This window comes from Copidosoma floridanum, unplaced genomic scaffold, assembly GCF_036245765.1.
Source record: "Copidosoma floridanum isolate Cflo_tuat_1 unplaced genomic scaffold, Cflo_Japanese_pri ptg000035l, whole genome shotgun sequence".
Taxonomy (NCBI): Eukaryota; Metazoa; Arthropoda; class Insecta; order Hymenoptera; family Encyrtidae; genus Copidosoma; species Copidosoma floridanum.
The window spans coordinates 3,564,421-3,708,599 of record NW_028321912.1 but is presented as its reverse complement, the minus strand read 5'-3'; the positions used below and the strand labels follow the sequence as shown (position 1 = coordinate 3,708,599).

General features: G+C 34.3%; 3 protein-coding genes across 3 annotated transcripts; all 3 read left to right on the top strand.

Annotated features, from left to right (window-relative positions):
- Positions 1 to 16,761: 16,761 nt before the first annotated feature.
- Positions 16,762 to 17,732, top strand: LOC149373214 (endoribonuclease Arlr-like). The gene is made up of 3 exons (XM_089597770.1): positions 16,762 to 16,772; positions 16,840 to 17,278; positions 17,457 to 17,732. The coding sequence occupies exons 1-3, from the start codon at positions 16,762 to 16,764 to the stop codon at positions 17,730 to 17,732; spliced, it is 726 nt and encodes a 241-aa protein (XP_089453896.1).
- Positions 17,733 to 54,461: 36,729 nt separating this feature from the next.
- On the top strand, positions 54,462 to 140,073 carry Scgdelta (sarcoglycan delta). The gene is made up of 5 exons (XM_023390611.2): positions 54,462 to 54,502; positions 124,318 to 124,654; positions 137,640 to 137,829; positions 138,751 to 138,943; positions 139,246 to 140,073. Exons 1-5 carry the CDS (start codon positions 54,498 to 54,500, stop codon positions 139,580 to 139,582), a joined length of 1,062 nt encoding a protein of 353 aa, XP_023246379.2. The 5' UTR covers positions 54,462 to 54,497; the 3' UTR covers positions 139,583 to 140,073.
- On the top strand, positions 102,552 to 105,257 carry LOC149373213 (A disintegrin and metalloproteinase with thrombospondin motifs like). Its single transcript, XM_089597738.1, has 13 exons — positions 102,552 to 102,606; positions 102,690 to 102,898; positions 102,971 to 103,060; positions 103,165 to 103,354; positions 103,472 to 103,592; positions 103,678 to 103,807; positions 103,880 to 104,082; positions 104,164 to 104,258; positions 104,317 to 104,461; positions 104,551 to 104,694; positions 104,764 to 104,890; positions 104,965 to 105,078; positions 105,147 to 105,257. The coding sequence occupies exons 1-13, from the start codon at positions 102,573 to 102,575 to the stop codon at positions 105,255 to 105,257; spliced, it is 1,713 nt and encodes a 570-aa protein (XP_089453864.1). The 5' UTR covers positions 102,552 to 102,572.
- Positions 140,074 to 144,179: the final 4,106 nt, after the last annotated feature.

Sequence of the window (144,179 nt, the reverse complement as noted above, 5' to 3'; positions counted from 1 at the left end):
GAAACGTAAAAAAATAGTTTATATTTTCAATGATATTGTTTTCCACGTTAAAGCTTTATCTAAATAACATAACTGAGGAGTTTTATTGACTGATTTAATTACCTACAATGCGTCGTCGTACTAAAAAATGTTAAAAGTAAAACTGAATTAAAGCTTAACTCACGATATTTAGCTTTTCTTCTTTCCAAGACTTGAGATCCCTGGGTAATGGCACGAGTGACCAACATAAAATCTGTGAGTTTTCCACTTGCTACCGCATAGTTTGCACTTGACCAGAAACAGTACTCTTTCTCTAGGTAAATATCCTGAAGATGTACAAATTAACTTTGCTGTGATTAACCAACAACATTCAATATCCATCAACAAAAGATGTACATTATAAACCAAGAAAACAATTGTATGAGTGAGGAGTGCCCGCAAAAAAAATGAACTACAGTGACGCTAGTTGTGTTGTGGACGTACCATAATTTATTTGGCAGGAAATTTTAAAATTTTATTCCTAATGGCTGTTACAATAAGTTAAGATTGATAAACATCAAATTTTTCAGGGAACGAAGATAAGCACTTCAAGTGTACTCATGCTAAGATGGCGTCAAAAATCATACTCAACTTGATAGATTGAGAGGAATGGTTCATTTCCCCCACTCATCTAGGTAAACATTAATTAGGAATCGACGCCATCTAGGCTCAAGTAGAATAGCGCCATTGCAGTCCAGTTTTGCGCGGATAATCCTCATAGAAAGCTTAAAAATAATAATGTCTTGTTGTTTAAAAGAAAGGAATACCACTAAAGTATGTACTAAATCAAGTGCATTATTTTTGTTTATACATCTTGAAGTTCTACTTGCAACCTTTCTTTTCAACCGAGCAATAAATTCAATAAGGTAACTCCAGTTTTCCTTAACTTCCATGTCCTCCTGTTTCACTGTACAAAGAAGGAAAAAGCGTTCACATCGAATGCGCGTGCCAGGAAACCTTTTGACTCTCCTTCCTTTCTGACTCTCTCTCTTTGTATGTAACTAAGCGTGAAAACACAGACAGACTTGATCCGCTGCCTATGGTGCTTTTATCGCCTGCTGCGTTATTTTACTTCACCACTCTCCAGTAGTTTTGTGCAATTTTTAAAATGTAAAATTTTGTTTACCTGCGTGTTAAAAACAGTAATAAACAAAATAATGTCAAAATAACAAACATGCTGAGTAAATATTACGCTATTTGGAACTAAACTAACCCGAAAAAGCTTCTTTTCTGTGGATTTATGGATAAAACAAATTTCAATTTCTAATTAAATTCAGAATTTGAACATAACCAAATCCTCATTATGTGTATTGGCCAAGATTATAGCTACTGTATTTGAAATGAAGTTATTGTCATTCAAAACTTTACGAAATAAATTCCAGCCAGAAATCATTTTTTCTTCTTACTGGACCAACTTAAATACAAATTGTTGCTCACAGGAGTACGCATCTATGTTAATAGGTGAAAAAATGGTATTTAGATTTCGTTAAACAGAAAATATACTATGTTACAGTTTTTCAATAAAAAAACATCTTATTGAAGATTTTGGACAAAAATTCCGATACTTTTTTCGGGTTAGAGACTATCTCGCATCTGTGCACTTTCACGTTTTTGGATGACGTACTTCTATTTCAAAGTTAAGTTAGGAAAATTTTGATATGTCACACAAGGAAGACGCTGTAAGACATTTTAGTGTAATTTAGTACAATGGTTTAACAAAAATTTTTTAGTGGAGATAAGTTTGAATCATCAGCTTTCATATTTTTTCGTTTCAATGTGAGAATATACCTAATTATCTTGTAACTAAAAAGTTTACTGTAACTGTAGGCGTGGCCATCTATTACGCGAGTCTTAAATTCAAAATTGATGTAACATCTCAGTCTTCGGTGTCTTTACTATTGAAAGTATGGAAATATTCGACTGTATATTCTCATGACTTGACTCTTATCAGTCAAATAAAAAAAAAACTTGGAAAACCTCGAACTTTATTAACCTCGACGTTATTTTAATTGACTTTTTTTTTTTTACTTTACACGTCCTGTCATTTCTTTCTTATATTTTATATTCGTTAGAAACATAAAATAATGAGAAGTAATTAATTTTACGGTTATTATAATCATTATTAGTTGGTGTTATTATTTTTTTTTTAAATACTATTAATAGGTGCACATACTCGATACCATCGGCCATCTTCAACAGATAAGTTCAGTTTTCCACCAATAAAGTTCTTTGTTGGGAAAATCTAATCCAATTAATACGCAGGGGTCAAAGTCGTCATTATTAATCGAAGGCCAAAACCGTACAGCTGATTTTTGATTAGACAACAATAATACGAAGCCTTGGACCTTCAATAAAGGCAAGGGAACAATAACAGGTAGCTACAGGGTATGTACGCTTATGCTGGATGTATGTATATACATATATATGTACATATATGGTGAAACCATGCACAATAAAAATATGTAACATGCTGATTGGTCCAACAGTGCATCCCAGCAATACGTAAATGAGAAGCACTAGTATCTCTTGGACGAGCTAATGGAAGTTGGAAGCTCTTGGTCTTTAAAGACAGGATACCCGTGCACTGCTTGTAAATGAAAAGGACACGGCTCTGTGATAAATTTAATGAGGCATGGTTACGCAACCGATGTGAGTGAAAACCAATGGTTCGTAATTTGTCAAATGGAATGGAGGAAAACTAACGTAATATCTCGATGATGAATAAATTTGGAGTATCTAAGAGATAAATCACAAAAAGACTACAGTTAAAATGCTTTGGCAGTGATTTTTCGTTTTACAAAAGGGCAAATGTTTGGTGGTTCTTTGTGGGTTAGGTATTAAAATGTAAATCGTGATTGTCGGGGCTGCTCGATCGTTTATGTAAATGACGTATCATAATTGGATTGTAGTGATACATCGGAGATATGATTATGGATGTACGATGGAGTACAAATATTTGACTCGATTTAATTTAACATCAGTTGAACAATTTCAAATGCAAATGAGGTATTGCGTGCCGGGGAATTTGTAATATGTCTTTCGAGTATGAATTAATGCGTTACGCTTTGTAAATGATCGTCAGGGTGAGTGTCAAGCGATTAAGGCAATATTCATGCACGTATAAGAACATCATTTAAAGTGTTTTGTATTTATTTTAACAATTTTCATGTTACTCGTTTTTCGTTCTTTATTTCGTAATCAAAAATGTTTTTAGACCGTGACCATGAAATAAGAAACCTAAGTTTTCACCGTACACTTCTTTACTAACACTACAAAATGTAGAATCGTGCAAAAAAATACATATCATACTTAAGCATATCAGGCGGAGTGCACATGAATTTTTTCAGATTTTTCACTAGGGAAATTTTCGAGAAAATAGTTATTAAATATTGACAGTTTAACACGATCTCTTATGAAAGAACAAGGTTAGGTTACCTTTTAATTAAAATTAAGGTACGTTATAAATGTGTTGGAATAGACAAAAACGTTTTCATAGATAACTTGGTACAAAAGGAAGATTCACGACAAAAAAAAGTCACTACTTGCCAGACATTTTTTAAAAATATAATCAATTACAGTCGTACAGTTTCAAGTTTGTGGAGTGCAAGAGGAGGTCCACGATTTAGGTGGTAAATCTGCGCGGGCAGGGGGGACTCCCCGTTCCATGCCTCTTTGAATGGTACTTCCAAACCGCTTTAAAAAGTTAATTTGGTTGTCAGCAACGGAGAGAAATTAAAGTTTTTTCTTCAAATGTGATAATTTTGCAGAATTGTGCGATTTTTTTTCAGAAATCTATAACAGAACTCTAGTAATACGTAACTATTGATCTAACGACATTTTCAATTCTACGCTGCTCAAGCTCAAACTTGTGCCAGACGCTATTGACTTTGCTTAATGCAAGTATTGTAACATTATCCTGAGCTGAGCTTTTTTTTAAAAACGATGGCCAATTGGTAGGCACAATTGATTCTAAATAATAATCATGTACATTTAGTTGTTTTTTTTTTCAGTTCAAGCTTTAAAACAACAAAATATTTTATTTTGACTTTAATATATTTGAAACCATATTCATAATAATTTCGTAAAAAAAGCTATTAAACAACAGCAACCTTATTAACCCATATATTTACTCACACAATCTCATAATCTATGGACCTTACTACCAATAATTGGAATCACCTCGTAAAACCTGCAACCAATATTGTTAATAGCCATGTTATTCAGAATCTTAACTGTAAAAAAAAAAAAAAAAAAAAAAATCAATCCACTTTCAATATTTTCAATCATCCTCATGTGCGTCAAGAGACTCGGAGACCTTAGCTATCAACAATAAACCGGATATCTCGGACTCGGATCAGGGAAAGTTTATTAGCACACCCCGTGTATGCACATCCTCAATGACAAGGACAGTTCACCTTCAGGGGGTCCACCAAGAGAGGTCGCAAGTGCCGCTAGGACTGCTGCAATATGAAAGCGAGCGTGTAATGAAGGCATGCCTAATAAATGGAGAGATATAGGTGTGTATCGTACGCCGCAGCTTTAGTGAGAGTGAGCTTTCGCACAGTTGGTGTGTACTAGAGACGTGTGACTATTCACTTTAAGCGCAATTCTGAAATCGCGCCCCCACTGGGCACTTTGAGAACGATTGGTCGTGATTAGAACAAATAATTATTATGAAATCGAGCTTCCGGCTCCATTCACCAGGTGGGCAACCCTTAAATGTCGCTTCTCTACAAGCATATGGAAATCAATTCATAGTACTGTCCTTTTCTAGTCACGACCAATCGTTCTCAAAGTGCCCAGTGGGGGCACGATTTTGAAATTGTGCTCAAAACGAATAAGGTGCTACACTTTGGTAAGCTTGGTTGGGCTTCTAACAGAAAATATTGTATGTACATTGGGGATGGTGATGGTCCGTTAGTTGAGCGCAATATTGTATAAATTTCATTTTCTCTTGACAACTCAAAAACTAGTCCTGGTCTTGGACACTGGAAGTTCTATTCGTTACAAATAATATTAATTACGTTTAGGATATGTTCCCGTGCTTTTTAAGTTGTTAATACAAAGATTAAAGTACGGTTACATGGAGTTCTGCAACTTGAGATTTAGTCTCTAGTGCGCGATTCAATTCCACCTGACCAACGCACCCACTCAATTTGTAATGGAACAATATTCTGTTATTTAAGTACTACTACATTAGAAAAACACATGTTACTCGCAGAATGGAAAAAAAAGTTGATACAAATGGTTCCTGATGAGATTACTGCTAAACTTACCTTTATTTCTATACAAATGATTTTTCACCCAAATGTGTTTCCAATGATAGTTCAATGATAAAACAATTTTTTATGATAAATTGGATATATGTTTCAATAATCGTATCAAATTATGCTGTGATCATTGCCAATTTCTTCAATTTTCATTACTCACAAAAGACCAAACCCAAACTTTCAGAATCTTATTAACTACGAGAACATATCAGGTGGCGCCGCAAATACCGGAGTTCAGTACCAAATTTTCCAGCATGAAACCATTGGGCCTTATGAGAACGGTTCTATTTTAATTAACTACAATTCTATTTTCATGTGATAATTTATGGAATTAGTACTTCTTACACTATATTGGTATGCTTTATCAAATTCAAATAATTTTGGAGTAATATCTTTACTCTCTTTTTTTTATATATTCATCATCGCTCCCTAAGGAGCTCAGACATGGCTATTTAACACCATATATTTTTGTTACATAGTCGAAATTAATTCCATATCAGCCAGGCAAGGTTATTCAGTTCATCAGATATGTCATATATGTAGGTATATCCAACACGTGCTGTTTACCTGAAGAGCCCCATGACCCTTGTTTTCTTGTTCTTCTGCAGATTCGTTTTCTCTTAAATAATTTTTTTGGATCCATACTATTCTAATATCTTGTAATAAGTACCAGCTCCATAAACTGCCACATGATAACAGAATTGTACTTGATGAAAATAGATCCAATGCTTTCATGCTAAAAAATTTTATACTGAACTCCAGCATTGCTGGCACCACCTGAGATGTGCTCTTAGTCAATATGATTGCACCCTTATGATTAAGGTAAAAATTTCAAACAAAAAATATTACTTTTGAACAAACCCTTATTTTTGGTATCCTGCAATCAAACAGTTGGAGTCTAACGAGTGTTCAATCTTTCTAGATCTACAAAAAGCTCGACCTTTGAAGCTCGGATATCTCATTGACACCAATCACACTACAAAATCCGTCTATCACGCAATAACACCCATTGTTTTTGTTGTCACTTTTGAATCAGCTACTCTTTGAATGATGAAAAAACCATAGCCAATCGAGCTAACATACAAATAAAAACATGACAACAATAATCCCAAGATTAGCTGAAAAAATGACAATCGTAAAAAAAAAATACAAATCGATAATTGAACGCTCGCCAAATCCAGAAGAGAGGTCATAGAGCACTCTCAATAAACATACGAGCAAGTGCGTGTGTATACTTGGCATGTTACACACATACTCTCCGGAGGGCTCTCGAGAGGCGCGAAATGGGAAGAGATTCCCACGCCTCGCTATTTCATATGTATGACGCGTGCCGCTCCCATTCCCTTCCTCTTCCCCCGGCCCTTCACACTGTATGTACTTATTGAGAGATACGCGCTTATGGATGGGCGTACATACCTCGTATGCGTATGTACACGACTTTTCCACGATTTCTGGCACGGTCTGGCATTATTTTTTCAACAAGCAAGATGCATTGCGTTCCATCGACGTAAGATCGTACCTGCTTCTTATGATCCTCACCGAATCTGCTGTTTGTTTGAAGAAGATTATTTATTATATCCTTATTCCTCTTTCTGTAACAACCGCATTGAATTAGGTTTATTCTACGCTTAGTCGTGAGGGTAATAGCTTGAGCCAGTCTCGTTAACTCAAGCTATCTGTATTATTAAAAACGGTTAAATGAGCTAAATCTTTTAGATAAAATCCTTCTTGCATACATTTCTTCATTCTGTAATCCCAATATGGCAAAAAATTGTCAAAAAAGTAATTACCACATCTTGATTGTAATGCTGAATCGATATACAAGAAACTCGAACTACTTCTTAAACTATTTATCAAGTATATTTAGTAGAGAGCGTGCGGTGGCTCGGTCGGCTAGGTCGTGGGTCGGCTCGCGAGAGACCGTGGTTCGATTCCCGACCAGTGCGACTTTTTCGGGCAAGTATCTCTGTGATTGCAAATACCGCTGGAGTACGAAAAAACTTTGTCAAATAAAATTACAAAGCAGTGAAAAAAGGTATCCCGCTTCGGCCATGACTCGAACCTGGGCCTCCTTCTTGCTGGGAAGGCACATTAACCAACTTCGCCACCAAAACCTTGGTAGACACCCTTCTTCACTGCTCTGGTTAGGCGTGTCTTAGGTCGAATGCTGATATCATAGATATTGATGTTATTAATCGATGGGTAAGTATTATATGTTTTCAGTCAAGTTATTATATATTCACCTGCTCCATCTCAATCGCGCTATCTATATTTTTTTATATTTTAATTTATAGGAATGTTGCGCTTATTTTTATAGTGAAAATCGCTGGAGTGCGAAAAAACTTTGTCAATTAAAATTACAAAGCAGTGAAAAGCTTGTAACTTAGTAGAACTTTTTTATGGTCGACTTATACAACTATGACATCGGAAAAAAAGTGCACAAAGACAAGTTCCTTTTTTAGCTGATACGCATAAATGTGGTAATCTTGCCTTTTTTGTGTTGCAGAAGGCTACAGTGCTTGATTATCATAATCTCAAAAACTTTCAATTTCAGGCTGGCACTATTAGCAGACAAAGTTTTAATGCAAGTAGTGGAAAAACCATATAAGTTACTAGTTTTTTGAAGTATTTAAAATCAGTTCAACTAGCTCTTAATGGAGCTACTAAAATTATGTTACTAGTCGCAACTAAACAAACACTTACTATTATAATGACAAACATTTGTGTCCATAAATAATCGGGAAAAAACCATCCATTTTCATCCTCCATCCTATATAGCGTCACATCCAAAAGTCCCACGTTTGCGGATCAGTTACCATGCTCTCGTCACGACGAGAGCTCGAAAATGTTAGCGAGTAGCAGTAAAATCTCTGTTTCTCGCCCGATTAGAGCCCATTAAGTGTACCATCCCACTTACCCTTCTTTGACATCCGCTCGAATATATAGGTCAGCTGTATTCGGTCGAACCATAGCCGGTAACCCTCTCTCGTTCACGCAACATGAGTCCGATGGGTCGCCGAAACTCACCCTTCGTGCACACACTACCACCAGTTTCATAGAACAAACAGCCGATGCGTGCCGTTGGAGAAATTAACCCAGAGCCAAGGGGATAGGGAGGAAGAAGGGGTTGAATTATGGTCCCAGCTGGTGTGTTTTGACACCGGTGGAACAACAGCCGCGTCAACAAACTCTCGCGTAAACCAATGTATCCGGTGGAGTGGGCGCTCGTGGCTGGGCGTGTATACGTATATTGGCAAACAGAAGCCGAACGGATATGTCGGTTGCCTTTATTTTCCATGTACGAAGCTTGCGGTCCCGGGGTACCCTTCTCTCCAGCTACGTGGACGTACCTTCGCTTTCTCCGTAAACAAAGATGGTGATTGTGGGGAAAAGCTTCCATGGGATGGATCCACATATGGTTTTTTATTTTTTTTTTGTTTTTTTGTCGCCGTCGTCATTCCCAGATGATTAATTCTCTTTCTATTTAGCTGCTGGTTATAGTTGATCGATGGCTGATGGAACGTGGAACACGTCATGTATTGTACAATTGTCTGTGTAACGAGCTAACTTTTTCACCTAACGATTTGATTTCCTATTCCACCATTGGTACGTGCATATGATTTAGAGTGGAGTTATTGTTGTTTATCAGCCTGAATATTCAATCGAATTGGATATACATACTCGCCGTAATTTTGGATCATCAAACTCCATTGAATAATTGACGCAAGTGAGATAATTTACATATTATGCGTAACGTAGTAATTTGAAAAGTTTGATTTACTTTGAATTTTCGATGATGCCTAGGATGATTAATTATCGATGAACGAGAGCTATCCTGTATCATTAATTATGTATAATGCGATAGACGATTGTAACTATTAATATAATTACAATGCGTTTGAGAGCCAAGCGAGAAAATATAAGTCTCCACCGTACATTAATGGTATACATAAGCTTTCAGGAATAAAAAGGAGAGATAGCTGGAATCGAATGGTCAGCTTTAAGAAAGCCATTTTTTGCGTTATAAATCATACATACAGCGTCGCCTGAGCGCCTCTCAACTTTCAAGCGCAACACAAGTCTCTGGAGCTGGGGGGGGGGAGTTCTGGCGCGCGTGACTCCGTGGAACGTTGGAACGTTTTAACCTCCTACTCCCCACCCTTTCCTCGCGCCTTTAGTAGGTGCTCAAAAAGTTGTAGATTCCTGCACGAGTCAGACAGTGGAACAGCAAATGCAAAGGAAAAAAAACCGCAACGTGCACACGTGACCTTATATTATATCCTGTCTTGCCTTGTATATTGGAAAGCGATGCTCAAAAGAAAAGCAGAGGCCGGGAGGCTCGGGAGCTTTTTCATACCCCCCCTCCCTCCATCCTCGTTCCGTTTCTCCTCTTTTCCGTACCTGCGCTAGAGGGAATACGAGAAACTCGGCGAAAGTGTCGGGCGAGAGTTCTGTCGTTATTTACATTCATAACTTTAGTACCTTTGCACGAGGCCACCACTATTGCTATAGCGCGGAGTCACGTCTTGCTGTGTACCGCACACCCTATCGAGCAGAAGGTGAATTGTAGCCCATGCGGTTTGTTATTTTTTTCATAAATTTGTTTCCTTATTTTCTTCCGAGGCTGTACGAGTCTGCTGAGAGAATGCCTAATTCCTTACAATATGTTCCCTCTTTATCTATTGGCTTCACTCACTTGAATTAGTAAGTAGGTGCGTTGATAACAGTATAGGATAAAGGAAGTCTCATGATAATTGGTCCACTTCAAAACGTATAATCCTAAGGTTCATTCGCTCGTAGCGGTCGAAGTTATTGGACCCAAACGCACAGTCACTTAGTATGGTCTAAGCGATCTGATCCCTCCGACAGCTGATAGGGGGAATATGAAATGGAAGCTGTTTGGGGTGAGAAAAAATAATCATCTTTTGACACCAATGTCTGGCATAAGCAGTACTTCATGAAATAATATCATACCGATTAATGACCAAAGAACGAAGAGCCTTCCGATACACTCACTAACCGAAACTTTACTTAAAAACTATATCGTTTAACTATTTTCTTCCAACTCCACAATCAATATTCAACATCCTCAAGTGTCCATCACGGACAATATGAGCTTGTAGACTAAAATAACCCTTACGATATTAATAGCATTTATCAATTTTAGCAGGTCTATTTCTTCATGAGCGTGTTTCATTGACACATTCAACGATGTTTTAGTACATCATACTTTAAGGGTTGCAAGCAATGTTTTTTAATTATACCTGCATTGCATTTGTAGTTAGCCATTTGATATGAGAATCTTCTTATGTTACAATTAAATGGCTTATTTTAGTTATAATTTTGCATAAAGTACCATTAAAAATGTAAAGTTTATAAATTAAATGCCTTCTTACGTTGCTATTCAATATTCAAACTAATTATAAAAAACAGTAAATCTGTTGACCTGATTGTTCTATATCTGTATTCAGTATAATGATATAAATAGTTCATTGTCGATGAAACATGTTTCGCACGATTGTTACTGCCTATGTGTGCATTTTAAATTTTAAATTTTATGTAAAGTCTAACTCAAACTACTCTGGAATCAGAAAATTAATTGCATTTCTCGGTAAATACAAAAGTTTAGTGGAATCCTTATCTATGTGGTTTCAAATAGCTTTTTCACAAAAATGTTGTACTATCGTTTTTTTGTTTGTTAGGAAGTAGTTGATGAAATAAAGAGATGACGAAATTTTTCAAAATTTTACACATACAACAATCATAGAATAATTTTTTTTCAAAAACTGATATTTTATTGTGAATGGTCCAGTTTAGAAAATTTTTTAATTTTCATACATTTTTCCATGTTTTAAGTATATTTTTTTTTTTTTTTTTTTTTTTTTCAATAAATACGTACTAACGTAATGTATTTATTTTTAGGCTTTATTGTAAACGAGTACATATATTATAGCCTTGTTTTAGTGAAGCCCATTTTACACAATATTGTTTACATATTAAATTATTAGTTACACATTTTACATTATTAGATACAGTTTTTCCATTCGTTGGTGCGGTGATAATCTAACATAGACCACCTCAAAAGCGAAAGATCTAAGTGATAGGCAATATTGCTATGAAAACGTCACCCTATCCCCTTCACGAGGAGCATTGTCTGGTGAAAATGCACATGTTGAATCATTGTTATCGTAAAATCCATTAATATCCGTGGGTTTTGGGCCAACCACTACCTTATTTTATCATCAGATTTATCATTATCTGATAAAAAGTCAATAAAGTCGTCAAACATAGAGTCCTTACATAGTTATGAAGAAATACGTAGAGGATAATAACGATGAAAAAGATCAAAAACATGACATTAAATCATCACGTAAACGCTTGTGATCCATTAAATAAGGTTCCACTACGAAACGTCCACAAACGCAATATTCATGTCATGTCTGTCTTTTATTGGAACGAATTTTTTGGAAACAGTATAGTAGTCAGTTACCCTAGGTTCGTCGTTGACTGAGCATTTCACCCTATCTGAGGGTTTTGTAATGGTAAAATGAGATCCCTGCTGAATTGATGACGAATTACGTTAAGAAAGTTATGAATCATGGTATAATTCGATATAGGAGAGCCATTAATATCAGTAGAAGAACAGTTCCAGTTTCTCTTATAGGTATTATTACCTCCTAAAATTAAATTTTAGGATTTTGGGTGATGTAAGTCCTATTTGTTTTGTGCTAATGTGTCATCTGAAGCCTTATAGCCATAAGAATTCCGAAAATCAGATTTATACTGTTGTCGTCTATGTAGTCATGTTAAATATGTTTAATGTTTACGACAAATTATAAGATAATATTATTTGAATAGCTTATTGCTCAACTAGTAGTCCAACTCAATCATGTTTGAAAAAAAAATTGTTTTTCATAGCTTTAAAATTCTAACCAAAAGTTGTCATTGTGTAAGAAGTCTCAATAAGAAAAAAAAATCTTAATAAATAAGGTATCGAATGGAAAAATACCAGGTGAACATTAAATAACCTAATTTGAGCACTAACAACTTTTCTTACATGAGTAAACGTGCCTATTTATTTTTGATTTAGGCCATATATAAGTTGTCTATAACAGTAAACAGAAATGGTTCCAACACACAACTTTTTTTTTAAACATTTTGATGTAGAAAATACGTTGTTTTTAATTCTTCATTAAGGTCAGTTTTTCAATTATTATTTATCTTTAAAAATTTTCACTTTCAAATACATTACTGCATCACACTTTGTTTCTCATTATCTAACAGATTGTATACTCCTTTGTTTTTTTTCTTTTTCTGTTGTGTACGTGCCCATTAATAAAAAACTGCTGGAAGGCATTTCCAGAAAAATTTTGTACTTTCTGTTAACGAGTTTCCACTCGTTAACCTTTTAAATTTCTATTTGAAAATTAATTAAAGTTTTTCGCGAAACGTAACAAGTAAATAGTAATTGAACAATTTTTTTTTCTTACGAAAGTTAATTGAAAATGGCTATAACACTCGACCTCGGCGAATTCATACTGAAGATTGCAATTATTAGTTTTTAAGTTAGTTACTTAAAAACTGGGAGTTGTTAATTTTCCTTTTTTAATCTTTTTTTTTGTCCTCTGTACGTGAGATAAAAGTACCTATGTTGAAACAGCTACATGCAAAATTACTGTAACATTTTCCTTTTTAAAAATCACCATTCAAATTATATTATAACGTTTATATTTATCGACGTACCTGTTTTTCTGATTATTTTTAAGAGTTTTGAATATTTTGTTTTGATGATAAGTAGTTTTAAATTAGTTATAGAAAATTGTGCGATTCATCATTAACATGCTTTTTTTTCGATTTCGTTTCCAATCGTACACATGATGTAATAACAATACGTAGAAAAAATCTTATAGTACAAAAAAATCATCGAGATTTTTTTACTTAAATTAATAGTGTTTTAAAGTCTTGAATTAACTTTTTTATCTTGCAAATATTACGCTTTTATAAAAGAATGACTGTTTTATCATACGAACAAGGCTTGAAAGTATATACTTTGTGATTGATACTTTTATTAGGAAAAAAAATTTGGTTGGTTCAACCATTAAGAATAGTTAATAATAGTTTGATAACGGTTGAATAGTTACTCTAACTAGTTATTCTATTAAGAGTTGAAAATAGTAGTTTGTTTTATTAGCTATTCATATAGTAGCAATGACCGAAAAAAAAACCATTCAAAAGTTCTTTATGAAATAGTTAAAAAAATTTGTGGTGTCATAATGAATCTATGGTCAGTGTTCTAATAGTAGAGAATAATTGATCTGACATCAACGAAATAAATTGGTTGAAACTATTATTTTAGTTTTATGGTAATCAAAAAATCAATAATTATTCCGACTGGTATAAGTTGGAAATTATTTTTTTGTTTGTCAACCAATTTACCTGATAGTGCATTGCACTACTAAATCTTAGTGGGATTAAACAAATTTTTTTTTTTTGTGTAGCATCCTGAATATGGCGGATGATCAATATATATATAATGTTACGTCCACACTGTTTTGGATAAGAGGCCCTTTTAGTTATTATTGAATATTTTTTATCATTCTGACCGTTAAAATAAAGTTATACAGAATGTACTATATGTCATCGTCCTTCTATGAAAAATATAACATTTAGATCTTACGAAAAAAAGGGTTGTTTAATCTCCTTGTAAAAAATGAAATGACTAGAACAGAGACTAAAAATACGTGAGAGTGCGAATATCGGCATATAAAGTTATTACTTTGGGCAGGAGTGCACAAAACACTACTTTGCACTATAAGATAGAATCGGACAGTTCTCACACTATCTGCAAATACGAAAAGTCAAAGGTCGTACACTCAATATCAGAAGATAACTTTTTTACAGATTAAGGAATTATAAGACAATAACGAATTATCATAAAAAAACAACTAAAAGCTATTTTCAAGCATGAAATCATAATTTGATTGTTATGCATCAGACCAAATATATGTTTTTTTTTAATGTACCTACTACTGCCATTCTAATGATTAAAATTTTTTTTTTCTGATATTATTGTTGATTAACTATTTTTATACGGAATCGAATTTTCACTTCACATTCAGCTTAATCGAGTTGGTACTGTTTCTGTTGTAAGCCTCAGTAAATAACTTTGCAAAACGAGTTAATAAGATGTTAGATACTATTATTTTAAAAATTATTTAATACAGTACTTGAAAAAAGAGTGGTTTGACTTGAATATACACTTAGGATTTCATGATTGGTCGGTCTGATTTCAGTTCATTCATTGCTGTGTGTACTCAAGGTGGGGTTGATTCTTTATCATCATTGGTAAACTTCAACCAGTGACACAATTTAATTCACTATACGGACATTTAATTTGAAAGATAGGTTACACATTTATAAAAGTAATTTTAAGTTGGTTGCAAACGTATAAATAGGATGAACGTGGATTGAGTCTTCAGTAACAGTCACAACATCAGAGTGGCATTAACAGCAAAGACTTCGAGACTACGAGAGGAAGATGAAAATCTTTAGCTTTTGGAGTTTTTAGCGTCATTTTACCAACTCATTGGTAAGTATTTTTTAATTTATGACTTGAGTTACAAGATGAGCCAGTAAAAATTGAGAAATGTGCCTACGATTATTCTTTCGAAATATTCATAAATTTATGATGCAGAATAACAAGTAAGATTCATACTTTGTATTACATCATTTCGGAATTTAGTATATACCAATACTTTAGGTGACGATTTTTGATATTCTAGATATTAAATCATTTTTGGAGTGCCTTTATTGATTTGAAGATATGGAAGTGCATTTTTATCTAATGGAAATGCAACAAAGTTTATGTGATCTATTACATCGAAGTGAGAGAGAATTTGTGATTTGTTGTAAACTTGACTACATAGCATTTTGTTGCTCCTGTCATTCATACACTTACTATATATACATTTACTATACTTTACATGTAAAATAAAAAAATTCCAAACCTTTATTTTTTTGAATATTTCGACCAATGATGTACGATAATTATACATTATGCTATTACATTGATTCTGTTTTAGATAGTAATGCTAGTAAACAGGTACCTACAGAGCACTCACTGAAGTTCCCGTTATTAACATACTACGTCAACCACGAAGAAAATAATTCAAGTGAGAAATAAACTTGTAGCTCATGTCTTGAGTAAATATTAATTTCCAAACAAAATTGAGGCTTACTAGTCTTAACTCAGGAATGGTATCAAATTCGGTCGTATCGAAAGGTAACTGCTAAATTTGTGTCAATTTGGGGCTAAGTAATAATTTCCAATTTTAATCATAGTTCAATTCGCATTCAACATCAAATAGTATTTTCTTTTTGCCAGACCTTACCCAAATCTCAAACTAGTACTTTTTAAAATAAAACTGAAACGCCCATAAATTACACATGTCATTTGCCAAAATAAGTGTAATTTTTATTCATCAGAATACTCGTAAAAATTTTTTTAAATATTTTTTAAAAATCTAGTCAAATAGTGGCTTTACATTAAAACCACGCCAACTGATCTTTTGAAAATTATTCTTTCTCTAGTGTATCCTTCCATGTACTTAGTATTTTTATTTATACCTCATTTATTTATTAATTCACGTTTGTAATTAATGAATATTACTAGTTATGTACGACTAAAACTATTATCACACATGTTATTGGTGCCACAAATACTACTTAAAAATTCAGCTCACTCAGTTAGGGGTGTAGTAACTCATTTTTAATACAATTGTCTTACACAGAGTCAAAAAAATCTTTAATTCCCGAACCTGATAACATAATACTTGTCATATTAATTTTCTAAAAAAATTTCACATGAATTGTTGTTCAATTACTTTTGCTCGTATTTCGTATAGCAGACTATACTGTAGCATTCTTAACCAGTGTTTTTTCACTCACGACTTGCATGTTTTCATTTTTATTTAGAGGTTACTTTTTCTTTGATACCAGCATAAAAAAACCTATCTAATCTCTCGATTAAAAAAATTCAGAGTTTCATTTATATACTAAGTTATGACGTGTACTCTTTGAGATACTATTCTACATACGTGTCTTTGTTCATACACACATACATAAATGCACACAGTGAGTTATGCTCATGCCACTCTCTTGTTGTGAGAATTTATGTGTTTAACACAATTAATGTTGTAAGAAAATATGAGACACTTCTATGAAGAAGTCCTATTTGAAAAAGGTATTTAAACAGTTACGATTAAAATGCAACATACAATGTCTCTTGAACCACAACAGGTGCGCAAAATTTAATAAAAATACCTGAAACATCAAGAAAGTAGCAACCAGGAACATCATTGACATCAACCAGTTTTCCAAATATTACCGATGATGACTTAGATGATATCCTTAAAAAACTCTTTTCATTGCTCCCAATTTCATGAGTAACATAGTGATAGAATCACGCACAGAGATGGCTGAACTGTGAGTTAACTTCTACAATGATTATGAATCCTGCTTTTGTCGGTGATTGTATCTTGATCCATTGCAGATTTTTCTCCGTGGATCCAAAAGTTTTCAACATCTCAAGAATTCAGCACTACTTGTCAGTGTATGAAAACTACGAGCTGCTTGAATCATTAAAGCCAATGAGTCATGTTAGTGAAGCAATGCTTAATCAGCAGAATTTGCTGATCGATGCACTCCTCGACACCACAACATCAGTACTATCCACTGCGATGGATTTCCTAGCCAGCAAGGGTTTCTTCAGAAATAATATTAACGAATACAAAAAATGTTTGCACGAACTGTGGTTTGAATCCTACCTGGGATTAAATTTTCATGTAAAAGGCAGCTCGGGATTCGAGAAAGTCTTTACTAGTCAGGAAAATAATGCATCTTATAACTGGATCTATGCAGCTGACATGGAGAAAAAAAAGAGACTGCAGCTTCAAAACATGAGACGTATACAAGTTTTGGACGTTGGACACGTAGGTTATCCTAATATGTTTGATTTAGTCTCTTCTTTTTAACTGAATTTAATGTAAATATATATGTACAACAAATCTCCATGACCCTGTCGTATTGTTTAGTCATACCACAGCATTTTAATGTTTTGTCTAAAAAACGATACTAACTCGTACAAACGTGTTTTTTTTTTGTGTACAGAAACGGAAAATAGCACTCGCATACTTTAAAAAAGTTTTACTCAATGGAAAACAAGTAAAGAACAAACCTATCTTGTTTGGCGCTTCACCCGAGTTGGAGATGGCTTTACACACGGTCTGCTTTTACGCGAGATCCAATGCTGCGTACTCAGTCTGGCTGGAATACGTTAAATTAACGATTCGGGAGTCCGTGCGAAATTTTGGTGACAAACAGTACGTGGCTTTTGTCGATTTGAGTATTTTTGATGCAGATGCACAACAACACGAGTACCGATAGTTTATTCCAGAACGTATTTTATCTAAAAATGTGAGGATTTGACAAGTATTTGATTGTAAATGATAGAAAATAGAACACTTCAATCATTTATTATACTTTGAGCTAAAGTTAAAGCGTTATTTAGCAAAGATTATGAAATAAATGACGGTTGGAGTATTGTGGGACCCCTCAATGTTTTTTCTTAAAACACCCGCTTTTATTTTCCCTTATAAATTTGACTTTACTAATACACATATTTTAAACACATAGAGTAAACCACAAAAAAGACTGATCATCGAAGATATCTTCGATCTCAGACATATGTATGTATGAAAGTTTACTTTGACTTTTCAAAAGTTCAGTAACGATTTTCATAAATTTTTTGTATTGCACTTGATACATGATTATGTTCTACACCCTGACGAGGTCGTAACTTTCAACTGACGAAACGCTGCTAAAAATAAAGTTAACACACCCAACAACTGCGTTGATCGTTTGAATTACCTAAACAGATTGATAAGTGCATTAAGAGTATGGTAAATGGGAAGAAAAATAATAACACATCAACGTTAATATAAATTATCAATGAGCAATTTTTCGCTGGACTTTACTCTAACCCCCTTATGCTTAATGTAGTTCGCGTTACAGAGAACAAAACTAACGAGCACAACGAGTTGACGCGTATCCAAATAAATAAAGAGTAGAAATAAAGGTCCACCAACACTATACATCAATATTATTATACTTGGCATACATTGCAAAACTTGTATTCGAGATTTTCTTTGTTTTTTATTTTCTAAATATTTTAACAGCAAAGAGCATTGTTCTTCCCTTCTCGTAGTCATAAACCGTCGATCGGTCAATTAAACAGCCCAACACGTGCTCGAGGCACAAACCATTACCATCATTCAATTTTCGACTCCCAACCGCCTCATTAACACTACCGCCCCCTCTGGATTCTCGTTTTGTCCTTCAGTTCGTAAAAATCGCCGATAAAGACTGTGCATATAAAACAAGAGTCACGAGTTTTCCGTCTTTTACACGGTTCGTGTCTTGGGGTAAATTAAGCTCCCTTCCAGCTACGGCTGGAATCGATTTTTTTCTCGCGCGCCTTTTGCGTTTGTGTGTCCCGAGGAAAAGCCGATAATAAGCGAGTCGTTAACTTTGAAATTCGCAGACCGGTGCCCAACTCTTTTTTTTTACGTTGCTTTGTCTTGCCTCGGATATCCATCCATCTCTGACCGAGGGATGCCCGAGGTGCTTTTTTTTCCCAAACGATTTACAGTCTCTCACTGGAAATAATTACCGTCCACTCTTGCCTTTGTACCCCCTCCCCCCAAAGTGCGTTTTAACGCGCCATATATTTTCTTTATGGTGGAATGCGTGTCGTCGCTGAGCAAAACAAAATGGAAAAAAAAAACACTTTTTTCCCGCCATTAGGTTTTACCACCGGACAAACAGCTCCGTGTTCCATCCCCCATTTTTCCTCCTGCCTGCGTGTGTAGGGTTCTAAATTGTAATTCAGGAACACAAATGTTTTTTCAAACGCGTAACGAGTACTCGCAAAATTATGGGAATTTGTTACAGAATGGAGAGTTTTTCAACTGACAAGTCGGTACTCGGTGGAAAATATTCGTAGTGCAATTGAAAAATAAAGAGTATATAAAATATACTTTTTCAGGGACTTCTACTGGAGATTCCTTCTTATCTCAATCGTAAAAAGTTGCTTTCAACTTTGAAGTTCATAGGTATAATCAAGATTTTAGTATTCAACAATTTTTTTTTTTTACTGCCAAAATTTTAGTTACAGTTTGGATCTACCAAAGTAAATCAGTTGGCAGTGACGTTGACTTAACTGAATAGGGGCTCCCTATTACTACATAGCACACAAACTGTATAAATTTATAAAGTTGCCTGACTTAATATGATAATAATGAGAAAGTGTAATACAGAAAAGGGGTACTTAATGGGACAAAAAAAGTTATTAAATAAAATTGACTATATTGCATTTGAAAATAATCCTTGGTTTTAGAATTACACCAGACAATTACACTCACAAAAGACAAGAATCTTTTTGGTTTTTATTAACCAATTTCATTTTTTTAAGCTTGTTCTTCTCTTTAGACAATTCAACATAGAGTCACCATGTAAAATTTGAAAACATATTCGAACAAGAAAATATCGGCTTTTTGCGATTTCAAGAATCCTTGCAGTAAACAATTGTATTAGTGTCATTAAGCATTAAATATTTTTGAAAATTTTCCATCGTGACGTAACATTAAATTATCCAAAGAGTACAACAAGCTTCTACAAATTTAAATTGAAAAAAAAATTAAAAATATTTTAGTCTGTTTTAAGTGCGATTGAAAAATATAGAACTGTACACTAGTAGTAAGTTTTAGAATTTATTTTTATCTCATAAAGTACCCCCTTTTCATACTACGCTATCTATTTATTATTATATTACAATAGACAGCAATACTCATAGCTGAAATTTTCGTACTATATAGTGGTAGGGAGCCACCTTAAAAGTATGAACGTCTACCAAATAAAGTAGAGACAGACAAGTAAAGTAAGGCGAGTGGCTGACAAAAACAAAAATCAAAGTACCTGAATCTGCTTAGTACCTACTAGAAATCTGCAATTAAATGTAAAATAATTTATGTTTAGCTGCATTATGTTTTTATCCATCATTAAATTTTTGGTAAAAAAATGATCTTTATAGCTAGTTTGAAATACAAAAAAATTGATTGAGAAGCCAGTTAACTAAAAACGCATAAAAATTACGATAATCATGAGTTAAGAAAAAAAATAGCTACTATCCTTTTTTGCCCCTACAATATGTATATATCACCTAACTTTTCTGTATTCGGTGTCATATACTTGGCAAATGCAAATGACCAAGAAACCCGAACAGAAGTTAGAACGGCTTTTTCGAATATGACGGCGCGAGCTCCAGGTTTTCCCAAAGATTACAAACTCTTCTTATCCGATTGATTTTAATATCAATTTATTCTGCCAGCATGACCGTAGTGCACTTTTACTTTTTACCGCTCGAACTTTGGCCCCCTTTCCTTAGAGTCGCTTCTAAATTATCATCGTTGGAGTAACAAGTTTCTGGGACCAAAAAAGAGCGATTTTTTTCTTTGTTATTTTTTTTTTTTTCATAATAACTTTTAAGTTAGGGTACAGATATTTGTAGGTACTTAGTACGAAAAAACATTTAAAATTTTTACTTTTCAATAGACCTATTGGTATAGTCGAAAAAAGGGTGGCAGTAAGCTTGAATCGCAAAGCAATTCAAGCCTACACGTTTTCGCGCATAGTCATCTTTTTATTTTTGGTAGAGAGGAATGTTTGGACAAGTTAAAAGAAAGAATATTGATGCGCAGACATTGGTAATGTTTGCAGGATGTTACTAGTAGTTGAGATTCTATTTGGAAGAATCGAGGAAAACCACTTATGTTTTATCTTCTAGACGTTCGCCGTATAAGACTCCTTTCATCTGACCTCGATTTTAAGGAAAAGTAAGGTGATGGTTAGAAATTTTTTGGATCTTGAATTTTTCCGTTACAATTGCTAGGGACGTCATTTCTAAAATAGAACAGGCATATACTATTTTGACGAGCACCGTAAGATAAGGATTCAACATCCTAATACGTAGCTGCACTAGCAATCTCAATTTTAATCGATGCACTAGTGCATAGCTGTGATTTTTCTAATTCCAAAAAAAAAACTTCCATCATTTTATTATCAACAAGAATTGAATCGTGATTCACATATAAGATCGAAGAAAATTATATATCATGTGTTAAAGTACTATTAAAAGTATAAGAATGTGAAGTTTAGGACATCATTTTTTGTATCCCAAAGAGAACAACAGTGAAAGTGGGGATGTTCGATAAAGACGGTGTACTTTTTTATTTTCTTTTTTTTTTAAACAAAAAAAACCTACCTGTAATTTTCTTTGGAAAACGTCGGAATTTTGTTAGTGAAATACTAAGCTTTGTTATGGTAAGAAAAAGAAAAGTTGTACCGTACGTAGGGTTTAGTTGATAGACTTTGGGTCTTGCCAACCATTCTCATATCTCCACCTTTAAAAAAATCCAAATATTTGAAAGGTTACCAATTAAAGCTTATTTTATAATGGGACTAATCTGCAAGCTCTAATTGCCAACAACATCTGTAAAATCTCAATGTATACGATGCGGAAAACCGTTCTAAAATAAACTTAACAGTAAAAATATCTTAAAAATATTATAGCACAAGCAAAAAATTAATCTGAACAAGAATTTTATTGCCAACGGGAAACGAACAAGAATTTTTACACCCATAGCTTTTCTGGTGCTTGACCTGCGAAGCCCTTATGCATGACGCTCAAAACGTCCTCGTGATATTCTAAGAGTCCAGGCATAAAAAAAAAAAAAAAAAAAAAAAAAAAAAAAAAAAAAAAACACCAGCCAACATACACATCATATATGCTTTTAAATACTCTTAAACAACATTGAAAATTAAAAAGAACCACCTAGATTTTTTTCAAGCTTATATCACTGAAAAATTTTAGTAGCTTTCGGGTAAGTGTACCATGATAACTGAGCTGCAGAGAAAAGCCAAATAATAATAAGCTAAAAATAAATTTCGAGGAAGCAACTTATCCACCTTCACTTAGCGGCGCCTAACAACAACAATTAGCTTAAGTTGCTCTTGGCTGAATGAGGTGTACATATTCCCACCTAGAGTATAAAACCACCTTGTGTATACATGTATAAGACAATTTACCCCTTCCATAAGGATTATACAGAAATCCCATGATTTCAAGCTTTGGCATACATCATCCATCAAAGCAAATCATCTCGAAGCCAAAGCTCGGCTTTCGAATAATAAATAATGACAGAGTTTAGTAAACAAAAATAGGCCAAACAATTTCAAACACCACAAAAACAACAGAGTAGTACGTTACACAGCAGTAGGTAACTGTTGCACTGCGATGCAAGAATACGACACGTTTACGTACGTACGTAACACTACGTATACGCGTGAGAGCCAAGCAAGAGCGCAACACCAGTGCCTTGTGTTTTACAGCTCGAGCTCGCGCGCACGTGAAATAACAATTATCGGTCCACAGCAGCGGTTTCTACGATTATCGCCGCAAGCTGTTCCCACACCCCCAACCCCATCGCCACCACGCGCAGTCCTCGTCCTTTCCTCGCTGCAATTATACCGCGCTCTGGTGATTTTCCCGGCGATAACACGCGCGCGCACACACACACAACGTGCTCTAACTCAACTTTCACGTTGTTCGTGTGACTGTGGGGGGATCTGAAAGGTGGTGATTTTTGTCTGTACACAAAAGATGTAAGTGAATGATAAGAAGTGAGCGGACTTTTTTTTCAACCCACGCGAAATCTGTGGGTCGAAATTTCAGTTCAATAGGAGTTGAACCAGAGAATCCAAGCTTTGACGCATGATAAATAGCAATTTCATTTACTTGCGATGAAAACTTAAGACTAGATTTTCGAAAAACAGTGTTAAAATTTGAGTTTTTGATACGTGACACGGCTGTTCACAGCAAATATGTAATTTCTATTTTTGCTTTGTACTTGTTCTTCATCTAATTTAAGAGTGAATTTTCCTCTACTTTTTTCATAGTATTTTTTAAATTTGGTAATTACTTCGAGTCTTTAAGTTTCATATTTACTTATAAGTGCATTTTTTACGTTGAACATTACTGAATTAATGAAGCTATTATTTCTTAAGTAGTACTAAAACTCTAGGCCTTCTAGAACTTTATTCGCTACCTGCATCTATATATTATCAAAACTCTAATGCGTCTCAATTAGCGATGAGCCAACAATCGTTGGTCCAAGTAAAAAGCTAACCATTACTAATAGATGTAAGCTATTTCTTTCACTGTGATTTTGGAGCCGACAATTTGTGCTAAAGTAAATCCTAATGAGGGTTATAACTCTCAATCCACAACTTCCAATCTAAAGCTTCCACTCTGCAACTTTCAATCTTTTTTCGCCCAAGGGCCGCCATTTCCTCCGAATCAACAAGTCATCCCGAATAATCAATGCACCAGACAATATGTAATTCGAAGACTTAAATTAAGACCAAATGCCAAAAAAAAAAATAAAAATCCCATCATTATAACTTTATGCGTATAAGTAAAGATAAAAATATACAAGCAATCGTCACAACTTTGTTGACTGAGTACTCGGTTCTTTATAATTTCTTGGCTAAAAGCTGATAGTTGTAATGTCATCTCCGTACCTGATTGTTCCTTCTGTGATTCCAAAAGAAGATTGTTTACGTTTGATTTAGGCAATTTTTCTTGTAGAAATTAAATCAAAAGCTTTAACAACTTCCCAAATCATTCAAATTTTAGTTGTTATAAGCGGCTTGCAATACATAATCTTGTGTGTATCCCAAAATTTTCCTAGGTAGGTGGAAAAAAAACAAGCTACTCTTGATAAACTTTTCCACTGTATTAATTATTGCCCATTCTAAGTCTGGTAGGAGTGTTTCTGGTAGAGCTAGGTGAAGTTCAAAATTTTTGTGTTTTTTCTAGATCAAATTCAAGAACTTTGAAGCAGGTGATCGGCTCCTTCCATTCTAATAGAGGATAGACAAATGGAAGCACAACATTTTCTGCCTTTCCATGAATAATTTGCGTAACTGAGCCAGAGATCGTCGTAGTTAATAAAAATGTTTAATGTAGTCTTAAACTTTCTATCAATAATCCCAAAAACGAGATCTTACTGGTAAACATTCGTTTGCATGCATCGGAAACACCAAAATTTTATCATTTGGCAAGCGATAGTGTTCCGTCGTCTTCCAGGAAATCTTAGCCAAGGAAACGCTCCTTTGTTTATAATTCGAAATTTTTCTGGTACCAACTGCGTATAGCTTACAATATTGGTTCAATTGGTTAGACAGTTAAACAAGAATGCCAGATAGCAAGTCTACCAATTTGGTTCTCAAAAGTAACGCTGATACACCGTAGCCTTATACGTTTAATACGAGCAATAACTTTCAAAGCTGCAACCTAAAGTAAGAACGAAACACGTACAAATTTTAATTCAGGGTATTTCAAAGCATGTGTAAAAAAATGTTGTACATCTTCAACTAGTTACTTTGGTGTATCTCTAAAACGATGTAGATAAAAGTATCAATATAGGTGCAAGTACACGCACGTATCTTTTGTAATAGTTTTTGCTATTTCATTCTATGCATGTTTGTACTTTAAACCAAACAAAAAATAAGATGCGTGGTTTCTTATTTGTGTTATTTAAAAGAGAAAAGTTTTTTTTTTTTTTTTTTAATTGATTTTGGGAAGATAAGTACTTTGAAAGGTCTGTTATTACTGGAATTACTGATGTTCTATCCAAAATTTGTAAGAAACTTTTGGTGGTTATAGTCATTACTTTCAGTTTATAATCTACAAGAACAAATGCAATACATGTGTTAGGAACTAGATTATTTAACAAGTATTCCTCATTTCTTATAAAACTGATTTACAGACTGTTTTCTTGAGTGTCAGAAAGTTAAAAATTGTGGTAAGTCCTTTGACATGTACAAAAGAGCAGAGATTCCCGTACCAAGTCAGATTTCTTGGGTGAAGGGCTTAAGCCAACGTACCTTTAGATGGAAAACTATCCCGTTCTCCGGGTCATTGATGTTTTCGTACGGACCTATATTCACGACTCAGCCGACGGACTCATTACCGGCTCCAGCTTCTATTTTATTCAGCAGCCGGGAAAGATTTTCCTTCCCATCGGGCTCTACATCTCGTCAAACTTTTCCATCCAAGGACGTGCCGGGAGGAGGGGTCAGCACGAAATTTGATGAATGTAAATCTTTTAATAATAATTTCACTTTTAAAGGAGCCAGGTCTCCATCCAAAGTTCGAGGCTGGGCGGAGGGAGGGTCTTTAGACTTCGGAAAACCAAAATTAAACTTCCACGAGGCAGAGTAGGTAAGTATCTCGAGCGGGGGGAAGGGACTTTTTTTTCACCGCCGCACTCCCGACAGAGCACGCGAGTATAAAATGAAGCTTCGGAAAAGTTTTGGCCTGAAAAAGAACACGCGCTGCTTGTAACAAAGACAATCTTGCGTCTAATATGACAAAATAGTTGGGTACAGGGGGAGCTAGCTTCTTTTTTCCCACGCTCACGTGGAAGTTACCTCGAAAGTGTAGTAACGTAACTTCGAAGTGAGGACGCTGATGATGGTGTTTAGCGCAGTTTTATCGAATTCGGCCAACAGTTTGTGGTGGTAAATATGAAGAGTTTGAGAAGGGCTTTTGATACAGTAAGGTAAAGGGCCCATCTATGAGACAGTTTTTTACCACTTTTTTTGCTATTAAATTAATGTACACTCTCTATGAGCGGAAATATATCAAGTTTTGGTATCAATGAAAGCATTAGATCATTACGAATAATATTATAATTTTTAAATTCAAATAAAACGTTAAAAAATAATTTTATAAACAAATATAAACAGGATGGAAATGCACCTATTAATGAGACACATTGAATCTGTAGGGCCCTGTGTATGAGACACACGTCCGTTACTATGAGACACCCATGTTATTTAAATGCGTCTTGAGTGTCTCTTAATAGGGACAACACATGTTTGAGGTTATGTTTTCACATTGTACCTATGTATGAGACAGGGTCTTACAATAAAATTCTTTATTATTTAATAACGTTTGAAGTTCTTTAAAATATTTGTTTATTCAAAAGATTATATTATAATGATATTAAAAAAAATTTCTTTTCATGTTTAAGTATTACGTATATAAATTAAACTGGGTGTCTCATGCATAGGTACCGATTTTAAAATTGTCTCATAGATGGGCCCTTTACCTTATCCCCAAAACTTTTTAGAAGATAAAGGTGCACACGATCTATCAGAAGTTCGACGTTCATGTATGGAGTTCCCGGGAATTCCAATCGTGCGTGGTGGTGAGGTATGAATAAGAACTGTTTCTCGTAATTACTGGAACAGAGATTAGATACGACGTGACCTTTTGAGTTGCGACAGATTATCGTAGTAGTACTGGTACTAAAAAAATTAGATGTCGGTTTTAAGTATAAGTACCATTTTTTATCAAAAGGTTAATCTCAAATTTAAATGATTTTAATTTTTACGCAGATAGCCAGTAATTAAAATTCAGAGTCATTCTGTGGAGCTTTGAAAATCTTTGCCAATATTTTTATTTTTATACGCGTACTTTTGTAAGGATTCGAAATTTTTGACAAAAATACAAATTGGTTCTTTTTGCGTTTGAACTCTCATTTAAACCAGATCTGTAAAGCAACAGTTACCATTTTTATAGAAAAAATGCTAGTCTTTTTAATTAGAATGACTGGATCTAGCAACGATAAAGTATGTAAAATTGTTACTGGAAAAGTTTTGCCTGAAAAAAGGTTTTCAGGTCAAACTTTAAGTGCTGCTATTATTGACGGTATGTAAGTGTTACTGCCCTGGTACTACTGTGGTCACGTCCTCTACGTACATCAAGTGAGGCTAGTGTTATAGTTGTAGAAACAATACCCTTTACGGTTATTTGTATCCAATATTAAAATTCATAACTTATAAGTGACCTAATCGTAAGATTTCATGTTTCTTTTTACCAACAAAAACAAAGATTGTAATTATGTTTCATCTTTTGTCCACGACTTATTATACAATAACACTGCTAATCTTTCATCTCAAACCCTTGTGAATGCAGGACATAGTTTACAGCAAGTCCCTCTTTCTCACCTCAAGGCTCAAGATAACAATTCCCACACTCGTCAGAAATCACTTTCCGGAACTGTTGTAGAGACAAACAGAAAGACACGCGACAACAGCAAATACATTGTACACATAATTATGAAACTGAGAAACAAGTGAGAAGGACTCGAAGTTAGCTGAACGTGCTTAGGTGGCGCCACTTGGTACGTCCCTAGCAACAAGGAGAACCAAGACAAATTACTTGTTGCGCAACTCTTCCAGCCTAATTTAAATATCAAATTACGAGCTGGCTTTGCGTTCCAGCTCTCTGTACAATGTGTTAAAGTGAGACTTTACGAGCCTCGATGAAGTAGTACCATGGGACGTGAAAGCCTACGGCGATTGAAAAATTAATGGCATCACAGCTGTTGTATACCCAACTCGCATGCTAATCATGCAGTTTTAACTGATCTAATGGTAAATTTTAAGCTTGCTTGGCTCCTTTAATTCCTTGTCTACAATTTATTTTTCTTAAACTGTAGAAAATCCGTTAAAATAAAAGTTCTTATACAAGGTCCACTCAAGATAACAATTCTAAAATTCAACTAAAAACAGCTTAAGATTTTTTAAGTGAAATTCAATAAAAGAATACGGGTGCACGATACACCGGCCCAAATTCAAATATCGCAAACCAATCTCGGATTCATTGGAATTAAATCTCTCGACTCGCGTTGTCGCCATCCTTCTATTTTCTGAGAAAAGGGAGAGATAGAAATCCGGTAAAGAAAACTACTCTCGAGTCCAATAAATAGCGGGTGCTGCTCCCCTCTGTACTACCCACTACTTGAACTGTACCAGCAGCGTTGCCCGAACACCAAGAGCGTAGTAATGAGCCTCGACTCGGCCTTTTCGCAGTTCGTATAGCCGGTCGAATCGCAGATTCCCGGCACGCGCCACTAACTGGCTGTATTCAAATCAGACAGACAGACGGACGGACGGAGCTGCAGCCACTCGCGCGCTGAAAGAGAGGGCGCTACTGCAGTTTGGAGATAGAGGGTGGGGTGTCTCTTTTCTTTCCCCCTGCCACATGTTTTACTCTTTTGTGCTCCAAAGCAACGAAGCCCTTTTCCTCGGTAAATCTAATAACTCGTACTAAGGCGCCACCTATACTATGCGCTCGGGTCTACTCTAGCAATTGTCATCGCGCACGTTGTAGCCATAGTTAGCTCCTGGTTTGTGTTTTTCAGCTTGTCTGCTCTTCGTTTTTTTTTTTCTTCCCGAGCGGGCCGTCTTTTGTACTGTAGTCTTGTTTTGCTTTCCTAGTGGCACGTTTTCTTGATCATTATTTAGCCCTCTCTTGCTCGGTGAACGCGTTAGAATTGCAAATTACAACAACTGCAAGCATCGTATTTTGCTCCCTCTCAAGTAAAGCATGCTCGTGACGTGGATTCAGCAATTTTTCTTATTCGCACTATTATCTACCCTATCCTTCCTTGTAGTTATTGGATTCGATTGAATTTTATATCGAGCCATTTGTATCACCGTTAACGATTGGATATATACGACTGGTATTTTTGGTTTGCAGCATAGATTTCATCGTGGCTATTTCAGTGAATAAGCTTCATTTATTATTTTTATATGCAAAACCACCGTGCATTCAAATGCAAATGATAAACAAGTGGTTGTACGAATTATAAACCGAAGATGAACTTAAAAAAAAAATAAACAAAAAATAAACAGCACTCAAGCATTGGAAAACCTATTAAACCCAAACATCTTTTAAACTGCCCAGACGATTCCTCTCAGAGAGCATCAGCCATCTAATCTTATCGGATAACAAGCTTTACCTGCAAGAAAGAGAAGAGAAATAAAAACATTGGCCGTGCTGAAGAAACGTAATACACGACATCACTGGATTCATGAAACGCGCGTCCGAATTGCATTCCTCGCTTTCTCTCTCTCTCTCTCTTGCCGGTTGCTTTTATCCCCGCGCGATCTCTCTAATTCGCCAAGTCTTTTTTCCACCCCCCCCCGCCTTTCCACCATCCATACGGATGCTATCGCTCTCTTCTTTCCCCCTACCTCTATTTTCCAGTATAGTAGTGCTCGAGAGAGGGAGGGATCGTTTTCCGGTGAAATGGCCGGACGTGCCTGGACGTGCAGACTCACCCCCCTTCCCCCTTCCAATGTGTATGTACGCGTGCTCGTCTCTCTTTTTCTTCTTCTCCTTCCGTCCCATTTCCCGCGCTATACTTGCTCGCTCACTTGAGTTAACCCTGAAAATAAGTTATCCACTCGCCTTCTTTCTTTTTTTGGCAGAGACGAGGGTATAGAGGAGAGATCGGGCTATCGGATTGTCGGATCGCTGTTGGAAAAAAGTTTGTATAATGTTGATAAAATTGCGGTGTAGCTCTCGAACTTGGCTGCGTGTGTATCTTGTAATAGTGAGTGCATTGGCAAATTCCGAGATCTTTTGTTTCTTTGTATTAAAATAATTGGAGCAGTCTTGATTTTTATATGAGTAAATTGTTGAATTTCTTCTCAAAAGATTGGAAGGTATACTGTCAATTTTTTTTTCATTTCATATTCGTAATGCTGAAATGTATACGACATTGTATCTATGACTCCTGTAACCTGCGATCGCGTGCCACGCAAAAGTTTACCAAAACATTAACAACTCATAGAGCTTTCGAAATCTCGTAGATAGTGCTAATTCCGTCAACAAAAAAAAACCTTCAATACCCCTTATAAAGCTGAAGAGCAAAAGTTAAGCGAAAAAAATAGGGTCGTAAGAAAAGTGATGGAGAAACATTTCTAGATTCACATGTCATTACGAAACTTTCAGCTTACAAAAGGTCAACGAGACGCCGTACTTATACGTACACACGTGTGCACGTATGGCAGCCGGTGCAAAAAGGTATCTGGCTTCCCTTGCGATTTGCATGTCCGATTGCCAGGAGTACCTTTTCCGTGGCACGTACACCATGTAACTCTCGTAAGGGTGGGAATCAGCCAAGCCGATCTTTCGATCTCAGGTAACTCTACTATCGATTTTTGACGTGACGAGAGTGCGGAAAGTATCTAAAGACTTGGTGCTGATGCAGGGGTGGTGATGAATAAAGGACTCTGGTCAGGAACTGAGGCGCACTTTATTTAACAAGGAACTTTGACACCAGTGTAAGACTTACGCTTTCTCATCTCGCAGGGAGATAAAATTGTAGAAAGATTCTTTAACTTTTTTTTTTTTTATTGACGTGTTTTGAAACTTTACTCGCGAACCCCTAAACTTTGATCAAACATACTCATGTTGTAAAAAAATTTTTAACAGCAATTTGATAATTAAAGTTTTTTAAAACAATTATATACTGACTGAAAAAGTTGCATTAGTTAGCTTATCAATTTTTTTAGAAGGATATAATTTCCACGTTCAAGAGATTATTTTTAACTAACAAACAAGTTGATGAAAAATGAACACTTCAGCATACTGGAATTTAAAAGTTAATAAAAAAATTTTAAAAAAAAGGGATCACACGTGAAGTAATTGAAAACTAATTTCAGATCCACATCTTTTTATAATATATCTCTTACAAACAAACAAACAAGCTGATAAACAATAAAAATTTCAGCAAAATGTACAGATAAGTAAAGAACAGCCAAATAAACGAAACAAACGCATTATAGTATTAGAATAAATAAAGGTTTTCTTTAAAGTGACGAAGATAATTGATTCTTTCCAATGGCTATCAGACACTTACGCTTTCCTCACGCAAAAAGGTGGCCACCAAGAAAAAGGCAGTCCCCAAATGTTTACATTGCATACGACTTTGTTTCACAACTCAGCGAGCTGCTCGCTCATCCGTATGAAAAATATTAGCCTCTTCTCTGCTTTTTTCATTTTTCCACCGTCCACAATCTCTTCTCTTCCTTATTCCATCCTTTATCTCTTGACCCCATTCCATCACGCTACTTCCTCCCGTGTGTTGCGATGTACACCAGCCCCTTGTTTTTCTGCATTTGATTTCCTTTTTTTTTTTTTTTTTTTCATGCTCGTCTTGGGTGAGCTGCACCCTCCGGCGAATTAGCATAGAGGATAAGACCAATTTCAGCCTTTTTCTTGCCTCGTAGCTTCACGCGAGTAGTTTGCATGGGCTCGTGGAACCCAGTGGTAAGTGAAATATTCGTGCCCGTACCCTCTGTGAGTGGTGGCTTTTGAAAAGCGACAAACAACAAAAAAGAAAGACGTCGCGGAAATCCTACTCTGAGATATTAAAAAATGTGAAATTGAAAAAATCTAATACTCGAACGTGAATACGTGAGCGTATCTCTCCTCGCTTAGCCACTTTGTCGATCCTCGCGCGGTGTACCACATTCTTAGAGAAAAATTTATTTTGTACAAGCATCGAGAATGGCCGCACGATCGACCCAAATATTGTAGAAGCGCACGGGAATTTGGAATGAAAAAAGAGCCATCGATTTCCGGGATAAGCTGGATCGGCCTGTTCGATTTACGGAGCGTACCCAGACCACGCGGCCTTTGTTCGCACTTATCTGTATTATCGAGAACCTTGGCCTTTGTTATTCTTGTTATTGAAAATTCAATATTATTCACGCATGGTGGATGGTCATTTGTATCAGTTTTCAATCTCACTTGAAGAATGTCAGTTAACTCATCGTATCTTCCTATAACTTGTCGCTATTGAATAGTATAAGCATAAGTTAAATTTTTTAACTCACTGCACCACCCGACATTTGCTTGAACAAATCTATGCTTTGCTAAAAAAAACTTTCTACGATTCTTTCTATGATTCTTTGGAAGATATAGACTTTATATGGGTTGCTTTGAAATTGTTTAATATACTTAACTATTAACATGTCTTACTGTTACCATGTGAGAATTAGTCACGTCAAAACTTTCCATACAGCAAAGGATTTCTCAACTTACTCAAAGTCACATAGCCTATCTATTGTAACCATACACTTATATTAAACCTTGTAGTTACTCCTAATTGATCAGATTTCGAAAAAAAAAGGATTTGCTTTCGGGATTCTGTAATTACTCGAAAAACAAAGTCCAAAATCGTAAATAGTAAATATTAATAATATAAGAATCAAACAGTCTAATTTCAGAGCTTTAGTACTTGAATATTGATGCCACACGATGAAAGTGACGCATAAATCCAGACTGTATGAAATAGTTAAAGGAACCTTTCATGACAAAAATAGAGTCAATCAATAGTCGCTGTCGCGACCCGGTATATGACCACTCATCCTCAATTACAGTTGAACGTCAGACTCTGAAACGAAGGAGCGCAAGTTTGAACCTCTGATGTTCATGTAAAAGGTAGTTGAACGTATTTCAATTATCAATTGACAATCAAATCACCTTCCACATCTGCATATCCTCCATCAGCTTTGTTTACACCCAAAAGATATCTGCATACGAGACTAACCTGTTTGAAAGAATGAAAAAAGAGCTAATCGAACGTGATGTTCATAAAAATCACACGTGACCATGGGCAATCGTATCCATATTGATGGTCAACAAAGGCAGCAATTTTGTATGCAGAATCGCTTCGGCAACCGCTTTTTTCACTCTCACTGAACACGCTGTGCGGACCAAAAGCAATAAATCGACTATCAATAGTTAGCCATTTGTTTTGATCTCTCGACGTGGAAACAAAAGCACGCCAATACATACGAGCACATAGAAACCCATACGTAGGTGGTTCTAAAATCTGTTCGCGAGTAAAACTAGCCCTGTTTCTGTGACCATCAGCTTCACCGCATACCTATAGCTCAACGCAGCACATCTGGCACTGACTACGGAGCTTCGAAAGTTGTCGAGGCACGTCATATTGGGGCTTTGACAGTTGAAGAAATAGGAAGAGGTGGAGGGAAAATTCGCACGTGTGCGATTTGTATTCATGACTGTACCTCCATTTTGAAATCCGAAAACGCTGGAAACTCGAAACTATTTCGCTTGCGCGTGTGAATTGGTTTTCATAATACATTCCTGGATTGAGTGGATGTTTTATTGGAGCGGAGGTTGTTTTTATCGATACAAACTCTTTAAATGAGATTTGACGCGATATGGATTTCCGAATACCATAGCAGTCATTGGAGTATTCTAAAGTGGTCGATTAAGAAGGATTGAGGGATAAAAGAGTTTATTGAGGAAAAATTTTTTTTTCCTACAGTGAATGTTCATTGAAACACTTACATATACCATATTTTTCTTGAAGAGATTTTGTTAGTTACTTTCAAAAAATGCATTAGTTATAGTATTCACTGACTCCAGAATAAAGTTAGATCAAGGCTTGATAAATAATATTCCTGGTGCTGTTTTTTGTCATAAATATCAAAGAGATATTGGGAAATAACCACATCCAAGTATTACAAACTATATTTATGAGCCAACAAATATTTTCAAAAAAAATTAGCTCAGGAAACTTGCACTTAGCAAACAAGTCTGTAATTTCACTTTTGACGTGTACATCAGTGTATAAAGAGTGTAACACAGAGGTTAGTCTTCATTCACTGGGCAATACGATTAAATTCGGGAAGATAAAAAAAAATTCACTTGAGATATAAAAAGTTAGCTTGGAGTGAAAAAAAAAAGTGTGTTGATGCAAAACTTGAATTGAAAAAAAAAAAATTCCGTCGATGTAGCGATATTTTTCAGTCGAGTTCACTCGATTAGGTAATTCCGTTATTCCTGTAGAGAATCAATATTGCGCAAAGATGCTGAAGGAATACGCCAAAAAATGTTCCATAGACTTTGAAACTACGAGAATAATAAAATAAAAATTATGAACATTATAATCTCTGATTAATCATCGGTAGATAAAGGTTACAGTAATGACAATAAAAGAAAAATGATGCCCTAGACCTTAATTCTCATAATATCACGTGTTTTTGATAGTTTTTCAAGAGTATCAATACAATCATTATTTAATTCACAGATAATCGTCAGTGAATTATTTTGAGCTTTTATTTTGTACAAAATAAAAGTCCAGAGATACTGGTGTTGTAACTAGACAGAAATAAAATAATACACCGTGAAAAACATTAATTTATTAACCCGTGTAAATATACCTTTTAAATGCATGGGAAGCAGATTAAAGATACGAGAGAGTCTATAGATGACTGAGTTGAAGTAATCCTGTGATTAATATCGTTTCTATAGAAAAAATTCTCTGATTTTACAATTATATTCAAAAGGCGCTCAACTACAGAGCTCAAGTCCTTCAATCAAAACTTTTTGCTATAAACTTTTGTTTGAGCCTAACTACAATCATCTTTTATCACTTTACTGTATGAATCAAGCAAAATGCATGATATCTTAAACAGTTATTTGACAATACACTTGACCAAGGTACAGAAATTAACCCTTGAACGGCTGCTTCCGATAACAAATCGACGCTGCCATCACATAAGTACCTCAAAATCTTCTCAATCTCCAATAACCAAGCCACTCGCGCATAACAGAAACAAAACAAACGCGCACGAAGTGAGGGCCATGCAAGGTGCATTACGTACACACGATTGCTCTTTTTCCCCCTCAAGTCAAGCGTGTATAAGCCATTCGAGCGCCCTCGAGGCTCTCTCTTCCCCAGCCAGCTAATCCCCCAGCGAGAGCTGCGGAAGAAGGAGTGGAAAGACACGCGCGACAATTGGATCAAGCGAGAGAGAAGAACAACCCTCTCTCCTCTTCACCAGGGTGAGCATCCGAGAAAAGAAGCGAGAGGGTGAGGCGAGCAACAGGTATATTTTGCTCTCTTTCTTTCTCTCTGTTTGAGCTTTGACTTTGTACATCCAAGGGTGCGCTTTGCGAGGAGCTAATTTGCGTGACGATGCTTTTCGGACCGACGGGGACCCGGTATTTCCTCTTCCTCTTTTTCACTTGATCAAATGTTTGTTTTATTCATCTTTTGAGTGGAGCACGAAACGAGGGATCAAGTGAATGTTCTTGTCAAGAATCTTCACGTATACAACTAGAATTTCGAAGTTCTGCGTTTTACGCATATTATTGACCAAGTGCACTGTGTTCGAATTAATAAGATATCTTACTTACACATACAATACGGAACTGCATTATCCGTAAAAACTAAATAAACAGTCCATCTTAGAAGAGCAGTTTCGGATAAAAACGTTGTTAGGTGGTGCACTTAGTAAGTAATTATGTACTACTTTTTTTTCAAACACATCATGAAAATACGTAATCTAATACCAAAAACATCTCTGTCACTTTCACTTGGCCATGATTAGATCCCTTCATTGGTATTCTTATTTACTATCTTATTGGTACACTTATTTTTAACCTTGATTTGACATTTTATGAGGATGAAATTCTCAAAATCTTGTCACACAACATAAGTCAATCACATGACACAAGTAAAACGTTAATCTAATTGGAAACTTATTTTACGTTTCTCATGTTGCATAATAACATTATAGAAATATATTTTTAGATACGGACTGTTTTAACAAAGTTTCAACAAAGCCGTTAAAAACCGATTTTACATATGCGAGTAACTATAAGAATCTCCGTGGGGAATGAAATTTCAAAAAGAAAACTTGCAAAGCCATCTACATCCCTCTAAATATACAGCACAGCAGAGTAGAGCAGAGCACGTCACTCGAAATTAACTCCTCTAATCATCGTACAATGCAGACCCGACACAGACATTGGGCGTACGCTTAGGTAATCAATACCCTCCCTGGGGCTGCTACTGTACAGTTACCGTACCACTCGACACACTCAAATAATCCAGACTACTTCGCTTGATGCTCTCTATCGTGACGCGTCTCAATATGTATCTATTATACGAGAGAAAAGGGGGAGTGACAATGGCTTTTATTGATGTTTCCTTTTGCCTGCGTTTGGAGTATCGGGTATTAGTCGATGGATCGATCGAGTGAACCTCGAAGAAGACGAGACAGTTGATCAAGTATCAGCTAATACTGCGTGCTCTCATACAAATGGGGTGCATTAAATGTCAAAATTCAATGAAATTCTGCGGTTGTGCTTGCCAAACTGGAACGAGAGAAAATGATTGAGAAAAGGGGAATCCCCTTGGGTAGGAATATATTTTTTTAAGTCATTTGTAATATCACTACTGTTGCTTCATGGTTTCGTGACGAAATTTTTACTAATTTGATTTTTTCTCGTATTCTCAACAGACATACAACTAATCCTAGCCATATTATTTCCCACTTTTGGAAGTATGGAAAACTGTATCTGATAAAAAATGAAAACTCTAGACCACACTGTTGTACATACTTTTGGTAAAAATCATGTTTTTTTTTTATTATTCACATGCCTAGTGAGTCCGAAAGTGAGATAAGATATCCCATACTTCGGTACACCATCTCACTGCCATCAGTGGAACATAAAAATAGCATCATAGCTACCTTTCAGATGAACATCACAAATGATGTATACTAACATGGCATGAATGAATGGTGTGTCTTTTTTTTCTCCAGAGCCCTAGATTCAAAACCGTCACCATGACTTTAAAAACAATTCACCCTACTCCAACAGCTATCGAAAGTGCTAAAAACCCCCCGTCACTCTCAGAATTTTTCAGCTCGGGATTTCCTTAACTCTGACAATTCCAATCTTTCAAATATTATCCTCCTCCTTTGCCTAAGAGTCCATCGAACCATCTTCTGATTCTCCCCAACCTCATTCAAACCAAAATTCAACTTCCTTTTTACCTAAACGAAAAAAAAAGGCTTCGCTTGATTACACCCCCACTGGCATTCACAACTGCTTGACATGTATACCAACACGTGTACGTGCACAAAAGCACACCAACTGCTTTCACACGCAACGTGATACCCCATTATCGCGAGTCATCGATCATTATGTACGTACACGTATACATGTACCCAGAAGCGTCTCTTTAATGGCCCCCATCCTTTCTCTCTCTACGGCAGCTCGTTGCTTTTCTCTCGATGTGGAGAGTGCCAGGTTGCCCATAATATACGCGGAAGAAGCAGGAGGAGGCAGCCCTGGGGGAGAAAAATTGCCAGCACTTCCGACGGGACGTCTCCCGGGGCTATCTCTGCCATGTTGATGCCGTTCCATATATGGACGTACACTATTTTTGGTTTATTATAATATACCCCAGTCTACTTTACGTTGTTGTACGATGTGTTTTATGATTCGTCAAGCTTTCTACTGTTTGCACGGGAATGTGTGTGTTCTACTGATATGTTTTCTTAGGTCTTTCATGCAATGATATTCGTCATTTTTGTCATCCAGTATTTGTTTGAAAAATCAGTCTTTATGCAATCATTTGCTTTAGTTACACTTTGGTCATCAGATTACAGGATGTATTCGGAACTACAGTTTGATCGCATCCCTGATTGGAGACACTACAATTAATAGCGCACCATGATATAGTGCATTGATGCCCGAGTCACGTATGAGAAGAGAGGTGGAACGTGATAATTCCACTGAATGCCAAAAAAGTTGGATTGAGCATTAAAAAGGTGGTAACTTGATCGAGCGCTAGATAATGTGATGATGTGGTCAAAATAATAGAGTATCGAACAATTTCATTCAAAAATCAAAATTGTTAGAGCTGATTTTTGGAGTATGATCATTTCAATTGCAAGCTCACTTGGTGATACTCTTCTTCTCTTTGCAATGAGCTTGTGTACAGTCGTGGTTAATTTCATCACAGTTACTTAATTTCTTTCTTTGTTTTTTTGTTGTTTTAGCTAATACAGAAATCATTCATTAACAACGTGACCTTTTTTTAAAATTAATTTTGTCGTTTTATTCAACATTCACATTCCAAATGAGATTATTTAGATACAATACAACTTACACTGAGAAGAACCAAGGTTGGTCCGAGTCCTTGTTACCAATAGGCTACAAAATTCAATTACTTTTCATACCCGATTCCTCTAAAAGTATACAGAGTTCTTCGATGGATTCCTTTATTTTTTTTATGGCCATCAAACATCATTATAAGTATCCATTTTTTGCCGCAAAATTAAAAAAAAAAATTATTCTTACAGGCCTTATGAGTAAGTGTACAAAATATTAGGTCTCAATATGCAATAGAAAAAATTTGAAAAGCTATTCAGTGAAAAGATATGTTGCCACGTGCAGTTTGATAAAGAACACCCATACTTAAGGTGGCTCCAGCGCCTAGTGCCGTATCAAAATGGGGAGACTAAAAATTAATCATTATTTTCTTTAAAATATGGTATAAAATTATCGTAGAGACTGTTGTAAGCCATATTCTACATTTTATCTGTTACTTTAGTGAGTTAATATAAAAAAACAAAAAGTTTTATGGTGCCCCAATTGATGAACTGTTACGGTACGCTCCTGAGTTCAAGAATGTGGCAACATTGCTCAGCTGTAGTTATACCTATATATATGTACTCTGCAGAATGCAGACAGCTGAGAGCTGACTTGCACTCGCAACTGTATTCTTAGTCTCCGATTATTTAAAGATATTGTTCGATAACAAAACACTCTTCTCATGTCATCGAAAACTGCGTAATAATATATACAAGATAGTATATTTTTGACACCTTACGGGTTATTTATATAAGTGCAGCAGTAGGTTGTATACCGCGTAAGCTTGCATTTCCTATCTAACCCATCTTCAAACTACGGTTTTGTAAGCATGATTTCTTACAATTTTCATCGTCAACCTTAATTTTTTTTGATACGAATAGAAAGATGGGAATTCAAAGAATATAATTCAATGTTATTAACCTCGGTTGGGTTATTTATAATTTTAACATTGAGGCCACTGGAGCCACCTTAAGAATTAGCATTGAGCGTTTTGTCGTTTATGTGTACGTTTTCGTTAATACCTTTGTTTATAAACGGACAATTTCAATCATTTTTTTTAATCTTTATATTTTAACGACTTATATGAGGTCAAAATTTTATAAAAGTGACGAATGCTGTTTTAAAGATATTTGATGATTTGTACAATTTTGAATGACAATTCTAATCTCTCCCATGTTAGAAACTTGAATTTTATTGCTTTATTACAAAAAAACTTGGAGCACAAAAAATCTCTAATCCCTGACATCAAACAGATAATTATATGTTAGTTTTATAATTTTTTTAAATAAAACCCTCTGCTGAGGTAACCACGTTTATACCCTCACATGCGGATTTGGTGTTGTAGAAATTGCATAATATATTTAAATATAAATAGGTAGTGGCTATCTTAATTTCAAATAAAAAGTATGTAGTATCAGAAACAATGTCGCATAATATTGTGAAACAAGAATTAAAAATTTCTGATCAATTTCTCCATGAGTTAAGTTGTCTATTCAACCTGTATTAAAACTATTTAGAAATACGTGGATAACTTTAAAAGGGCTGTGAAGGTCATTCATGTAATTTTCATTAAAACCTTAAAAAAAACGTGGCTATTTTTGTCTAAATATTAAATAAGACTGCTAGGAAGAGTGTTTTTTTCGTGAATGAATTAGCCATCATAAATAATTTATTCGTTGGTCGTACAAAAATATCGTTCGTATGAATAGAATTGTAAAAAAAAACTTGCACATGAAGCGTTAGAATTTTTTTACTAAACTACAATGACTGCCTTTGAAAGCTGTTACTAAGGATGACATTCTTCGCATTCGTAGATTAATGACTTCAGTAGATAAGATTGTTAAATACTCAAGAGAGTTAGACGCAGTAAAAAATTTCCAACCCGCATTATAAAAATCAAAAGACCTATTTCATTAATATAACATTTTACGCAACACAACAAAAATTTAGTAACGTGGCACGCACGAATATTTAAGCATCACAAATATTAATTTGTTTACTTTTCCACCTTGTATTTAACAAGTTGAGTCTAAATGTTAGGCATGCCAAAAAGATACGTTTTATTAGTTTTAATAAATATACTTCTGGTTATTATTGAATAAACCCAATATGATAGATGGAGTAATCAAAAATATTCTCAATAATAAATAAATAAATCAGTTATTTGGTACAGTTTATAAAATTCTCGTGATTATTTAAAAATTCTATAGGTACATCAATGCTATTATTAAGTTAAATCAATGTTATTATAAGGTTCTTAATTTTTTGTCTTTTTGTTAAAGTTTTTAATGTTTTTGGATAAATTTTAATGCACAGATTTTATCTAATGTTTTATGTGTACTAAAATTGATTGAAAATTTACTGGTTGTTACTAATTTCAGAAAGTTAAGAACCACTGTGGTAATCAGCTGCTTAAAAAATTGCTTTATGTGTGCGTGGAAATGACATGAGATACCAGTTATAAAATCATTACCAATATCTTTCTCATTATTAAAAACACATTTGACGAGTAAGGCCGTAGCAAATTCATTGTTGCTTCATGCATGAAACTGATCGTTTCCTTATAATTTATTTAAGAGCAAGAATTGATCAAAAAAATATTTTTCATAGAACTATACAAAAATAGTGTAACTCCACGACTTCTATACACCATTTTAATATTTTAACAGTTGATTGCAGTCAGTTAATACATTTATACTACGTAAACGATTAAAGTTCTCGTAGAAAAAGGTGAGTTTTTGATTTGAAACGCAGAACCAAGACGTTTTTTACTGTTATACAGCTTTGTTATGCTTATACTTGTTTAAAAACTACAAATACTGAAAAATAATGAAAATAAAAAACCTTCTCCTTCCAAGTAAGTTAGAATTTTTTCGGAAGCTGACATAAAATTTCTTTGTCTTACTTTTTCAGTAGCATTTAAAACGGCCCACTTTACTTTTCATAAATAAATTTCTTACTTTAAAAAAAGCATTTTATAATACTGTTAAGGTTGCACTTTTAATTTTTTTAAAAAGATTGAGGGGTTATCAACACAACTGTAACAAAAAAGATTGTCAACTTGGATTTAAAATTGTAGTTTTTTTGGACTCTTATGACATGTCGTACGTCCCTCTATTGTAAAAAATTACATAGTATTAGCAGTAGCGTAATACTAAAGACGACATCAGTGGTGCAGGAAAAAAAAATTTTATTTTCGTTTAATTTTCTTGCCGTATTTTTATTGCTCTAATAACAAATAACAATTTTTGATGATTTCAACTATTATTTGACTACTTATTTGTAGTATAACTTTGCATGACCACTAAAGCCCTTTAATTGATAACATATCAAACGCTTTAGCCACCTCATAAACGAGTATTTTAAAATAGCATCAGGTTGTATGTGTAGTTGTATGTGTAGTTGTATTTGTACTTGTATGTAATATAGTATTTATTTCTCCATTTCTATTCAATCCATTTTTTTTAAGTTTAGTAGTTTTTTCTTACTGATTGCAACAATGATTAGTACGGTAGCGACACGTCATATCGAGTAGAATATGTTGCATGGCTTCGTGTACCTTTATATAAGTCTAGTTGTGACTTTTTCATTTTTTAACTAAAAAATTAAGTCGTATGCATTACTGAAATGGTGATGTTTTAACGTCACTAGGTTTTACTAATGATGAACTGCAGTTTCTATGAAAAATTTTGACGAAAAAACCTTACACAAGGATGTTTAAGGTGTGTGATATTGGAATATGCTCATTTCAAGATTGTTCATTGTTTCTCTTAACCAAACTTTTCAGACTCTCAAATTAGAAGCGAGTCGATATAGTCAAATCATGTGTAGAGTGAAAAAGACACGTTAAAGATAAAGTTGGCTGTGGATCGAGACGTCGACGTGTACTTTTATCAACTCTTAATTCTTGAGCCACGAAATTCAAATTTTTTGTATTACTTCATATGAATTAGAACGATAACCATAACAAATGTTAACACTTTTCCTGTAATTTAAAAAAAAAATTGTGGTAAGTGAAAGATAAAATGGTAGTACAATTAAAATAATATGTATACCAAAAAATCGTGAAATCTTAAAAAAAAAAACATCTCAAAAAAATTTTTAAATAAGATGTCAGTTTAAGTTAATTAGTATTTTCCTAATTTCCTTTTGAAAAGGTGGTGAGATGTACAATAATTATTGGTTACACTTGAATATAATAAAATTATTGTTTTAAAGATACATATTGTACTAAAATCATACTTCTTATGAGCTGCAACAATAATTTTAACATATTCAAACGTGGCAAGGGATTATTGTTGATCTCACTACTGTTTTAGAAGAAATTTAGCAAAAAAAGCTTATAAGGCTCAAACTGACATCTTATTTTCAGCTTTTCTTTTTTTTTCCTTGTAAAATCTTCAATTTGAATTTACTGCAATTTTTCTGACCACTTACATAATTCCACGACGTCGATATCTCGACTCGCAGTTAACTTCATACTCAGCGTGTCAATCTAACTCTGTATATAAATTGTTTTGCTATATCAAGTTAAAGCGATCTTGAGAGTCTGAAACATTTTGTCCGGAAAAAAAATGGAGAATCTGATCTTATTTTTACTGACTAATGTTTGAAAAACCATTTTTAAAGGTTTTCCTGCCAAAATTTTCAAGGTAATTGTAGTCTAACATTACTAATACCTAAAATAACGTCAAAACTTTGTAATTTTAGTGCATCTTAATATTTTATTTTGAAATTTAAAAATATTAAAGTCAAAGTTAGACGTATACTAAGACGTGGAGCCATGCATCATTTGATACTTTAAGATACGTGTCTCTACCACGTCACTGTATCTTTGTCTTATCGAATACGTGTATACAATATAAGTGCATAACGAAATTCTCAATAGAATAGTTAACATTTTTGCAATTTTTTTTTTTATTAGATCCAAATCATACTGTGGACAGCCTATATTATCGCATTTCTGCAGCGTTGATGTCACCTCGAATATTCAAAACATCATTGTCCACAGCTAAGGAATTCTTCAGTGGCACATCGTCCACAAAAACATGGCCGAAAACGCGTGCTCTTCGAAGACACCACATAAAAGTAACATTGGCCAAAATTCCAGTGGCAGTTCAACTCTTGAAATTCACACGCACAATCATCTAGGCAAAAAGATCTTCAAGTGCTCGGTTTGCTTTAAAATTTTTCACCGAAACCATCATCTCGCAGCTCACATGCGGACGCACGTTGTGGATCAATCCTTTGAGTGCTCAATATGTTCGCAAGGATTTAGACTGAAGGAAGATTTTAATAGACACATGCAGACTCACACAGGCAAAATACCACACCAATGCTCAGTATGTTTTAACCAAAATCGCCATCTTACTGATCGCGTGAAAACACACACTAGAGAGAAAGCCTTTCAATGTTCAACGTGTTTAAATTCACTTTGTAATACAATTGAGGTTAAGAAGCCAGTGACGACTAACATTGTCGAAAGAAGAAGACCTCCTCCGTCTTTTTACTGCCCCATATGTTTACAAGCATTTCAATATCAATTCAATCTATCATACCACATGATGAAACACACTGGCAACAAGCCCTTTAAGTGTTCAGTGTGTTCACAATCGTTTGGCCGACAATTTTTTCTTACGAGGCACATGCAGAAACACGTGGGCATGAATGGCATCGTAGTACCTTCACCAGCACCTAACCCGAATAGCACCTTTGACCGGCACACCGACACCCAAAATCATAAGTACCACTGCGACGAATGTCCACAAACTTTTAAGTTCAAAAGGAGTCTTATTATGCACATCGGCTCTGTGCACATCTATCGCTGCACTTTATGTCCCCAAACATTTGTCCGAAACAGTAGTCTCGAAGATCACATGCTTAGCTGGCATACTTTATCTCACGGTGGTAATCAACAAACTTTTGATGATCCGCAAAATGTTGGTCATGACGAACTTTATCCCAATTTTTACAGTTGCACCGCATGCCCCCTATCTTTCAGTCAAATTAGCGACTGCAAACAACACATAGCCACTCAGCATCCCTTTCGCTGCAGCATGTGTCTATACATTTGCAACACATTATCTGATGTCAGAAAGCATGAAAATGAGCCTCATTATTTCTAATTCCATGAGGCTCTTTTGCAATACCTGCTAGTTCTCGAAAGCATATGGAATTACTTGGAGCAACCTCTATACAAACTTTAACTCCAAATCTTGCAGTCACGGTGTTGGGTTAGTTAGGTCACTTGATTCACTTCTTTTCTTTTCAAGTCTAAGTGGCTGTAACGAGCTGGGATCAATTTCAGTTGTCTATTGCAATAATTATCATATTTAAGATTACTCTGAATTTAATACAGTTTGTTACATAAAAAAGTAACATTATATGTTATATTAAAAAGTAACATTTAAAATTATACTAAGAATAACTGCAGTTGTGTTTTTTGCTGTAATTAATAAATTGTTTCATTATTACACATGTACTTACGTGCTTAATAAATAGATTCAAACAAAGATCAGAACCAATTATTTCTAGTTCCAAACAAGCTCACTTTTAAACTTACAGGATAAGTCGTAAAACTTTTTTCTATTGTGTATGTATACCAGGCAAGAATACAAATGTTGGAATTACTAGAAGACATGAAGATTACAAATTCTTTTTTCTATTTCAATTTAAACAGTAACTGCAAAGTAGTTGAAGCTTCGACCTTCATCATCGTAATCAAGTTAATCATATTCTACTATTGTGTCACTTTTTTTCCTTATACTAAATTTTTTTTTCATTTTACAGCCTCCTTAACGTGATGTACCATCGTTTTGGCTCACAAAAATCATCCTTAATTTTACGACACACAAATTAATCCATATAATGAGTAAAGGATCCATGACTAACACTTGATTTTTGTTTGATAATTGAGAATACAAAACATAAGACTTGATACAATAAAAAATTTGTCACTTCGGAAATGATAATACAAAAATATGCACTAAAATACAGACTCAATAACCAGATAATAATAATAAAGCATCACTTGATTAAATCAACCAAATCATCCACATTTTTCTAGGAATTTTACTAATTTTTAACGGAAAAACAATGAGTTTTTCGAAAAAGTCAAGGTAAGGTTCTTCCATTACTTAAAAAGTACTAAATTTTTAGTTTTCTTTGTTACTAATTCGTGTATAATGAGGATGAAAATTAAAATTCGATAAAAAAATATTAATATATGTTTAAAATTTTAATTAAAAGTTAACAAAATTTGGATTGATGTTTCGTTAATTTAAAAGAAGCTATTCTAACTATTTTGATTTTGAGTCTGTTGGGTGAAGATCATTTTCCTCAATTCCAGAAACGATAAGGCTCCCTTGTTGTAGAGCTTGACATTACCGTACTGGCTTCTTTTAATTGTGCAGTTATATTATTGTTTGTTTAATTTTTGATAAAGATTGGATAAATTACACTTTTGACTTTATGTTACCCTCACAGTTGACACAATATTATTTTTTTACTATTTATTGTACATTTATCAATGGTATGCTCTAGCTTACACTCAACGCACCTAGGAGGAAAGTTGCAATTGTTAGATCTTTGTATAGAGGATTGGTAACGATGGCTTTGAGTTATTTCTCTTGAATTTTCATAATTTTTCCGTCTGATTTTTACATTCAAAGTGGTTTTGATTTTTCTTGCTTCATTAGGTTTAGTGTCGTTGTGTAATGTCATCATGTATACTAGAATAGCTATAACAGCAGAGTTATTTCCATCTCTGTTGCTTTTATTTTTTAGTTAAACTATTTTGTTACACTTGATACCTTGTTCAAGTACATCTTGTGATGTATATTTCTCATCTTGGGGACGAAAACCTTTAATGACTAGTTTGGCATCTTTCTTTTGCTGAAGAGTGTATGTGTAGAATCTATCTTTTGTTTGAAAGAGATGGTTTTTGAGCGTGTTAAAATCTTATAATGTTTTATTAACACTTAAAGACTCTAAGTAAAGATTTATGTGGTTAATTCGTTGGTGAGAATCGCTTTCAGAACGATTGCAATTCGTAGCGTAGTAGATGTATTTATCTGGGATGGTTACAGAAAGAAATATAACTTTTGGCGTCTTCAGTACTTTGGTATCTTTTACCTTTTTAGGTTGACTTAAATTTTTGCACTTGGTAAGATCGGAGTTATGTTCTTGCTCTGTCTCATCTTTTATCAGAAGTCGACTGAACAGGTTTGACATCACAACTTGATAGACCATCCCTTGTGTTCTGGATTTTTTATCTGATTTTCATAATCTGAAGTTAGGTTCCTTATAACTGCTCGCGAAATTTATACTTTACTTGCACATGCTTCTATCTCACACTTCTATGTCTACAAGAACTCGCACTCACAAATCTATGTAAGGAACTTAGGAACTTATCTCTGGCAAGTCATAAGAGGACATTCCCCACATCACCTTTCTCAGCATTAGAAAGTTTACTGGCTAGTAGATGATTCCACTGCCAAGAGTGACGTATACATCACAAGACTAGTGCCCCTCATTGTCATCATTTGCTAAGGGGATCAGTAAAGTCCCCTAGACTAACATCCATGGTAAGGCTGAAGGGGATACGTTATTAATTTTACTAAACAATTTCAAACTTGTCCTTTGTGTTTATGTTTCTTCCACTGTACTCTATGATGTATTGCATTATGTGATGTTTACATATATGTACGATTGTTTCCATACGTCTGACATCATAATATAGTGCCTGAGAATTAAGCGTTTGGATTAGTTACAAAATCTGCAGATTTTCAATAATTATTATTGACAGTGTATACGACTGGAACAATTATAAGAAAAAAATTTTTTTATTTAATCATACATACTTCTAGTTAAAAAAAAACGTTTTTAACTTCAAGCCTGCTATTTTTTAGAAGAAAATTTAAATTTTTAGTCAATTTTCTTACATAGTTGCTACGTACAGTTCATTGTTTTGGCTCTCTAATTTATAACTTTCGGCGCAGGTTTTATTTATTAACTTCTCAGTATTACATTTTTACAGCATTGTTAAATTGAATACATGGCAGATTGAGTTTGAAATCTACAACATCGATGGAACTTTTGAGATTTACATACTATATGTATTGTAAATTCACTTAGATTTGCTTTTATCATTTCATTTCCTGTATTGCTATGATGAGTTGTTTTCAGTAAACTTTTTGAACTATCATCTTTTTAAGTGCTTTATGGGCCTATCAGAAAGAATAGAAACTAATGTCAAAAATGGTAAAAGTTAGGTTGATCAAAGTATAAAAAGTTCCTAAATAGTGGAATGACATTTTTAATACCATTATACATGGGGTAAAAATTTCTATTTAAAAATCAGATAATTACCCCATGTCAAATCAAAATTCGTCGTGAAGAAGTTCGGAATAAGCTGGATTCAGATGAAGCAAATTGGAAGTTAGAACCTTTGAGATTTACAATTCGTTTTCTCTTCCTCCAAGTATCCGTCGACCCAAAGAAACTGTCACTCACACAGAACAATCGAACCCAACGCCTATAAATAACCTTCCACGTGTATTCATGAACAAAAAAAAAAAAAACACGGACCCACTTCACAAACAACGGTCTCCCATGGGGCATCTCTCCATATAGAGGTTGCAGCAGTTACGAAAATACGCTTAGCATCGGCCATAAAGCCAGCTCGAGTCAGCCCTCACGTCCCGACAATCCATTCCCTCGAACAACAGCCGTATACAGTTGCAGCAGCTCATGCTCCTTCCGGCTAACTATCCTCTCGTACAACGAGGGAAAATTCAATTTTCCACTCTCGCAACCCCCTCCCCCGCACCACGACCCACATAGCGCTTAGACTCGCAACTTTCGTGCACGCGAGCGCCCGCGTGCCGGCAGTGCGTCTTCGCTCTAGGCAGCCGGTCCAGCTGTGTGTACGCCGACGACGTCTTCATGTCCTTTAATTCGAGTCTTGTTTCAGACTTTCCCGGGACACACTTCGCGTGGCTGGCGTAGTCACGGCTTGGCTATAAATACGCGACCTCGCGCGTGTATGTACGAGGGTGCGCCGAGTGCGCCTAACGCCCGCTGTTGCAGGTGCATGGGCTTTTCAAGTGCACGGAAAGAAAAGAGCTATGGGGGGTTATACTGAGAGGCGCGTATCGGAGGAATTATGAGCCGAGTTTATTTATACAACGCTGGGACTACTCTGCGAGCCCAAAGTTTTCCCTGTCTTGGAATTTCGTTGGAATTGTTAAGGAACAATAGTGTCATTTAGATTATGGGAGGATTTTTGCGATTATTGGCCAAGACATGATCAAGGATTTGTTTGTCTTTACGACTACTTTAAGGGGAACAAGCGATTTGGTCAAGTTGTGTCGGCTATGAAAATATTTTTAACAGTTTATCGTGGTTAGGCAAACCAAACTTGTTTTTTTTATGTAGAATCATTCTTTTTCGTGGACCTTATGCCCAAAATATGTATCACCAATAATTCCTATATCAAGAGTTCGGTTGAAGTTCGGAAAACTTTCGGGGCGCACATGTAGGCCACGTGAAAATCAATCTCTTCAGAAATGATTTTACGATTCGTAAAGCTTGGATGAAAGTCGAAAGTAAGGGGTAAAAAATAGTCTCTGACGTCTAAAAAATTGTTGATAATTCCAAAACGATTTTCTAATGATTTCATAACGATTTCATGGATTATTTCATGGAAAGTCAAATGTTTAGCAAACGTACTTTTTGATATTATAATGATTTAATGCTAACTTTGAAACTATTTAAAATAAAAAATTTTTATGAAATACTATATTTTAAAACATTTTTTGGCTTACACCAAACTTAAATTACATTTCCAGACTTACTTGAGATTTTATTGATTTCATTTTCTTCTTTGGATACTTAGTACTGTGTATGATTCTAATAGTCGTTTATATTAGAATGATTTCACTAAGAAAAGTCCAAACGATTCCACTGCTGGTACATACAACAATTCACATCGACGGAGGAGAAGCTGAAACTCCATTTTTAACGCAAAAAGGAAAAAAGTACCCAGTCCCCGCAGTTTGGGCGAAATAGCAGCAACAACCCCCCAATACTTCCCGCAGAAGCCACCGGCCATTATCCTGGACACGAATCCCGACGGCCAATGGAAAATCACTTGACAAGCCGCAGCACATCAGCCGAACATATTCCGCGCGAGACTCCGCTCCCATTGAACGGAGGAGGTGCAAGTCTAAAGCAGCAGCGGGGCGTGTACAGGAGCTACATCGGCACCGGGGCTTACAATGCCCGGCTCTGCGAGCGACAGCGACTAGCTGTCCACGAAAGCTTTCAAAAGTTCTCGCACCACATGCTCGGTGTACATGCGTGTGTCTGTACACACCAGTGGCGGGGATGGGGCTCGGGATTACAAGCGTGTTCGCGCCGCTGCTGAGAATCGAGGGTCCTCTTGTAACGAGCTTGCAAGCTCTCGACGAAGTTCAGGGTACTGGGGGAGGATGGGGATGATGACGCGTGCGAGGGCCGTAAGTACTGCTAAGCTCAAACATCGGCAAACAAAAGGGCTCCTGGCTCGAGTTTGCTCGAATGTGGAGGAGGATATTGAGATACTGTTGTGTCACTGGGGCTACGAACGTTGAGGCTTAGTTGCCGTTTTGTGGTGTTTAGCCTGATCGATTGACAACATCGGAAGTACGGGTGCAGGATAAGCGCAGTCAAGTTACTTTTATGATTCGATTCCACTCAAGTTTGATGAACTATTTTGTCCATGTAATTAATTTGATCCTCCTCGAAGAGTTATCTCCATTGTAAGTGATTAAAAATTTTGATTTTTGTGCATCAAAAACATCATTTATTCAATTCTAATAAGTATTTACCAATTAACCGAATTAGTGACTATAGTTAATTGTAATATTTTAAAAGGTAGCTAGATTTTCTTCCGATTGAAACTATGGTAGAAAAAAGTACCAACACTAGTAAGGGTTTTTTTTCTCACCTGAACATGTGATTACCGTTTAATTTTTCTCATGCCATATTATATAACAATGGTAGTCATTAACAACTCATCTAACTAAAGATGTTATGTCGTTACGCTAAGTCAACTTCAATAATTTACAATAACGTTTCTGGAGTATACTTATTGATTTTTAATATAATTTTTGTCATTTGAATATTACTTGTAAAGAACATGTATTATAGCTTGTTTCTGTCTTACTAAAATTCTTTACCACATTACATTATTTTCCGTTGTAAGTACATGGATGTTGAAAAATATTGTCAAGACTAACATTCTTTAGAACGCTATCTTAATGCAGCCCAAAGGCACAATAGCCTAAGGCTTGTGTCGGAGTGTCGAACGTCACTTTTCTTACCAAGACTGAAAAGTGTTGTGTGTACATGGAATTAACTCTCTATTGTTGAAGACAAAGCCCAGCTATATAATACATTCAAACTTTCTTATTACAAGAAACACTTTCCCAGCAACATAAAGTATCTGTGTGAGTAAACAAAATAATAACTAGCAGCCCCAGTTTCAATGATGTCGCACAAATTTATTACCTAAGTGAGCTGATGAAAAACTACAAAGACTTGGACACGTAACTGGCTAAGGTGACGTTTTAGAATTACTGTACAGAGTGTCTCCCTCCCGAGGTGACTCATTTACCTACTTCCTTTAATTAAACAAACAGCAGAAAACTAATCAAATTAAAAGCCGGATGGAGCTTTTGTTTCAGCTCTCCTCGATCTGCAGGCTTGATTTTGATCTTTGAAGAACTGCAACACCACCCTTTACTGCATATTAAATTCTCACTTTGTTCATCTCTGCGACTCGCTGAGATCGTTATGTGTATTCTCACCTGCGTTGCAGGAGCTTCTATGAAAGAAAAAAAATTTTACCTCACTTTCCCCAATAACAGTTATGTGTATTACTTGTAAACTACATCCTTGCTTATTAAAATTCATTCCCTTTTATCTTGGACAAAAATAGATATACGAGCCCCAAAACGATGATAATGGTGATAAAAGTGTAATTAAAATAAGATTAATAATAGTAGTAGCAATTAAAATAATAATAATAATCATAGTAATAATACCCATGGGGTAAGTTTAATCAATTAAGATGAAGCTCCGTATCTCAGCTCAATACGCCAGGAGGAACAATTTAGTAGTAAACTGTGACGAGGCACGTACGTCTCAGTGCGTTTATCTGTTTAATGTTACATCCAACGTACCAAAACCCACCAAAATATCTTTTATTAACCTATTAGTTAGTTGCTTAACCAAAGTCAAATTAACCAAAAGAAGGGCCAGAAACTCCTAACTTGAACTGTAAACATGTTAAGATATTAACATCGATAGACTTAGGATTATCGAGCTCATTACCCCTTTTTTTCGTATACATGTAGTCAAAGTTGACAAATGTCTACCAGTAATCGCTGTTCCAACAGTGTAAATGAAACAGTTGGAAAAAATCATAAGACTTGCTTATTATCGGTCCAAGATTAGTTTTGCCAAACTCGACTACCATTACTCGCCCTTAGGTTAGCATCATATGAATAGATTTTTGATCGATTGTTTAGAAATTTAAGTAAGTTCATGGTCGTCTACTATCACAAAAAAATCTGTGATTCATAGTTTTGGATGGAGAAAAAAAAACGTGAAAACAATGTCGATTTAGATACTTTTTTTTTGACAATCTTAGAAACTTGCAAACATCGACCGCACAAGAAGACAACGGATTGATTTTATCAAAATATCGATATCATTCGTTTTCCTTTAAGAAAATAGTACAATTCACTTAGTTTATTTTGTTTATCTTTTAAATTAAGTTAAAGTACCAAATCCGTCCGAAAATCAATACGTTTTAGCCACCCTTCGGCTTCGTAGTGAAAGTACTTTTATTGCACCACATAAACAGGTATCAGCGTTGTTTTTTCAAGCATCATGCCACTTTTCCTATGTGTAGAGAAAAAATAAAAAGATGATAATTTTGCTCCGTCTAGTCAATATTACGCATGATGTGGTTCCATCGCCACTCTAGCAACATCGAACTTCGACCTGTTTGGGATCGATTGGAATGACATGTAATTTTAATGATGGTAATGGATCAGACGCTTTTTTACATTTTTTTCAATTTCTATCAATATTTTAACACTTACAATTGCTCACTGGGTCATCGAATTCTTGTTAGCCAGTTTTAGTCGGTAAGTAAAAATAGTTTCGAAAGCACCGACAATAGTATATATTCTTTAGGATAATTCATGACGCAAACGATCAATGGTGAAACTTTTAAGAGTTTTGGAATATTTTACAATAATTTTATCACCGGTAACAATTCTTACGAATATTTCATCCTCAGTTATTTTGTAATGCTAAAAGCTAGTTCAGCTGTAGACCTATAAGTATTTTTATAGCTTTTTATATAGAACGTTATAAACAATCTTCTACCCACAAAAAATTGCTGTAAGTATCGACCTCTTTTATTTTTGCGTTGGTTGTACCCTAACAGCACTCAACACCATAAAAACATTGGAAAAATGTTATTTTTACTATTTTAGAACAGTTTTTTAGAAAAGTCGTGATAACATTGTAAAAATATTTTCCACACTAATACCAGTGCGGAAAACATCCATTTTCCGCACACTATTGCGAAATAGTAGTTTTCCTACGAGTTTGAAAAGTCTTTGTTTGCGAACCGAGAGGTTTGCGGCCTGAGTCGAAGGCGAGGTCCGTAACGAGGTTCGTAAAGGAGACTTTTCAAACGAGTATCGGAAAACTGCTTTTTTGCCCGAGGAAGTACCAGCCTCCCAAAACCACCCAAGGGCGGAAAAAATATTTGTAAAATCTTCAAAATGTCTATTGTGTTTTTATTTTTCTTTCATTTTGACCAAAAATTGCTACTGATTTTTTTTGTGTCAATTCGCATGCAATTCATTAGGGCTACTAGATCAAACGGTTAGAAAACTAGGACACTTGAAAATTTTGCATACAAGCCGTAAAAAGGGTCGCTATTTCATTGATTCAACTTTTTTTTTCAAAAAATGTTATTCTACTTTTATTTATTTAGGTGTTGTTATAGAGATAGTGATACCTAATTTTGACGCACGAATTGCATAAAAATTAACTCAAAAGGAGTCCAGGAGTTATTTTTAGTCATAAAAAGTAGAGGACATTTACAAACTTCTAACAAGATTTTCAAAACGTACTTGTTATTACACCAAAATCGAAATACGTCTAATCTTATCCATGACATCATAACAATGATGGAATGAAGTTCACATCGTAAAAATCATACAGCACAACATATCTCGGCAAATTATGTCCAATGCAAGGATTGTGCACATTTTTGTTGTGTACAAAGTATTGTACACAAAATCTCTTGCACAAGCTTATGAATAAGGAACCACAAAATATTTTATAATTATCATTATGTACACAATATTTGTGCCTAAATCAACGTACGTTTTGCTTTCATCCACATAAGATTAGATATTGTCTTTGAATAAAACTCTGCTAGCTTAGGCACCAAGTATCGTAAACACAAAAAATTTGCTCATAAAATACTTTGTGATCGTTAGTCATTAGCATGAGAGGACGATATTTTGTGTACGAAAATTTTTGCACAACGAAATTATATACAATCATTGTGTTGACTGAGCATAGTCTTCCCATTTCTCTACATTAACATTTGTTAATTACACTGATACGCAAATAGTAAGCTAAAAAAACATTTCCAGCCATAATTGAAAATTTTTTATTGTATACATGATCGTTTCCCGACACGGCGGCGCGAGATACAGTAATCTGACGTTAAGTGGGGCGCATTAATAAAAAATGTGATTGCGATCGTCAACGCCCATCCTCTCCGTTTAATGCAGCGCACTGCATATTTAAGCACAAGCGTCCTTTGAGCGCAGCGTTTCCCGATACTTTTAATGGCAAATCGCTCGGGTGCCTCCCCACGGCGATCGCTCGCTACAGGAACGTGTAGAATAGTATGTTTGAACTGATGAAAGCTTTTTACTAACAAGTTTACCGACAGCTGTTACCTTTAATAAAAACGAGATAAAGAGTGGGGGGGGTGTCAGGATTTTCACGTGAAATTATTTCTAATGATATGTTTTTTTGCTATACAATAAACGCGCAATAAAAGTACAAAACCTGATTGTGATTTCTTTTTTCTGTTGCAGGCTGGAAGCGATTACAAATCAGTGGAAAACTCCTCTCCAAATACGGATAGCAAAATGAGGTAAATAAATGGTTTTAATATTTTTTACAATCGCTACACGTTGGAATATATTTTCGATTGACGTTTAGTTTAATTGGAAAAAACAAAGAAATCCTCAGATTGCATATTCTTGTCAGCCTCGATTCGATTATCAAAGGTGCTTTACTGTAAAGTTGGCTGATAAATTGTTATCAATGTATTTTAAAAACAAATAAGAAATTCTTATTATTTTTAAATAAAAAAAATTTTGATAGACTTTTTGGCTAATTTTAAGATAAAAAGGATTCTTGTCATTTTTTCGTAAAAGACGTCGTTTCACAAAGTTTTAAAAAACAGGATTTTTCACGGAATTCGACAAGGCTTTTGCACAGTCACTAATACACATTTTTTAATTCAACAATACTATAATAACGTGGAACGAGCAATTTATGATTTGAATTGGATTTTTATCTAGCAACGTCTTATCGTAAGGTCTATTTCGGCGCTTACACGGTAAGTATGTCCTGGAGGCCACACATAAGAGTTCCTTATGTTTATTTATAAATACCGGCATTTAAATTTTCTTTTAGTATTTACACTTCTAATTCTAATGCCTGAGGGTGCACATCATAACAATTGTTAGGTAGTACATTTTAAAACAATTTTTATAAACAAAAATGAAAATTCCTTATTTGTTGATAACAATTGATCAGTCAACTTTACAGCCAAGCACCTTTGATAATCGAATTCAGCACATCAGAATACATGAAAAAAAACTTTGGTGCAGCCATAGACCTCTATCGGCTACAAAGATTACCCTGTTTGTTGTGGTTTCTTAGCTCAGAACATCCTATTCTACACATATTGCACTGCTGGAACTGGGCCAGAAAATTTTTGTTTGCCCACGTAAAAAAATCAAGTTTAAAAAACTTTAAAAAAAGTTTTTTTGTTCATGTTCAGAAAAAATTTTTTTTTAATTCTTTCTTGAGACAGAGCGAAACTTGGTCAGAACTTTAAACGCAAGTTTGAGAAAAGTTTCTCCAAACTTAGTAAAAAGTTTTTTTCTAAATTTAATAAATTAAATTTAAAAAAAATAATAATAATAATTAAAATAAAATAAATTTAATTAATTTAATTAAAATAATCTAAAAAGAAAAAATGCAGATGAATACGCACAGTTAAATTTGTTGAATATATGTAATTTATAATTCTTAAAGTTAAAATTCACATTTTGCACAATAATTATTGCATACTGTATTAATGAAATATATCACATGCAATAAATATATTGTTTATTTCATAAGTTTGAGTATAAACTTTGAATAAACTTATAAATAATTTTTTTTTTAACTTTTTTTTAAGTAACGTAATAGTATGAGCTTTAATATGTTCCATTTGAACTTTATAAAAAATTTGTTTAACTTTTTTTGAGATACATTTACTTATAATTTAGACAAAGTTAATTGACGAAAAGTCAAAAAGAATTTATTAAATTGGGTAAAAAACTTTTTACAAAGTACAGAGAAACTTTTTTTAAACTTGCGTTTAAAGTTCTGACCAAGTTTCGCTCTGTCTCAAGAAAAAACTTTAAAAAAACTTTATCTGAACAAGAACAAAAAACTTTTTTTAAAGTTTTTAAAACTTGATTTTTTTACACGGGTGGCTACGCAAATCAACAAAAAATGATGAAGGAGTATAAAATGAATAATCAGGAACAACTTTGATGCTAAGCAGCGAATTCCATGTATACATAGAGGCTTAAAATAAAAAAAGAATGCCTTACCCAACGAGACACAAGCGACGACGTCCGCGCACGTGACACGCAATCCCGAGCGCTTGATGGATCGGCAGCGCAGCCGATCCAGTCTTTTTCCTGTCCCTTGCAAAATTAACCCACGCGAACGACAAAAAGAGCAATATTGTCCTCTTCGGATGGTCCCACTTTCCCTCCGCTCCTGCACGTGAGAGAGTAATTGCTGGTCACTGCACGGGTGCCCCTTCGCCCCATAAATTAAACTCTTGCGGGGCCATCTAATTCTTGTTGTTTATTTAGTTTTACGTTCTAATCTATGTGTTGTTAGTCGTCAACGTTGTTGTAGAAAAATAATTCAGCCCACCACTACTAAAAAAACATCGAAACGACTCGATCAGAAGTAAATTTAGATATGATTGTCGAAACCAACATAAAAATCTCAGGGCACCCATATGTATATTAACACCTGGTGCATCAAACTTAAATCTTATTACATGATGTTAAAAAAAAAATTAAAAGCTTCATGTGCTAAATATGCTTTTTTAAAAAAAATTTTAATAATTTATATTTTTCATTCACATATTTGTTTAGAAGAAAAGACTCATTTTCTCGAACATTTTAGATTCGTCGGAAGTTTTTGTCTGGATGAATACAATCTTTGTACACACATGAAAATAAATTAAAATGTTATTAATAACTGGGTTTATTAATAATAACTAAAAACTTTTGCTTTGTTTTACAATTTATTTCTTACTCTAAGTAAGGCTGACAGCTGTTTTGGCATTTACGCAATTTTCAAAGGTTCGACATACACAAAACAAATTAATACATATCAAAGTAATTTTTGACAAATGGAAATTAATGTTTTCCAGCTGCAGATGAGCAAACAATTTCATATGTATTAAAAAACACTACAGATTTTTCTACATCAGACATGGAAAAAATGTTTCCGCATACTTTTCTTTCAAACTACGTGGTAACCCACACTAAATAGGTACAGTAAATAGAAATTTCCCATACACTGCAATAAAAATACCCATTTTCTTTGTACGGGTTAAACGAAATAACCTAAACTACCGTTAAACGTCACATTTGTAGGTACAGGTATCATATTTAATCTCTTGATCCCTACAATAGATGCTCAGCACATAGATTATGTTTTTCTTACGTAGGAAAAACAAAAGGATTGTACATCACACGTCTCGGTGGCAGGGGCGCACATGAATAAATCGGAGAGAATAGTAATTGAGACTTCCACATACGGTGTGTATGGCACAGATGTAAAACCATGATGTAACAGCGTCGCGTGTCTTCGAGTCAATTATCAGTTCAACACGCGCTTATTAATCGAGCCACGCGATGTAACATTACTCCCCGGTGCTCCGTTATCTCCGCCGATTGTTCCCCCCGTATCCACGTGTGGATACGATTCGGCCCCGAGGCTGCGTGACGAAAGTTGTTGGCGAAAGCGCGAGGTATACCATGTATAGGCACGGGAGGGAATATTATCATTTTCGCGTTTGTTTGTAATCGCTTTCGCGTCTGTCTGACCCCCCCCCCCTCCCATTGCGCTGAATTTTCGAGCTCTATAGCTGTATGATATTATACGGGCAGGTGCGCGCTCGCACGGCGTTTTGGGGACTTGAGTTTCAATGCCGGCGAAATTACGCTGCTCCGATCGATTTTTCTCTGTTTTCGGTGTTATTTTTGAAGGAACGTATCATCAACGTATTATTTTGTGTTTTTGTTATTATCCATGCAAATTTATAGGAGTAAGCATACTTTGACTGAGTGACAAGTTTTTCAAAATCAGAAAAAGAGCCTCTCGATAGTGCAATACCATTCTCTCGTAACAATAATAAAAAAAGTCTTGTACTGCAATTAGAGGAAAATTGAAAATCATCGTGGAAACAAAGTATCGATGAAGAAAAAAAATTTAATTTACTTTTAGTATTTTTTTAACATTCTTTCAATAAGCATTCTAAAATCGTGTGGACCGGCAAAATATACAAATTGTTTTTTATGTGTTCATTGATACTCTTTTCTGACAATCAACTTACGTTTTTCCCCTTTTATACATCGAGCAATTCCATTACATCCCGATAAGTGTCTCCAACTATTATCCGACTCGTCGCTCATTTACTCGTGGACAGATATTTACTCCCAGAAATTAAATTATTTATCTCTCGCATACGCATCGAAAGAGCTACATTCGTATCACTCTGTTATCGAAAAGTGCAAAAACATTTTTGTGCTATTACGAGAGCCAAAAGACAATGTCACGAGCACCGGGGACGCTTGAGGTTTTAATATTCATTTCAGCGCGTTATTGCTACGATTTGTTGTCCTTATCACCAAGTGTATGGCTTGTATGCATTATCTTTATCGCTGGACGAATTTGCAAGCTAACGCCCGAGAGTCACTTATCGACCAAGTTCTTTCTTTTTAAAGGGATGTTAGGCGCCTTTCTAGTCACCCGCGTGTATCTCTCGGCTTTTGGCAGGTCTGAAAGATACACTCCTGCCGACAGTGACACATTACTTTTTTACCCTAGATGATGCATCGCTTTCGAGCCAGTTGATGCCTTTTCATTCGGACTGAAACTTTTCGAGTTTCAGCAACAACAACAACGCACATACATGCTTCCTTTTTGCGAGAGCATTAGCTCAGCCGTGTGCTTTTATCCTAGAGGTTTGCTGTGTTTCTAATTCGTTTGGATATTCAGGAAAAAAGTTTTGTTGTCCATTTGTTTGGCCTGAAATTCTCGAAAAAAAGCACTTTGATGCGCGAAAAATCCAGGCCACTGTTTGTTGACGATAAACACGAACCAAAACGAAAAAAAAAGCTTCGGCTCTGTTTTTACAAGGCTTACACTTACCATGTATGGACATGAAAACGGAGAATAACACATCGGACGTGTTGGTTGAACGAGAGCTTTTTTAAAAAATTATGGAGCTGCGGATAAAAGCTTGCCGCATATTACAGGCAGATAAAAGATAAAGCAATGACTGTGTGTAACGAGATTTAATCTGTTGTCGTTGTTACAATGTATAGGCTTGAAGTTTTAATTGGTATGATGGCCAAGATTGATGGTAGTTGTTGCTGGCCGTGGATTTCACAAGGAGAAAAGTACAGATGATTTTTATGAAAGTACGATGGATTCAATTCATTAGTATAAGTTGTATGGGAAAAAAATTTATTTTTTATTATTTTCTAAGATTATGTATGTCAAGGAACGAAGAGTTATAGAGATTTTTAATGTCAAAATCTTTACGGTAAAATGAGAACTTTTAGAGCTAGTTAATTTATTGTTAATTAACGTCTTTAATGATTTTTACCAAAAGTCACGGTAATATTTACAGTAGAGTTTATCTAAAATTTACCCCAATTTGTACTATTGGCTGCAGTTCCAAACAACGTCGACTGATATCAGAAGTTGATAATACAGGAATACTATTATGTGTTGATATTTTCTATACTTCTATTGAGTATAGAAAGTATCAACATATGTGCATATTATTGGGGCTTCGCCCCTTTGCATATTTCATGTGCCAGATCTCATATACTCTAAGTACACAATAAACGATTGCTAAGGTTTTTATTTACTTTATACGTTCATGCATACTCAATGATTTTTTTTTATCATATCTTTAATACTACTCAGAAAAAACGCCTTTACCTTTGAAGATGGAAAAACTTAGTCTTTGTCATTTCATGTCTCGAACCCATTTTTTTAAAGTTACTATTCCCACTTAAAATAGTATTCCTACTATTTTTGCTATTTTTTCTGAGTTTTTAAATCTGTACCTTTGAGGATTTCAAACTTCGTATTTATGTCTCTGTTGCTTCATTCTTTATTCTGAGTCTTTATTTTTAATTTTTTTACTTACGTAGTGTATTTATTTTTAGGCTATATTGTAAATAAGTACATATAGCCATGGTACAGTAAGGCACATTTTAACATTATATTTGTAACATATTACAAGTAATGGTTACATATTGCATTAATGGTTATACATTATTGGATTCACTTTTGTAGTTTTTGTTGGTATGGTGATGATGTCACATAGACCAACCTCGAGAGCGAAGGATCTATGTGGTAGGCAATTTTTGCTGCGAGAAGGTTGCCCATCCCTTTACGAGGAGCATTGCAAGGTGAAAAAGCACATGAGAAAAACCACAGAGGTACTTGCCCGAAAAGTCGCACTTGCCGGGAATCGAACCACGGTCTCCCGTGGGCTGTCCCACAAACCCGCCGACCGAGCCACCGCGTGCTCCTTATGTATTGTTATCTGCATTATTATATTTACAACTTTACCTTAAAACCTCTAAAACTAAAGTATCTTGGTCTTTGTATTTAGATGTCTAAATTAAAATTATTTCCTTGTCCATATCAATATATTCACGTTTTCATCTAATTGACAATATCAAAAAATATCTATCCCTGCAAGTATCATATTTTCTAGTTTTCGTGATTTAGCTTGCGTATTTCGGTCTCTTGCTCTCTTATACGTCTCATTTGTCATTGAAAATTTTTCAAATTTCTTTTTTCCTGAACCTTTAAACTAACGTACTCTTTATGGGTATTTATTTCCGTTTGTATTTGTTATAGTTTTTAATGGTGTTCTTATAGTATATTTCTATATTTTTTTGTCTTCGAATGTTTTAAATTATATTTTTAAGTTTCACGTTTCCATCTCTGTAGCTGCCACTTTATTCAATAATTGGCAAATTTTTGCCAATCTAGTTAAAATTATAATATCTGTGTCTCCAATAATATCTGTTTCATCTATTATAAATCCCTCATAGTGTATGTGCTTGCTTTCCTACATGTACGTAAGTAGGTACATATAACTATGTGTGTACCCCTATGACTATACTTCACCTCCAGTTAACTCTATCAACCAAAGTCTCACAGTCTATCACTTTGTTTTTTGCTCCATTTTCGATTAATGACGTTTTATGTTTTTCTTACTTATTCTTATTTTTTTGCCAGTAGAACTTTTTTTATTGCTTGTTCTACTTTCGTGCCCCATTTAGTGAAACACAACTATTTCTTTCCACTAAAAATAAGATAAACGCGTGTCGTTCTCCGTCCTCCCTACGCCCTCCTATCACTGTGCAATTGTGCATTCATCTACGTTGGTATAGATAAACTGGGGGAATTTTTTGATACTTTACGTCAGATTCAAAATTCTCTTTTGTATACTTGTTAGGGTTGAGCTGCGTGAAATTTTTTGTTTGGTTTGAGTTTTTAATTCCATTATGGCGTGGATGTACGTCGTTACGTAAGCGAGTTTGATTAAAATATATGTTTGGACACCAAAATGATAAAGTAGATATTTATTCGTATCACAAAGTTTATTAAAATTAATCGGAGAAAAGTTTTTTTTCCATACCCTCGCCTGAAGATCATCATAAATCCCTAGCTCTGTTCAGAAATGACATCTAAGTCAGTATTTAGGTTGGTACCTACCCCCCCTTTCCTACTCAACTTATCGAGCAATACAAACTGTGTTTGGATAATCAGCTGATTTTAACTTATTGTAATGATCTAAATATCCCAAAACTGCTGCAAAATTCTCCAAAACTTACTGGATTCAACTGATTATTGAAACAGTATTTGTATTTCCTGCTGAACACGATTTTCGATGATGGGTTATACTGTCTGTGAGTTTTTCTGTTCATTTTTTTTTTTTTGACAAAAGAAAAAAAATTTCTTTCTCAAATCTTTAGCTCATTTTTAACAAATAGTTTTATATTGAGTACGTATATAAAAATTACATTTTTCTCAAAAAAAAAAATCGCAAAGTTTTGGAAACTTAATTTTTGACGGTTTTTGATATCATATGACAAAAAGCTGGTATTTTAAATGTGTATATTTAGAACTCATTTTTGTTTAGTATTCTTAGTATTAGAATAAAACTAAGTATCCATTGGTAGATGAAAAGAAAATTTTTTTTTCTCCTTTCCTACAAAAAAAAGTCAAGAGAAAATTGTGTTTAAAAGAAACCGTCATTTTAAAAAGCAATTTATGAAATAATACCGTAATTGCTTTTCTATCAATTTATTAAATATTCTAACAAATTAAACATTTATAATTTTCCTGTACAATGAGTTGGCTAAATAATAGAAAACATTTGTTTGTAGATACTAGTTTTAATTACGTTGATAGATAAACTTTTATTCAAAAAAATTTTTAAGTATAAGTTTACTTTTTTGTACTAATAAAATAATTAGGTGACTTCATTTTATTAGGAATGATACAAAATTAAAAAACAACGCCGTTTCGATCTTTCTTGGAGAGTTTATTTATTTCAATAGAAGAGTTGAACGAGCTTTCTGTAATAAGATTTCAAAAATCGTAAAAAATGCCGTTTAAAAAACTTTACATCTTTTTTTTCGAAAAGTTTAAGATTAACGAGCATACTTTGTACAAAACTTTTTGTCCAAAATGAGCCAAGGAATCAGAAAAAATCCTTTATTTATCAAAAATTGTGTTTAGAAGGCAAAATTGCAATCACTGAACTTTAGTGGGTTCATCCGAATCGAATAGGTAACGGAAACCACTACCTAGCCCCCAGACCATTAAAAAATTTTGTATAATGAGATTTGATCACTACAAATTTTGTGATCATGCACTCGATGCCTTACATACAGTTAGTGATTTAAGAGTAAAAGTTATCTAGGTCTTTTTAGAAGCCACCAAGTGCATTTACTGACATAAGACATCTAATGAGCAAGCACTTATTTTCCTGGATTCCTGAGTGAATGAACTACTGCCACCACATACGATTATTAAAGGAAAATAAATAGGAACCCATAATTTATCTTGCACCAATTTGGGTGCACTTATTTATACACCATATTTTTCTTTCTTTTCCGTTCGTGTGGTTTAACGAATACTTTATGGCATCAGCTTTCAACAATTACCGAACGAGCTTTTCGTTGGAAATGATACTGTTGTCGTCGTCTGGCTGGCCTCATTTATGATTCAATTATACGTATTAAAAAAACTTTCAGCGAGACATGATAAAATATTTTATACGCTCCAGGGAAAAAAATCATTTCATTTTCTCCCAGCGTGTGGTTTGATATGGAAGTGACATGGTATTTTTAATTGGAACGTAATATTCTGTTGTAATACGGACTTATATTTCTTAACCTACAAAATAACTTCTTTCTTTGAGACCAACGTAAAAAATGGAAGCTTTAATCACAAGAGCAGATAAGTTTGGAACTCAAAATGTGGTTTGTACAAGTAATTTAAAACAATTTTGTCGTTACAATTTTAGTGCATCTTTTAAAATCTAAGTTCCACAAGCTTTTAATTACATTTCTGTACAGTTATAGCATTAATTTTCTATTTTCTTCTTACTAATATATAAAGCAGAAGCGCTAAAACCGTTGTAATCGCTAACCACGAAAACTACTGAACCGATTTTGTTGAAATTTTTCACACTGATTCATGATACTTCCTAGATGGTTTAAGTATAGTTTTTATCTTAAAAAATTTAATAACAATAGCAATAAATGAGCTCAAAGTTTTGCAAAAATATGCCAGCTTTTCACTTTAGTTCAGTAAAATCCGCTAGGTGGCGTCGACATAAAATCGAAGCTACCTGCAACATAATTAAATAAGTGTGGTTATAAAGCGCTGGAGCGTCTCCATAGTTTTGTAATCGAGTTTCGGCAATTCAACGAGCTGTACAGAGAAAGCTGATAATAGTCTTGCAGCTGGGTATCCCGGTTACGGACGACACTCTTCTCTAAGGGGGAAGGGATCTACGTGTCCATACACCCTGAATCTTGACGAGTGCGATCAAAAATAAAAGTTAATTCCAACCGATGCCGTCTCTGCCACAATACCAGGAGACATATCTATAGCCAGAGCACAATCTGCTCCAGCTCATCTGAGTTGTGAGGGAGTTCCATCATTCCACCTGCTGCAGTTAAAGAATTTGTGGCTACAAATGTAAGCAAGGGAAGAAAACAACTCTGAGCTCTGAGGGGCATGGGCAGCCACAACCGCTACCTTCTTGGTCGTCGCGTCCCCAATGCGCTTACCCACATGTTCCCGTCTAACGATGAGCGGTTGGTTATCCGGGGAACGTCCCGAGACGAGATATTCTTTGGTCAGCAGCGTACCTCCCTCCATCACAGTCTCCGTACATCGAGACTCCCAGGGTAAGAATCAAGCTACCCGTAGCCAGCTCTTTATCATCAGGAATAATAATAAAGAATAGCCTGGAAGTTTCACCACTAGCGCTTTTTAGGGCCATTATAAGTATTTACGTTCCCTACTTAACCATCAATTTCATCGGTTCTTTTTAGGATCCACCTAAGTGTAAACTACCTTGCCAACAAATACATTTTTATTACCATTTCCGAAAGCGATTCGTCGACTAAAAGACTATATTAACTAAAGACGGGCACTATTAAACCAAGTCAGCCATTCACTAGCAGACGTCACTTGCAGAGTTGTTCTTCGCAAGGCTGGAAAACCCGGTGACCGACGACCCTATATTACCCTCTCGACTCTAAGCATTCAATCAGGAATCACTAATCCTCTCCAAAGTCTGCGTTGGGCAAACCTATTACAGCTATGTAGGAAAAAAAAATTGAGCCAACGGGACAGCCTCCACTGGACAAGTATCACTAACCACTCTCCCCATCTAAGATCATCAAAACAACTGAATCTGGAAATAAAAAAGGTGCTTTAGACACCAACGTCTTCGACGTTATACCGGGAGACGTTGGGAAAGAGCACTACAACTAGCCCCAAAGCTTTGGACTTTGTAATTTTTCTCCCGAAGAAAGAGTTAACTTAAGAAGCTCACCGGTCGTTTTTAAGGCCATCGGACGTTGAACTACCTTGCCAACAAATATAGTAGAACTTAACAAAGTTGACAGAAAAAAGCTTTTAGTGGTTACAAAAATTTTAAGCATGCCAAAAGTCGCAAGAGGGTGAATCGGAAGAAAAACTTCAAGTATATCTAATAAATACAATTTTACTTAGGCGTCAAGAAACTGACGCAGAAAATTTATCGAGATTGAAACAGCAGCGTCAAAATTGACAACTAAAGAGTCCATTACGTGAGAGATCAACTTTTCATTGTACCCTCACAGCAATCTCTGAAATCTTTAAAGATCCTACTTCAGATTTTTTAATGAGTAGAAAATGTATTTGTGTTTTTATGTCAATAAAAATGTAGGGTTTAAGGTCCAGGACTTTGTTGCCCTGGTAATAAAGTTGTGAGATATGAGAAAAAAAATTTTTTTTTAATATAAATTTTTTGGGGGTTTAAAATCTTAACAGCTTTAAAAAATAGCCGTTTTCGTGAATTACACGGGAGAAACTGTAAATCAACGGCTTCTTATGGCCACCGATTATTTTATGGCATAAAGAACGCACGGTACTTTTCAGCATAATAATTTTTTTGAATTCTTACACTTCATTATTTAACGAAATAAACTATATGGATTCCGAAAAAATATGTTTTTAATAAGCAGATTTTTGTTCTGAGATGTATCAGGAATATGTGTAAAATTTCTAACTGAAAATGTTTTACATTACATGTCAACACACTACGGTGTTTTATTTAGTAAGTCTCGGGCGAAGCCGAGACGGGGGGCTGCTAGTATTTGATAAAGAGAAGCATAATTTCGAAAAATAAGTTTTATTTTTATGTCGTTTTTACAATTTTCAGTTTACAACAAGACTTATTACAAATATACAGTTTTATCAGTCCTTTTATTTAACGCCAATAGGTATTTACACTGTTGTAGATATAGTAGTGAGTTGCCATCTTGTTTTAGTGGACATATTGGACTTATGATAAAATGGCTTATCTTACAAAAGATAATTAAAATAATTAAAAGAAACATGTGTATGTTTGTCAAAATTGTCAATCTATTTGACGACCAACTTTACCAACAATGACGATGTATTTATCATGAGGTTCATGAAGTTGGGAATAGGGAATGGGGTAGTCTAACCTACCAAGTGTCCATGGTGATATGGTGTCCCTGTTGCTGAACTATCATACCGTAAAAAACTTCCATTTAGTATTCATAAGAGAGTAAAAAAGTTTACAACTGTGTAATAATCGCCATTCAAGATTCAGCACAATATTACTTGGCTTATCGCATATTTTCATACTCACGGAATCTTTTTATTTATAGACCATATCAAGGTCGTAAACAGCAAGTAAATCCACCGCTTGGAAATGTCTGCCATATAATTAGATCCACTACAATATTGAGTCCCTATACCGTATTGCATTGTCCCCGGAACATCTTGGAATAGTATGATGTACAGATATTGAGAAGTAGTGGAAAAAAATTGCCAAACATGTCCTAAATGATGAACAGAAACCCGATTTAAATGAAAGCTTGTTACAATTATATGAACACTCAATTTTATGCATAAAAATGATAGTCATAGAGCTAACGTAGTAACGATTGTATCCTACTTTTATTCTCTTCCATCCAAGCCGAAGATGTATATTTCAATCGCAAAAATACATCAATGACTGTCCTGAAGTGATATGAACCATTACTGGAAGATCCGAGAACTAAAGTGTGAAAAGTACGAAAGGCAAAAAAAAAAAAAAAATTGCTCACAACCGAGAGATCCGAGGAGCGTCGAAAGCGCCCGTCTCGTCACGATTAATGTGCTTCCGACTTTCACCATCCATCCGAAATCGCGAGTGTTACACTTTCCGGAGCCGTGACTTTTTTCATTTCCATTATACAAAGGAGCGCCAGACCGTGTATACATCTTTGCACGGCGTTTACTCGCTTCTTCATCCCCCCCCTGCGCCCTTCGCCTACAATTTCTGTTTTTCACGCTTGCGCCCCTCGAAACCCTCCACTTCTTACTTTTCCATTCCGTATTTACGATCTTTCAATATTAATTTGGAGGAATCAGGAGGGGAGACGTGGATCAATTTTCGATGATAAACGTAAAGTGAGCTTATATTTTTATCACTGTCATTTATTGTTTATCTTTTATACCAGATAAGACGACAGGTATGTGCAGAACTTGTATTATTGATGGAGGGAAGAAGAAGTATAAGTGCCCGTCTAAATAAGAAAGCCCAAAAGCAAGTGTGAAAGTGAAAAACTCGAGTTGGAAAAAAAATTAGAGGGCAGGTGGGAGTGAGAAAAGGAAAAAGGGGGGAGGGGTAGGTGCAATCGTAGTCTAAATTTGTAACGGAGAGGAGCATAGAGCAACGAGGAAAAAAAAAAAAAAAATTTGCAATCTCTGGCAGACGCCGAGACAGAGTAAATGCGACTTGGGAATAAGAGTTGTCGGGAAAATAAGAAAGAAGATGGAAAAGTTGCGAATTATTTTCGTCCCTCTGTGTATATCTTCGTGCAATGAAACCCTAAAGTACTTTTTTTGTTTTTGCCTCACGATGATGAGAAACAACTTTTTTTTTTTCTTTTTTTTTTTTACTGTCACAATTCAAATGATTCTTCGCGTATAATGTACACGTGCGTGTATCCTGAATGTATGGAAAAGTTACCTACCAATCGGCTCCTATTTACAATTTTGCATCGTTTTCATACAAAACTTTGCACTTTTAAATTGGTAAAGTTTGATCGTTAGAAAAAATTTCTCCAACATTAGCCTGCAAAACTTTAATTTGAAAATATTGGTTTTTCATGCATGCTTGCTAAAGTTAGCATTTCAAGTTTTAATTCAAGTAAGAGAAGTTTTCAACTTTTTTGTTAAAAAAAAAAAAAATAAATAAAAATATTTTTGAATGAAAAAATTCGAAGAATTACAATATTGTATATTGATACTACAAATATATACTATTTATGAATTTAAATCATGAAGAAAAGTCTTTGTATTATCGATCCAGTACCAACATTGTGTTTTTCCTCAAAAAAGGAAATAATTATCGTAGTTTTGTAGTAAAAGATTATCTTCATAACTGACTAAGATGAATCTTTTAACTGAAAAAAAAAGTTACCGTGACAATACAATAAAAATAATATGTCTGCAAACATAGGTATAACACACTTTTTACAATAATTTACACAAACAGAACATAGATTATGAAATATGGCGTAAGCGAATTGACTTGTTTCTAGATGAAATAAAGTACGGCTTCAATTATAAATAAAATAAGCTTTTTAAAGTTTTCTATCAATTTCTAAAATGACACTACAAACTTTTATTTGTTTTTTTTTTTTTTTGTTAAAACTCATTCCTTAATAAAATGTACATACTTTTTCAATTTCTGTATTTAAGCACTAATTATTCTCAAAAAAGTCAATATTATTCAGAATCGAATCAAGATAGAATCCTTAAGCAGATACTTCTTTTGTACCACTTAGTCTGTATACATATTGTCGTAAAACATCAGAACCATTTCTTTAAATTGTTAAATACAAGTAGCTTCACCAATAACTATAAAAGTTAGTTAGTATTTAAGGATAACAGGATAACATTAAATAGTATTAAGTTGTAGCTTTTACATCCTAGAAATAACAGTCGACTAAACATTTTTTTTAAAAACCAATAAACACGAAAAATATTAGTAATATAATATGATTTTAATGAAACTCTGAGTGGTCTCTAAGAAATTCGATATCGCATGACAAAAACAGGAATTCCATTTGCCTCTTAGAAAAAAACGCATCAGTTACTCACAACTGACGTGCAAAGGACACGTCTAGTTTTTCGCATAAATTCAGCCACTTTCCTTTAGTATCCATATCCACATGCAACAAAACTCCGATGTCATCCGAGAATCAAGATCCACACGATGAGGCGCGGCAAGCAGATTCGAAAGTATCACTTTCCGGAATAACAATGCCGATGATTAATACATGGGATCGAGTAAGAGCCTCGAGTTCCTCGCGATGATGGAGCGACAAGCACGTGATTAATCAAGCTTTTTTCCGCGCCCTGTACGCCCCCCACGTGCGAAATTCAATTTCACGCGCCTAAAGAGCGATAGGGTGGAGTAGCGATAATATGTTACCGGACACAAAACGACACAGGTTACAATAGAAAGCTCCCCGTCATTGAGACGCAGTGCCTTCCAATGGCATACGTACACCGCATCAGAAATAAATTTACCAATGAATATTCATTCAGTGGATTATCCGAAATGCCTATGTACAAGTATATTAGCTTCCAATATGTATGTCACTTTTTCCTGGCTATTTTGGCTTTATTTCGGAACGAAAACAACTATGGTTTGCAAAACAAAGGTAATATTCACCGTGTGCAAGTGGATTGGTATCGTCTGATTTCCAAACAGTTTAATGTTTCCAATTATAATTTTTTAATCGATATCAAATAGTGCGAGTTTTAATACCCGATTCATCACGATCATATAAGGAAACGAAAACGACATCAAAGTTAGCAACGTCAACTCTATTTTGTTACGTCAAAACGAAATACTAAGGCGTTGCGTCAGTTTGACATCCTCCCAAGTGACATTCGTAATGATTGATTTTTTTCTCTCTTCAGAAAAAAAGGATCTGTGAAATATACATTTCTTACGTCTGACGACTTCAGAAGGCCAGTATAAAATGCATTGAGTCCTCAAAATTCCATTGTTTTGGACTTTTCTGCCGTTACGGGCTGCTCTGTGACAATGAGAGTAGCTCAACAAAAGAACGATTAATAAACACACCGTGAGCGGGCCAAAAAGTCCCCAAGCGATGGATACAAGTAGTACGGACGGAGGTAATTCAACCGATGCACGCACCGATCGTCGTAACTGTTATATCAGATGGGAACGGCAAGTAACTCGATCTTGCTCAATGACGAGGTGCGTCAGTCACGCTTGTCTCGGGTAATAACTATCGCCCCACACACACACCCACGAGCGAGCTCACATTTGAATTTCAATGTCGAGGGCTGGTAACACACACGTCACGCATCACACATTGGCACACGACTTATCGCGATGCCACACGCTGCTGTTAATCACCTGTGTGACAACGGTATAATACAGGCATCGTGGTAATTTTATTTTTTTTATTTTTAGAGGGTGACTGATTTTTAGAAAAGAGAACCCACACTGGGGGAGATTATCACGCGTTGGTAATGGTGTTGTCGATTTGCTGGGCGTTAACGTGCTAAGCGTAAAATGTGTGGCAGGAGGTGAGGGCGGAGACCACGTGACGTAGTTAATCAGGTTAACTGAGTAAGTTTGGACATTTCGAGCTATGTGGGTTACTACAGTGTATAAATATCTTTAAGGCTGACCAATACGAGTTAGAGTGTATTTATTTAGCTTGGATTGCATAATGCATATGTTTTAATTACACTAAGATTATTGCAGTTAATCGCACGAGAATTATTTAAAATATAGCGGAGATAAAGATTTGAGGTTAGGTGAAACAGTTGTTGCTTTCATAGAATTCAATTCTTCCTAAGCCCTTACCATTATTTAACCATCTTAAACGAGGTGTAGCTACAAGGGGTTTAATTTTAGACAAGCTAAGAATGCACAAATGTTTAAGGAAGACCTTGACCTTACCTTATACCTCTCAATACTCCGATATTGTCTTATTTACTTTCATAAGATTAAACACGGGATGGGAGGGCAGCACCATCCTTGCATCGAACGATAGCGTTTGGTTTCTGTACGTCATAGTGAGTACCAGTGAGTGTTTGATGTAGAGAAACGCATCAAGTTTTTGAAATAAATTAAGCTATGCTAAATTAAAATCGAGAAAAAGCAGGATTTGAGTTGAATATTTTCTTGCTTGACAATATTTTACTACAGTATGGCCCCCAACAAAATAATGTTAGCCTAAAACATACTTTTTATTTTTGTTCTACCACAAATATGTGTTATTAGATTGCAGAAATTTATTTTATCAATAATTCAAACGGAGCTATACACTATTATAGAACCACGTTAAAATGTGTGCTGAAAATACGCTGTAATGAAAATTTTTAATCCTCCATGTCGATATCCAAAATGAGTAAATGTAAAGAAAACAAAAATAAATCCTAGGGTACGAGTATATTCCTTTTTAACGTATCCATCTCATGTTGATGAAGTCAAACTAGCAACTAAAAACCCGACTTTAATCAGCGAGACATCTCTTGTCTCTCATCCACCAGCCATGTATCGGCAATATCGGCTCTAATCTCCATTTAAATTAGTATTTTTCAATGGCTCAAACTTCTTGATAATCCACCAATATTACCTCGAGCGTTATTAACCTGAATGCAAGTTTAGACCTTATGGTAAACGAAAAAAAAAATTTGACCGCACAATGTAGCAAACAGACGAATAACAGATAGACGAGCTGCATCCAAGTAGACGAAGAACACGGATTTAGGATTTCAATGTCATATTACACTTGCCAGAAGATTATTCTCCCTTTCGTCATACAATGATGTATTGTGGCCGTAGTATATACTCTTATCTTGTACACAGCAAAAAAACTTGAGATTTTCTCTGCTGTTGAAGCTAACCGATCTCTTCATATTCGCAATGCTGCACTTTTCTTTGTCCACTTCTTTTCAACCAGTTTGGACTTTTTACTATGTGCAGAGTACAATAATTTTTTTTTATTTTTCCCGTCCAACCGCATAGTATTATAACTAACCATGGGATTAAATTATTTTCTATAAATTTATTTTATTTCTGTATGTGTACCTTCATCCATTAAAGACTAAAGTAGTCCTTAAACCATTTACTAGGACTTTACAGACTTTGAGTTTTTTAAACGGCATTGCATTGTCTTCTCTTTCGATATAGTAGCCAAACAATATCAACAACCAAATCTATCAGATATTTTAATATTCTTATCAACAATTATCTTTGTACTATATGTCAAGCAGATCTTTATAAATGTTGCGTATTGTAATATCATCATTACAAACGTTAGACAAAACCTATTTTGTACAGTTCATCTCATGACAATTCTCACTACACATAGAAGAAAAATGGGTTTAATACATCTTAGACGTTGATAAAACTTTTGTACATGCATTCAGACAAATTGATATTTCCATAAATTAACTTTTTACAGAATTTCTATTATAACATAACTTTTTGCAACATTTTAAGAAAAATTGATCCACAGAAACTAAAAGAAGTGAGCTTACGAACACCTTTTATAACTTTAGAAAATTACAATAAATTATTCAAAAATTTAAGACAAAGAATTTTACGCAATATTCATTTTCTTATAATTACGTCATTTCATTAATATGAAAGTCTTTAATAAATATGTTAAACAGTGTAAGCAAGACACTCCGTGAAACAGTACAGCATCGCGGTATTTGGTTAATTAGATTAAAGTATTGGTCTGATAAAAAATAATTGACTTTTGCACAAAATTAATAAGCTTTTTGCCCCAGAATCAATAAAAATTTATTTTCGTATTGCTGTACTTGTCAAAGTATCACTATTGTCAGTCATAACTTAAAAACATTAATTTGTAGAAAAAACCCTCCACGGGATTTGGTAAAACCAGTGTACTTGAAACTTACATTTTTTCGTTACGATTGAAACTAAAATTTTTTTTTAATTTCTTGTCAACAATTTTGAATCCTACTTGTATAAGTTCTCCAAATTAAATTGAAATATAAAAAAAATTCCCAAGTTTCTAAATGTTCCCAACGTAGCCCGATTAAAAATTAAATTATGATTTTTATCCATTGAGGCACCAGAACGAAAAATACATGAATATTTATTCGGACGGTATTTTTATGAATGAATTTTCAGCCCTGAAGTATTTCTATTCTTTATTTTTATAAGTATAATTTTAATAATCTTTTAGTCTTAAATACTTCAAAAAGTATCTTTTTCTCGCAGTATTTTCTTCTAATACATCCAAAGATACAAAATAATTCGAACACTTAACAATTTTAAATAATCTGTCTCTGTACTCCTATTTTTAAATGTCCACCACACTTACGTGTACAGACTTCCAAAGACAAAAATAGTACGTGCAAGAACTCCAATAGAAAATATGCCTTAAAGTAAAAAGTAATTTATAAAATTCAAGGTAAAATACAAATTAAGAATACGATACGGCCAAGTCTTTAAATCTAAATCGGTAAAACTTGAGGTGTTGCTTACACTAACCAACATCGTTTTCCTCTAAAACCTTCTTCACTGACCAACTGTTAACTTGATAGAACTGCATTTTTTTCTAATTAGCGACTCTATTTAATTAAGCATACCAAAACTAGACTCGCTACAAAGTCAGTGACCAAATCATTACTAATTTAGTTTTGAAAACAAGACAGTGATTTTCTATTCGCCAGAATCCTGAAAAGCAGCCCAATATTGGCGAGAATCTTGTATTTTGTCGATACAGGGAAGCTCGAATACGAAGAATACACAGCTCCCATAACAATAAGAGAATCCAGTCGAAATCACCCGTTTGTCCGCATTTAAGCTCCGAGCATTTTAATTCCTCCGTCGAAGTGGAAGCAAACATCCACCGATATCCCAGAGAGCCCCCCGTCCCCCGGCAGTGGTTAATCTTGTTGAAATTCGCATCCGATAAGACTACCAAATAAGCAAGATCAAACAATACAAGCGAGCGCGAACAAACGAACGAACGAGCGCGCCAAGGGGGGCCATATCCGAGCCATCATCCCCCGGCGCGGGAATTCCTCCTTCGTCTTCCACCCCCCCCCCCCAAGAAACAAGTGGATATACACAAAAGGACTCTCCGGAGGGCTGCGGTTATCGTTAGCCATCGCCGTCAAAGCATAACTGCACCCCCGGTGGCGCTCCACGCGTGGCTTGATGTAAAGGTGCCGGGGCGACGATCGCCCTGTACCTCGAAACTGATGACCTCCGCATCTCCGCGCCGCTGCTGTTTGCTGATACCGGTGCTTCTCCGCGGGGCAAACGGTTCTAAGGAGTTGGATTTTCACGTACTCACGAGAACTTAAAGACTTTGGATTCGGGGGCAAACAATCGATTGTTTTGAGGAGTGACGGATTTGAGTGGTTATTTGATACGTTTGCACTCCATACAAGTGGGTCGAAGTGACACTTTATACGTGCGAAGGAAGAATTTTTAATTCATATCAAACTAAATACGTGCGTAGGGAATTTCTTTAACTACGTTATTATTTTTATCGAAAAAATGCAATTCTGTATATGATTTGGTGGAAGTATTCATTGATCAATATCGTTTTTTTGTTTTTCAAGTTTTTTAAAAACATTTTAAAAACGTATTTCAAACGATGGGCTTGGTGCATCTTCATTTATCTAATAATTTGCATTACTTAAATTTTTCGGTTGAGTATTTCATACAAATGAAATTTTAATTGGGTATTTTGTACGAAAGACTTTGCGTAGGTAAATTCAATATGGCCCAATAGTCTTTTTCGAAATGCCATTTGAAAAATCAAAGGGTTAAATTAATTAATTAAATACTATAGTAGTATGGTAGAATTGCTCAAGAAATAACTATTTATATGCTGCAATGTGCACTTTTGTAAATACGCAGATATTTTAACAGTACATTGAAACTCACTTAATACGTCAATTAGAAGCATAATTTGATGCATAGAACTACTTATTACCTTTACTCCTGTATGAGCTTAGTTTTGTATATAAATAGTTTTTTATTGTACAGTACAATATCTGATTCATACATGACATTAATTTTCTAACTCCCATTTTATTATACAAGGTGACCCATTCAAAAGAAGCATCTGAATAACTCTACGGAAAAGGCCTACATCGAGAAAGTGTTTAGACAAAGTTGTATAACTTTTAGGGGGATATTGGCTGAAGTCGTTTTATTTGGTTATAAGGTCCACTTTTAAGATTTTTTCAAAGTTAAGGCAATTTTTTTCATAGAAACCCTAATTTTTTACTCTGGATTTAGAAAAAACGAGGAATTGAGATAAAATTTATTGTCATGGAAAATCAAGACAATTTAAGGTCATTTTGCGGTTAAAACGTCAGTTAAATAAAATTTTAATCGGCTCTTTTATCACAAAAGCTTTATATTAAGCCTTACCTAAATCAGAGTACATATAAAGTAACAATTGATTTTCCGTTGTAATAAATTACATCTGAACTTAAAATTTCTCACTTTTCCTCAATCCAAGGTAAAAAATTGTGGTTTCTATTTAAAAAAAAGACAGCCTTGAACTAATCTTGAACATAAATCTTAAGGTCAAATCAAAGGTGTCCGACCAGACGATGACCCCCTAAAATTTATTCAACGTTTTTCTAAACAGTTTTTCAATGTAAGCCATTCCTGTAGAGTTATTCTTTTAAAATGATCATTCATGAATGAAATAAGGTGGTGCAATAAACCAATTAAAGACAAATTTTTCGATAAAAAGATGTACGTGAAATTCCTACTGTGCAATTTTCAAAAACACGTTATTAAACATATTTTATTATTATTATTATTATTATTATTATTATTAGTGTTATTATAATCATTATTATTAATATAACTATTGCTGTTATGACCATTTTTATTTTTAGTCAGTATACCTATAACAAACGTGTATTGGTAAACTTTTCAAATACATTGACTTACGTAATACTTATTGGTGATACAAATAACATAATAGATAACCATCACATTGTTCAGTTTCTAATTTTTAAATTGGATAATAGTAAGCAAATACATGATCATAGTATGATCATGTATTTTATCAATCAAATGTATTATATGAAACTAGACATCTGCAATAAATCACTAAATTAGAAACACATTTAAATTCTAATAATGAAATGGAATTATATACGTACAGATGTTATTTGAGTCCCATGAAGTGAAAAAATATATACACGTAGACTGTATCTTCACATGGTTATGTAATTACTAAGTTTACTCAACTATATAAGACTTTATCGAAAAAGGAAATGTAACCAAATAAATAACATACTGCGTTGATTATTAATATAATTATAAACTGATTGCATCCAAATAATTGTCAACTAATTCTCCTGTTTCGATCTCTGTGGATGGTAATCTATACTATATTTTTTTATCTGACATTTTTTAAACAAATTACAATATTTTAACTTTTTAATCAATAGGTCAAAGATTAACTTTTTAACGTTAGAAGCAAAAATAAAAGGTTTCTTCAAATAAAATATCAAAAGATAGGCTGTAAAACACACGTTTCAATAACTTACAAGCATTAAGAAAGAGGAGAAATTTGATAACTTCAGCAATAGCTCCTTACGTGCCAAGTTTTGGATGATGAAGAACTTGTTTACATACGATTAAAATACAATATATCTTGAACAAATTGATTAGTAAACAAATTACTTCAAAGTATAAAGCTTTGCTTCATTAGTAGAAAAATCTTCAAGTACTGAACCATCGCTTTATACAATTAATGCTAAGACGTACAAATTCTGAAACTTTATAGTACCTTAAACATGGAAAAATGTTAGAAAATTAAAACAATGTCTAATAAATATTTTTTTACCAGTAATTTTTGACCAAATTTCTCTTCACAATGTTGCAATGAACTATTTCTTGTTGAGAACAATAACTTAACCAAATCAATGTTGCAGTTACCTCACAGTTCATACATGTAAAGTTATACATCAACTTTTCGAAGACACAGTCACGATAGAAATTGATAAGCCTTGCAACTGTCAGAGAATACAATAGTAAGATGATTAAACATGCTAAAAGTGCGTTGTACACTAAAAATCGTGTAAAGCGTGAAAAAAGTTAACACTAAATTGAGAAAAAAAAAATTTATTACGTACATAATCGTTAAATAGAATGTCAAAAAAGACTTTTCGTTTTGTTTTTAAACTTTGTTTCTCTTTTTTATTTTGTATGTTACTTTAAATAATACAAATGTAAATTAAATTTTGGTTTCATTTACTTTGAGGTGAAGCACATGAATCTTGTAAATTTCATAATCAAAAATTAAAATTCGTAACAAGCACGGAACAAACATTTTCTGGGTAAATTGTTTAGAACCCACAAATAGATGTTAATGAATGACCACATGTGTAAATATTTTAGTATTAAATTAATTTAGTTAAATGGATCTTACTACAGTGAATATCGTAGTATGTTTTAAATAAGGTCACAACGTTCCATCACATAAAATGAAATTTATCGACACAAGTTGGAGCACACTATAGTTTAAGATGCACTTATCTATTATAATCATTCCAATTTTTAAATTGTACCACTATTACAAAATACGTGACAATCGTGCTAGTCATCTGCAAAATATTACAATATTTATAACGTATTTATTGAATATTGACTTTAAAGCATAGTGCTTTTATTTACCGATAAAAGTAAAGACTCATCCAGTGAAAAAAGGTCATACACGGTGAACTTTAACTCTCCGCATTTCAAATAATTACTGAATATGTACAGCTAAGAAAAAATATTCATCGAATAATTAAAATATTTCATACTGTATGTTTAATTAGAAACATTACCTTCCGTTCGACTGCTGGATTATTATTGATTTCTAAAAATTCACCTACGATCCACCTTGTTTCCCTACTCTATTCAGGATGTTTGGATTAAAATAATTTCATTTTTAAAGTATCATATAAATGATAAACAAGTTTTTACCTCAATCGTTGCGGCAGAGCTATTTTTGCATAAAATTACTAACAACGTTATGTAAAGGACAATATGAAGGACATTATAAATAATATCATAAAGCATAGATTGGTAATTATCGAGGAATGATATTTCTATGGCGTAGAATATATTCATTATCACGATTTAAAAAAAATTAATAACGATGAAAAGTACCAGTAGGGAATAAAAACTTGATATTCTCAGTAATGAATACAATTAACGTAGGCACGATAACTTTTTCAAAATTTTCATCGAAGCATCGTTTTGAAAAAACAAAACTTCTTGCACTTTTGATTCACTTATGAGGTGTAACAAGCTACGATTGATGAACAAAAAATACTCGTACCAATATAAGTACCATGGAGTACTGCATCAACAAAAAAAAATCATCGAGTAAGAGAAAGTTTCGTACAACGATGAAGTCAGATTAATGATTCTTTTTCCACTTCCTTGAATATTACAGTTCTTATTTTATACGACATGTGTTTCACCGAATTCAACAACATTTCCATCCTTGAAAGTTCATCAGCGATTTCACAAATTTCCCGTTGTTTAATGCAATAACATTATGTTTAATGCAGTAGCATTATTATACAGGTTGCAAAAAAGATCACATATTCTACGGAGTACACTATTATCTCCCAGAGCAGTACACGTAGTATAAAATACTCGCCAGTATTGGCGATGGAATTCAGTACAAGGACAAAAAGTAACAGTATATTGTAAAAAATCGATGGTTTCGAGGATGCGAGCCACCAGCTGTTGATGTTTCCTGTACTCGTTGATTCAATCATTAAATTCGGAGTTGCTACTCCGAAAAACTTGAAACAATAATAAATCGACTTTGCCGCGGTAGTCTCGTTGTTGAGTATTTTTTGCAAACAATTTTTTAGTGAACACATTGCGAATTATAATCTCTAAGTGAAGAAAAAACTATGTAACCCAATAAAACTAAAAACAGAAAACGATTCGAGCCTTGTTGCCGAAATAGTTGGATAAAATATAAAAATAATTAATTTTATTTACTTTACACTGAGAGAAAAAAATATTAAAAATTATAGAAAAAACTATTGTTTTAACGGTTAAAATTATGGTTTGAAAAGTAAAATTTATGGTTAAAACAGTCAAAATTGCTATGCTGGAACAGTAAACCTTAAAAAGATCAGTTAATAAAAACTTTTCTGCATCGAAATTTTTACTATTCTAACCATAATTCTAACTGTTCAAATTATAATTATTACTATTAAAACAATAATCTTTACCTTTAAAAATAATTTTTCCCTGTATTGTCAACTTGCATCCGATTTACTGTGCAGAATCTTAATTTTTGCTAGAATTTCTCTGTAATTTTCATTATTTTTTTCGCTCAGTGTAATTATAAAAAAAAGGTTATTTTGAAAATCAATACATTACCTGCAGAAACATAGATTCACCAAAAAATTTAGATTCCATGAGATGACTTCATTAGATCTCGGTATTTTTGTTAATTATTACATTATTTTATTTGTTGATGAACTATCAATATTTTTAAATGGTAATTGCTTGCTTCACAATATTTATTGTCTATAAAAAAATATTATAATCATCGTAATAAGAATTAGTGGTTCGTGGTGGTAGCTGATGTAAAAGGTTAACTTCACTTCAATCTGTTTTAATCACCTATTTCAGATCTTAATCCATGGATTTAATTCTTATAATAAGTGTAGTACTTTTTGACGCACACCTGAAATTTTTTAATTTTTAAATGTAACAATCAACAAAGGATTTTTAAATAATAACATCAAAGTATGTTTTTAATACGAAGCTTTCGCGTTGGATTATTGATTTGAAACAAAATTTTGTGAACATCGTATTCTTTGCAGAAAAAACATCTGGTTTTTTCAATAATTTCCAAGACCGCATGAAAAGCCATAAAAAAATGAACAAAGCTTTTTACAAAAGTGAAGTTTTCATCAACTGATGACCAACTTGAAAATACCTCCACTCTCTAATGCATTTCAAAGAACTCGGAATAATGTAGCTCACGAATCGAAATAAAATTAATAAATACACACACATTTACAATCACACTTCAATATAATAAATGGATAAACAGCAATAAATTTGCAGTATTAAAGTTCTGCCGTTCAATCAGTACTAAACTACATTTAATAACATAATGCTTCACAGTCGGACCGTTCGATTAATCATCCGCAAAATTCCATAACGCAATTGATCAACACAGAATTACAACCCACGTAAAACTTATAAAAAACATAATTAACTTGTAAAAAAAAAAATTAAAAGTAATGCTTCAACCTCGCGTAACATCACGTATCCCACGAAGTTATCCGTCTCCCTTTGGCGGGTATGTCTCGCTGCCATCTTTCCTTCCTTCCTGTACCCCCCGTGACTCTGGAAGCCAATCCGCACCCCCGGAGGTGAAATTATTCATTCACAAGCAAAAACCAATTATACCTCCATTTCACCGACGAAACATTTATAATTTCAACGAGACCGGCGGCATTTCCATAATCCTCGCATCGAAATACGAAACCAAAGAAAAAAAAGGGGAGGGGGATAAACCCCCTTCACCTAAACGTGCTCGATATATTAATGCAAAGACGCACCGCGGTCGTTTGAATATAATCAGTCAGTGCGAACCACAGAGCGTTAAAAAAAAAAAAAAAAATAGGCACTGCAACGGCGAACATATCATTTTTATACATCCCGGCGGCTGACCGAACGCGGAGCTGCTCCACTGAAATCCCACACCCAGGAGCATCCCGTTTGAATAAATCCCCGCTCGGGAGGGACGATAAATCGCGACCGCGTGTATAAGGCGGAATAATACACACTATACGGTGTATAGTCAATAGCCGGAGTTTCTATACATATACGGAACAGTTAAAGCCTGGGCGCGTGTGTATATAAATATATAAGCCCCTCATAAATTCGCTCCCTCACATGTTGGTACACGTACACGGAAACATTTATACGCGCGTAGGGCCTTTCTCTCTCTCTCTCTCTCTCTTATCTTTTGTAACTTGCGTGCCTCGTAAAGTCACGGGAGGTGGGGGGAAATTTCTCGCGGGCGTTGGGTAATATGTGTACTGTGCAGGGTGTACGTGTGTTGACTTTTGTTAGGGTTTTTCTTTGCTGTTCGATGATTAACCAAGTTAATGGCTCAGGGTCGTTTGGGGCGTCGACGCCGTTTTATTACTCTGATGTATGTATATATAGATACATTTTTTTCCTAAGATACGGTGGATGGGATGTTTAGAGAAGGGGGGGTGGCGAGGAATTCGTTCTGATTAACTTGGCATGGGTTTCATCATCGCCCGTAATGGTAATAAACGATCGTTGGTGTTGTTGTTATTCGTTGGGCGATTTTGTCTTGTTTTGGGTGACGTTTTTCATAATCCTGTTTTTACTATACCAAACGCACTTCATCTACCGTTGATGTTACTTATTTGTGAATAAAGAGTTGACGATTGTTCAATCGATAATCTGTTTTACAATTCGGTTATTTTGTACAAGACATTTATGGAAGCTTAAAAAAATGGCATTTTGATGTTTCTGCAAAATACTAGCACACTGGATCTATTTTAGAAATCACGGAAAAATAGAATGGTAAACTTTTTGCATTCAAACACATTAAAAAACAGTAATGGCTATAACTCAAGAGTAATCATCAATATAATAAAATTTTAAAAAGCTAAAAATTAGATTTTTCTTTTGTCTGATAGAGATATTAAATACGACACTAATATTATGGACTGTCTTTCTCGTCATATTTATGAAACATTGAGAAAATATGATACTGACATACCTTTTAGAATTTTAAAAAATTTTAAAAATGGCATAAAAAATAACTATGGTACATCGTAAAAATAAGAATAAATATGTATTTATAAAAAAACAGCTACCTTTTTTTTGAGCTAACAAAAAATACGATGGTCAAACAGGTGGATACATCAAAATACAAAACAGTGACTACAAAATTAAATTGGTGGAAAGATTGGAAAATTTAATTTTGCTTATCATCCGTGAGAGTATAAACTTAAAAATGATGGTGAAAGGGATATTATAGACTTGTTTAAGCACAATAAGAAAACGTAATGTATTAGAAGAGATGAAAAATGCTAAAAAAACAAGTTAAAACACGTTATAAAATTGTATATTAAATTACTACATTTTTTCATTGTTAAATATTAAATTGATATACAAATTTTTTGATTTTATTTTAGCACCTTGACATAGGTACTATGTACCAAAATGTCATTGTAATTAAAAAAACGTTACAAAAGAGTAAAAATGAATTAAACTAGAAAAAATATATGTTGGATTATTAGTTATTAAAAAAATTTCACAAAAATCCAACGTTTCAGTATATAATAAGATTTTCTTAGTTGTAAATTCCATGTTTTAGTAAATTACTATTTTTTAAATTATTTTGATAGCAAAAGTACGTTTATCTTTGGACTATATTATAGATTAACCTAATACCTGAGATGGAATTCGGTTAACAAACTAAAATTAGAGATATTCGCTAAAAAGATATTTATCATTACCCACCAAATATTTATTTCTTGGAATGTAGTTTGCAATTGTATAGTGCAAACAAGTAAATTATTCGCAAACTCATTAGTTTACCAAATTAATAATTAAAACTCATTTTAGTTTTTCCTGATAGATAATACTCAATCACCCTCTGAATGCGTACATGCAAAATTTCCAAACGACTAAGTATCGCAACTATTAAGGCCCTATGCGATTCACTTGAAGTGAATATCGATCGTATTCCATACATTTCATAGATTACCCATAGCAGTGGGATCGACTATTTGTACCATCGATGGCAAAGCCTCAGCGCTAAGCGACCGACAAAGTCGACCAACTTCTCGGGGAAAATCGTTCGATGTATATATACAGGGACGTCGTAATCGTAATGGTAGTCGTAAAAATTTCTATTCCCACTTTTGTAACAATAACACTTTGCGAAGCGCACACGGGCACGCCTCATTTTCACACAGGAATTCACTCACTGGTCTCGAAACTTGGATGAAACTTGTTTGCCCGGTGTTTCCCGATCTAAAACCAAAACTTGTCACCGTTTGGAAATACGGTTGGGAAGGGAACGGGACATTCTTCGACAACTTCTCATACAACCGTATCCACTCTAGATGTCATTTCCGCAACGTTTAAGTATTTTCACGTGGAATGGATGGGTGAAACCTGATACGCGTTACCAGATTTCAGTTTAGGGTCGGGGTTTCGACTTTTTATTTTTCAAATCACTTGGCTAACTTTTCTCTAGGAGTTGCGATACTGAAAATCTTGAGAAACCAAACGGGTACTCGTAATCCGTCAAACGAGGTATCACTAAAGTCATGACAATACTGAAAATTCACTTTTGAAAATCACCCGCGTAGGGGCATACAACAAAGTTTTGATAAAAAAGCTCAAAATAAAGGTTCTATATTAAATTGATTCTGAAAAATACTTATAAAAATTAATTATAAATTTACATGTATGTAAACTATTTTTTAAGAATCATATGTTAATCATACAAACATCTTTTTTTTATTTAGTAAATAAAAACAACAAAAATTATAAGAACAAATCTCTAAAAATATATGTAAATATGTAATTATTACTTGTATCTACAGTATTTTTTTATTATTTTTTCGTCATTGTAATAAATCTAGCTAATATTGTTGGTTAATTTTATCTGAATTTATTATGTATTTCTTAACAACTACTCGAATTCATCAATGTAATATTTAAGAAACCAAATAAAGAATTAGTTAAATAAGGATATTTTTGTTCAATGTGCATTATTAAATTTTCAAAGATGTTTTCAAATAAAATTTGTTTATTAGAGCAAAAAAATCATACAAAAATTTATTCGTTAACTTCTGATCTAATCTAATTATTTGTATTCATTGTTTCCTAATCTATTAAATTTTCTAATTATGTACTATGCAACCAATGTCACGTACATTCTTTACGTGAGATTTTTTATTAAAACTCAACAATGTAGTTACACGTTGAAGGTTTTTTGAAACTTCCATACACTGTCATGTTCCTTGCAAGATCTAATGTGCCATCAGTACATCAATTTTTATTATCGCATGTACTATATCCTTATTGTTCATAATGAACCTCATCAATAAAAGCTCAAATTTTAAAAGTCTTTCACAGTTTAATGCCAAACTAACGTATCACTAAAAAAATAACAACAACAACAATAATTATAGTATTAATAATACGAATGATAATGAAAATAATAATAATGATAATAATAATATTATTAACAATGATAGTAATACTAACAGTTATAATAAAAATAATATTAGTAATACTAACAAAAATATTAATAATAATAATAATAATAACAACAAATAATAATAACAGTAATAATAATAGTAATATTAATAGTAATGATAATAACATTAGTAATAATAATAATAACAATAATAGTAACATTAATAGTAATGGTAATAACATTAGTAGTAATAATAACAACTAATAATAATGGTAATAATAACAATAATACTAACAATAATAGTCATAACAGTAGTAAAACAAATAATAGTAATTTTAATAGTAATGATAACAACCTTAGTAATAATAATAATAATAATAATAATAATAATACTAATGATAATAATAATACTAATGATAATAATAATTCAAATAAAAATCATAATAATCATGAAATGGAACGCCAGGAACAATCGAAATGCGGTGAAAGGTAACAATATTTTATTTTTTTTCGCCAAACAACTCGCGATCGGTCCACCGTGAGCGAACAGCTTCCATTAGACAGCGTCGGCACGTCCGTTCTCACGCGACGTTTCTTTCGCGCCGTCGTAACACCCCCTTCCACCCCCATCACGGGCCATTAACATTTTTACGAGGTCACGTAACGCGCGAGGTCTCCGTATAGTCGTACGTTCTTGACTCCTCCCCCGCAGCTGTGTTCGTTAAAGATCCGTAAGATTAATGCATCGAGCGTCCAGTTCGCGCGCGTCGGGTTGTGTGTGGGGCCGGTGTGTTAAACCTAACAAGGGATTTACTCGCACCTGGGAAAAAAAAACGGTGCAAAGACGCGGCTCTTCTTTCTGCTTAAGCCTCCCTCCCTGTGCATTAAGCCAGCCAAGGTGTTAATAAGATTTACTAGGTGCGTACCTGTGAATATACCACATCTGGAGTTTTCGTGTTTCTATACGTCTAGTTATTACAGGATGAAAACATATTTTCATCACATTTGAATCCTGAAGTTTTTACTTTAAATAGCCTCTTCTTTACTCAGCTCCTAAGATCCAGTACCCCACGACTGGGTACTTTGGAAAAATAACTCGTGTGATATCAATGCAACTAAATAAAAATTAATATTTATTTATGGCCAGGATGAAACAAACATCATCACGAACGTCTTCAAAAAATTGTTGCATGAAAACGTTTTATCTTAAGGTAAAGGTTTTTTACATTGTTCTACAATAAGCTAAAGTCATCTATTATGAGGTTTTTTTGGGATAGTTTTCTCAATTACAATTAATATATAGTCTTTATGAACTCCTATTCATTTAGTTTTTTATCATTAGGTGTGTTAGGCTTTTCTGTATATTGATATGATTTTTATTTTTCATTTGGACTTTGGGAAAAATGTTTATAAATACATATTTCCACGCTGAAAATACTCCTACAATGAGACAGCTGATAAATTGATTTAGATCCTCATATTATGAGACAGCACCTATTCATAAGCCACGCATGTTATTTAAACGTGCATTTGCGGACATGAAATAATATTAAAAGTACCAAGTATACGGCATGCGATTGATTCTATACATTTTATAAAAAAAATATACTGACCCTTTTTATTAGTGATATGAGCGATATTTAAACGTACCTTATAACAGGAGTATCGCATTTTTGAGGTTATATTAGCAATTGCACCTATTATGAGACAGGGTTTTACGAAAATATATTTTTCAAATACAGTAGTGCTCATAAATAATGAATATTTTTCGATTTACAAAAATAATAATATGGTGATTCACAAAATAATTTTTTTTTAAATTAAGGCCAAAACTATTATTTATTAATGAGCTGTATCACAATCAGAGACACTTTCAAAAGTGTCTCATAATAGGTGACTATACCTTATCCAAACTAAAGTTTTTCTGTTGAACCTGGACTTAGTGTCTGGGTATTTAATTTATATACTTTGAAATTAATAATAATTTTTAATCAATAAGATAAAGTTCATCATAAATATAAGTAAATTTTTTTTAATATGGCCTACAACTCGAAAAAAAAATTACAATAACGGAGCCTCATAACCTCAAATACGAATAATATTATTTTAAATCAACAAAAATTATAAAATTCAATAACAAAAGAGAATGTGTTTGCATTGAAGATAGCTTACAACAGAAAAGAGATTTTCAATTTAAATAGATTTAAAAAGTATACACAATACTGGATTTCCACATGTTTGCAATAAAGTAATTTTTCAAGCAACATCGCACCATCATATTTACCATGCTCCGTTGAAAAGTATTTTTTTCACAAGCACACGCGTCAAGTCCAAAGTACATTTCAGTCAGCACACCGTCTCGAGAACCCTAAGTGCTCGATTAAAAAAAAAAAAAAAAAAAAAAAAAGTCAACAGCATCAGAGACTCGAAACAAAAGTATTTCGCTTCACGCGCGCCAAACAACAATTTTCTAATTCCCTCGGGCAAAGGAAAACAAAAAACAACCACTCTCCGCAGGAAAAACACGCAAAAACAAACGTTTTCACCTCGTATTTTTATATCCCCGTCTCGTTCCCACGCTGGATTATTAAACAAGCTAGAAGCGCCGTCGCATGTAGCGGTAGCGCCCAAGGTTTCAAACTGTACTTTATTTAGTTGAAAAGTTACGAGCTGACGCTCCCTCCCGCGCCCACCCCCCTCGGGCGAGTGCGCACCTGCTCTCTTTCCCTCTGCTACGCTGCACGCGCTCAACTTTCCGCCAAAGCAGCGCGAGCTTATGCCACCCGACCTACCCTCTCTTCGTCCATAGACCTATGGAGCGTTTTGGTAATTTTCCCGGTAATTAAGTATAAAAGTCGGAGAGAAGGTTTTTTTTTGTTTGATGCAAGCGCCATACCCACGTTTTTTTTTCTTTTAATTGGCTAAATGAGTTTGAGGTCACGAGATTCGACTCTTCTCTGGCTTTGATGGCTTTTGGTCATTTTCGTGCCAATGTCCCGTTGAGAAAACAACGTCGTTGATGCTTTTTGTAGTTTATTTTTGGTGAATGTAGTTTTTCATAAGATTTGTTTGTTCAGTAACCTTTAAGGATGTATACCTGCAGCTGTTAGGTGGATAGAGGATCGTTTTTGCCTGGATTGAAAACTCAAGTTTTCAAAATCCGTTTTTCTTACATATTATTAGTGATTCATCGTTTTTATGTTTGAACATTACTGCGTATTGATGCACTTTAGAAACTCAAGTGGGAAAAACATGCAGAAATAGTTATGAAGTTAATCAGATGCAACCAAGTAACAGAAAAATAATGAAAGTTAATTATAATTATATAAACTATTGTAATGAGCATAGCGTGGTTTAAATACATTAAAAAAAGTAATTAGAGCTTGCAAGTTGTGACCCGCGTTTACTGTGAGTGTTGTGGTAGTCAGATTGACTTCATTATGCAAATTGCACCAGCAAGTTAAATACTTTACAGTGATGCAAGTATGTGAAATGTAACAAATATAGGAGCGATAACAACTAAACTGAAAAAAAAAACGCTTGAGCGTATTCTCTAAATTTGGAAAATTGATAAGTATACGACTTTTTCAAAATAGAGTATATATTATACACTGTAAAATAGTGAGTAAACATTATTTTAATACGTATAACTTTTTTGAACTAGCAAATATTCATGAAGAAATAGTGGATTTTACCACAAAATGGTGAATGTTTACTATTGCTACCAAGTTAACGTGTCAATATTTAAAGTAGTTAGTAAACTTACTGTCAGTAAACTACTCAAAACAATGTGTATAGATTGTACAATTCTTCTCATTTGGGTTAAGATCGTTTATTTATTTATTAAGTTACTGATAAATATTCAAGATTAAAATTTATACCGACAGGGTGCGAATAAACGGCCTATAATTTTTCACTATTCACATTTCACTATCTCCAATAAAAATCTTATTCACTTGCGCAAATAGTGAAATATTTACAATTTCAAATCTAGAGAGTAGATAAATAGAAGTATTTATTTTGATTTACAGAAATAGAAACACAAGTGTTTCTCAAGTCATAGCTCTATCGAATGTAACAAACGGAACTTTCGAGAAATTACCAAAAGTGTCAGAGATCATTTCATTACATCAAAAATGTAGCCCAAACTAAATAAAATCTTGAACAATCATATTGTATATGTACTTTTAACAATAAACACATCTATTTTTACGTTGACTTCATTAGTCACGATAAAAATAAAAAAATTAATGGAATGTTGCAAGGGCAAGAGAAAAAAATGCTCAAACTATAATAAGGAAAAAGGAAACACTATTAAATCAAGTTGTAAGACTAGGAAAGGTTTAGTGAAAAAACTGAGTAGTACAAAGGTTGTATGTGAGCCCTCGTATGGTTATTACCGGGCAATTACGTTGGAAAGACAAAGAAGGCTGTCAAACATACTATTATAGAGATCACCCATGGCTCTATCACTGTTGTGTCATTAAGACGTGGTTTCACTTTGGGCTGAATTACAAGTTAGAATAAAGAACCAGTATATGACAAATAGATAATAATAGAACAAATAGAAAAAACCAAACTAAGCCATACATGTATTCTCCACTTTTGGAACTTTTGGGCAATTAAAATGATGCTTAGTAGTTTATTTACCTACCTGTCATACATGAACCGATCTCAAACAAGGTTTGTCTTAGTTCTGATTCGACCGTCATTATATGTGCACCCCGTAATTAGTTATACTTGTTGTTGATTCTAGAGAGCACAGAGCTTATTATTTGTGATTAATTTATTTGTTTACGGTATGTGCTTAATAGGTAGTTTGTAAAGTATTCTGATGAGGCTAATGAAACCGTAGATCAGCAAAACGTTCCCTGTGCCAACAACACGCTCTTGTTGTCTTGACTTATTTGACAACGCCATGGACAAAATGGCAAAGGCAAAAACGTGTGTTTCAGTAAGATTCAAGTTTTATATTAAAAATATTGTCCGCAAATGACATGTAAAAACTTGTATGCTATAACGATTTTTTTTACTATTTCAAACTAATTCTTTTTTTTAAAGTACGAGGTCGACAATATGGACCAAAATGATAGGTACAAAAAAGTGTACTTTTACGAGATCTATAACTTTTGTGTTTAATATTATGTCTAAAAATGTTATGTAAAAATGTTAGATGTTGAAAAATGACTAGTTAGTCTTTATGAAATAATAACTACCATTTTGAGTGTCAAGATGGCACTGTAAACAAAATTTACTTGACAAAAAAATTTTATTTCAAAACCGACTTACCACCTGATTGAAGAATATTACACGAAACTGATTCATATAGTTTGATTTTTAGATTTCTGGGAACGTATATCAGCACCTTTTACAATTTTTTCTTTATCGAGTTATTGTTCGATAAAACGACAAAGTTCATTTTTTCACAGAGTACAAAATCGCACTCACCACAAAACACTTCGTAATACGGATTCTAAAAAGGTTTTTTCTAAAGTTTGGTTCACGTGTAGTGGATTAAAAGACCGGTCACGCGTGGTAAGATGACCTTCCACTAAATACCTCTCCAGTCACCCCAAAATACTGTTTTGTTTCTCTATGTCATACCCTCAACTCAGATGGGAGTAAAAATAAACCTTTGTTTTAATTAGCTAACGATAACAAACGATTGTAATAAATTCAATGGGAATCATAAGCAACTATTTTGCAAAAAACCCACAGAAAAATTCACTCCAAAAAAAAAAGCAAGACCTAACACAACGTACCAACTTTGAAAAAATTTTACGGAAAACAAAGAAGTCAACAAAAGTGTGCCCTGTCGACGCAGCGATCCCGACTCCCCTGTCTCATACAAATGCAGAACAGTCCTTGACTCGTGAAACCGCTGCTCGCGTAAGTAGCTCGCGTACCCAAGAGGAAAAAAAAAGTTCTGTCTTCGCACATCTTTGAGGAATCACGGCTGTTCGTGATCCCATTTGGATGCGAGCGTTCGAGGATCTTGAGAGCAAAGCGAGAAAATAAATGTGCAAAATGAGAAGATTTTTTCGTAATGCCTCCTCGATCCAAAAATCAACGAGGGGTTATAATGATGACGTTGATGGTAATGATTATGATGATGGTACTGATGATGATGATAATAATGATGATGACGATGTTGATAACAATGACAATGTCTATGTTAATAAAACGATGATGATGATGATTTTTATAACGATGACGATATTGATAAAGATAACAGTGACGATGACGATAAGGATGACAATGACAATGACAATGTTGATGTGTTTTAGCATGGACTTGCTGTTGAAAAGAAAAAAAACCATAATAACAAAGAAAAAGTGAGATTGAAGAACACTTAACCCCCCCTGGAGCCGGCTGCAATTTAAAATTCCATCCCGTGTCGTAGTGTCGGAAAAGCGCGAGTGTTCCCTCGAAAATTCCAAATTCCAAGTTTGAAATTTTTCTTCGGGAGCAGCCGAGTCCTCGATCCACGTAGTGAAAATATTAATGGTCCTCAAGCCCAGGGTGGGGGAGAGGACTAAGCTTCACTTGATAATCAATCGAAAGTTTCGACGACTCGTCGATGAATTATTAAGTGCTTTCCTGCAGTCTCCCCGGCTTCTTTGCCTTCATTTTGGTAATTTGCCCAAGGGCCATCTCCCCTTCCCTACTCCAGAAGTGTATTTGCTTTTGGGGAGAAAAATAATTATACGCCCTCCGAGTTCATCCTATGGATCGGGTGATGACCGAGGGATTCCAAGCGAGCTGTCGATTGGACGTGCAGGGACTCTTTTTTCTCTCTTGCTCTTGCAATTTTTATTGACTGCAAGTGGAGCCTCTGTGAAATTAGCTGTAGCAACAATACTATAATTAGCTTTTACTGGGAGGAGTTTTTGGTTTCATGTAAATGATATCGACGCCCTAGAGAAAAAGAAATAAAGTTATGATTTTTCGTTGCACTCCGTTGCAAAATTTGCTGTACATAAATTATTCTTACCCCCTAAAAATAAGCTTGTTGACTTAATGAGAAATTTTATAGACGATCTGTCTTTTAGAGAAATTTTTTTAACTTTATTCACACAATGGAATTTTACGAAAAATTGCGTTTTCAATGAAAATTTAAATGATTAAATACTACGTGAATTCCCAATTTATTTTTTCATTTATTAATTTTGCTTATTATCAACAAGAAAATAATTAAATTCTTGACTTATGTACCCTCGAGTATTTTAAAAATACAAGCCGCGTTATAAAATAAAATTAAAAAAGAATATCATACCAAAAAAATACCCAATCAAAAAAAATGTATGAATAAATCAAAAGACTAGCCAAATTTTAAGGAAAGAGCTAAGACTCGCGTGTAGATTCTAAAAACCGTAAGCCCAAGACGCTCCCAGATAAAAGAAAACACAATAAAATGAGCCGAGTCAGTTTCGCAATATTTTTGCGAAGTAAAATGAAAAAAAAAAAAAAAAATACAAAACTACAAAGGCACGTGAAAGAAAAAAAGAAAAAGCGGAGCTTTGGATGAACCAAGGATCGCTTGAAGATATCCGATAAAGCTTCCATAGAGAGAAAGAAGATTAAACGTCGCTCGGCACCGGGGCGCTCGAAAGAAAATCAGCTTGGCGGCGGCAAACCAAGAAGTCTCGGGCCCCTTTGACAGCGGCTCCTCTCTTTTTCTTCTCTCCTGTGTGCATTTTATTAAATAAATCCCGTCTTCTCGGACGTCTTGCTTTTTCAGGGGGTGGAAGCAATTCGACCTATTATATTGCTCGCTGTGCGCACAGGTAAAGGGATTGTCTGTAAAATTGAACACTGAAAATAAAAGCCATCGTTTCATGCCGGCTTGCATTGAAATTCCACAGCAAACGTTGAAATGATGAAAGTTTAAAGATAAATTGATTTCGTTTACAAGGAGGGTCGATCAAACGATTTCTGTGAACTCTAACACTTATTCTCGTCAAACCTACAAATTATGTAGTAAACAGTGCTACAAGTATTGCAAACAAGTTTTAAATGAGCTTTCTTTGCTGAAAGAAATCTCAAATTCACGGAAAATTTTTCATTGTTTATATTTTCAGGTTGCGGAGGATTAAATACTTCAAAAGATGTTTGTCAAAGGAATAATAGACACAAACTCGCGGATGGTACACTTGTTGTCCTAATTTAACATTATTTAAAAAGTTCCTGAACAAACAAAATATTACTCCGTTGTAGGTAAAAATGTGAAGCATAGGGAGAAACGTGAAAAAGCCATAACCTAGAATGTAAAATATTTTTCCATATACACAACAAAACCCTTGCACAAAAGAAAGAATTTAATTGCAAACTGCATGAAAATCCTCTGATCAATTAAACGACCCAGTAATTGATATTGCGGCAAAAAAAATTCAGTGCATGTACAACTGAAAAGAAAATTTCTTAGAATCAAGAAAATATTTATGAAAATAGTCAAGTAGGAATATGTAATCTTCTTTCAAGAGATTATTTACTTAGAACTCTTCAAGTAAATATTTTCGGTGTATTATTATTCAGAAAATTCGGCTACTAGGTCATGTTTAATCGTGGAATGCTAAATTGCTTCCACATTAAGTACTTTTTTAGTTTCATTGTATTCATCGATGTACAAGATACAAGATAGATTTCAAATTATAAAAAATATTTCACAAATTAGCTAAGAGATAAAAAAAAATTTATTGAACGTATGATGGGCAAGCGGGAGTTCTCGAACTATGAGATACAATAACAAACACCATTAAAGACCACGCTCATATCAATTATCCATAATACGAAAAAAATGAGTATTTTTGTCATTCTTTGGTTTTTTGTTTACGTTTAATCTTAATTTTATAACTTTGATCAATAATTAAACATAGTAATCCTCTAAAATATGCATTTTAATCTTAGAATATATATTATCTTCTAAACTAGTAAATACAGACGAGTAAGGTAAAACGAGCCGTTGAAATCATACAAGTACATAAAAATCAGTCATTTTTAATTTTCAAGGACTAATTAAACAAAAAGAAATTTAGTACAATGAGTTTTTAGAATAGTAAATTGTCAAAACTAAAGTATACATTTTAACCTTAGAATGTATCTTCTAAATTAGCAGAGACAGACGAGTAAGGTAAGACAAGCCATTGAAATTACATAAGTACATAAAAATTAATCATTTCTAATTTTCAAGGACTAATTGAATGATAAGAAACTTAGTGTAATAAGTTTTTAGAACAGTAAACTGTCATTTATAACAACGATAAAAATGTTTTCAGCTTATCTACAAGAAACCACTGACAGTCAGCAATGCAAGTTACCCAATAATGTGTGGAAAAACATAATTTTCTTTACTTGAATATTTTACGGACTAGAATTAAATATCACCTTATTCAGCAAGATAGACTCCTAAGTAATTTATCTGATATGGGTAACAAATATTTAAAGAAATAAAATGTCAAAACAAATGCTACTTGATCATCATGGAAAGCCTTAGCCATCAATGTGCACGTATGAAAATATGACACTTCCATCATGATTGAAACAAGAGGACAAGAGAAAAAAAAAAAAAAAAAAAGGAAAGAAAAGAACTTGAAAAACACTACCTTTAGACTTTCATCCAAATAACCGAAAAAGACCACGTACAACTCTTGCGAGAGCAAACACGCAGACACGCAAGCTGGGGTGTACTTCTCCCCCTCCCCTGTATACTTCTCGTTTTACGATCATCGGCTGCAGCTCTCTGAAAACTTGCCGTCCATGGTTTTTCGCGTCGATCCCGTCTCTTTTTCCTTTTTCCCTCTTTCTCGTGTGTCCCTGGCTGTGAAAACGGAGAGAGAAAAAGACAGGACGTTATTAGAGAGTAACGACGAGATGCGCAAAAGTCGGGGCTGGATGAATATAGACGAGTGGATGGATGAGCGCAGGACAATGGAAATTTCTCTCTGTGGCCGAGGCACAATGGGTCGTTGTTCGGGAGTGCTGGACCCCTTTTGATCCACCCATATGTGGAGGGGAGAGGGAAATGGGTGAAAAAAAAGGTACCAAGTGATCTTACTTCCTATACACCTGCGACTTGCACTTATTTCGTCAACGCCTTTTGGCACATTTTTTTGGAGAAAAACACTGGAGTGCATACACGAAAATATACTTGGCAACTAAAAAACTAATACCTTGTTATAATATTACTGCATGTAAATTGCTTTCAGAATAACAATAATTTGAACTTACTTTTCGGACAAAAATAATGTATTATTTTATCATGGAATGGTTAAGATAATAATTTGATGGGGACACGTTAGTAAATATTTTAATGTTAAATTTATTAATTTTTTTTTTTGTTTATATTTTTTTTCTTTAGTTAATAAACGTAGAGTAACTGGTGAGAGTACAATGTAGAAAGTATTTAAAAACGTGTACAAATAAGATTATAATAATTTTTCATCGAGTTTTTTATTTCATTTTTTAGTTCGAAAATTTTTAATTTACACTTCTAAAATATACTTTAAGTAAGGCTGAAGAAACGTACAAATGCACTTCTAAATAAAGATTCCTAATGCCAGTGTATACATCATAACAAATACAAACGCTTACCAACGGGATTAAGTAGTTCTGAAGCTACGTTTCGAAAATTCATTGGCGATTCAGAGACATGCGGGTATAATGAATTTAACAATATAATTATTGTTGCGAAAAATTTGGAAGTGCTTAAGAAAATACTCTTTAAAGTGAAAAAAGTCTGCCTTGTAATAAAACACCAGAAAAGTAGAGTTTCCAAAAATAGTATTCAAGTTCTACAGGTTTCATTGTTGAGAATAATATAAAAAACTTCATTAGATCCGTAACATCTGCGTAGGTTAACGATAACAGCTTGCATAGGTGTGGAAAATTTGCTGAAAAATTTGCGCAAATAATTGGTCTTTTGATCAAGTTAATTAGAAAAGACGCTAAATTTGAATAGTTAGACAAGCAAGAGTGAGCATTTCAAAGAACGAAATGTTTATTGTCTAAGACCCCAATATTGCACAGGCTCGATCTGCAAGCAGACTAATGTTGACAAACTGACGCAAGCAATGGAGAGCTTCGAGAGGTATTGACGCACCAGATAAACAGGATGGAACATGTGGTATCACGTGCAAGAAGAGCACTGCTTGAAAAAAAAAAATTATTTTTAATACAACAAAAAAGTGGAGCCATCAAACAAGAAATTTTGGCTGAATATTTGTAGTGATGACCAATATTGCAGTGCTCTAAAATGGTCGTTCAATGAAAAAGATACAACTGGCAGATTAGACAGATGGACGGTGAATTTGATGGCATATGGTTTCGCAGTTCAGCGTAGAAAAGGCACCAGTAACATAGTACCTGACATAAACAAATTGATGTAATTGAAACTTCAAAAATCACGACTGAGAGCTGGTGTAAGAAACTAGTTTGCCAAGATTAGAAAATTATTGGTGAGAAATACGAGATGATAGAAAGAATCATGAAAGCTCATCGTCCATTTAACCACGTGATGGAATATTAATTGAAAATCCTAAAGAGCAATAAAGATGATCCATGCTAGTTAAGTGTTGAAAAATTTTACAAGGAAAGGGGTAACTAGGACTTTGAAAAGTATCCAATAGAACTTGAATACGTAGAATAGTCTTTACAAGATCTGTTCTCTCAATCATACCATTTAGAGAAAAATCTGCATCATCAGTTATTAACGCGTTAGAGAAATATTTTTTCCGACGTTATGAATCGCTAGGAACAATCACTTATTTAAATGTAGGCACTATCTTAAAATAAAGATTTTAGCTTTTGTTAGTGGCATTAATCATAAAAAAATGGGTTGAGCTTAGTATATACATTTCTATTTCGATTCACGTTCAATATAAGCAAGAAAAACGACAAGAAGAAAATAAAAAAAAAAAATAAAACCTGTAAAACCGATGAGATTAAGAATAATGCAGGCAAGAAGCCAAATACCAAATACGTCGTAATACGTTCACGACAGGCTTCTGCATCATATCAATACAGTATAATAATAACCGGACAAAAGTAATTTACAAAGTAGTAGATTATGTGTGAATCATTAAAAAATTTGGTCTTCATTACGACACAAAATGATTGCTAAATTAGCACCAAAAAATGTAGATATATGTATACGAAATAATGAGAAAGACCTAGCCCGATTCACAATTCAAATCCGTCATTTTCAACTCTCGAGAGCTATGTAATATAAATTCAATGTTGTACGTTTACACTGCCTTACATTGTGATCCATACTGAGTATAAAATAGTTTTGCTTATCTAAAGTTACTTATTATAAAAATAGATTAAAACACTCTGACTATCCTCCTACCGGCAGACAGATAGACAGGCAGACAGCAAAAGTGTATAAAAAAAATGTAATGCTGGCTGGATAGGTACAAGACTTTTAAAAATTGGTTACAGTAAAAATAGAAATTATTCATGTTTTCCGTATTTTAATGGACGCGCAGTGTCTATCTGATTATGAACTTTTTTGTTTCATGAAAAAAAATTTAATATCCAGAGTAATATAAATTATTCTCCTCTCAACGTATTTTTTCGCATCGTGAAGTACGTTTTTTGAAACGCGCTCTTTCTACTGCTAGAAATGTTAAATGAAACTTCCTAGAAATGAATCCTCGTATGAATTTTTTGTTAATTCATCAAAGATAAATTCACACACTCAAAGGGATAACATTTGTGTAACTATTTTCTCATTATGAACAAACTAATTTAAAAAATTTGTTTTAATCTACGACAGTCAAGTAATTTCTCCAAAAGTAATTTCTATGGAGTTGAAAAAAATTAAAAAAAAATTAACTTTCCAGAAACTAAGTCATACTACTTTTATTATGCACCTTTAATAGTTATTTACGTAACAAGTGCGGAAAAGACGATTTCCCGCACGAGTAGTGATTGACTCACACGAGTGCCGGAGTTGACGGGAACGAGTACCAGTTGAGCACACGAGTGCGTAGCACGAGTGTGATCGCAAGGTACGAGTTACCGTCACCGGCCACGAGTGCGAGTCTATCACACGAGTGCGGGAAATCGTCCCGCACGAGTTGCGTACAAGTTTTTTCGCAATGTGTGAGGAAAATAGGTACAAAATAGGTTTGAATTTTGATTTCCAGTGTGTAGCAAAATTTTTTCCGGTGTGTGGCAAAACCTTTTCCACACACCTTTTCCGCACACTGTGCGGCAAAAACCTTTGCCGCACACTTTTTCCACACACTGTGCGACAAAAACCTTTGCCACACACCTTTTCCGCACACTGTGCGGAAAAACCTTTGCCGCACACCTTTGTCGCACACTATGTGGGAAAATCGATTTTCCACACTAATACCAGTGCGGAAAACACCAATTTTCCGCACACTATTGCGAAAAAAATATTAAAACCATAGGAAAAATTGTTTTTATTCATGTATCAATATTCAGAAAGCGAAATTTACTTTTCACATCACTTGGCCGCTGGTGGAAATAAAATTTCTCTTTCTGAACGGATTGCGGTAAAATATTATATGCACTCTATGAAAGTAAAGTAACCTTAGATCACATGTTTCTGATACTTACACGAGACCTTAAACGCTTTATTTGTCCTTCAACCTCCCAGATATGTGATACACTATTGCAAATAGTGAGAACTTATATATTTGAAATAAATTTGAGCCTAAGGTGTTCGTTTTTTCTATTTTATTAAAAATTACATTAATTGTTTTGTTCAGAAATTCTCATTTTTATTTAAATTAAGAAAAAAATTACTAAATTGTATACATTATGAAATACATGAAAAAATTAAACTCAAATGAATTTTCTTATTTACTTTGTTACATCTTATTAATTTTTTTTCAAAATGCAAACAACTAAATATGTTATTTTTAGAATTTTTTTCTACTATCAATGTCTATTTTTCTCCCACGAATTTGTCGCAAATTTCTTTATACTTAGAGTAGTTCTTAAAAAATCCAATAATTTATAACTAATTAGAGCAAATATTTTTACCTAAATTTCTAAGAGTACATTTTCTTTAACTCCGATTTTTTGCTTATTTATATCGTATACCAACGTAAGTATACATTCCAAATAACCTATTAAAAATAGATAACTCTCACAATTCAATGCAATGCGGAAATGAAACATATTCAAGCACCAATAAAGGTCAACAAGATAAGACAAATAGGTGTACATCATTGTATGAGATCGGTTCTCTTCTATACGTAACATCGTTGCGTAATTCTTACACCTGATGCGATTGTGTCCGAAAACTTGCCTTGAATGGAACAATAAAATTACTCAAGAGTTTCATTCAACGAATTGTGTAATCGATTAAATTTCAACGTGTGATGTAATCTCCTGATTACTGAATTCATACTTTGCATGACCGATCGTCTAGAGGTATCTTGTATTTTTAATTTTCAAAGAGAATCGAGGAGTTTCGTTAAGAAACTGAGGATCATGAAATGCCGTTTTTATAAATAATTTGTACACAAGGACAAACCCAAGCTAACAAACAGTAACTTCAAAATGAAAGAGTAAATATGATGGAGAGCATAGACAGTGTGAATGGGGGGGGGGAAATAAAAAATAAAACTGCTGCTGTTGTTTGTAATTTAGTTCCACCTTGCGTCTCAAAAGTTCCACGCAGAAGTGCTGAAATTGCGTTTTTAACCTATGAGCCACGGCTTGTTAGTCTTTGTGACGGAAAAGCCGAGCTCCATGAATACGATATAACATCACGGAGCCAGAGAATCGAGTAGCTACGCCATGGGGGAATTTTCTTTTCTTTTCTCCTTTTGTTTATCCCGGGCGTGCGTACGAATTTTTCATGCCAAGAGAGATCGATAAACGAGAACTCTGGTCTAGCTTTTTTTTTTTTTTTTTTTTTTTTTTTTTTTTTTTTTTTTTTTTTTTTTTTTTTTTTTTTTTTTTTTTTTTTTTTTTTTTTGCCGGAAATGTGTCCGAGTTTTCAAGTTGATTTTTCAAAGGATGTGTTTTTGGGTTCACGATTGAATGACACGCACGTAACGCTTTTTTTTTTTTTTTTTTTTTTTTTGTTTTTGTTTACCAAAAACAAACGGATCAAGTTCGATTCCACGTTTTCGTGTTAAAGTAACGAAATTTAGTTTCCAATCGGAATACGTTTAATTACCATGATTATAATGATTCATGTGAAAACACAACGTCTTTTTCATATTGCAAGTTAAGATTTTAAATGAAAACGCCCACAAGCTGTCGTAAGAACGCTATCCGGTACATTTTTGCATATTTAAAAAAAATGTATTTATTCAATCATGTAATTATTATGTGATCTACATTATCTACCAAAATATACTGATTTAAAAATTGTACCAGAAAGAACATTTTTTTAAATTAATACGCATTTGATTGTGTAAACGTCTCTTATCAATCATTATGTGAACACTATTATTTTACGAAGTCTTGTTGCAATAAAAAATTTACAACATATTATACCTACTTCTATGACATACCAAAATTTTTCTCTGAAAATTTTATTTATTTTAGAAATGTTAGTTATTTAATAATTAATTTAATAAATAATAGGTACATTGTTTAACATCATATTCAAAAATGTCTTGTCTCAACTATTTAACCGCATAAAGTCAATATTCAAATGCCGATATATATTTTCAGTTATAATAAAACTAGGCACTATTTATAAAATATCTTTGATAAGTAAAGAAAAAATATATACCATATCTTTATTTGCTAGAAACAGATTTTAAAAATGAAAAAATACTTTTTTTTGTAGGATTTAATACAAATAAGTTTTAACCCAGTGCATACTAGGCTGATGAGAAAAAATTGCTTGTCAATAAACATCTAGGTGTATTTAACAAGTTATAAGTATTTTGTATATTTTACATCCAAAAATATTTTCTCTGCTTTCCAAGTTTTCAAATATTTTTTTATTTTTGATTCAATACATATTTAAACAAAAATACAAGTTTTTCTCAAGTTTTTATTATTGAATAAATTTTAAACATGTTTTTTTGCATAGGTAAAAAACTGTTAAAAATTATTAGAAGAATAATTTTTTCAAATTTTCTAACACTTCTTTGATTCATAAAAAAAATTTCAAATAATCCTATCGCACTTTTAAATAAATATGTTTTTCCTTAACAAATACTTTTTAGTTTGCAAATCAACAGTCACTAAACTTACTTTCATAAGTTTTTTTTTTAACGACCTTCAAGTATTGCTAATCAAGTGCAAGTATACATGTTTTTTCATAGACTCAGCCACAGTGCAACACACACTTTGGTATAGAGTTACATGTGCATTTCTGAGTGTAACACATACAGTAGCATACAGTACAATAACCACAGAAGATGTAACTAATACGGGTATAAATTTGCTACTGTGACTATCTAGAATGTAATTGTAGAAGTTGTTCATAATATGTTAATGATTACTTATTTGATAGTTTTTTTATTTATCATGAATTTGAAATTATTAAAAAATCTTTTAGTTGAACTTTTGATGTTATAGTTGTGTTACATATGAATTATTATTATCAGTGAAGGTTTACTTGTTCGTATATATTCTTTATGTCAAAGTTTGTTTGCCAAAAATAACACTTGGTAATTATGGATTCCAAGAATGAAATGTAGTGTTCATAGTATGTGTAAAGAAATTGGTAAAGCATTGCAGTAAATAAAATAAATTTCTAAATTGTATACTGCATTTTTGCTGGAAAAATTTTATTGAATATATATAAATGATAACTTGTAGGATGCACATTACTTTAATTTACAAATTTTATTGAATGTATAATAAGAACTAAGAAAATGTGATGGTGACATAAATATCAATATGATCTTTCCATTTACTTCAAAATTGTTGAACACCTTGTAAAACCTGTCGTATAAGATTAGTAAAAAAACACATGTAAAATAGGAATATTTTAGTGAAATTAGATGTCAACAAAAATCAAAAAAATATTAGAAATATTTCTCAAGACCCGTGATTTCCGATGTCATTTGTCAAAACTCAATAGGTTGATTTGTGTGTTCAAAAAACTTCGTAACATCGAAAGTTACGAATTTCCTAACTTCAATCAACAGAAGACTTCTGTCTTACAAATCTTCGATAACCCAACTTTTTTAAATATTATATTATTTGTTTGTATCTATGAAATATTAGTATGGAATTTTAGATCACAATATGCAGTTGAAAAAAATTTGAGGAACAATTTTTTTTAATTCGCCACGGCGAAGCCTGAATATTTAAAGCTTTTCCATCACGTTTTTGTTAATATCTCCAAAAAGTTTTTCTCGAAACATAGGCCCTAAAGTGCTATTTTCTTCAGAATGAAGTAATACTTTATTGCATAACTTTTTTTATCAATATGTAATTGTTTCTTGCACATTTTTTTTTTTTTTTTTTTTTTTCTAACGCGTAGAAAAATATAATGCCTATAAAAGATTCTCGTAAAACGAAAGTTGTCTACGTATTTTGTAAAAAAAAAACATGAAAGAAACAATGAAACGTTAATAAACGATCCAATCCCTTGTTTTTCCAATTTTTTCCAAAACTGCATGTAATGATATGAAATTTTATACGCACATTCTTTGGATATAAAAAAATAATGTAACATCACGGAAACTTAATTTATCAAAAATTTGTAACAGACTTTTGTTGTTTAAGGTTACGAATTTGTAAGTTTTATGGTTAAATTTTTTCTGAGTAAACAAAATAACGTATTGAGTTTTTATAAATATTGTCAAAATTTATGACCTGGAAAAAAATCCTTGATTTTTTAGTACTTTTTAATTGACGACTCTTTGAGTACTAGCAAGTTGTTTGAAACTTGGTACACCAAACCAGCTTAATGCTGTAGTAATAAGTACGGCCCATGCCCATGAAAACCTGAACGGTGTTCTAAAAACCTTTAGATTTGTAGAATATTCAAAATTTGTTTTCAAAAGTTCATTAGTTACTGTTTACTTTTTTTTAAAAACGTCTTCATGAGACTCCATATTCTGAACGCGTTACACCATCCCAATGGCAGTCAAACAACTGTAATTGGAATTTCATGCTCATTGCAAATACAATTGTCAATCAGATCGCGAGACAATGCGGATCAAGCTTTTCTTCAACGCAAATTTATATCTTATTCCGCGTAATTAAAGATTAGGCTTATAATGCATTGTGTTAGCTGGCACCGTGAAAAATTAGCAACACTTTTTAGTTAAGAGCGTAACAGTCCGACAGCTTATAAAATGAATTGCGATGAAAAACCAATCGTCATTCATAAATTTAAAGTACGAGCACGTATAAACTATTTTCAGTTGCAATAGTCAGTTTTTATAGTTAAAAATGTACCATTTTTGCTTTTTTTTATTTCTTGTAAGCGTTCCTCTTGTACATCCATACGAGGTAAGTTAATCTGAAATACATGACATTCAAACCAGCAGCTGTAATACTTCTAAATATTGTAACTTTAATATTTTAAAATACATTCTAATAGAACCATTATTTTAGATCTATCATTACAGAGATGTAAGAAACATGAAACAATATCATCCAGATTCGCGTCCCCGAAGTAAGCACAAAAAACTTTTTCGTACTTTAAAGAAAATCTTCTTTGAGAAGTAGATACTTAGTATATCTTGCACGTAATTTTAGCCGAAAACTTTCAAGTGATTCCTTTGGTCCACGGGTATCACAAAAATAGAGATAGCCACCGCGTGCTGCAATTAACTTGTTTCAACAAAAGCATCACGTTATACTTGGAGCCAACCGATGGACACTTGGCCGGTCAAAGAACACCAGTTTTCGTAGCCAAATCTGGTAATAATCGAAACGCTAGCGTTCAATATAAGCGACTTAACAATGTACGTAAATGTGACAAAAGCCATTGAGTATTACGTTTGAAATACCATGATCTAGTTTATTTTTTTTAACAGGTAATGAGAGTAAATGCACAATTTTTTCACAACAAGCATTATCTTGCCGCATTGTCGATAGAGCACGACGAAAATGGAATGCCTCTCGTTGTAAGTGCAACTAAAATCTAAAGATCTTCTGTGGAGAATCTCACCAATTACTGGAGAGAAAACATGAATTACTTTTTAATCGAATTTCTCAACGTTTTTGACAGCATGGAACTATTGGCGATAAAGCTATCCAGCCCATACCATCCAGGTTGCGTAAAAAGTTTTATAAAAAATATAAGCGTAGTGCGGACGACAACAAGATTCCATGTAATGACTGCGACAACTATCACAAAATCGACTACACGCACGACCACGTCCTGACGAAAATAAATGTCGTTAGAAACGCAAACACGAGTAAGTACTGTAAACATGAATTGACATTACATACAAATGATTTGTTCATACATCAAAAAAATCGCATAGAATCCTTCATTGGAGGATATTAATTAAAATACATGTGAAAACTTTCAGATAAAACTTCTGCGGTGGTGAAAATATCCAAACCAGAAGACCCAAAAAACGTAACGTTAAACTTGTTACCTCCAGTGATTCATCCCGAACTGTTAATCCTAATGGATTGGAGCTTATTCAAGTAAATTGCTTTATTTTAAGTAATAGGATTCATGAAAAGTAGGTTAACAAACTAATTCCTAAAAAAATGTGTGTTTACCATCCAGTGTGTTCTACCGAAACGTTGATGCCGCTGTCGAGTACCTACTAGCCTACTGGAACGGTGTTGATCTGAGGTACCGTGCATTTCTCGATCCGAGTATCCGCTTGAACATCGCTGGTATAGTCTTGGCACAAGTAAATAAAGTCAAAATGAGTAAATATGAAATCTTCGAAAAGAAAAATATTCACTTGGTTGTATTCTACTAGGATGTCGGAGCGATACCTTACATAGCAAATAACATCGTCAACGTAAAAGGTTATCATGGAAAACGTAAATTAATGAATTACAATGGAATCTTGGATGAAGGACCTAGATACTTATACAACGAAACGCGATACGACGATAAACACTTCCTTATGTGGATGAAGAAGCTAAACCTGGAATACGATGCTGTGATAACAATGACTGCGTAAGTTTATGTATTCATGACAGAATATCGTTTAGATGGTCCCTTAGAGGTTGCTGATTAGAGTTTCCCTTCGTTTTGCAGGAACAACCTGTGCGACAACATTCCGGTTTGCCCATCGCCTGATAGGGAAGAATGCTTTGAACCGCAAGATTTGGATTTTTATTGTGATGCTAAGGGTAGGTCGTTAATTACTAGTGACTCAGTTCATGTAATCCTTTCTTATTAATTGTAAAGAAAAAATTTTATCTTTAGGAAATGCATTCTACCTGGGAGCATGTGCATTTGACCCCAAGGAGAAGAAGATGGAAGCTTTTGCAGTTCTCGAGGATTTTGGGGACTTTAGCTCGATAGTACCTTCCACTCACGAGGTTGGGCATCTGTAAGTTGTTGCGGCAAATATACCCAATATCCATGGACTTATTAGACGTCATTTTGGCAGTACAATGAAGCTTTGAATCCTTTTTTTAGACTCGGTGCTTCGCACAATGTAAGAAACAAGTACCAGTGTCCGTCGTTCGATGGGTACATTATGTCTTTCCGTTTGGGTATGACGGAAAAAAATTTCCACTGGTCCAACTGTAGCATGTACAGCATAAAAGGCTTTTTGCAAGAGTGAGTGATTGTTAAGATGACCAATGTTGAAAAATAACTCAAACATTTTTGAAAATTTTGAATGTCCAGACACGAAAGGGCTCAATGCTTGTTCAATCGACCAGCCATTGGTACAAAGCTCCCTCGTATTCTACCTGGAGAAGTTTTCAATCGAGACGAGTTGTGCCATCGAATCATGAAAACCAAATCCTGCACCGTAAGTGATCGAATTCGTTCTTAATATATTTTGTACAAGCATTGATCTACAAATTTGAAAATATCCCATCGAAGGAAGAGAAGTACACTTCTGACTGCGTGCAATTGTACTGCTTATCCGAAAACGGAAGGTGCCAAGCCGTCCATCAAGTACTCGTACCTGAAGGCCTGTCTTGTGGAACTGAAAAAGTAAGTTTTTTTTTTCCTTGTCACACCATAATATCCAAACTTATTATTCTTATTTGTCTTATTGGCAGTATTGCATTGATGGCAAGTGTATCAGCAAAAATCAACATGTCGTAACGCTAGAGGTCGGAGAAACGTCACCGGAAAAACCATTGCTCAAAAAACTTTCTTTTATCTACTGAATCATGCTTAATTTTCAAACAAGTTGTCATTGGTTATCTAATCAGTTGTTCTGTTTGTATTAGCTGTAACGATTAGTATAATTTGTTATATTTATGTTATTGTATTTATTGTTGTTTTGTAAGAAAATTTATACAATGTACAGAGTTAATGCTGATTATTTGAAAATTTTTCTCAGAATGCTTACTTTTGACAAATCATTCGCAATAAATAAAACTTAAAAAAAAATTGAAATTTCACACGCATCCAATGATTTCAGTACCGGCCCGCATACCACACTCGAGCGATTCCTGTTGGTCCAATGAAAATAATTTGCGCCAAAATCCATTAGCATGACAAACGTTTTAATCATTCTCGGGATTTATTTAAATTCAAACGCTAAATACCAGCGCTCGTTTTATCAGAAAACTGACTCATCCCCCCACACCCAAAAGGAGGAAGTACCACGCATGGAAACAGAAAAATCTGCGAATCCTCCACACAACTACATCCAGAATTAAATTGAACGATGCGTTTTTTCCTCTTTTCGCTTCAAAGCGGTTCCCCCTATCCCTTTACCTCTAATCGCGACAGAGCCGCGGGTTTGCTAGCATAAATTTGCATAGGAAAAAGAGCAGTTATACGTGTGAGTGGGATATTTACCTCGTCTCTTACGAACAAAGAGTATAAAAAAAAATAAAGACTTAAAAGTCCCTAAAAGTCCGGGTACGGAGTTTCACGTGCGTGCGAAGTTTCGTGTTTGTTTTTCCACCCGAGCTTCTCTCCCCATCGGTCGTTCGTTCTATTTGGCTAAGCTTTCATTTTTGTTTATTTTTTTATTTTTTTTGCTTTCCCCGTGGCTTGAAATTTTCCGGAGTTTTGATTTCCACCCAAGAGAAATTACAATCAATTCCGCAATGCTGAATTTCGATAGAAACGACTGGATGATCGATTTTTTTCGATTGCAACTTGACGAACAGAATAAACATATGACAATTTCTCGAAAAAATTGTTGCCATAATATTTAATATTTCTTTATTATTCTATAGGGGAAATGTGGGTGCAGCTGATACCCTAACTTGAACCAATTATAGTAATTTCATATAAAAGCTTTTTTCATAAGGTGAAAAAAAGTATTTAAAAAATCAGCATATTAAAAAAATTAACAAATTCGTTGAATTAACAATAAAGTGGTCTTTTCTGTTTAAACAAATATTAAAATAGATAAAACTGCTAGTCGTGCTCACTAGTGAGGCATGACTGTCAGGGGGACGGGGTAAAACTGACATATCAATACTAGCAAAACAAACAGAAAAGTACATAATCTTATAATGATGGCGATTAAGTTTAAAAAATCGAATAAACAATACAAAATGAGAGTTACATTATTTATTCAGCAAGTAATTAAACTTCTATAAACAAGAAAACTGTATTTAGTACAACTGCTAACCATTGTTAGTAAATCTTGTGAATATCATGTAGTTTAAAATATTTTGTGATAGTTTAGATACATTTGTTATCTCTTCTTCATCGAGCATATTTTAAAAAATACCTTTGTACTTACTTAGTTTGTAGACAGTTTTTTGTTTAAACTACAGTTACCTACTTAAATTTTCATCAGATTGTAGATGCAATATCCTGGCCCAACTGATATGTATATTTGAAATTAACACAACTTGTTTTTTCTGTGCATTCAATAACATAAAATATAATCGAAAACAAAAGCTTAAGATTTAATCTAAGAGATGATTTATATTTCTTAACCTTCAATACTTTCATTATAATCTTTCAAGGAAAAAAAAATACTGGACAGCTTTTTTTAGCCTTAAACCTTAGAATAATCTCAGAAGTTCTCTATTAAAAATTAGTTAATTAAACCTTCTCAATATCGAGACTATACGAGACAGGTAAATCTTGAAAATATAATAGCAGAAACACTGTTTCATGAATTTGAGAATTTGTTTGATAGTACCTCAAAAAAGTTAAAACAAAAATAAATCCAAGCATACGTCTTGTTCCTTAGCATAGTTTTAAGAAAATCAACAAATAATAATAAAAGTAAAATAATAACGACTATTATATGACGTTGCTATTAAAAACGATAATTTTAAGTATGTTTGATTCATAAATTTCTATGAGACATTATTCCCTGCATGTCCTTAAATTATTTGATTATTAAATTAATGAGAGCATTGGTTTAAGTAAGGGCCAAAAAGCTTTTTGAGACCTAATGGGTACAAAAGTAGTTTCAACATTAGTTTGTAAATTTTTTGTAAACTCAATTGAGTCAACAATGTTGTACAGAGAGTTTTTTACATATAATTTAAAAAATTTGTTACATCTCATGTAAAAATTGTAGCAGACAAGACCAATATTTTGAGAGCGTCACATTGTATTGATTCAAAACTCTGGTTATTCGGGTACTTTTGGTTGTTATACTTCCTTCAGTCAGCTGTATGCGCCGAATACATCAATTCGACGGGTATCTAATTTCACTGCAACAACACGCACATTTTCCCGAGAAAAGTTTCACATTTCAACGACCTTTAAAAGCGAAACAAACAAACTCTCAAGTCTCCGTGAAACAACCCACACCCTTGGATCTTGCGAGGGACAAATAGAACCGAGACAGGGTGAAGGAAGCAAAACAAAGAAAGAAAGTTTGGCATTAAATTATCGATTCCGTCTTTCCGGCCGGTACGACCGTCCACTGTCTCGTTACCCATAAAAGGCTCTCGATAGCACGCAAAGACGAGCACTCGTCCGTGGGGAACACGAGTCCGAACCGACGGGGGGGAAAAAAACAAGGGAGGAGACGAAAAACGAAAGAGCAGGGAGAAAGAAAGTGGGATATGCAACTCGATTTTTCACCAGACAGCCCCATGTCCGAATAATTTAGCGCGACTCAGTCTCGATAAGTTACTCCCAAGTGGCATCGGTGGGAAAAAAATGCCCGTAACTGTTTCGTCGTCTAGTTCTATTTCACGCCCGATACGACGCGTCGGATGAAAGGCTTCTGGTGGGTTAAAGTCCATACAAGTATTTTATCGTAAAGAAACTACATCCCGCAGACGGTGTGACCATCGATAAAACAAGCGGGTGGCTCCCACAGCCAGATCTGTCAATCAGTCTCCATTCGTGTTCTATCTCCTTTCCCCCATATTTTCGCCAATTGTCCGTGTACCCTTTTACAACGTTATCCTGGGCTTTGATGTTGAGCTGACTGAGGATGAGGTACATCTCACAATTTAGTATCACGAGGCTTCTAACTACGTTTTCCGTAGTCAAATTGCTAGTTCATAATCTTTGTTTCTATTTTAAGTGGTCCATCACTTGCAATGTTTGGGCTTTATTTTTCTCAGAGACAAAAGAATTTATCTTTAAATGTTAACTCATCCTAGAATCCATTGTTAAAAAAAAAAAAAATTTGTGATGATTTTTGATTCGTTCCGTTTTACTTTAAATAGAGATTGTCAGGATCAAAAGTAGGTAAGCTCGAATTTTTTTGTAGAAAAATTATTTGAAATAATTTCTGATTTTGTTAGGAACCGTTAAAGTTTCAGGAGAGTACTGTCCCTTACTTTTACGAAAAATTATGGGTTTTTTAATAGTTACGGGCTGAATTTTAGGAGTCATGTTTATACATTGCAATTTTTTTAATACTTTAGAAGTCTTTGAAAGACTTTGTTTCTAAATGACGTTGAAGTATCGCTAATTTAGCAACTTTTGATGGTTTCTAATGACTTCACTTGAATCCCAAAGTCTTTCAAACTCACAAAAAGTATTTTCATTACTTTCAATGACATTACAGTCAATAACCAAATTTAAGGGAGTATCCCCTTTATTTACTAGATTCTCTATAAAAAACTATAGTATCAGCATAGTTTTTAATGCGTTGTATACATGTATATATGAGTTTCAACTTAGTTTTTTGTTTGTTTTTTCATTTAGTAGTAACTTTACATTCACTGAATGGTTATTCAAGGAACACTAATATGATCCTTATACATATTATTTTTCCCATAAAACAACATGACCCTAATCTTGACGTTATTTATTGAGATATTAACAGATGAAGAGGCAAAAAATAAGTACACCCATTAAATGCCATGTTAAATTGTAAGATATATTCTCGTTAATAACTCGCTTCCAAAGCTGTGAACAGTCTTGAAATTTTAACTGCAGCTTTGTCTTGCAATTATTTACCTACATTTCAAATATTATAAAAATCTTGACGTTATTATACATAAGGGGGATACTCCCTTAAATAACTTTAAGATCACTAAATGACGTCAAAAGATATGGAAGTTCTTACTTATTGAGCTAACGAAAATTTATGCCCTAATGTTTTGCTCTAAGGGATTGCATTTCTTGAATTTAATCAAAAGTTTCTCGTCTTTTTTTTTAATACGGCGTTAAAAAGGAAAATGTAGAAATAAACATACTTAGTCGTTACACAATCGGAATAAAAAAACGAAATGGCTCTCAGTATGACTATACTTTGTGTCGAATAGTCCATTGAGTCATTTCTATAAACTTGAACTTCATTGCGCGTTAATTTGATTATTCACCGTTACAAATGACAAAAGAGATACATCCTGAATAACGTTATTACATAAAAGTAAACAATACTCGATGAATAATAATATTATAAATCACAGCACATTCCATTCGGTGTGATTCAACTCTAAATCATTAAACAAAACAAAAAGTTAACATCTCTGTTGTACTTTACAGACAAATAAACCTTATGTTGGTCCATTACTCCACATGCATCATTTATGTGGCAGACCAAACTATATTCATTACTAGCAATGGGAAATTTTTAACCATTACCAAATCATCGTTGGATCAGCACATTTTTGTTGATTCACAATCGGCTCATCGCTGCGTAAAGTGAGCCCCCCAAAAATCCACTCTTTTTCATCCAACATCGCAAGCTCGAGGCTTTTCCAGGCATCAAACAAAGAAACGAAAGAAAGAAGGAAAAAAAAAGCCAGAGGGTGAGGGTGGGTGGTCGCAAATCCTCCCGCATAGTAGAAGGGAAAGAGAGCTCGGCTCCGTATACCTGCGCACATTCTTATCTCAGTGGCGTTCGGTGCGGCCGAAGTTGGCGGAATACCTGGTCCACACGTGCGCCCGCAGCGCACAACTGTATATACACCGGATTAACGCATTACGGAAGTTCGGCTCGGTCCTGCAACTTTGGTCCTAAAAGCGCCGCCTCGAGATTCCGCTTTGCCGTGTGTCTCTGTATGCGGCTGCTGCTACTGCCATGGGTCCTTTCTGTTCCCTCGGTGCTTGACCGGACCTTTCTTTGCCCATATACCGGCAGCGACTCTCCCTCTCACCCTCTTTGGAGTTTCGAGGAGTGTGGCTTGGATACGTGTGTGTATGTGCTTGTGCGTGTGTCTTTGTTTGGGGAAAGGCTTTTACCTCGGGAGAGATCAAAGTTTCCCTGATTCCGCAGGTTAACATCCACGCGCGAGAGAGTGTGCGTATGGGTTTCGAGCTTTGATTAGACGGTACAAGAAACACGGGTTAACAATGCATTAGCCGAGGGATTCTTGAAATTTTTCTGTGCTCGCGGAGCTTGAAAGTTTGATGAGAGCTTTCTTTTCGATCTTCGTTCGTCGGACTAACTACTGACGGGCCGGGAACATTTCCCGTTTTGGCTTTACGCTGAAATTCTGGGTGAGTTGTTTCATCCGTAAGGGATTGAAGGCTGTATTCGTGTGGTTATCTGATACCCATGGCGTAAGAATAGCTTGAAAGGGGTTGACTTGTCTAGTTTTGCTCAGGAGTGAAAAAGGTCAGTAAACCATTATAAATGCAAAACTAAACCAAAACACCAATGATCGATTCACGTTTTATTGATTATTGTGTCTAGAAACTGACTTCATTTGCACGTATTGTAGAAATATACTTAACGTAGATTACGCGAAAGAAAGTAAAGCACATGATTGAGAAACATAGTTGTTTAAAAAAACGATTAGTTCATCGATTTCAATAATGAACTGAATATAAGTGACCAGATAGGTCCAAAAATATAATATGTTTGATAAACAAAAAAACTTTTATTGCTGATTCAGTACAATTTGGTCCAGACTATCTTATGATCATTACCTTTGTAGCAAAGTACGATGTCTACGCCAAAGAGATTCCATGCATTACAATGTACCTTAAAATCTACAGTTCTTTGTTTTAATTTATTAAAGATTTAGGTTCAACCGAGGAAAATCTCGTCAAAAAGAAAATATAGAATCGGTGAAACCAGTCTTAAACTTGGCACCAGGATAAACAAAAAAATAGACAACAAAACCATTAGAGCACAACAAAGCACTCGATTTTATATTCTTCTCTAAATCAAATCAACTTTCAATCGGACACTTATACTTTTGACTGAAATATTTAGCAGCATCTCACACCCGGGCTCGAAGTTGGGACAAGCTTCTGAAAGACGAGATTGAGCCACACACAACTCGAGTATACTCGGAAATCGCGTTATAGTAACACTGTCGACCCATATAGACACACGTAAGACGCTTATTCTATAACACTGTCTCGTGTACACATTGTTTGGAAACTATACTGTTTTACCACTCGTGTGCTTGGGACATACGTACCCACCTGAAAAAAATAAGATTTGTAAACTCCGTGGTCTAATTTGTTTTTCTTAATACTTGATATTACTTAACTACACATGCATAAGGACTCATGTCACAGATTATAAGAAAATTTTAAAAAATGAATCTTTTTGTATATATCTTGTGGGTGTCTGCTAAATTTTGATTAAATAATATTAATTTGTCTCTGATCTTAAAACGTTACTAATTTTGATTGTTTTCAGACTTAAGACGGCATATTTTGAAAATGAAAATCAATAAAATAATAATCAAAGTAATTAATTTTTAACATTTATCAATCATGCTAATAACTGATCTTTTATAGAAGATTAAGATCTATCCTAAAAATTTCATCAGAGCACTACTAAATTTCAGCGAATAGGTATCTTAAACTACTAGTAATGGCTCATCCACTGATACATCAAGGTTATTAATAACTTATAAGACCTACCAAAAGTATTCTTTGAACGTTTTTATAGAAACACGGTGATTTTTTATTATTCTTACTCACTATTATAATCACTATATTGATAAAAAAAAAAAAAATTTGTCACTAACTGTTCAAAGTATATTTAACGTTGAGAGAGTTAAAAACTAGCAAGCGTGTGTATATGCGTGAATGATTATTTACAAATTTCGATGATTGAAGAAATAAAAATCTCATTTTTCAACCCATGGATTATTGACCTATGTGCATATTACTGTTATAAAAAATAAATTTCATCTGAATAACTTGTAAAAACTAAGTTGAAACAAAGTGATAAAACTAATTGTAAAATCGGCAACTATCAAATACAATTACCTACTGTGCTATAAATATTTGAAATTTAAAATTAGAGAAGATAATGATTCATTGTTAGAAACAAATAATTATCAGTGATTTTAGTTTAATCAATTGAAACAGAATTGATCATTATCTTTACAAAAAAATTAATAAATAAAAATTTTCTAATTTTTAAATGAATGAATTTTGTCTTGTACGTACAAAAATCCTCTGGAATCAAAGTGCCCAATCAAAACATTGACTCCAAATAACAACGCTTTATATGTGATCACATGAAAACCATATCTCTTAGAATATAATGTTCATATATGAAACGAAATTCTGTCTACTAGTACAATGTGATACTATAGAGATAGAGAACAAAAGCCAAGCGTTTTGTTTTGTTAAAAGCGATGCCTTACACGTACAGCAAGTACAAGGGTAGTATTTATAACCATCGTGTATTACTACAGTACCAACTCTAAGAACATCATGATACAGTTCAGAAGCTTACACGGGAGAAGGCTTGCGTTTCCGGTACAGAGGCGCCGAGTAATTCCATTAGTAAAGTTTCCTTGAAACTTGCCTACTTCCACTATAAGCAAGCTAATCCTCATAACTAGACAACGCTAAGTGCCGTGCCCCCGTTTCGCCGAGCATCGAATAAATTCTTTCCCCCATATCTAATTGAGCCCACCTTCTCTGATTCACACTTTTAATTGGAAAATAGTTAAATTCCCAGTTTGTCATTCAACGCATAGTATTGCTCGAATTCGTGTGCATACCACAAACATGACTGTTCCCACAAATTGCGACATTCAACGCTGTTGTACCTTTACCTAATAGCCACACTGCACACAAAGCTGAGTGTCGCCTGACAATTCTGTCATGGAATTATTTTTCATCGTCTCGTATGGGTTTAGAGACTAAAATTCCAGTCCTCGAGTGCTGCTCATCTCTTATACATTCTCCTCGCACTTGTGTGGACGCTCTCTGGAAAAGTAATCGCCCAACAATCTCGTTTGGCCTCGCGCCCAATTTTCACCACTTCTTTTCACTTTACTGTGCTCCGAAGGATTTTCATAACAATAATGTTGCGCGGGCCAAGTGCTGAGATATCGAGGGGCCAAGACATTTGCCAGCTGGCTATTCTGGAGCTATCTGACCCAACGTAGCTCTTGGACTATCTTTTGGAGAATTCTTGGAGAGCAACCTGGCCATTCCAAGAGTGGTCTTCACAGTTCGGGATAGTCTCTTGCGTGGACACAAATGTCTCTTTTGTGTCTTCGACGATCTGGAAGTGATTACAGTGGGATGTCGGTGTTGTATTCCAGGGGCTGTTTGGAGTTTGGATACTTTTTCCTTCTTTGTGAGGTGTCCCTTTGTAATCAACAGTTCAGCAAACTTCCAAAATTGTAAGTGCAAGAGTTAAAGCCAAGGGTGAGTTGATATTGAAGATTTTTTTTATCAAATAACAGAAACTTGTTAACAAATTTCTTCCCTCAGTTGTTGCTGAAATAAGAAAATAACTATTCTTTTCTGTTACATTAGTTCTAGTGACGTTTTTTTAGTGTGTAACTGTTTAGCATCGATTATTGCTTTCTCATATAATGAACTTTGTTATAAGATACTGTGTAATGCAACAAGTATCAGAAATATTAATTATACACAAACTATATCAGAGCAAAAGAGTTCACTATTTTTTATACTGATTTTCATCGAAAAATTTTTAACTGACCATTAAAGTATATCTTAAATTTCCTTTCAATTCCGTGATTGCAAATGGTAGGGATGTGATTATTATTGAATTCTCATTTATGTTTACAATTTAGTCTAAAATTATATAAAAAATACATATTATTTCTAGTTAAACGTCGAAAGGCACAAATGGCCTAATCATGGTGGCACCTTGTGTATTCATTTATTCATACTACGTACTCATTCCGACCCCAAACACTCCAACGAAAATAAGAAAGTAGCTATTCACAGAAATCGTGAAACAGCAAAATTTCCGAACACATCACTTCTATTCTTAACATTATCATATGGCAAGTCACAAATCCATCCACAATGATATCCACAACAAAAGAAATCACCTACAAGCCGTACGTTTTACCACAAAAGTATCATCGATTTCACGAAAACACCAACGCCTTCAATGGCCACAAAATCTAAACAACAGTTCTCTATATCGTGCCACAATCCACTTGGGCGGTGAAAACGCACAATTCGCTATTCCACCGGCCCTACGGCTATTATCCTCCATTTTAAAACGCCGCTGCCGGCCCCAGGTGTACGGTGAAGTGTACACGATTACCAGTGCAGGCCGCTCGCATTGAAAACGCGACCCCCCCCCCCCCACATAAACCAAAATCCCACCGGCCGGACGAGATTCGTTTCGCAAAAGCTCGCATTATATTCTCGACGTTTAGTCGCTCGCAATCGTGTATACTCCCTCGCCACCCCCATTACTCCCGTTTTCCTTATCCAGCTTACCGTCTCTTCTATAAAGCAGCTCCGCATTGTTCTCTTGATTCTGTATTTCCCCTCTAGCTGAGTACATTACCGCTCGAAGCGGCCTTTTTTTAATACGTATCTGCATGGATACATGAACACGATAACGCTCTCATTAAATTAATTTTAATTATCCTCCAGCATAAAGGCTCTTTTCAAAGTAAATCATGAGAAAAACTCGGTAATTGTTAAAGTGCGATAAGGTTTAAAAATGGATAGGTTATTTTGAGGAAAGAGATAAACGTCATAAATGATGTAGAAGCTTGGGTACACACAAGGGTAAATGTTTGCTGAAAAGGCAGTTCAGTGGGTGGTTGGGGTATGGGAGTCGTCGTGTGCCGGGGGCGTTATATAGATCGTTTTTTCATCATAGTCTGGATGACTCCCCAGAATTTCACTTGTTTAATTTACCATGTAGCCACTATACTTTACTCTTTCTTTCGTTGTTTGTTCACGATGATGTTTGATACCTGTTGGCTGTTGTTTGAAACAGCTTAATTTGCATGATTTTTTTGTAAACATATCCTCACGTTCAGCTGAATCATGTTCGTGTTTATCAATGTAAATACGATGGAAGGTAAATTTAATGCACTTGATTTTGATTGCACTGGGAATTCGCCAAACAATTCCATTTGGGATATTAAAGGATAGGAATTTGGTTCAGTAACCATACATTTTTTATGGTAATGTCATTCATCCTAAATGTAACGAATAATTTACCTAAACAAAGAAAATTCTAACTACTGTCTTTTTACTTTTAATGTTAGCATTTTTTTACTTTGATATTAATGGAAGCAGGTGTTAAATTTTTTACTACTGGAAGTTCTCATCGCAGAGTATAGGTAGATAGTCTTCGTAGCCTTGAACCATCATGTCTCAGAAGGAAAGTTTATTAAGGTTTTTTAATAGTCTATGTATTCAAATCATATACAAACAAAGTTTTATCAATATGCAAAACATAATAGATACTTACAATTCCTTGAGTTTTCGAAATGTTAAGAAAAATGCCAACATTTCAAACATTAACCTTTTTGTTGTTTCTATTTTAAAAATAATGTGCAAGGACATCGCGAGACGTTTACGTTTCTACACTTTCATCACGGGACAAATGCATCCAAATACTGTCCCGAAGCAGACCAAAGTCAATCCACAAATTTGGTCAATGTTGCGGGGCACAACAACTCAAGCTACCATATATTCTGCAGTCTTTGCCTTGCCAAGTGCCACGAGAAACTACATGTACACCAAAGAGGAGGTTCTATCGCGCAACTCTGCTTCCTCAAGCAACACCAACGGATAGTTATCGTCCTCCAAAAACAATCGATGCCTAACGAAGCTTCATTCCACCTTTCTGGTGCTAAGGGACGACTAATTGATTTTGAGATAGAGATAGAGAGTGAGAGAGATGGTATAGGTGTTTATATACAGATTCCCGGGTGTTGGGAGATGACTATACAGCTTGTACAGCAGAGTGTACCGGGAGCGGATACGTACTTTGGATTATCGGAGATAAAGTTTGAACTCCCTGAATGAGATTATTGAGTTGTGGTGTATGTGTGTCTGTGTATACGTGCTACGCTCGAGAGTAAGTTTTTGAAATCATTCCACTACTGAATGTATCTGCGCTCAAGACGCAAATGAGGTCCCTCGTAGTTCTCTTTGGTGAACAAGTTTAATAGGCAAATTAATGGAATTCATCGCAAAACTTTCATCATAAAATGGAAGGTACAATACTGTAGTCAGCAATCTTTTTATAACCTATACAAGGAGAATTACTATAATATTGCATTTATACGTAGTACGATTTTTTCGACTATTTCGACGTAGTAAGAAATTATCTTACTAATTCGATAGTAAGAAATAGGAAAAAAAGAATGGCGAAATTTCTACTTGTGTACTCTTTGAATTTGCTCTCTTTAGATTGTTCATTTCTTCCTTACAGATGTTTCTTGTTTTTTTTTTTGCATGAGAAACCTGATAAAAATAATAACAATAATTTAAAAAAAAAAATTCCTACTTACAGAAAAAAAGATTATGTAGGTCTCTAGCTTTACCCAGAGTGCACCACAAGGAGGTAGACCTGCGTGCAGTCTAATGTATGTATGTGTGAGTGTATGTGTGCATGTATACTTGTGTGAGCTTACGCACATAGTGTAAATGTACATGTTTGTGTAGCAGATGTAAGCTTAATTGTTGGTTTAGAAAAGTACGTTTGTCACGTCATCGTCATTGTCGTCGTCCTCATCCTCGTCCTTGTTGTCCTCCATCTCGTCGATTTCTTCATCGATGCTCGATATACGAGCACTTTTAGTAACAATGCCTTCTATATTTTCACTTTCAACAGTGTGAGAATCAATGGTTTGTAACTCGAAACCCACACGATCTTCATCATCAACGGTGATAGGATAAATTTTTTTTTTAGTATCGACGAGGAACTGCATGATTTAAGAGCCCAAATCGTCTTTGAACTCTTTCTTGAAGTAGTTCCGACGATAGAAAGAAAGGCAAACAATCGCACTTTTTAATAAACGTTTTTGGTTTTCCAGATCGTTTATTGTGTTTGTCACGTCTGTCTTGTCAACGTGTTCACCAATACTGTGATTGGTCGTCTTGTGTGTCACATCCTCGAAAATTTTGTTAACACCAACTTACTGTTTTGCAGTGTCTATGCAAATAAAACCAGTAGTTGGGTTGACATACTTTCTTAGGTAGGGTCAAAGAGCTTACTTGCTCTTGGAGTTGACCCTAAAGAAGAGCCCTGTCTTGTCATCTTTGCAATAAAGGCCCAAGACAATGATGATCATCTGCTCTGTAATGCGTCCCCGATGATACTTCCTCTTCGTGAGGAACGTTTCATCAACTTTCACGATTTTTTTCTCACCACCAAGTTGATAATAAACGTGAGACGTTATCACCTCAGCAATCTCATGGCAGTAGCTGTAGTAATCTACTACTGTGCTTATGCTGAGCTTGGGATCGTTCTTCTTGTGACGTCAAACCAGTAAATGCTAAAATACATGAAAAAATGTATGTTCATGAAAGCTTATACTTCTGGAAAAGACAATAATACTACTACACTACAGTATATGTATATTTCTAGTAAAGGACAATATGGTACTACAATACTTACCTGATACGAGTCTGTCACAGGCATTTTAGCAACAAAAAAAAACAAAAAAAGTGCCTACAGCATGGTTCGTTGTTTTTCTACAAGACTGGGCACCTCTTTTTCAAGCTTTCCGTAACACAAAGGCAAATCCATCCTAATTCGACGTGTTTTTCCTCGACCTTCATCGGCAAGCCGTAACACAATAGAGATGTCGAAGATCTTTATGGAACAAGAACAATTTTTCTAATAAAGTCAGACATTTCTCAAATGTCTCGAACAAGTCGTTGAAAGAGCAGAAAAAGGAGGAGGTAGCTAACTTTGGATGTAATTGCAGATGATTAGGAATTGTTTGCACTTGACAATAAAACACTTAGAGACGTAGAAGCTAGAAGATTTACAAATAACACTGAGCTTTTATACTTTAAATTTTTACGTGCTAAATCAAAAAGTGCGAAAAACCCTTACATAAAGAGCGTATCAGCTATCAAACTTATATAAGAATAGATAATACACTTTGAGCTGGGTTAGTGAATTGAGAAGCAATAATAAAATTAAAACAAAATGTTATCATTTTTAAATCAATAAAAAATATTGCGTTATAAGGTGTTTTTATATGAAAATTTAAAATATTTAAAACTCAATTTTTAAATCTCAATTCTCAAGATGCAACATCTCGAAAAAGAAGCAAGTAAGGATTTTTCATTATTTTTTTTCTATTTCTTACTATCAAATTAGTAAGAAATTATCCTAATATCACATTTACACGTAACACGATTTTTTCGACTTTTGAATTTAATATCTTAAAAAGTAGGTAGATGAAAATTTGTTATTATTTTTCTCGTACTCCTGGGATCAATATCCGTAAGAAATCATACTCAAATCGTGGGGCTACAGAAATCGGAATCGTGTTCGAATTTGGTATAAATTGGATTTATTGTGAATTTGAAGCACTTCTAATGGTATACATGAAATCATTGTGGATTCGTTGATACGATTTGATCAAATATTAACCTACCAATGACAAAATATGTACATAAATAAGAAAGTATTTCCTATCGATTGACAATTCAATACTTCAAAGTTATGTACTTTAAACTTATGCACATGTGTACAATGACAGATGTAAGGATTCGAAATGATATAGGACAAACAGGATAATAAAAGAAGATTTTAACGGATTTTAAAGCGTTTTCGTGGCGTACCTAAAATCTACGTACGAGCGTGTATACGTGTGCATACAACACACCAAGTATATAAGTAAAACGCCAAGTATCGGGATGGAACTAAATATTTGATGGCTGCCCGGCTGCACATCCAATCTCCTGCGGGACGAAGGGTCAGATTAGTGCCACTAGCTCCGCACCTTGGGATTGTATATGGAAACATCAAGTGAAGGTGAACAGACAGGCTTGCTGCAATGTCTCTTGGTGATGCACTTCCCATCCTCGCTCTCTGGAGTTAGTTCGTACACATACGCGTGGTATACCTAGATTGGAGATCGCGTACCATCGTCGTGTCCTCGATTCGAGCGCTTCGCGATTTATTCACGAGATGTTGCCTCGGCGCGGTGTGTTTGACGATGCATTGTTGACATCTACATATAATATACACTGTGGCTCGAGATGAGTGTTTGCAGTGCTTTCGTAATTCCTGTGTATTATTCATTATTCTCGCTAGGTACGAGTGATAATTTTTAAAACTAGCTTTACGAGGCAAAGTTAGTTTGTTAAAGAATATCAAGTTTACTTGAATTGAGTGTATTCATTGGTAAAACTAATTCTGTAAAAATAAATTCGACAGTGACAATTAATTACATTATCAGTTGAGAAATTAGTTTCAGTGTTCACTTGAACATTAGTATTATTGCGTCTAGACGCGTTTTTGTAGAGACACAGTCGTTTTTTGATACTTACAAAAAGTCACGAAAAGTATCTTAAGGTTCTAAAAGACTTGGTTATATCGTTTGAAACTTTCTAGAAATTTCTTTAAAATTTTGCAAAGAAAAGCCTCTATTCGCTCGGTGAAGCTCGATGGAGGAGAGAATAGCGCCACTTGTTATTTTAACACGTATCTTTATGGAAAACAGGGGGTAAAACCATCGGTGACCGCCACAGCAACTATTGTACTCCATAAGACTTAACATTACAGGCAAAATGAGGGTAGAACTACAGTTCTGTACGAGGCCAATAGCTACAAACATTTTTTAAACACCTTTGAAATCTTGATAAAATTTGGAAACTGTAAAATACACAGCCTCTCATAAAATAAAGACGCAATGACTAAAAATCGAAAACTATTGTGTTTATTTTACTTAATAAGTATTAATCGAAACAGCAACGACATCCTTGTAATAACTAAGATACACCGACTTGGGACAACAACGAATTCACGAGCAATTCGTATGCATTTTGGGAAATGAGATTCTTATTGAAAATATTCTAATGCATCTGGTAGAAGCTTTTCTACTCTAAGTCCTCTTGGATTTCGTGTAATTTTCATTCGCCGAATACAGAGATACCCTTGCATGAGCTGGATGGAGGAATAAGATTCCATCTTTCGTTAAACGAGGCCAAGTGATTTCATTAAAGATCCGAAGTGGCATATAACACGCAGATCCGAATACCTTGGCGCTTTGGATGTCTGGAACTTGCTAATTGATTCCGAGGCTTGCAAAATTGAAAATCGATTCACGGAAATTAAAAAGAAGTGGTGGTGCTCTTTATGACGCAGCCTTGAGCTTGTAACCCGTCTCTGGTGAAGATGGAAAAAAGGTGATGCTACGCATTTAGACGATCTAGTTTGAATAGAGTATACTATATATTAAATATTCAATTGAAATCAATTGAGTGTTAAAAGGAAAATTGAGTTTTGGGTATAGAAAAAAGTATACTATGAATTATTTCATTGGAAAATAACAAAACTCGTGGGATTCTGTTAGAAAAATTAAAAAGGATTTCAATTAACGTACGAATAAATGTGAAGAATAGGAATCTCCCAATCAAACAGAAAGGCTTCTTTTTTGATACAACAGGTTTTTCTACCCTGGGTATGATCAATTTTCGTCGAAGGCACTCCAATCGAAGTGCTCTCTTTGATGAGCTTCTATGTATAGTCCATTCACTTTTATTCGCTATTTCATCGAGGGCTTTTGTAAAATTTACTCCGGAGCAATGTTGTTTCAAGGAAAGATATTTGAAGTGAAAATCACGAAATTTTAGCTAAAAAGTTTGAAAAGATGATTGTTACAGTTCAACTCGTGCGTAAAAATATTCCATCCAAGAATTAGTAAATGAAAAAAAATTAGTTCCTTCTAACAATTTTCTATACAATCAACATTATGTGTACTTACAACGTAAAGTTTGACCAAAATATCCGTAAATAATCTGAGAAAAATCTACTTTCATTTGTGAAACTAATGACTCATTTATCAGCAGGAAAAAATTGTAACTATGACATGAATGTCTTTTTTCTTATTTGGTTATTGCGTTAGTTGGATTCGATTTGATTTTTACTTACCCAATAATAAAGTTGCCATGACTGCAAATACGGCCAAATAATGATACAGTAATGGCAAACAAATTGTACGCCAGATACTGACCAACACTCTTACTAATGTCGAAATGATCATATTTTAGGTTAATCCTACTAGGTAAGTAAAAATGGTATCAGTAAAAATAATATCAGTTCTTATTATGCCAATGGTAACAAATAATATCGACAACCAAGCATTGAGCGGATACATTATGCTATCCAACTTCAGTTGAAAACAAATGATTTATACCTCAAAAAATGTCACACGTCAAATTTTCTATTATAAGAACCAAGCCAAAACGAGTACTTAATGATCACTTAAAATTTATATACTAATTTGATTAAGTCAAGAAAAATGTCCTTAAAGCCAATATGCACTCGCACAAACTGCTGACAGAAAACTAATCCATCGTCTTCTGTACAACTCATCATCAAACAAGTATTGATTAAAAGTACCAATGAATGCCAATATTGTGCCAACTTTGGGTCATATAATCATTCTTTTATGGGACTAATGAATATATTGAAATAAAATACAATTAATGAATCATCACAAGGGTACAATAAATAAACCTACAACATTGGAGAGATTACTTAAACAGTACACGTTTTTGCAAATGACACTTTGAAGAAAAAGCGATTAGAGTAGAATTAAGGGATGGAGGAATCTGTTACAAGCTTTTATTTAAACGATATTTGTCAGCCAAAAAAAGCATATCGAGCTTTAAAAACCAATAGCTTGTGTATCTGATTCGAATCGTAGGGTCAGTAACTTCGAAGCAATACGCTTTAAATAGCCAATAAAGACAAACATACGCGTAAAGTTTTCAGTTTCTACAAGTGCAGGGGTATAACCAAGAAGATAGATGGCAACAGTGAGGTTATTATAGGCGAGACGGCAGACACAGAAACTACTACTTCTCTGGAGCAGTCGGATATGGGAGGGGGAGTAAAAGGAAGTAGGGGGGATTAGCCGAACAAAATTATGTCGGGCATTTTGCGGGTGGCGTCGGTGGCAGCCAGCTTTGCATAACTTCTGCGCGTGGCTCTCTTTCCCTCGTTTGCCCGTCTGCATTTCTTTCTCTCTCTCACTCTCTCTCTCCCTCTCACCCTCTTGCACCCTCGGACTTTATCTCTTATCGGGATTGCCTAATTGGCTTTTAAATTTTCCCTTCCAGTCGCCAGTGTGTGTAATCCTTATTATCTTATGAATGCACCCAGCCAGCACGAGGGATGGAAAAATTCCCACGTATGTGTGTGTAGAGAGTGAGATGCATGAAAAAAATCTGTGGCCCAGTTCAACAGGATACTCTTGAATCAAATTATCCGGATTATTGTGTGCCAATTTTAAATTCTCCGTGGATAAAACGCTTTTATCTCTTTTTTTTCGCGACTGAATGCGGAGTTTGTATGGAAAGGTATTTGTGGAAATAAAATTTTTTTTTTAACTCCGGCTCGTTATTAGTTCTGAAAGTAGATGGAATATCAGTTCAATTATGTCTTTCGTGAAAACTTATTTTTTTACGCTAGTTCCGTTTCCTTATACTGGTGTTATTTTTAAAAGATTCATCAATTATTGTTCGACTGTTCAATCCAAAAAGTCTAAATAACCGTATTATTATTAAAAAATTTTCTCTAAAATACAATTTCAAAAAACTTATTGGAGAAACGTATCACCTAAACGGAATACGTTTTTTTTTCAAGTTTTTGAGGAAGTATTTTCTTGATTTTTTAATATGATCCGTTTTTGAAATGAAAATAAATTTTTTGAGACGATACGTTCTTTCGATCAAGCATCAAAATATTTATGAAGTTTCAAGAAAATTTTTGCAACTGATTTGTATTTTATAATACAGATTTATAAAACCAATTTTCTGACGTAAAAAAAAAAAATCGATCCTAATTCCAAATCTTGTTCCAGATACCACTCGAAAGCGGGTCACTCCATCCCTACCCAACTAAATGAGCTACCAGTACTTTGAACCATTTAATAGGCGTTCCTTTTCATTTATAATCCTCTACTTGCTCTGGGCTTAGTCCGTTAATTACTACCCACGCAATAACTTTGGATGAATAATCGGAAAATTATTGTCGCCACTGCGGCGATTAGTCCGATGTTGGACTGCGTTTTGTTTTATCGTACTACTATCAACTTCGCGTGGAAACTTGCTCAGTTCATTATTTGGAATTACCTTGTTATTGCACTGGTGATTAAGTTGTTCAGTCCTTCTAAGGATTTCATATTATTCTTGAGTACTGAATATCTCCATAAATTAAAAACTAATTTTTATGATCACCAAAAAGACATGATAGGGAGAGGTTATGTTTATGACAGAAACATGTTACTCCAATCCATACCGTCTTCTGTTTCGTTTTTGGATTTCAAAGAAAATACAACGGGAAAACCTAATCTCACCCTTCCGCAACCTATTAAGAAACAGTTAAAAAGCGATCGAAAATATTTTCCAAATAGAAACAAAGAAGTTTAAAAAAAATAAAATAAAAAAACTTTTCACTTCTCACCTTTACTTTTATTCCAGACTACCTAAAGGCCAACCCACCAGCTGGCCAGACGGACCGAGTAACACAAGCAGCATGCCACGCCAAAGTACGAGTGACGGAAACCGCCATTCGTCTTCTTCAGCCGATTTCGGCACCAACAACAATGGCTCGACCGCTGCATCAGCTCAGCACTGCCACAATAGCAGTGCCACGACGACAACGATGACGACGAGTGGCTGCAAAAGAGGCCTAAGATTCGGTGTCTATGGCTGGAGGAGGCGCTGCCTGTACTTTCTGCTGTTCGGGCTCGCTGTCGTGGTCATACTCAACTTGGCACTTACCCTCTGGTTACTCAAGGTCATGGAGTTTAGCCTCGTGAGTGTTTTTTTTTAATTTTGTGTGGTTAACGGAACTTATCCATACTATTGGATGTTATAAATGAGACCTAAACTTGTATTGTTTAGGTACCACACATTGTCATTACATCATAGATGCACTGAAAAATAGAGCCACAGTAGCCTTATAGTACACACAACCACAAGTTTTTACTCTATTACATCAGATTTTGAACCTAACTAAACTATGTGAAGCAAATCGCAAAAATTTGTGATAAATAATGATTCCAATACATGTTTTTATTTGGTCTGTATATTTTTAGGTGAGAGTTGAATCATGTCTAAGAAAATTAAAAGAATTCAAAACGTTTGTTGTGTTCAGTGCAACCAAAAAATTTTAGGTATAGAAACCGTAAGACGGCCAATATTTTATTTCTCAGTGTATCCAAATATTATGACAACATATGGTAATACAACTCGTAAGTCGAGTAACTAACCTTTAAAAAGTTTTTTTTTGCACGATCCAAACAGCATAACACTTATTCAATGTTTTGTATGTCTTGTGTCTATTTAAATAGTTTTAAGTCGTTTGGATATTGACACTTAGGTAAGTTCAATTGCGAGAATAAAGTTCTGCAACATCAATAGTATTCTTTGGGATTTTTTTTAAACGTAAAAAATACGTTCAAACTCATTTAATACTGTGAAGTTCATATTTTTTACAATTTAGAATATACTTTTAAAAATCATGCCAATTTTTGCATGACCTGACTCAGCGTAGGACTATTAAATATAAAAATATCTAGATTCAAAGCTGAACCTAAACCTAATAGGCGTTTTTGTTCATCATAAGAAACTGACTATGAAACGAACGATTGCTCTTTTTGGTTTAGGGTGATGGGTGGTGATCCGTATCTTATTGATTCTTTAAATGCTAAACTGGTATCTACAACATCTAATATTAAACCTTGAATATGACATATCGTACATATATCACATTCAGATTTGTAATGCAAACGATAGAAATTAGTTTAACATGATTAACGAGGGCATTTTGCGTGATAGGAAGTAAAAGACCCAGCAATATTGACATGTAATCCAACTCTCCAAGTTCGTAGTTGATGAAAATTGTATGTTGAAAAATTTGTTTTATTATATAAACTATGAATGGATATGATATCTGTTCTTAACCAAATCAGTTTTAATTTCGTGCAAAAGTTGTGTGTACATTGTTCTTCGTTAATTGAACAAAACAACTAAAATGTAAACTTACTCGTTCGAAAATTTGCAGAAGACAACTTTTTGATCAAATAAACCTAAAATCGTCACAGGTTGGTACTGTAGCGATTTCAATTGAATTGAATTTAAGTTTATCACTTTAATGGTCAAAATAGGTAATTGGGTACCGATATTTTTTAACCAATCCTTAAAAACCATTTTTCATGGAAATTAGAATAAAAGAATTTAATGATGCACGCGTATCCATAATGAATCTTATTACTGGTGGTAAGAGAATTTAACGCCATCTCGCGATCTCATAATGAAAACCCCTTGAACGTTTGAAGCTTGAAAGTCCAGGGTTTCGAGTTTCATCCTCGCGAAAAGTCAGATGGAGCAAAAAAAATCATCCAGGAATTAATTACATGGCAACAAAAAAAAGGGCAATTCGCACTCGTGCCATCTCATAAAACGTACAAACAGAAGCAAAATATGGCTATTAAGGGATGCGTGTGTAAGAAGCGCGAAAGCTCCCCCACGCCCGGGCAGGTTGTACAAGCCAAACTTTTCGACAGCTATTAAGCCGACTTCTGTCTTGCGGCTTAAAATTAGTTTCGCCTCGAGTTGCTGCTGCTGTTGTTGCTTCTCGGCACGCGCGCGCGCGAATACTCCTCTGGTCGAGCAAAGGGAACTTCACGGTGGTGAGGGAAGCCTATGTACACCACTGATGTACATGCACATGTAGGTATCGCTGGTGCGAGGTGGCGGGGAAAATATCACGCCTAATGCAATTTCCTTTTGCTGTATACGTACAGGATGGTCGCGATACGTAGGCTTACCTTATACTCTTTGTAAACTACGAGCTGGTAAATTGGGCGTGATATTTTAAAAAAAGCTCTTTTTAATGGTTTATTGGAGAAATACTAGTAATGAAATAGAAGTAAGAAGGTTTCAATTATGCCATCAATAATGACATCTTCGGGATAGTATGTATGGATATTATCCAAAGTTTAATTTAGATTTTTAACAAAACAGTAACGCAGTATAAATTGAGAAGATATACGTACAGAATCCTACTTGGTAATCATTACATTGACAAGAAATTTTATAAAAGTTGAACGTCAATGAGTTTACACTTATCCAGACACGCAAATTTGAAGATCATCGTACACTGTTAAAAGAACTGACTGGAATTGAAATTTGGTTCGGAAATTATTGCAACTCTGAAAAGAGTGCTCGAGCTTCGTGATGTATACTTTTGATAAGAACGGAGGAATGGAATAAAATGAGTCAAAGAAAAGAAAAACAATAGGAAGAGGTGCGAAGGATGTAGAAGAAAGATAAATAACATACAGATAAAGTGGTGGGAATTTGATGGAATTAATGTGAAAAACGACGTTAAAGGAAACAAAACTGATGCCGATATAAAAGTCAACGTATGTACGCGTTGAAACTGGATCGATACAACTAATAACTTACGTTTTTTGCGTATCGGTAATTTTAGAAGTGAGTATAATTTATTAATACTTTATCTTAATTCACCCATAAACGTATAAGGTAAATGGTATTTCACATCTGAATTACTTATGATTATCTGTAACTTACTTTTTCTTGAGTTTGAAGGAAATGAATAAAAACGTGGAACACGGCATTGCCATTATGTCACTGTCAGTACGTAATCGATTTATTTACCTTGAAGAAAATAAAAAAATAACTTACCACTCCACTCACCGACTAACAGTGATGAATAAAACAAACGCACAGCTGATTCACGGAAAAGTTTGCAGTTGATGTCGGATTGTTGCGCCATTTGAATTTTGTACGAACTGCGAGGTTGCGCACTCCGTCGTTTAAGTGACATAAGACCCCAGAGCTCGTGAAAAATCATAACATTTTTCAAGACACGCATTTTGAAGCCATCATTATCTTTGAGTGTATTCTCGTGTAACCCCATATCTTCGTAATAACGTGAGCACGTACCTTTGTATAGAAAAATCGACTCACCAATGCCGAGTAGGACTCTCTTCGAAGCTATGGCTGAAGACAGAATCGTTTTACGTACTTGAAATAATTTTGAATGTTTGAATACTGTAACAGTTAAATAGAAGTAACGTGATACTACTGATGGATAAACGATATAGGCAAAATATGTACCGTCTATAGGTAAATATTGGAAAGCAAAAAAAATAGCTACGCGCTTCTTAGCTCCGTGTACGTGAAATCAAGTCATCACTTTCAAGCCAATTTTCCATAGTCGCAGTCTTACCTATATCCCTCACGTCGCGTCTACGTCGAAAAATCAGAAGAATACGGCAAAGTCGTGATTTTCCGATCTACAGAGAGCAAAGAGAAGAAAAAGAGCACACGGAGACGAAGGATCGGGTTAATGCGATAGTTTGTGCCTCGGCGCACGATTATCGAGCTCGCACCTTCGGATCGACGGGAGTCTCTTTGTCTCTTTTTTCTCTCGCTCTTCGTACAGAAAACTCGACAGGGACATAGCGTATCAATGCTCGCTCCCAAGTAAAAAGTCCTCTCACGACGATCGACTGGTGCTACACGTACGTAAAGTCCCGTGGGAAATGTACCTCTCTTATTTCCTCATTCTCACTCTATAATATACATCGGATCATCTACTCCGACTACTCTCTTTTCCTCACTGTGATCTTCTTATTCTGATCCCTGTGTATACTTTGCGTTGGTGCAGCTTAAAACGCTTTTCCTCCATCAACGTGCCCAAACTGATGTCAGTTTTCTTTTTGTACTACATGCTTGTAAAATGAATGTTGAAGCTAATATTATTGTCACTGTTTTGATTATTTATCGAGTCACGCGAGTTAATAGTGGTAGGAAAATCTGCATCCAAGACTGCTCATTGATTTTTTTTTTCTGGAGGCTCACATGATTACGTATGTATAAAAAAACAATTTATTTTTGTTATTACTGTCACTAAATTTCAAAAGGAAATTGCAAAAATACCGCAATGGTTTGGTTATTTTAAGTGGATATTTGATTTTCTAAAATGATTATGTGAGACCTTGTATTTATTTGAGAAAAGCGGTCAAAAATGTGGATTACCAGATTTATTCCCATTAAAAAAAAAAACCAACAGAAAATCAAAACATCTTTTTAATATGATAATTCTCGTCATTTACATTCGAACGCATTTTTCATGTTTTAGTACACATACAAGACAGAAGAACTTTCACATATTTCACTTTGAAATATATAAATACTGCCGATCGCCAAAATACTGCCAAAGTACAGAATAATGTAAAAATGTATGGTTCATTATCACCGAAAAATTTTTTATGTTGATAGTCTCTATATTGGCTTTATTGGTGACGTGCGAAATCGTTGTAACAAGTTACAACGCCGTATTTATGATTTGGATGATATTCACAAGTATTAACTTATTTCAACTAAACTTACGCCCTGTAGACCTTTATACCCTATTTTGTGGTTTGTATCGTTTTTACCTCACATTCATGGAAAATATAAGTCAAATCAAACTTACGCTTTATCAAAATCTAAGTAGAATTAACCAAGTATCAAGACAAAAACGAGTATCTCACTTCAAGTAGAGCTTCTCGCTTGTATTATACTGAATTAAAGTCATCTTGTGCAAATGGTTTGATGAGACTTTATAATAAAATTAGTGTGTAAAAGAATTCAAAAAAAGAAGAGTTATGATTTATAACCCCACATCTTACAAGGTTTTTCTCTGGCGTAAAGGTTACTGTTCATATGTACACGTTGAAAATGTGAATGATACAATAGTACTCTTAAATTGACTAGAATCACCGATAAATCTCATCAGTTACAGCATCAAACTGTTTTGCTTAAAGTACCATTTAACTTTTACAATGTCAAAAAAATTAAGTGAAAAAAAATTTGTAAAAAGAATGTAACGTGTGTGTTGGTAATAAAGAAAAATTAACCCTGGGGTATCCATCCACGCAATAGATAATTAAAATCCATGTGAATTGTTCTTCATAGAATACATTTGTCGACTGTAACTGGGTGTACTTTTTGCAGCAAACTTAGCATGAGGACAATATACTAGCAAAAAATATTTTATGCTGCAACTACATGTACACAATATACAAGAATCTCAGTTGAAAAATCCCTTCATGTTTATAATACAACAAACGAACAAATAAAATCTCAACAATCCTAGTCTTCCTTTTCAACAATAAACAAACATTTGAGCGGCCAAATTAAATTCCATCCTCACTTTGACGGCCTCATTTCAATATTCCTGGTGCGCACACACGAGCAATTGGTTCATTTCGCCGCGGCGGCATTTCGCGATCGATTAAGCCTCGTAGAAGACAATTAGAAACCACCTCCCAGAGAAGGAAAAGTTAAGGAGGAGGAGGAGGATGGCGAAGGAATATCGATTGCAGCTAGACACATATAGATTCCTGTACCATCTAGTTGGAATAGCTAACGTAGAACGAAATTGTAGCTCACTTGTGGTCGTTTCGATATTTTTTTTGCAGGCATTTTTTGACTTTAACCTCAATTTTTGATAAATACAATTGATAAAAACCAAGAAGTAAATCCACAGACATAAGCGCATTACACATTGCTGTTTATATATCCTCAAGTTCCGTAAATTAAAATGTAGGACTATTAATTTACACTAAAACTACAAACAACTCCTTTTATTTCTAATACAAGACGTCCAATGACAGTTGGTTAATAATTAAAATAACGTCCAATGGTGGTACTGTCAAATTTTGTATTTATTAAAAAACAAAACGACGTTTCGGCCATTTGGACAATGTCTCGGCCCTCATCAGGTACAAAAATCTATGAGTAATAAAAATTATTCTTTACAATACAAATTTTGATAAATAAAATAAACGCAAATTAACGCAAATCCTTTTATTTCTCTTGCTCTTACCAATAAGACTATATTAAATTGTCACTTCTCCAGCAAAACATACGTATTTACTCAAAGTTGAATATAATCATCAATAAGATGATAGACAAAAAAAATGTTAAAAGAACCACACAACGATACATAAACTATTACAATTATAAAAGCAAAAATACAGATATTACACTAATCAGATACGCGAGTAAAGTATGTACTGATATAAGGTCACTGTGATTAACAATTTAAAGACCCACTGATAAATACCTTAACTAAAAACAAAGTTTCTCAGTATCCAAATAAAAAAATCTATAGTAAAGCCGTTAGTACTACAAAGGATTGATAGAAGACCAAAAAAAATTTAGAGTTTCAGCAAAAAAAGGTTTATCTCGAAAAAGTTGTAAGAAAAATCTGAAAAACAAGGATTTTTTCACAGAGGTACAAAACAAAGACAAAAAAACACGTATACTTGGATTCATTAGGAGATGCAAGCTAAAACTTTCGAAAGCTTGACACAATTATAGTCAAAGTATCAAAACGGACAAACATTGTATCTGCTCACTTGGTCCGACTATAGTACGTTTTATAGCTGTCAATAATCAATTGACGAACCGAGAATGGTCTCTTTAAAAAATTTTTCTTGGGTGTGAGTTTTTAAATTGAAAAAAAAAAAAAAAAATACTAAGATTTCCTGAAAGCACGTCGCAAAATAGAATACTTGTACCAATCATAAAAGCAAAAAAAAAGTATAACATCTGCGCAAGCCTAGTTTCATCCTTTATTAATACCAGGGAGTCTCTAGGAGTCACATAAAAGCCCCGAGGCAATACGCCAGGTGCAATGAATTTTAGGTGAATCGCCGCGTCGTATACATACGAATAAATATGTACATCCCTACACGTATAAAGCCGTCTCGCGTTGATGTTTCTGTACACAAGCACGTCCGCTGTGTAGCGTACATTTCGAATTTTACTACCCTCAACTTTTATCCTCAAGAGAACAGGTAAGGAAGAATGACTCAAGCTAGCCAATGAAAAGGCAGTATATTATTGGGGCGGCACGCATCAAAATGTGAAAATCTTTTTATGTCCAAGTGGGGGAAAATTTATGCTTCGGGTCGAAAGTTTAAGCCGCGAGGATAGGATCTTTGATGACATATGGAAAGGAGTACTAGTATATTTTTTGAAAGTGAAAACAAAAAAAATTGTTTTCAAACTCGCAGCTGAGCGTTTGAGGTTTGATTTTTAATAAAATACAGAGAACTGAGATGGAAAAAAATTTCTATCGGGGCAGTCTCGTACCAGCAACTAATCGATAAAGCGACGGTACACTTGTAAATGTAAATATCTGATACACGTAGTCAACACACACGGTGTGAGGTGCATTGAAAGTTTACTTATTCGTTAATAATTCCTGTATGTACATATTTACGTAACTGATTTAATTAATGTAGTTCCAATTTCCGTTTGTAATAATTAATTATGATCCAATTTACCAATTAACTCTACATACTCAATGAATTTGTGTATTTACTAATCATGAATTAGTTTATTTACTAATTGACAGTTCAATTTAAAATCCTGACTACTGGATAACATGAAATTAATTTTTGAACCACTACTATTTCAACTCATTATTTGATCCAAAACGTGTAAAAATCACTCATACATTCGGGATGTAACTACAAGCAATTAAATGGTGCATTAATAATACATGTATTATAATCCATTCATACTGACCCAGTTAAACTAAACACTACATAATTATTAGTACCAATTAAACGTAAATCATATTTACATTATTTATAAAATTATTTAAGGTAGACGGGTTATGAAAAAAAAGTATACAGGTTTGAACAAAAATTTAATGTGTTGTAACTTAAGTAATAATAAACGTCCTTTCAAAAAATAAGGCAATATCTGCCTCACGCAGGAGATATATTTTAATCCAAAGTCCGTGTGTTTTTTTTTTTTTTTTTTTTGTTTTACATATAGAGTTCTATGGGAAGGTACGTCATGATTATCACTGGTTTGGATTTTTTGCTTTAAAATATTTATAGTTTTCTTTGAAAAACTTGTACATTCAAGGTTAACGTTTTAAAAATGTTATATTTCAATTTTAGTAATAATAAAGTAGTAACATACAAATTTTAAATATTCAATAGTACTTCTAACACACTAAGCTTTCAATTACTCTTCAAACGATGCCTTTCTCTAACAAATGTCGTAGCTCTCGTTTAAATTCATCATTTTCTACCAGAGGGGGTGTTGGCTCAGTGGTTAGCATGCTGGTTTCGGAAACAACACCGTTGTAGGGTCTGTGGGTTCGATCCGCGATCAGGGCACTCAGATTTTTTTCTGTGGATTCTGTTTGCGATACAACCCACGACACCGAATAAGGATGAGAATTAGTGATTAAAAAAATAACAAACTGTTTAAATTTGTTTATTGGCACGTAAAAAATTACTATTTATTTGATATACGTATTAAAAAGCTTACAAAGGCCCATGCAAATAAAATATTCAAATTCTCTCTCAAAGAGTAATTAGAATTCGATCTGCGAGTTACGTAATAAGAATATGTAATATTATATATGACCTAGTAATAAGAATATATGACACATGTATCATAAACTTTATTTTAAAAAGCAATACGTGTTAAATAAAAATGGTAATACAATGATCACTGTGATTCTCCAACTATGTGTATACTATACGAAAAAGTCGTGAAATGTAATTAAATTAAAAAAATTTAAACATTGTCTACCTGTGCTGCAATAAATTATTAGTTTATTTGCAAATAAACTTTATTATTATCGTTAAACACAAACACTGTCCTACTTGTTGATACATACCATCGTATCCAAATTTTGAAATAATTACACTCCCATCTTCTCGTTTGTGAGCCATCTTAAACAGAAAAAAAGCAACATCGCATAAAATAACCTTGTCGCGAACAAAAGGGGAACTGACTGTTAGGAACGTCAAACTTTAATGATGCCCCGTGGCGTTCATCCTGACAGCTGACGTTCATTATCAAAATTATGCTGCGTACGACAAAAAGTGCAAAACTTCCCACATTACAACACGGGATGACTTGGTAATTATTTATGCCAGAAACTCGACCTAGATCTGTATATTCAACCCGATCACAAAGACCATGGAAAGTCAGATTGCCATTTTCAATTAGGTTAATGAAGCTCCTCTTCCTCCCCACTCCTTTTTTTATCTCCCTCCCTTCACACTCATCCGTTTGTCGGCAAAACGACATCCGGCTCTCGAGAACAGCCAGCAGACGACTCTGAAGTTATCGGCCGGCATCGTCGAGAGAGCCCACCCTTAATTAATATTATATTACGGTCGTCGCTCAACCAACTCTCGAACTTGCGATGGGCTTCATTATCTAACGCCATCCCCCCCCCCACCAAACTGCTCCGTCGATAAACAAAGAGCTCTGTTTTACCATACACTTTTCTGATCCTTTTGTTAAAAAACCGCGATAATCAAAATACGCGGATACGACACGTGTTATTAATCCCACTACGTCTGTCAGCCATATCATAAGCCCGTCTGTTAATTACCGTGATGATAATTAGAAAAAAAAAAATTCTAATTAATCCAGCTTGGGTCTCCGTACAACGGATCCATGAAACAGGTGGCAGTGCGGAACGACCGCAGGCGTCAAACATATACCTCGCCAATTTAGAAGTCCGGCGTGCGGACCGAATTAAACAATGCGGCCGGCGAAATACGCGCCAACAAACGCGCAACGATCTTGTGGCCAGGGGGGGGGACTGCCTGACAAATCATCCGCGTCTCTCCAAAAATAAGCCCTCGCCACCGGTCTCCGTCCCTTCGTTTTAATCGTCGGCAATGTTTCAGCCGACAATATTATTTCTGGCGTGAGGCTCGTAAGCATTATTCAGCGGTCTACGTCATACGTGTGTGTACATGCGGTAATTACCGAGAATGATACCCGCAATCAGTGGCTCTGAAACGACCTCCTTGATGCCAATAAGTGTGTCAATACGAAGGAGAGGTCAATTGCCAGGGGATCCACCGAGCTGGGATATGGACGGTTTTATGGATGTCAACCAGTTCAGTATTCCCGCAAAAAATTCGTCAGGTCCATCGTCTGGTACAATGATTTACTTTTTTACATGAGTGTCAGCCAAAGAGGATGGAACATGTCAAAGCTCAGAAGTTGGAAATATATATGATAATACTAAGTTTTTTTCCAATTTTGTAAAGGCATGAAAAGCTGGAGACGTTTTATTTTATCTGATCTTGATCTGAGATTATGTCATTCACGCAATTGTTTTACGTTTTTTGTTGGTATCAACATATATAGACGAGAATACATGCTGAACTTTTGCACTTTAATGCCGCGAAAGAAAATATTACTTCATATTATATTGTTCATAATTGATGCTAAGCTTTCTCTGAAATCAGTATTTATCTTCAGTTTTCTAAGTCAAAGTCCTGAAATTCTTCTAACTAAGATATCGTGGTGACTAAGAAGAAATTAATTACTATTACCGTGTAAAAGTATTGTATACAGTTTATATGCAAACTGTGTATAAAGTGGATCAAGCTTTTCCCCAAAAATAATTCTATATCATTTGTATATTTGATAAAAATTAAAATTAAAATTTATAGATTAAGTATTTGTTTTTTACACAACTCAGGAAAAAACATTACTTATAAATTGTGTGCTATGTTTAATAGCTAATAATACATTATTTTAAAAATTAAACAAACTTGAACATACGTTGCCGTCATTCGGATGATAAATTTGTTAAGTATTCTTTTTTCCCTTAGTTGTTGTACAAATAAAATAGGAATATGTTTGAGGAAAGACTTGATCCAGTTTACACACAAACTGTACATAAATTATACAAAGTATACTTTTATTTGGCGATGATGGTGATTTTTAGATGTAATAGATGGAAGAAAACAAATGAATAAACAGAACATTCCTTTTCGATACAATAATTTATTGACAGTTTTACTCATCGTCCTCTGATGGTTCTGCAACCAGTAAAATTTTTTTCCCCAACCCTCCTACACCTCTATTCATTAACGCTTTGAAATGATTCATGCATTTTGACGCTTTGAGCTAAAGTAGACAATGAAGAAATCACGCCAAGTACACGTGTGTTGTAATACTTACTCATTTTCGTTGAAATTTTGTTTTTGTCTTTTCTCCGGAAACGTCGAGCACATATATACATGTGCCAACGATGAATGTCCGGAAAAACTTACAAACAAATTATTTCATTTACATGTTGGTTAGTGGAGGTATAGATGTAAGATGGAGAATATCCCACACTTGTTTACAACTTAGAACGATCTCAGAACTCCTCGTAGTACTTGAAAGTAGCACATTATTATCGATACACCAAATCAGTAATGAGTCACTTGCCAGCTAGTTGTCAAGAAAAATGGTTCTGATTTTGTAATAATATCGTACTTATTTGCTTCTTTATTATAAGACAATTCATCAATAAGGAAATTAAGAACGAAATCTAATCTGACTTCATTTAGATGTAGCACGTTTTTAAGATTTTAGTAAACATCGTGAAATTGCGATTGATTTTAATTAAACATTGAATAGAAGAGATGAATATTCGGGAGATAGCAAGCTCGCAACAATAAATAAATCGCTGGCATCACAAATCCGGAGGTGAAGGAAAGTACGAAGGGAATGAGGATTGAAAGGGGACGGGGAGAAGAAGGTGGTTCGCGCCGGAGCCACGGTATCCTCGTGCGTGTTGCGGGTCAATTAATTTTCATAATCACGAAATGGGCGCAGCCATTAGGTTGCGCGCTTACACGCCTGCACGTGTGTACCAACCATATACGTACGAGGCGTGAGTTTTCGAAGATGGGGCTAATTTCGATGAATGAGCCAAGTGCCGTGAGCTACTGCGGTTAATCGAATGATGACCAACTGTTCACATTCACGCTCGTTCGTTCGCTTCCAAGTGACGACTGGCTGAGGTAATTTTGTTGAGAAATTTGATTGTTATTTACGATTTATCGGGGAATAACATCATTTTTCTATAATAAGAGCAAAGAAGAAATTTACTGTGTCATTCGTTTTTTTAGGAGATTAAAAAGTATTGCCTAATCTTTAAATGAAGACGTACAAAAAAGTTGATTGTTGTGAAGGCAAAAACAATTTTTTTCTGAATCAATCGTACAACTTATCAGCTATTCCATAAGAAAAATATTCTTTATTCTTTTTACACATTTTTTTTTTTTTTAATGTAATTTGTTACATTTAAATGAACTGAAATCGTTGAAATCTAATAAGCAGATGCATCTGAGGAAACGATGCTAGACATTATAGTGGTAATTTATATCTTAAAAATTATACTAGCTTTTGTACCTACTATTGAATATGTACAGAAACCTCCTAGTTTTTTTTTAATTTTATATGATTTTGATTCTGCAAGGCTTACTTTGTATCATTCACATTACTATTGGTGTGTATTTATATGTGAATGTAGAAAAAAGTGACTGGAACTTTTACCGCAAGAACAAGTTTCTGCAAATCATCCTTTTGGTGTTCAATAAATTTTAACGTATGTTTTTAATAACTAATTTCTCTTATTCAGCTGCGGCAATTTTTTCCTTGATTAAGAGAAAAAATGATAAACGAGATAAAATTAACATCAATTTTATTTCATTGAAAGTTACTGTGAAGTTACAAAAAAATTTACTCAAGGCCAGAATTATGATTGTAGTAAAAAATTAATTGGACGTAGACTAGTTATAGTCTTAGTGTACAAACTATTTATAGAAAAAACTGTTTATTGGCTATTATTAAACCACTGGTTGCGCAAATATTCATTTACAATCATAAAATTATAAGTTTACATCTCAACAGTGCACGTGAATTTCTAATTCGTGTTCCAGGAGGGCATGGGCTCATTGAAAGTAATCCCCGGTGGCATTGAACTGAGGGGCCAAGCAGCCATCCTCGACGCCCTGATAGCCTCGAGCGTTAAATCGAGGCGGGGCAGCAATCTCATGCTTGAGTCTTGGTCGAACTTCACCGCTTCGGCCAGGGGCGATAATGGCCAAACGCTTGCCCGATTTACTTTAAGTGAGCCAACTTTTTGTCACTTCCATCGTTGTGTTTTCTTTTACTTCCACTGCACGGGGAATATAAGTTTTTTCGATACAACAAACGTTTTCTGTATACTATGAACTGTTTTGTTAATCACATTTTTTTCATATGTTAGTTTTGTGGTTTTACCAAAATTTTAATTAAAACTGTACTGGATAATTTTTCCTTGACAATCACTTTACGGTGTAATATTAAGGTTTAACCATTAGCAGGAATCGTATTGAATTACTCATTATAGATTTCCTTAATCGATTTAAGATGGAAATATTGAAGAGGAACAAGACATAAAGCACGTTGACGTTCTATTAATGGATATTAAAATAATTAACTAATTTGTACATGTATTAAAAAAGTTTTAACATTTCTCTTACATTTTTTGTGAGTATACAGTATATATGTGGTACATCCTGAAAGTTTTCTCAGAACAGACACTAGGAATTACTTTAAAAAATGACTTGTAAAAGAGTCTTAACATTTTAAAGGTCGTTTAAAAATGTAGTACAATTTTATGTTGGTGTTAATATTATTTTTAAAGTCATGATCAAAGTGTGCAGATGATTTCTCATAAAAAGAATGATTTACTGATACTTCATCAAAAACTCGTCTGACCTCGAAACAACCTTAGAAACTTTACAAAACATGAAATTTTTTTGGGCTTTTCGTGTAATTTAAAAATGTTGAATTCCATTTGAAAATCTTTAACTGAACTTTACCTAATTTTTTAAATCATGAAATTTTTATTCGTTTTTTTTTTTAAATTTGAATTCTTTTGCAAAAGCCATTTGATAATTCTTAGCCTCTATTCTGTCGAAATCAACCGTCCCGGTACCTTTTTGGACACCTCGTATATCTTTTTTTTTATTCACAGCAGTAACAATTTTACTCGCAATATTCCAGGTGAGGACAAGGCCGAGTGCGTATCGAGGACCTTCCAGATAACCGATCCAAACGGTAAACTCTTGTTTTCGGCCAACAACGAGCGCGTCGTGGTGGGCGCGAAAAATCTGAAGGTCACCGGTGTCGGAGGTGCCATTTTCGAAGGCAGCATACAAACGCCACTCGTCAGTTCGGAAGCTGGGCATGACCTCAGGTTACACTAAACATCCAACCATACACTTTAAAAACTAACCTAAACGTACATTTATATCGATTTCAATGAAGACTCAATACTTTCTCAAATCTGCATGTGCATTGGTGAAGAACACATTCATATACAATACAGAACATAAATAATCACTTAAAATCATGTGTTGAGAATCATACTTATGTAGCTCTATGCTCATCACCTGTCAGTTCCATCCTCGTCCATTGACATAAATACCCATGAAAGCACCACCAAACCCCCATCCTAACCAAAAGCAACCAAGTCAACGCTGTAAAATGTGTCCCCAGGCTGGAATCAGCAACGCGGACGCTGATCGTCCGAGCGCCCCAGCGAATAAGCATCGAGTCGTCGGCGAGCGGCATAAGCGCGAACTGCCTGTCCCACCTGAAACTCACCAGCCAGGACGGGGCGGTAACGCTGGACTCGCGCAGCGTCTTCCTCAAGGGCTTGAGAACGGCTGGTGTCCAGGACAAGTCGCCCAACAGACAGCAGCGCCAAGGCGCCTCGGGTCGAGCAGCCGCCTCCGAAGGCATCGCTGTCTATCAACTCTGTGCCTGCGCCGACGGCAAGCTGTTCCTCGCGTCCCCCGAGGGCATCTGCCAGGCGGATAAGAACACCTGCTAATGCCGGGATTTGCTTTTTCTTTGGGGGGACTTTAAACATTACTTCAAACGCCGATTTTACTTTGAACGTTTTTTGTGTGTTGTGTAGGATGCTTTTTTCGGTTGAGATATCGATAATGGCGTTTTTGGACCTTTTGTTTTGCGTACAAGACGATCAAAGTGATCGTCAAGACTGACGTGGATCGATATTTGTTGGGTGAAGGTATGTTGTTTGTAGTTTTGGGTACGGAGCTGTATCGTAGTTAATGTATACGATAAAGTTATGACCCATCATCGTACCTTTTGTTTCGAGGGAATATTATTATACACTAATGGTGCTTTAATACCTAACGGTAGTGAGAAAGTGAAATTTTATCGACGAAGAATACGATTTCGATTAAGCTTGTGCGAGGAATTACGCAAACTTTACACGTTAAACGAAAATTGAGGGGTTGATAAAATGAATATATAACGAGGAGCTATTCAATCTTACGTTGGGACTTGGAATAACTTGAGATTTCACAACGTGTTGAGTGACTTCATCATGATTTCATAACGATTCAATAATGATTTCATTGGCTACTCAATGAACATTTTTTTATTAAATCAGTGTACTTTCTTTATTCTAATAGGAATGCTTCATTAAAATACTGATATAATTCTAAGATCACAACTTCGTCTGGAAATAAAATATAAATCCTTTAAAATGAATGCATAATAGTTCAAAATGGCCAATAATAGTATATAAATGCTGATCCAGCTGGTACATACTTTTAAGCACTAAATTAAAATTTACTTTTACAAACAAAGCTAGAAAAATTTTTTCCCTGACAATATGTTTAAATTTCAATTGCAGAATAATCTCATTGGATTCATGAGATTTCAGATTAATTACATATAATTTCAATGATTTCAGACGATTTCATGGACTGAATAACTTCTCGATGTATAACGAATAAAAAATAATTTAAGCCATTAGTACGGTTACGATCGTTTATTACCACAAATGTATATTTGATGTAGATTACGCAAATATTATAAGAAAGTTAGAAACAATATTTGTAACGAAACAACGTAACTATGGTTAGTTGAGGAAAATAAAAAAAAATATAAAAAAAAAATAATAAAAAAGTTGACAAAAAATGAATTACGTATATTTTCGTCGCTTGCGCTGATTGTAAATAAAGCTGTTCGTTATCATATTCCGTGTAAATTGTACCTATACGACCATTATTCGTGCGTCGATCGCTATTTTACGTCGGATGGCAAGCTTTTGTAAATAATCTTCACTAATTTCAATACTGTAGTCATGAATAACCCTTTCACGAGCGAACGCGATCGTGGAATCGTGAAATTTTTTTACGAAGTGTTCATATTTTAAAGTCGCTGAATGCAATGCAATGTATCATTAAAACGCAGTCGAGTGCAAAACGGTGAAAAAAAAAAAGTTTAAAATGAAAACTAAATTTCCAACAGCGTTTCTAAAAAGTAAAAACATAAAGGAAAAAAAAAAATTTTAAGTATCTAGTTATATCGACAAAAAGCTTGATGAATCTCTAGCAAGCCTCTTAGCAGTCGCATCAGAGTACGTGCTTTAAAGGAAAGCCGTCAATAAGCTTCTGTCGGAAAAAACACGCTTCGCAACGCCTGAGTTTCAATATTGCAAAAACGTAGGGTGAGAAGGAAAAAATGAAATAATATGAATAAAAACCGAGTTTTTTCGATTGTCAATGTTTAAGTACACTTGATACAAATGAATAGTTTCAAATTTTCGTTGCAGTGTATTTTTCGACAGAACCGCGAATTTTTTTCCTCAGAGGAGAAAAATGATTAGCGAGTGACAAAAGTGCATTTAAAGCGATGTGTGTGTATGTGTGTGTGTGTGTGTGTGTGTGTGTGTGTGTGTGTGTGTGTGTGTGTCTAGAAGTGTCACCAGCGAGCTGTCCGTGATGTATATCTTGTATATCAATAAAATTTAGCGATCATGGTTGAATATCTACGATTTTCATTGACCCATGGACCCTTGCTCTTTTTATTATTATTTTTCCTGAGTATTTTGATTCTTGCACGTACCGTCTTGTGCATTTTATGGCTTCAATCAGATTTTTTTTTCTTTTTACTCGAGATACAAGAAATATTTATCTCAATGTTTTGTAACGTCAAACTAAGAAACGATAACTAAATTTCTTCAATCTATGCAGTTAGGGATTGTTTATCGAACAAATCATATTTTTAAATATTATTATGAATATATTTTTCTAAACTAATTATTTTATGATTTTAAGGTAAAGAAAAAATTTACTTTTTTACGGCTGTTTGCAGAAGGTAAGTATTTGATGATAGTGTGTTTACAAAACTTAAGAAAATGCCTCTGCATTAAAAGACAGATTGGAAAGTAGTAGTGATTTCTGTGATTACATTAAGTTTTGTAAGGTTTTTTTTAACTTGATAATAAATTAAAAAGTCAAAAATGATTGTGTTTTTTTTTTTATTTTAAAAGTTTAATTCAAATGGTTGCTTTTTAAATTAAGTCCCGGCCTCAATTTTAAGTCGAATCTCAATAAAAAAATAAACAAGTATTGAAATTGATTAAGAAAACTTGTTCACACGTGTTTCCTTGGTTTTTTTTTCGAAAATAATAGCTTCCGTGATACTATTTCATTTAATACAAGAAAGCCTACAATATTTTTAAAAAGCATGCTTAACTGAGTAATCAATGATGTATATATGATATATTATATGATAATTTAAGTTTCAAAAAATTATTAATTTCAAGCAGTATAATTTTTATACGTGATATCTATAGTAAAAAAAATGCAAAAAGAAAAAAATTATAAATACAATTTCGAATTTCTTCCAACAAGATCATTATTTTCCACATATTTATATGGAGTTTTAAAATTTGGGTCTCAATTATTACTTTCTGTAGTCCTCAAGCTCATTAAGCGAATTGTTAAATACCAATAACAAGTGTGTACCAACAACAACAATAACAAAAACAATTGTCAGTAAATTTTAGTGGTGACACGACAGTGTTTGCTTTGATCATATCCTGATATATTTATACATATAATACAACAAAAGTAAACAAAATGAGAAATGTTTTTTTATGTAAAATATAGGAATAGAACAATAATATAATTGTACACATTGATCGTACACATGTAAAGTTATTTATATTGAATGAAAGTTATTAAAGTTACGTAGTAAAAATGTTAATAACAAATTCAATTTAGTAAAAAAAGTAAACTGTCTAAAACAAACAAATTACACAAGTCATGAGGGTATTACATATTTAATCATTTTACAAAATGTCTGGTAAGTGAACGCCACAATCACTTTAATTTTTGGTTAAAAGAATGACTTAAAAAGTCTGGATTATGTAAAATATGAAATGTATCCACAAAATACAACAAATGATTTTCGTCGCTTATAATAAAAAAATTTTATCGATTGAAGTAAGCTAGAGATTATATTCATACTACTTATGATTTGAAGTACCATCGCAGTCAATTTTCGTGCGGAAACTCTTCGTACAACTGTATGTCTGGTCTGAAGAAGATAAAATGATGGCTCATTTGAAAAAATGACTGTTGTAGAAAAAAAATGTCCAACTCCAACTCATTTCTCAAAAATCCAAATTATGGTAAAAATATGGTCTAAAAACTACATTTAGGCTACTTCGATATTTTTCAATGATACCTTTAAACATCACTGATGGCGTATAAACGCGACGGACTCTTTACTCAAACGACGACTTGTGCACGATAAAACATCACCAGCTGGATTACAGGGGAAAGTTTTACTGTCCACCGATACAAAACCCCCCCTAAAAGAAAACTAAAGCCAATTCCGCAGCTGTGTCCCCACAGACGCGCCTCACTAAATTACACTACCCTCCTTCCCATCCCATGCAGGGCGGAATCGAGTTACGATGCTTTTCCGGGATAGAAATAATTGAAAATTCGCAAGCGAAAGAGAACACGGAGCTGTAAGTCTCCATTACGAAATACACAAAAGAGCCTCGTATAAGTGAAGCCCTAAAAGAGGGAAAATTGTTACGAGTCCAGCGCACCTATGCAGTTATGACTTTCGGTGGATGGTCTTTTGGACTGTCTATGCTTAAAAAGGAGGAACTAGAAGAACCTGATGTACAGCTTTTTTACGCCTAATTATTCTTTAGCCTCGAGTATTAAAGTTGGCGATGGTTAGACCCTTAATACCGCACAACGTTTTAAAGATGTTTAAAAATAAAAGTTGTTTTCAAAACCATGAAAGACTCCAAAAAAAGCTTGAATAAAGTTTTAAAAATATTACATAAACATCAACGGTATCTACAGCTTTTTGTGACTTAAACTCTAAGGATTCCATACGCATTAATGTAAATGTAAATGGTAACACCTTAAAGAACACACTAAGCTATTTTTCAATAATTTTTCTCTTGATTCTTACACCAATTATGTTTAATGTCATCAATACGGTAACACCTGACTGACACACCAGCCATGTACGTATTATAAAAAGTATATTTTTCTTTGCTCACCAGACTAGAAGCACCGGACACTTCAAACTTTATTGCTACACTATTTTCAAAACACTGTCGGATTTTAAAAACAACA

Excerpts from the sequence above, each read along its gene's own strand:
- LOC149373214 (XM_089597770.1), top strand. Across the intron at positions 17,279-17,456 it reads AAGTTTTGGACGTTGGACAC|AAACGGAAAATAGCACTCGC; the intron begins GTAGGTTATCCT and ends TTTTGTGTACAG.
- Scgdelta (XM_023390611.2), top strand. Across the intron at positions 137,830-138,750 it reads GCTTGCCCGATTTACTTTAA|GTGAGGACAAGGCCGAGTGC; the intron begins GTGAGCCAACTT and ends GCAATATTCCAG. Across the intron at positions 138,944-139,245 it reads GAAGCTGGGCATGACCTCAG|GCTGGAATCAGCAACGCGGA; the intron begins GTTACACTAAAC and ends ATGTGTCCCCAG.
- LOC149373213 (XM_089597738.1), top strand. The coding sequence starts at position 102,573 with ATGAAACAATATCATCCAGATTCGCGTCCCCGAA. Across the intron at positions 103,061-103,164 it reads AAAATGGAATGCCTCTCGTT|CATGGAACTATTGGCGATAA; the intron begins GTAAGTGCAACT and ends CGTTTTTGACAG. Across the intron at positions 103,593-103,677 it reads ATGGATTGGAGCTTATTCAA|TGTGTTCTACCGAAACGTTG; the intron begins GTAAATTGCTTT and ends TTTACCATCCAG.